The following is a 143,757-nucleotide window of genomic DNA, read 5'->3' as shown; positions in this document are numbered from 1 at the left end:
TATATAAGATAGGCATGGGAAACAAGCCTGAGGAGAAAGCAACGGAGGGACCTGCCAGAAGGAGAAGGTGGGGAAAAGGAGTGGTGAGCAAACAGTGCCATAGACAGGGGAACAACTAGGGAATTAAAAGCAATAACGAGGAGGACATAGTGATTCCGCTGGTGTTGAAGCAACTGCAATCTAGCTGAGAGGAATTACTAGAGTCAGAAGAAGGATGAGTGCAATGGTGGGGCAGGAGGAAGGTGAAAGGAAACAATGGAAAGATCTAAGAAGAAAAGCTATGGATAGAGCTAGAAACATAGGTGTGCACAATGTAAATATATTAATAAAAATAGAGGTATTGGTTTATGTACATATATTTATATGGCAATACACTTAGGAAGTGGACAGACTTTGGGCCTTTGCTCAAGCCCTCTCTCAACACAAGAACACTTTGCTCAACAATCTGGCATTCTGTGATACTCACACTCCCAACATGATCACTGGAGACAAATAGGTGCATAAGCAATTGTGAAGAAGGCTGATGGTGCCTTACTATTGAAAGATACAGTGTTTGAGCTCTTAAAGGCATGAAGTTAAACAAGTGACCATCTAGCAGAGAAGCAGCAAGACCACATGGAAAAAGCACACCAGCCTGTGTGATCGTGAGCTATTGACGAAATCAGGTAACAGGTACTACAAGACCCAAAACAAACAAACAAAATCCATATTATTGAGAACAAGAGGGGTCAGAGCAGAGACCCAAAACCCATCTGTAAAACACAGGACATCCCCTCACAGAAGGCTCACAAGGAAGGGATGAGTCAACCAGGCACAATATAGCACTGATGATGCACACAATATTCCTCTGGTTCTTTTAGGCTTTTTCACCCCACCCCCCACTGTCATGATCCCAGTCCTGCCTTTCAGCTCTGGCTAGACTGGAAGCATGTACAGTGATACAGCTAAGAGTTCACGACACTTGGAATCCAGGTCGGATAAAAACCTCAGGAACAGAAATGGGCATAGCAATACCAGGAGGGCAGGGCGGTATTTGTTGGGGGCTGGGGGTGGGGTGGGGAGAGGAGAGAAAGGGGGAACCGATGGCAATGATCAACACATAACCACCCCTACCCCCTGGGGGATTAACAACAGAAACATGGGTGAAGGGCGACAGCGGTCCATATGAGATATGGAAATAATAATAATTTATAATTTATCAAGGGGTCAGGGGGTGGCAGGTAGAATGAAAGAGGAGCTGATACCAAGGGCTCAAATAGAAAGGAAATGTTTAGGAAATGATCATGGCAACACATGTACAAATATGCTTGATACAACTCATGTATGGAATGTTATAAGAGCCCCCAATAGAATGATTTTTTTTTAAGAAGTTGAATTGGCAAGCATCAGCACTGACTCGATGGCAGTGAGTTTGGTGTTTTGGAATTTGCAGCAGCCCCAGTGTACATGACCTTGGTGACCCTTCTCAGCCCTCTCTCTTCTGGTTCCATCAGCTGAAGACACTCTCACCCTCCTGCGCTTGCTGTTCCTTGATGGCTGAGCACAGTCCTGCCTCAGCGACTCTGGACTTGTTCCTTCTTCCTAGAATGCTCCCTTCCCAGATATCAGCACATCCACCTCTCTGACTTTCTCCAGGTCTGTGCTCCACAGACACCTTCTTGGAGAGGAGTTCTCTGACCTCTGGATACAACATTGCACACACACACACACACACACACACATCCTCCCAGATTTTCTTATCCTCCACATTGTTTAGTCTCCCTCATCCCTGCCCCATAGCACTGAAGTACCATCTTACACTCCATGTGTTTACTTGCTTACTTCCATACCCTCTGTTTGCTTTACAGCTGAATCTTTAGCATCAAAAACAGTGTCTGAATACATTGTAGGTACTGGAAAAATGATTGTCGTATGAATGAATAACCGGGTTATATCAGACTTTCTTACAATATCATTCAGTTCTGAGAGTCATAATTTGATCAATGGATGCGTGGGTGCATCCTAATAAGCTAGATTTCCATTGCATTCTTTGTTTAAATACTAGAGGAAGGACGATAGTGGCCTCATTTTACGTAGTGACCTGTGAACAGTTTCTCAGATCTATGGACACATCTTTTACGTTCATTCACTGAGCACTTGCGGAATGTGCACCACGTGGTCAGCTAGGTGCTTAGACTGTCGTCGATGCTCTTCAATAGAAGGTGCACGGGTGACATAACCCATGCTCTACAACAGAAAGTAGATGGCAATGAAACACACGGGAAATGAAAAAACAATGCATCATGCAAAGAGGACAACAGGTGGATAGGCAGAGTTAGGAGTGCTGGAAGGAAATGGCCCTTGGTTTGAACCTGGAAGGAGCAGCGGAGATAAAGAAGATCCTCGGCATGGAAGGAGGCAGAATGAAGAGTGGTGAGAAGTCAGGGGCAAGCACGTAGCAGTGCTCAGTTGGCAATGAGCAGTTGGAGATGGAAATGGAAAGAGGATAATAAGGTTTTACAATGAGTTGGCTTAGAACACAGAGGACCCTGAGTACCGGACTCAGGTAGGCACAACGGGATGGTTCAAGAGTTCAGTATGGTACAGTGTATCCAGGTGTGCACGCTGGAGTCAGTGAGACCTTGGTTCTGTTAACTGGCAATAGTTATAATTACTCTGTGCCACAGTTTCATCCTCTGCACTCTTGAGTTGATAGTTCCCACTTCACAGGGTTATTTTGGAGATGCCTAACACATGTAAAGTACTTGGCACCTAACAAGCTCTCAAATGTTAGCTACTCTTATTTCAATATTTTGGCTTATATTTCATAAACTTTTTCTCAAATCAACTTCAATTTAGAGTAAGTTATTTGATATATTTAGTAGATAGGTGAAGAAAGCTGATGGTGCCCAGCTATAAAAAGATATAGCACCTGTGGTCTTAAAGGTTTGAAGGTAAACAAGCAGGCATCTAGTTCAGAAGCAATAAAGCTCACATGGAAGAAGCACACCAGCCTGTGTGATCATGAGGTGTCAAAGGGATCAGGTATCGGACATCAAAGAACAAAAAATCATATCATTGTGAATGAGGGGGAGTGTGGAGTGGGGGCCCAAAGCCCATCTGTAGGCAATTGGACATCTCTTTATGGAAGGGTTGCGGGGAGGAGATAAGCTAGTCAGGGGACACTATAGGAACCATAAACATGCAACGTTCCTCTAGTTCTTAAATGCTTCCTCCCCCCATACTATCATGATCCCAATTCTATCTTACCCATCTGACTAGACCAGAGGATGTACACGAGTACAGATAGGAACTGGAAACACAGGGAATCCAGGACAGATGAACCCCTCAGGACTAGTGGTGAGAGTGGTAATACCAGGAGGGTGGAGGGCAGGTAGGGTAGAAAGGGGGAACCGATTATAGGGATCTAGATATAACCTCCTCCTTGGGGGATAGACAACAGAAAAGTGGGTGAAGGGAGATGTTGAACAGTGTAAGATATGACAAAATAATAATTTATAAATTATCAAAGGTTCATGAGGAAGGGATGAGTGGGGAGGGAGCGGGGGAAATGAGGACCTGATTCCAGGGGCTTACATGGAGAGCAAATGTTTTGAGAATGATGAAGGTAATGAATGTACAAATGTTCTTTACACAATTGATATATGTTTGGATTGTGAAAAGAGTTGTATGAGGTTCCAATAAAATGACTTTTAAAAAAAGGTGAGGCCCCCAATAAGCTACTAATTAATATTGAGTACAGTGTACAAGTATGAGGAGGAAAATGCATCTCGGAATCCACAGCATCACTTGCCTATCAGTTTGTCATGCTGTGGCGACCTTGCGTGTGGTTGTGATGCAGGAAGCTATGCCACCAGCATTTCAACTCCGGGCAAGGTCACCCGTAGTGGAAATTTTCAGCAGAGTTTCCCGACTAACAACAAACTGCCAGGAAGGAGGTCTTGGCATCCTACTTCTGTAATAACCTGGCCAATGAAAACCTTATGAACAGCAGCAGAATAGAGTCTGATGCAGCACCAGAAAATGATCCTCAAGTTGGAAGGCACTTAAACTACGGCTGGAGAAGAGCTGCCACCTCAAAGTAGAGTTGACCTTACAGCTCTGGATAGAGTGAAGCTTGAGGTCCCATATTTGCTGGCTTGACAAGATGCAAAATGAAAAGAAACAACTACTAACATTCATTAGTAATCGGAATGTGCACTACACCAAGTATGAGGCTAGGAAAATCGGAAGTCATCAAAAATGGGATGGAAGCATGCAGATCGCCATCCTAGGCATTAGTGAATGGACACGAATTGGCACTGACCATTTAAATAGGGGGACCATATGGCTTACTATGCCAGGAATGGCACATGGACGAGGAATGGCAAAGCATTCATCACCAAAAAGGACAGTGTAGAACTCTCTTGAAACACAACAGCTCCAGTCAGTAAAGGATAGTGCTCATACAGCTAAAGAGAAGACCAGTTAATATGACTTTTATTCAGATTTATGCATCAACCACTACTGCCAGAGATGAAGAAATTGAAGATTTTTATCAACTCTAGAGTCTGGAATTGATCAAACCTGCAATCAAGATGTATTGATTACTGGTGATTGGAATGCCAACATTGGAAAGAATGAAAATGGGCCAATAGTTGGTAAAAAAAAAAAAGGCCTGTTTAAGACCCATGATGTACTCATTACAGATACATTGTTTCAGCAATATAAATGGTGATTATTCATGTGGACCCCACCAGATGGAATAAACAGAAATCAATCAACTACCTCTGTGGACAGAGAAGATGGAGGACTTCAGAAAAAGGCCAGGGACCAATTACAGACAGACCATTGATTGCTGATATGAAAGTTCATGTTGAAGCTGAAGAAAATTAAAACCCGTACACCAGAGCCAAAGTACAACCTTGAGGACACCCCACTTGAATTCAGAGACCATCTGAAGATGAGATTTACTCATGGGACACTAATGACCGGATACTAGATGAGTTAAGGGGTGACATCAAATATACCAAACATGGAGAGAACAAAAGATCATTGGATTAGTCTGGGTACTTTAGAGAAACAAATCCACAGAAACTCATTTATAAGAAAGCATTTTATATAAAGGTTAAGTGCACATCAAGAAAATATCCCAACCCAGTGCTGCCCAAGCCCACAAGTCCAACATTAACCCATGTGTCCAACACCAATCCACAAAGTCCTCCTCCATCTCACAAAACACATGCAATGATGCCGACTGCAGGAGGAAAGCCGAGTCAGTGAATGTGTAAACATCTCAACGCTGGTAGGGGTCTCCACACAGCTGCTCCAGCACCCAGGGCTGCATCAGGGTAGGTCTATGTGGCTTCTCCTCAGAGATGTCTTGAAGGAAGTGAGCCTTGCCAGCTAAAGCTGGGAACTGGCTAAGACAGCTGCACCCTGCTCTGACCCTCACAAAGCAAGAGACCTGAGAACTAGAAAGGTGACGGTCACCCAGCCATTTCTCCCTCGCCCTTCAATTAACCCGACATGTGTTTATCGGCCAGGTTGGCACAATAAACTAACTACCTCAATCATTACAAAACACAGGAAGAAAAATGTAAAAAATGGATGTCTGAAGAGTCTCTAAAACTTGCTCTTGAATGTAGAATAGTTCAAGCAAATGGAAGAAACGATGAAGTAAGAGTTAACGAAAGATTTCAGAGAGCAGCTGGAGAAGACAAAGTGATGTCATTACAGGGAAATGTGCAAAGACAGAAAGGAAGATAAATCCAGCGGGAAACATGGTGCTGATGAACCACATCATTATCTGCTAGTTCTTCAATATTTCCTCGCCTTTCTGTTAAGGCTGTCATTTGTTTTACCTCATTAATCATGTTACATTCACGTATGTTCATCTGTATATTTAAGATTTTTTTGGTACATGAAAGTCAAGATAGATAACCCTACAGAAACAGTAACAGGAGTAATGGTTCCCTGAGGGTATGGGAAGAGAAGGGGTGGTGGAAGGAGAGGAATGAGGAGCTGATAATATTGGTGATTGTATAACTCCACTCGATGGGATTGAACAACAGAATTGTATGTGAATGTATACGTTGGATTGTGTCAAATATGTCAAATATGTCAATCAAGCTATTATAATTTTATTTTAAAGGAAATGTGCAAAGGCAATCACACACAGAGACTGCCCTAAGCTGACAGAACTGAAGACAACATTCAAGGCTCAAGTTGTAATACTTGAGGAGTCTATGGGCAAAATATTGAGTGTCACATCAAAATAAGATGGAAGGAATGCCTACCCACGCCCCAGCTTATCCTACAGAGACCCTATAGGACAAAGTAGAACTCCCCCTGTTGATTTCAAGACTGCCAATCTTTACAGGAGCAGAAAGCCTTGTGTTTCTCCCATGCAGCAACTGGTGGTTCCAAACTGCCGACCTTGCAGTTGACAGTCCAACGCTTAGCCCGTTGTGAAACCAGGGTCAATATGGAGTCAGAATAGACTCTATGGAGGCAAGTTTGGCTTTTCAGTCCCCTTGTTTATCTCATCTAAGAAATCCTTCAATACCCTCTCCTATTTGCTATCCTTTCCAACCATTCTCTGCCTCTGTGGACTCTGCCTGCTCTGACCACCCACCACACCACATTACCATCTACTTAGATGCTTAACTGCATGCTGTCTCATATCATAATGTTAATGTTTCCCAACTATCTATTTTGTCAGCCTGATGTGACTATATTCCCCTTTGAGTACAGGCACTTGGTCATACACATCTAATGGATTTCTTCAAATAGCTTTGTGCTTCCATGTATGATAAACCATGACACTGAAGTTAACTCTGCTTCATGGCAAATTTCTAGAACAGAACAGAACTGTACCACTGGATTTCCCAGGCTATAAATCTTTATGGAAGCAGACTGCTACATCTTTTTGCCACAGAGTGGCTGGTGGCCTCAAACCACTGACATCTTCCCCAGTACCCAAGTGCCTAACCACTATGCAACTAGGACTGTATGCTTTTGTATATAGTAAGGGGTCATACTTATTAGATGACTGGATAAAGAAATGCCCCATAAATGCGTACAGTTCCATCTCATATAATTGTGCTGCAATGACGTCACTGGTCTTTCATCATGGTTCAAGTTGTGTTTCTAGGTGTAGAAGTAACTGGACTCTGCTCTGTTGGTGCCCTTACTCTTTCACTGAGAAGGTGTACAGTAAAGGAGAAAATGCCAATAGAATCCACACATCTGAGACCAATAGATTTTTATAAGGGTTCAAAGCCATTCAACGGGTGTAAGAAATTGCATGGGAATGGTGTGTACCATCCTCTAACTTCATAAGTGGCAGGAAAATAAAAATCAACATCAACCCAATGCCAATTCATAGGAGACAGGGGGTCAGAAATACTGCCATTCTCCAACCTTATCAATTCTGGCATCATCAACTCGAACAGCACTACTTCTCAGCTGGGTTGATGGTTTCTTGCAGTGGTCATGAGGAATTCACAGACCATACTCACAATTTGGGGCTTTATTAGGGAAGGTAACAGGTTAAAATTCAGACTCATAAGTCCTCAAGGCATATTCATTTGGTCAGGGCAGCCTCTTCCTAACCATGCCTGCAGGCAGGCCTCTCTGATCCTTGGCCTCTCAGTCACACAGCCCCACTGCACACAGGTATGTTACAGCGTTTGTTAGCGCTACCAATAAATGCCCAAGGGGCATGGCACTCCACCATGAATTAGTCAGCTCTAGTTCCATGGCTCAGCAAACTTAGCTCCTCAGTGTAGTGTCTGGAGGCCCCCTACTCCATAAGCAATCTTCTGCCTCAGGCGCTCTGTCTCATAATCTGGCTTTTTGTTCTGCAGCTGCTATTCCTCTGTCACTTTTTGTTCTGTTCTCTTGGTGTACATATAGGTTCCACATGAGCACAATGAAGTGTTACAGAATTCCTAATATTCACAATGTTATTCATAATTTGTCGTGACCCACATAGTTTAATGTCTTTGCATAGTCAATAAAACACAGGTAAACCTGTTTCTAGTATTCTCAGCATTCAAGTAAGACCCGTATGACATCAGCAATGGCATCCCTCTATCCGTGTGGTCTTTTGACTCTGACCTGAGTTTCTACAGGTAAGCTGTCCTGCAGCAACCGTTTTCATCTTCGTGATAGTAATAGCGTTTCCACATTCTGTTGGGTGTCCCATCCTCAGATGAGCACAAAGATGGCTCTCTTCCAATTGGATGGCCAGCTAGCTTTCTTTGATATTGTGTCAAGTCCTGAAATCTTGTTTTCCATCAATGCCTCCAGTACAGTCTGGATTTGTCCCATGTATCAGATAAGAGTTTAACACCCAGGATAGATGATGAACTTTTTAGACCTAACAACAAAAAGATGAACAATTCAATTATAAAAATGGGCAAGGGACTTGAATGAATAGACATTCCTCTAAAGAAGATATACAATAGGCCAACAAGGTGCCCACGAAAAGCCGCTCGGCATCATTAGTCATCAAGGAGATGCAGGTCAAGACCACCGTGACATGCCACTTGCGGGCACTGGGAATCCTCTCATAAGACGCAAAACCCAGAAAGGAACTCGTGTTGGAGAGGTCATAGAGAAAAAGGAACATGCACACGTTGTTGGTAGGAACGTAAAATGATGTGGTTGCTGTGGAAAGCAGTTTGGCAATTCCTCCAAAATTTAAACACAGATATACCCTATGACCCAGCAATTCCAGTTTGATATATACCTGGAAGAATTTTAAGCAGGGGGTCAGCCACATGAACACCAATGTTCCTTACAGCATCATTCCGGTGTGCGTTACACAAGTGCCCATCAGCAGATGAATGGAGAAACAAAATGTGTCTCATCTATACAGTGAAATATTATTCAGCTACAGAAAGAAATGGAGCTCCTTGAAGATGTGATGGAACTTAAAAGCGTCGTGAACCTTGAAAGTGAAATCAGACAGACAAAAAAGGGACACGGATTGTCTGATCTCACTTACAGTTCATATCTAGAATAGGTAAAACTATCCAGTGGTTGCCAGGGATCATGGACAGAAGGGAGGAGTGAAAATGCAAATACAACTGTCTGCACAATTCTGGGCAAGTCATGAGATCTCATCCAGGCTCAGTTGCCAAGCCTGAAAAGAGAGAAAGCAGTAGTAGAAATAGTGATGTAAGGGCGTCGTGCTGGCCTCTCTAACATTTACACCTGTTGTAGTTCCTTCCAGAACATATGGGCAATGGAACAACCTAAGTGAATCAGGATCAAACCCTAGCTTTAGATGCTGCTATGTGTCCAGGGTTAGCCATGTGGCCCAATTCAGGCCAATGAATCTGGGAAGAATGTTTGCTTGTCGCTTCTGAGAAAGCAGCATTCTCCCTGAGACCTTCCCAACACGTGAGCTGAAGCTGACACCAGGGGCACGTAAGGGCAGAGAGACAGAAAGAAGATCCTGTTCAGTTAACAGTATAGAGCTGCAGAAGCATCCTGTCCTGAACTTTGCTAAATAAAGCTTACACATCCCCTTTACTGTTCAAGCCACTCTGAGCTAGATTTTCTGCTACCTTTAACAAATTATGTTGTATATAACATATGTATATCTTTAATACGCATATGTACATAAAAACCACCAATTGTCATTGAGTTGATTCCAACTCTTGGCCACCCAAGGGGTGCCAGACTAAAATGTGCACCCTCAGGTTTTCTGCGACTGATTTTTCTTCCAAGGTGCCTCTGAGTAGACTTGAACCACCTCTCAGTGAACACTTAATGCCTGGCACATTAACGCCTGGCACTGCCCAGGGACTCACTACACATAATAGCGATAATGATAATAATATCTGCACTACCAACTCACAGCATAATTAGAGGACTAAAGGCTAATCACAGATGCAAAATTGGTGTATAGGCTTTATGATGCCAATGTTGTTGCCGAGAGTCCCTTGGTTAACATCGCTTCCCTCCAGAGACAAGTTAGAGGGGATCAAATTATGCGGATGAAGTTTTGGATAGTGCATCATGGGAGTTAAAAAAAATCCTCAACAGACTTCTGCAGGCATTAAGATAGAAGCTGAGCAGAACAAAACGTGGCAGCTACTGCACAGGACAAACGATTCGCATCAATCCGGGGGCCTAGCTCAGAGTAAATACTCAACAGAGCTTTGTCTGTACGTTTTATTTTAAAACCTGGATGTTACCAACTTTAAAACTACAAAAGTGACTAAGTACAGAGCCAGTCCCCCCCCTCTCCCACCCCCCTCTCCCCTCCTCCTCGGTCACACAGTCTGACAATATCCCTTCATACGCTGCCCTGCATCCTGTTTGTTTTCAATCACATAATGTATCTTGGAGGTCTCTTCGTATCAAGTGCCCATCCTGAACTGAAAACCAAATGCACTGGAGTCCATTCTGAATAAGGAAAGGCCCGCTCTAAGTTCATTTCCAAGGCTGTGAAAAGAGCAGAAAGCCTGTTTCCCGCTGACTGTCTAGTGGGTTCAAACTGGCGACCTTAACGCTGGTCGCCCCATGCTTAACCCACTGTGCTACCACGGTTCCATCAGTGTCTGTTATTAGATTAGCTTATTAGATCGAGTGGGTTCCGACCCATAGCCACCCTATGCACGACAGAGCGAAACACTGCCCGGTCCTGCACCACCCTCACAATTGTTCCTGTGCCCGAGCCCATTGAGGCAGCCGCTGCGTCCATCCAGCTCCTTCAAGGCCTTCCTCTTTCCCGCTGCCCCTCCACTGTACCAAGCATGACGTCCTTCTCCAGGGACGGACTTCTCCTAACGACATGGTCACAGTACTCGCCAGCCTTGCCTCCAAGGACCGCACTGGCCGTACTTGAGCCAAGACCGGTGGTTTGTCCTTCGCAAGTTCACAGTACTTTCAGTCTTCTTCTCCAGCACCATCGATTAGTCTTTTGTCTTCCTAATGCAATGTTGACTTACAAGAGCGTGTAAGGCCATTGAAAACACCATGGCTTGGGGCAGGCGCACCTTAGTCGTCAAAGTCACCTCAATGCCTGTAGCCATGTCTAGTTCACGTGTTTTTTGAAGGCTGCAGGGAATTCCACCTAGAGCCCCATGGTATGGTAATTTATGTAAATGATGTTTATTGTTGGACGCGTGGATTGGTTTTGATCTTCTGCGCTATCAGAAGCAGGAGCCTGCCCCTAGTGCTTTAGGCAAACCTGTTGCAAAAAGACTTCTTCAAATGTGTTTAAAAAAAAAACCCTAAAGATGTCACTGTGCGGACTGAGGTGTGCCTGACCCGAGCCACGGGTCCCCCTGTGCGTGAAGTTCCCAGCTGTGGAATTGGTGAGTCCGGTGCACCTCTCACCAGGGACTTTGGATGGGTTTTAATCGACCTTGAATTTGAAGAACCAGAGCAAGCCGCAGCGGACGCCGCAGCAGCGCTTCGGGGCTGCAGGTGAGCGCCGGGCAAGGCGTGCGGAGATCCCGACACCCGGCTGCACGCCGCACGCGTCAGCACCCGCGACCCCGCCCAGCTCCCCGAAACCCCCAGCCGGAGAGGCCAGGCACGTGGAGCTCCACGTGAGCCTCCGGGGCGGCGCGGGAGGGCAGAGGGCGCATGCGCCCGCGGTGGGGAAAGTAGGTCAGGCTCCTCCCCTCACGTGACCGCTCCCCTGTTCGCCCGGCGCCTCCCTGCCGGCCGGGGTGCAGTCTGCCCGCGCCCGGCAGCCAACGTGACGGGCGGGCGCGGGAGGGGCCGGGCCGGGCGGGGCGCGCAGGGCGGCCCTCGAGGATCTAACGGTTCTCCTCCCGCGCCGGCGCGGCGCTCTCTAGTCGGGCGGGCACGTGGGAGCCCGAGGTGGGGGTGCGTGCGGGGAAAAGCACCCCAGATCCGTCCACCACTCAGCCAGGCCCAGGAAGGGGCACGGGCTGGGGAATAGCCCGCGCCGCCAGGCTTTGGGAAAGCGCGTCTGGCTCACGCTCCGGGGTGGCAGACCACGCTTGGCTGTGGGGCGACTCACAGGCTGGAGACAAACTTTGTAGCAGGATGCTGGTGGCTCCTGGAGTCCTGCAGGGATGCTCCGGGCCCCATTGCTGCGCTCCTCCTACCCCTGCTCCCAAAAGGTCCCCTCTCCACCACCACCACCAAGATGATGGGTTTGCCTTTTAATAGGGCTTAAAAGAAAGAAAAGGGAAAACAGATTGGGTGAATAGTTAGAGCAGAGGACCAGTTCTCCGTGCAAGACCTTTTGATTTGTCTCATGCACTGCAATCCCCTCCATGCCATGTCGCTTATCTCTTATCTCGCTTCCCGTGTCTCATGTTTCCAATTCCTCCCCCTTTCCTAATCCTTCTGATCTTTGTCCTTGGGGGAAATGCTGCCCTTTTGATCCCAGGTGGTTTGCGATTGAAAGGCTTATTGTAACCCCTGATAAAGTCCTAATCGAATTAAAGTAGGAGAAATGGACAATATCAGACTAGTCTCGTCTCAGAAGGATTTAGAGGCGTTGACTAGGCACGGGTCGGGAACCTTTTTTTTTTTTTTCCTGCCAAGGGCCATTTGGATATGTGTAACATCATTCGGAAACCACGCTGGTCAAACATTTCATTAACCCCTAATGTGATGGCTGGCACTGCAGCTCCTTGGTGAGTCCGGTGATATGAGCTGGCATTGAGGCTTTCTTGGGCCTCATCAGGCCTGTGGGCTGGACGGTTCTCTCTCCCTGCTCCAGAGGAACAGAGAAGGAGGCTCTGCCCAAGACAGAGCCAGTCAAGGGATTTTTCACACTTCCCCTTATCACAATTAGAAGGACCCGTGGGCTGGTCCAAGAGGCCACTATAATGTGCAGGGAGAAAACTGGTCCTATGTTATGGGAATAAATTTCATTAAAGGGGTGCACTTCCCATATCAGTCTCTCTTGGCACATGTACCTAGAAGAAGAAAGCAACATCGTTGCCATTCAAACATACATTGAGGACCAAAGACCATTTAGATCATGTGAACAACAGAAAAAGTCATCTTGCTTTTTTTTTTTTTGCCTATTTATAGTCAGATCATCAAGGACAACTGAAGTATGGAACAGAATTATGATTCGGAGGTGTGGCTATAGCCCCATGCCCTTATAGCCATTCATTACATTTTGTGTTGACCTTGTACCTTGGGGAAATTGGAGGTCAGCTGGCAGGCAGATGTTCACCTCAGGGGTTGATCCTGATTGATTTAACAAAGCAAAGATCATCCTATTGACTTTTTAAAAGATCATTTTCTTGGGAGCTCTTTTAACAATCCATCCATCAAGTGTGTCAAGCATTCCTATTGACTTTTTATGAGGACCAAATGCATCAAACCCACCTGGGAGCGTGCCGGGTACTTCCTAAGTGCTCGATGAAAGTGAGTGGGCGCTGCAGTTGCTCTCATTCCTGCAACAGCTGCAGGCATACTCAGAGGGGGCCTTGAACTTGTTTCAGGGGTTACACGGTGTCCTTCCTCCTTGGATGGGGGTGAGGGAGTATGTACAACTGTTGAAGCCGTCTGTCCACCTTAAGGGAAGCCAACACAACCACACACCTGAGAAAAGGGAGGGGCAGAGGCGGGCACACCTGATCACACTGCTCTTGCAGCTGCCAATGCTTCGTGATGTTTAGTTCCCTGAGTCAGCGACACTGCGTTTGCTACTGCAGCCTGGTCCTTCCTTGTCGAAGGGACCCCGGCCTTCGGTGGGGAGCATGGACTTGTGCAAGAAGGCAGTGCAGCCCCTTCTTGATGGAGATGGATACAATGGCCCCATAAGAATATTATATCCATCAGAAGGATTATTTCATTTCAGATCTTCAACCATATTCCAAATCTTCTCAAGCTTTTTGTGAAGAGTCTGGGCATGGGAGAGAGACTTGAAGAGCTCCTCTCTATGGTTTCAGAAACACACACACACACACACACCATGTCTTGAAGCTCTGCCTCACTCTACTTTCAAATGTCTTTCCTAGTAGAGCAACCCTCCCTGATGACAGAGAGGCACCTGCAAAGCAGCGCTGGCTCCATTCTTCTGCAGGTGTCCCCGTGAAGATGGGCCACTTCACTCAAGAATCTTCCAGGTTGCTCACTCTTCTCTCTCTCTCTCTGCATTTTTCTCTTTTTAATATTTCTTGGCTAAATTGTTGGGCTTTTATTGGAGTAGCCTCTAGTTCTTGACATGGTTGAACAGTTGAATCTGTAGCCTTCGTAATTTCAGTAAGGCAGTGATGCATCCTCCAAAGAATGGGCACATCAGTTGGCATTCCTAGGTTGGCTATGTGAGGGTATGGTTTGGCATTGTGGGGAACCTTGTGTGACAATGAAGAAGTCACTTCCCCAATCCAGGCTCCATCTCGTGAAGTGAGAAACACTCAGACTCCATGATTCCTGAGGTTCTGGTCTTCTAGTCCATATGCAAGTGGATGGATGAAGGGACTTTGGATTCTTTATTTTGAAAACTTCACACATCAACTCAAATGCTCTTTCTTAGCTTTCAGTCCAGAGCGCTGGTGATGATGGTTACTCATTGGGCTGCGATCCTCATGGTCACCAGTTCAAGACCACCAGTAGAAAGGCTGGGCTTTCTACTCCCATAAACAGGTAACAGTCTTGGAAACTCATAGGGGGCCGCTATAAATCAGCATCGACTCAATGGCAGGGAATTTTTAGAGAGCATCCATCCAGCCTCTGTCAAGTATTCATGACAGACAACCTAGGAGTGTTCTCTCGATAAGATTGTCCATGACTCCCATCTTTGAACATCTGCCTGCGCTTATGTTCTTGTATAATTCATTTCTTTTTCCTGGGTAGAAGCACGGGTCAAGGAAGGAGAATCATAGAAAGTGGAAGTCAGCATTCACCAGCAAACATTTCCTTTTGTAGTGTTGCATCAGGGGTAGACTTGGTCCCAACCAGAGGCGCATCAACCCCTCCCTGAAATATTTCCTGACTATACATGCCTGGGACCCCACTTTTCAGTCTTGAATAAGTAACTCTCAGGGAGGGCTTGGATTTGCAGCAAGATCCACAGGGATAATGCCGTGTATCCGACACCAGTTCAGAACTACTGTGGTCTGGTCCACTTCCTCTTCTCCATTAAATTATCCCCAGGTCCTTTTGGGCAATGATACTAAAGGTTTGTATTATATTGTATTGCCTGTCTTGATGGGATTACATCTGCAAATAAGAGGGACATTTTTTCCCCCAAGGTGACATATTGGAGATTTTAGTTGACTCTATGTTAAAACCTAAACACAAGGGTAATGTGTTAGTCCAGGTTGACTAGCGAAACCAATTCATAGACACTCAAGGTGTATAAGAAAGAGCTTTATATAAATGAACACTGGTATATTGAGAAAACATCCCAGCCCAGTACAGGTCAAGTCCATAAGTCCGATATTAGCCCATATGATTGATACCAATATATAAACTCCTCTTCAGACTCATGGAACACACACAATGACACTAAATGCAGGAAGATCACAGGCCAGTGGGTGAAAAATCTTGTGGATCCAGTGGCAATGGAAGCATCTCAGCCTGACTTGGGTCTCCACATGACTCCTGCAGCCCCAGGGCTTTAGCTCCATCAGTGTAGCTCCATGTGGCTTGTCAATAGGAATGTCTACCATGGAGAGTGTTGTCCCACCTCCCGGGAGGAGGATAAGAGTTCCCAGAATCCTCAGGAGAAGGCCATGCCCACACAGAGGTCTCATTGGCTATGACCTGATTGACAGGCTGGACTCCACCCCTTCACAATTTGACAGGAGATTATGTAATTGCCACAGATAACTCCAAAAGTATAGCTACAAAATAATATAAATGTTTATTAAACAAAAGTATAATTTTATTTTAATGAGAGAATTTCTATAGGAATTAGACCATATTTGGAAAGATCCAATCAACCTATTTATGATTTTTTTTTTTAAAAACCACTCACTGCCATCGAGTCAATTCGGACTCATAGCAAACCTGTAGGGTAGAGTAGAACTGCCCCTTTGAGGTTTCTGAGATGGTAATTCTTTACGGGAGTAGAAAACCTCATTTTATCCCATCGGAGCACGTGGTAGCTGACCTCACATTTAGCAGACCATCATGTAGCACACTAGCCCACCAGGGCTCTGTATTTGTGAATAGGGATGTCAAGTCTGAAGTGACTGCTTCTCTACAGATGAATTGCATGTTACTGCGTCGTCTCGTGACATTCTAACAGCTCCTTTGATTCCCTTGGACTCCACCTTCACAGTGAATTGATAGATTTACTTAAAGTCTACTGAAAACTTACACTCCCTGGAACTGGGTTGCGGCTACAATTTAAAGCAATCTTTTTTCAATACAGAAGGAAGTGAACTCAAATAGGATATGCGGTATTTACAGGCTCTCAGATTCTTATAGAACCTAGGATTAGTAAGTACAAAACAGGTAATGTACCTTAGTTGTCTTAAGGGAAAGAGTGAAGAAAATTGAACCCTTAAAAGAACAGCCTATTGAGGTCTTGAACTTCCTTGGGACAAATTCCCCCGAGTGTTGAAGCAAGTAGCAGCAGAAAGGAAGGAAGGAAGGATTGTGATATGAAAAACAGACACCTGAGATCAAGGGGAAAGATGGGAGCATTTTATCATTATGAATGGCTGAGTCCACACGAAGTCTTTTGCACCTGATGACACAACATCAATATATATATAAATAATTTCATTGTAAAAATGCATGCATGCATCAACTGTTTACGATGCACATAAATGGTGCATGTTTACAATGTAAATAAATCAAGTGATGAACCCTTTATCAAAGTTACTGCATAGTATGACACCAAGAAACACCTGATCGTCTCAAGTTTGGACATGGTATTAACAATGATGAACTCGAGAGGTTGCTTTCGTTGTACGGTTAGTGTTTACCCTTCTTGCGGTCTTTGATGTTATTTGACTTTTTAATAACAAACATGTATCATCTTTATTTTAAAAATAAGATTTTTTCATTTAACAAGAATGCCTTAAAAGACCAGATCATTATACTGTAGCAGATATACCTATTATGCATGTGCCCCAAATGGTTCCATTCTCTCTCTGCTCTCTTGGCAATTCCCCTGTCTGTTCTCCACTGCTACAAGAATCCCTAGAGGTGTGAGTGGTGATACTGAGAGGGTGGAGGGAGGGTGCGTTGGAAAGGGGGAACCGATTACAAGGATCTACATGTGACCTCTTCCCTGGGGGATGGACAACAGAAAAGTGGGTGAAGGGAGACGTCGGACAGGGAAAGATATGACAAAATAATAATTTATAAATTATCAAGGGTTCATGATGGAAGGGGGAGCAGGGAGGAAGGGGAAAAAATAAAGGCCTGATGCCAGGGGCTTAAGTGGAGAGCAAATGTTTTGAGAATGATGAGGGCAATGACTGTACAGATGTGCTTTACACAATTGATGTATGTATGGATTGTGATAAGAGTTGTATGAGCCCCTAACGATTAAAAAAAAGAAACACACATGCAAATCCCTAGAGGCGTTAGGCGGACACAAGGTCCCTGTGTGGTATAAGCAGTTTGCTCTGAAATACTAACCAAACGGTTAGCAGTCCACCCCATGCAGCGGCTGTACAGAGGGAGAGAGTGGAGATCAGATCACAGCCAAGAAAACCCCGGGAATGCGCTTCAACTCTGTAGCTGAGGGGGCCATGCCATGAGTTCTGCATGAGTTATCCTTCTGGGTTGTCCCCTAAAAGGGAGAGATCTCTTTGTCTTTCCCTGCCCTTGCTGTTTGGTCTGTAGACATAATGGTGACAACAGGAGCGGCCGTCTAGGATTCAGAAATGAGAGCATGGTCTTGAGAATGGTCGAGCCATCTACCCATCCTGAGCTCCTCAAGTACATCGGAAAGAAACTTCTAACTTGTTTGAGCTCTTGTATTTGCCAGACCCCTTTGATGGAACCGAGCTGATTCTACTTGGAATCAACTTAACCGCTGATAGAGTGTGCTTCACTACATCTTTTCTCTCACTCCTAAATGAACTCGGAAGTCTTTACTGTGGAGACAGCTAAGCCTCTCTCACAGGGAGCCTCACACGAGTATGGTAGTTCCATAATCTCTTGCCAATTTGAGATTTAAAAGAGTGAAGGGGTGGAGTTTAGCCTGTCAATCAGGTTGCAGCTTGATGACCTCATTTTGAGGCGCCACAGATATAAACGGTTCGCTGGAGACCAGATACACTCACTCCCTGTGAGACATTACTGAAGACAAGCCTGATGGAGCTACACTGTTGCAGACAGAGCCCTGGAGCTGGAGGAGCCAGGTGGAGCCCCACGCCAAAGCGAAGATGCTTCTCCCTGGATCCACAAGACTTCCCACACACTGGCCTGTGATCTTCCTGCATTCAGCGTCATTGCATGTGTTTCATGAATCTGAAGAGGAATTTACAGATTGGTATCAGTCATATGGGCTAACATCGGACTTATGAATTTGATCTGTATTGGGCTGGGATGTTTTCTCAATATTTAATTGCTCTTGTATACAAAGCTTTCTTATACACATATGAGTCTCTGTGAATTTGTTTCTCTAGTCTACCCAGACCAACACCATGAGCAAGGTATCTGGAGCAAAGTAAGTACTAAAATAGATCCATCCTCTTCTGGCAGCTTCATTCAGCACATCATTTTAATGCCTGGAAGTCCAAAGATCTGAACAGCAATGAAAAATTTAATTTTGCCAAAATATATGTAATAGTTTCCATTTTAGCCATTTTTAGGTGAGCCTTTGGGTTCACTGATAACTTCCACGATGTTATGCAACCTTCACGACAGTTTCCAGAATGTTCAAATCCATCTCGAACAGAAACTCTTGTTTCCCTTAACCACGAATCCCCGCTGCACCCCCCCCCCCACCACCACCCCTAGTCACCTCTGATCTCCTTCCTCTATGAATTTTCCTGTTCTTGATGTAAATGGAAGCATACACTTTTTGCCCTTTTGTGTCTGCCTCATTTCGGAGTGACCAGATGTTAATGGTATTCAGAAAAGAGTGTTCTGGGGAGAATGGCCTCACTCGCTATAGCTGTCAGGACATAGGGCACTGTAGTTTTTGACGCTGACAACATGCCAACTCTTTGAAAAAGCGGGGCATTGTTGATTCCATGGCTTTTATCATGACCGTGGATAGCGCTTTGTCCAATCTGTGTCTTTTCTCGCTCTCCCCAGAGGCCCTCCAGGAATGGATGCATTAGATATTCAGTGGCAGAAGCTTGGTGTGCTGGCATAGCACTGTGGTACCAGCTTTTTCTTAGACAGTTAAAGCTTGTGACTGTCAACCCACATCCAGAGCACTAATTAAAATGGGCAGGAATCAAAGCCACGATTAAAATATTCATGGAATCCGCCAGGAGAGGATTTATCCTGCCCTACCCCTACCATGTTTTTTGCTGCCCTGCATCAGCAAGAGGAAGGTAAGCCACCGTTGTTGGGTTTCCACTAAAAACCAAAACTAGATCGCTGCTTTGCAGACAATACTTCCTTCATTCCTCACGATATTACCCTAAAATAAACATTGTGATGTCCATTTAATGGATGACTCAGCAGAGACCTAGGAGAGTCAGCTATCTGCTCAGTCGTGCGAATGGGGCAGTGATAAGGGCACTTACTCTCCCTTCCCCATGCCCTTTGATCTCTGCCCCCACCCCCATCCCAGCCCTGGCCTCTGACAGGGTGGCCTAAGACAGGGAGTACCAGACCAGGAGCCACGGGAGATGGGTTCTCATCCCACCCCCAGGTGATTGCACATGACATTGGACAGAAACCTTCCCTCGCCACCTAGGGACACAATTCAATCCATAACACCTGCATTCACCATGGAAACCAAGGGTTAATGGATTCATTCAATACTGTATTTTTAATCTATGCAAATCATTTGCATTACACGTGGTTGGTTGTTTTTTAACCTTACATCTCCTTCCACCTCCCCATCTCCACATTATTCCAGACAATGAAGTTGATTCTGCCACATAGCAACCCCATGGGACAGAGTACCACTGGTCCCGTAGTGGACTGCCAGGCCTTTCTCCTGTGGAGCTCCTGAGTGGGTTTGAATGGCAGCCCTTAGGTTCACCACCCAAAGGATGGCACCTCCAGAGTTTAAAAGCAACAAGGGAGAGCTTCGGGTTGGAACCAAATGGGAATGGAAAAGAGAGGCCATTGTCTCTGCAGAAGGCTCCAGGGCCTTGAGCTGCTGTGGAGGAGAAGGAGCTGAGAACTGAAACCAAGGTAAACTGTGTCTTGTCTGCGGATGGGCACCTGCTGAGGGATTTGTAATTCAGAGTTGCAGGATTAGCTCCCCAGGAAGGGAGCATAGAGCAAAGGAGAGCAAGCTCCTGATTGCAGCCCTGAAATGAAGACACCAATACTTTGCAGCCAGGGCAGGCATTAGTGTAGATCCTTGGTTTCAAAGACATCTAGGGTTTGAAACAGGATGGAGAAAGTGCCTACCATGCAGGAAGAGAAAGAGGGGGGATTTTATCTCAGCGGCAAAAGTTATGCTGATAAAATGGCGGGCGGGCAAGCCGGGTGGAGGATTTAAAAGAGGAAGGCGCTGATTTTGTCAAGGTTCCGTGTACAAAGTTCTGCATGAATTAAAAGGGGGAGGCGATACTTCCGTTCCTTTGTGTGTTTGTTCGTTCATTCATCCACGCAATATGATATTTTTTAAGCAATAGGCTAAGTGAGAGAGGCAGTGTCAGTGCCCCTAGAAGTTGACAGTCAAAGCCAGTCTTACTGTGGCTGCTGGGGGAGGAAAGAGCTAGGCATCCAGGCATCCAGAAGAAGGATGGAGCGATGTGGAACAGGGGAACCCAGTTGACCCCCTGCTTCTCCCCACACCCTCCATATCCCCACTCAACCCAATCACTGTGTTCAGCTAGGGCAAAGAGCAATCTCAATACTTCCTGCCCCCCTTTTAACTCCTTAGTACCCTAGTGTAGAAACTGTCTAGATCTCATGAAAACTTAGTTCACATACTTCGGACAGGACAGACCAGTTCCTGGAGACGGACATCATGCTTGGTAATGTAGAGGGTCCGAAAAAAGTCAAAAAGACCCTCACTCAGCAAGCTAGGTGGACACTGGTGGCAACAGTGGATGCCTGCGTTCACGACTGAAGATGGCGCAGGATCGGGTGAGCTTCGCTCTGGGGTCCGCAGGGTCTCCGTGAGGGAGAACCCACTTTGGATCTCCTGTTAACAGCAACAACAGCAAGATCAGTGTCAGCTCTGAAACATATCAGGGCAGTGTTTCTTCCCATGCAATCCTGTAAACCCCATAAATCAGAATATCTTTGTAGAGTGGATTGAGTTTTGTTCCCCCAAATATAGGGACATGTTATCAGTGAAGGCGACCTTATGTGAAAAAAAGCATCGTGACTGGTAAAATGGATGATTGAAAGATGAGATCATGGTGGGTCTACAACCAAACCAGCTGTCATTGAACTGACCCCAATTTGTGGTGACCCTAGAGTTTCACATGACTGTCGGGTGGTAATGGCTGTTTTCCCCAGAAGTGTGCCACAAGGTCTCTCATCCACAGCACCCCTGGGTGAGCTGGAGCCTTCCTGTTCAGATAGCAGCCAAGCATATTAACCCTTGGTACCACCCAGGGATTCCCCTGTACTTAGGCAAGGTCTTCAACTAAATAACTGGTCTCTTGATTAGACAAAGGAGAGGTTTGCACCACAGAGATGCAGAGGAAAGGCCACGTGTGGGGGAGGCAGAGACTGGGTTGTGCGGCGGCCACAAGCCAAGGAAAGCCAGTAACCACAGAGCTAGAAGAGACGTGCATCCCATGAACCGTTGGAAGGAAGCATGGCCCTCCTGACACCTTGACTTTGGATTTCAGTGGAAGGATTCATAGAGGTTCCTTTCCGGCATCAGCTTGGGGTAATTTGTTATGGCAGCCCTAGAAACACAGATGTGTAGACCCTTCGCCAGATGACTGAATGGGAGTCTTTGGCAGTGAGCCACGCATCGGCAGTGTGACAAGCTCCTCCAAACGTTGGCACTCTAGTTTGACAGCTCCTGATAAATTGAGTGTGGCTTCTGTCTTTGGAAGCTGAAATAGCCAATAATTCAAATGTGTGTGTGTGTGTGTTTTAATAGGAATTGACATCTCATAGGCTGCCTCTTTCCTTGTCATAGCAAGGGACCCCAGAATTATTGGCAATTGTACATGATACCCAGATTCCTAGTCACTGGAGACTTGTCATTGTGTAAGCACTGGCTGGCCAGCCAATGGAGCCGTGAGTCTGGGAACATGGCGGCAGAGCGCCTGCAGATGGGAACCCGCAGTTCAGTGAGTGGCGAAGCCAGTCCGGAAGGAGAGCTGGACCAGCAGGTCGAGTCACAGCAGGTAAACAGAAACCCAAGCTGTGGAGGTAATGGAGACTCTGGGAAGCACTGATAACAAACACGACTAACATTCGATTTGGATAAAAGCTGACAGGCCAAGGAGGAAGGACCACGTTCCTGAACTCGGGTCAATGGTGTTTCTCACTCCTTCCAAGGTAGAGAAGAAAACAACAACAATGTGGAAATGTGAGAGTCCAAGAAAACAATGCTGAGGCAGAGCCCGCAGTAGCTTGAGATGACCCAGGTCTATGACTTTAAGCTTGGGTGTTGCCACCAATCTATATACTTATACCCTTCAACCATGATGGAATGGCTCCTGTCTAGGGAATTCCCAAGTGGTACAAACAATGAACCCTTGGATGCCAACTGGAAGGTCAGCAGTTCAAATCCGTCCAGATACTCCTCCGAAGAAAGGCCTGGAGATCGTCTTTTGGGAGATCAGCTTTGAAAACCCCACAGAGTGCAGATCTACTCAGACACAGGGGGGATTATCATGCGTTGGAATCAGGCTCAGTGGCTGTTGTGCCATGGTGGCTGCTGGGGTGCTTCTTGTACAGGGGGTGCAGTATCTGGTGTGGGGAGAAATGCCCGAAGAAAGAGCCACACCTTTGAGGAGGATCTGAGAAGGATGGATGTGCAGGTGGACGTTCAGGAGCACAAAGGAAGATTGATTTTTTTTTTTTCTGGGTGAGTCACCAAGGTATCACTGAGGAGTGGCAGCCGGGCTGAGTGCTGAAGGTTGGGTGGGGCTTCCAGGTGAGGCGAGGCAGCAGGCGAGGGGGCAGCTAGTGCGTACCCAGCCCACCCCTTTGTGCGTCATCCTCGCTTGAGAAGCAGATACAGTTGTTATTCCCATTTTATTCATGGTGGCACTGAGGCGCCAACAAGTGAAGTGACTTCTCCAAAGTCACGCAGCTAACAGTTGGTGGACCAGGATCGGTGCTTTTGGGGCTCTGCTCCGGAGCCTGTCCCCTTACCGAAACACTGCATGCTGCCTCCTATCAGTAAGGCTAGGGCACAGCCAGGGCATCAGGAACACACTTTAAATGAGTCTGGAAAGTGGGATTCAGGCGTCTACTCCTTGATTAGGAGGCTAGGCTTGATTCCACATGCAGCCTGGAGATACTGCTTGCAGTGTCTTGTAAGGCTCGTACATGAGAAGAGGTTAAAAAAAAAATAGTGCCAGCACTTTGGAAAGAAATTTTGGTGGAGGATCACTTGGTGGGACTGAAGAGTCATAGGGCAAGAAGAGCGATCAGTGAGGAGGCTATTAGAATCATCGAGCGGATACTGAGAAAGGCATGAGCCAAGGCAGCCGAGTTGGAGACCAGAGGGAACGGATATTTCTGGGAGATCTTTAGAAACTGATTTAAACAATTTTCAAAAACTCAAATTGGGGAGGAACAGTAAACAAGAATTCATGCGGGTGCTCCCAACTTGATGATCAGGTAAAGTTGTACAATTAGAGGTCAGAGACAATAGAAGAAAAAGAAGAGTTGATTTATTTGTGGGAGGATCATAATTCAGATTGTATTATAGAGAGAATTGAATGCTCATGTGTTTGGGACTTGCTGTAGGATCTATCCCCACTACCATTGAGTCAATTCCAACTCATTACAACACTCTAGGACAGAGTAGAAGTGCCCCCACAGGGTTTCCAAGGCTATAAATCGGTACGGAAACTGACCATCTCATCTTTTTAGAGAGGGGTGGTCTGTGGTTTCCAACCTCCTCCCACTGTGCTACCAGAGTTTCTTATGGCTTCTCTAGATATATGAAACAGTGCATGATAAGTAGGATTATTGTGCCAACCTGGCCAATAAACACATAGAGGGTTAATAAGGTTGCAGTTTAATTGAAGGGCAAAAAGATAAATGGCTTGGCGAGCCTCGCCTTTCTGTCTCTTGTTCTCTGATGATCAGACCAGTGTGCAGTTGCCTTAGCTGGTTCTCTGCCTCAACCTGCGAGCTACACTACCCGTGGGACACCCAACCTGTGGACCGTGTTGCTATAGTTTGAGGTTCCTTCTAGACCTGCTTACCCACATTGCTGGTGTATACATCACTTGAGCAGGGGACTGTCGGACCCTGTCATCTGGCTGACTGTTAGTGACCTGCCTTGCTGTTTGCTGCCTGTGGCCGGACTGCCTGGGTTACTTTACAAAAGACTCAGCTGTGTGCTTCCTATGTGCACCCTCTTAAGTTAAGGACTGCTAGTGATTTAATTGGCAGAAGTGAGTTGAACTGAGTCATTTCTATTGCTTTGTGGGCAAATTAGCTGTTAACTGAGCCATTTGTACTACTCTGTGGACAAATTAACTGTTTATTTCTATCTATCTATATGAAATCATAAGTGTCTCTAGAGAATAGTGTATAACACCAGTGTAAATACTACTCTGAGGACTAAAGTACAGCTTATCCAAGCCTTGATATTTTCAGCCACCTCTTGTGCATTCCAAAGTTGGACAATGAATAAGGAAGGCTGAAGAGTGCCTTTGAGCTCTGGTGCTGGCAAAGAATATTCAATGTACTGTGGTCTATCCAAAAGACAAAAAAAACAAACAAACTCCGTGATGGAAGAAGTACAACCATAGTGCTACTTCAAGTTAGGTCTCACACACTTTGGGCAAAGCTAGATCTCACATACTTTGGAGGGACCAGTTGCTGGAGAAGGACATCATGCTTGGCACAGTGAGGGTCAATGAAAAAGAGCAAGACCCTCAGTGAGATGAACTGCCACAGTGGGTCCAGCCTTAGCAGCACCTGTGAGGATGGTGCAGGCTCAGGCAGTGTTGGGCTCTGTTGTACATAGAGTTATTGGGAGAGAGAACTCGATGGCACAGAACCACAGCAGCAGAGTTGAGACTTCTAAGCTTACTAGGTCTCGTTAAAGCATTTTTGCTAATCCAGCAGATGCACCGATTCTGTCCTCAAATAACCTTTTCATGACCACACATCACACTTTTATCTTTGGCCAAAAATAACCAAGGAGAGAGAGAAATGAATATAGTTACCCCACTGCAAACCCATCTCTTCTCATGGAAAAATATTTTGGTAGAGATGGAACATAATTCTCACCATCTGAAGCTATCTGAAGATCTGCTACAGGCGATCAGGTTTAACTTTAATATAGTACTTAAACTCAAAAATGTGTGAGTCAAGTGTGTTAGACAGGGTTCTCTAGAGAAGCAAAACCAGGACACTTATGATGATGAAGATAGATAGGTTTATGTAGCGAGAAGGACTGGAACAGCTAATTAGTTCACACACCACTATACAGGGCTCAGTTCAACTCACTTTTGTGGAGCAGTTAATATACTGAGGGTCCTTCAACTCACACCAGGTTGCTGGTCCAAGGTCAAGGAAGCAGACAGCAGAATCTGCCCTTAGGCAAAATGAGCAGAGTCTGCCTCAGGCAGCACACAGAACAGGGTGGGGCAGCAACAGCAGGAAGATGGGATGTTGAGGCACAGCAGAGGCTCGTAGTGTGGTAGCATAACAAACTAGGTCCTGACGAAGCCTCAAGCTCATCATGCTTGGCAAGGTGAACCAATCCATGGGTTGGCTCAGCCCACAGGTAGTGCAACACAGTGTTGAGGTAAAGAACTAGAGCAGTCTGAGCACCAGGGAGAAAAAGGGGAGGAGGCAGGTCTCGAAAGCCATTTATCTCAGTCGCCCACCAATCAAGCTGTGACCTGATCAGACTCTGCCCACATGTTCCTACAGGAGCCTAGTTGGCACAATAAGCCTAACTATCACATACAGTTTATACATTTTGCATGTAATTATGAAGTGAATGTATAGAACCAAGAAAGTTGAACCTGGTGCTTGGAAATTAAGTAAATACTCTCTGAAAGGAAACTTTGTAAGAACTGAAGCAGAAAGAAGGAAGCTGGAATAACCCAACATTCTATCTTTAAATCGTGGGATGGAGACCTGAATCCTCAAAAAGCTCATCAAAGCCCTTTTAAAGAAGGGAGTGGCGTTGGGTTTTGTTGTTAGGCATCTTCAAGTTGGTTCAGAGTCTTGATGGCCCTACGCACAACACAATGAAGCACCATTGGTACTGCACCACCCTCACAATGGTTGCTTTGTTTGGAGCCCCCTGTTGCAGCCACTGTGTCAATCTACCTCATTAGGAGTCTTTCCCTTTCTCACTGATCCTCCACTTTGCCAAGCGTGATGTCCTTCTCCAGTGATAATGTGTCCAAAGTCCACCATCCTAACTTTGTAGAAGCACTATTTCAAGAGTTGTCTGTTCTTCTGGAAGACCATGGTATGTTCAATATTCTTTGCCAGCACGATAGCTCAAAGGCATTCTTCAGTCTTCTTCATCATTGTCCAACTTGGGAATGCCGAGAGGTGGTTGAAATACTACGGCTTGAATCAGGTGTATCTCAGTCCTCAAAGTGTCAGTTTTGCTTGTTACCACTGTCAAAAGGTGCGCGGCAGTAGATTTTCCCAGTGAAACACATCAGTGTGGGGTAGTGGTGGCTTAAGGTTCAAGTAGATGAAGATGTTCAACCCTTTCCTGTGCAGTATAGTAGTTTATCACCACCCTTGGCCTCTACCCAGCAGATGCCAATGACACCCCCCCCTCGACACACACACACATTTTAAGCAAAAATATCTATTGCCCAATATTCCCTAGGGGAGAGGGCAAAATGCTCCCTGGTTGATAACCAAATGAAGACTTAGGTTCAACTCATTTCTTTGATTTACTACCCAAACCCACTGCTGCTTATTAGCATGTTAGTGTTTTTTTAAAGTTATTATAGCCTGTTTACAAGAATATCTTTGGCGAAGGGTAGGGTGTGGTTGGCAAGTCTACGTAGAAGGTGTGTATTTAGTATTTGAGTAAAACAAACCAGTAACCCTGTGACTGCAACCTGTTACCCCACCTCTCCATGCTCCAGTGTCCTGGCCCCGAGAGTAAGGACTGCAGTGGGCATAGGTCTGCAGGGGAATCTTCCTTCTCGGGAACTGTCCTTTCTTTCCCTCCGGCCATGGGTTCCAATAGGAGTCCTCATGTTCTCACCACCCCCTGCACAGTACGGGCCAATCCAAGAATGGGCAACTGACCCGGGCAGCCAAGATGCTTCATTCATCGGCGGCGGACAAAGCGAGAGATATGAAACTCCTGTGCTGTGAGACGTCATGTGCCTGAATCCATGGCCACAATTCTGATTTGTAATGACCCAACAGGACAGAACAGAACTCCCCATGTGGCTCCCAATCTGAGACTCGTAAAGAAGCAGACTGCCACTCCCTTCTCTGTTGCAGCGGCTGGTGGTGTGACTTACTGTTCTTTCCGTTAACAGCTGAGCCACAGTGTCTGCCGCCAGAGCTGATGAACAGGAATGAACCCACCTTACAGTCCATGGGTCACCAGGTCAGTAAGATGTAAAACCACAGTTCGCCAAGCAATACCTTTCCAGGTACTTCTTACCACCCTTCTACGCATCCCCTGCTCCTCCTCCCCTCTTCATGCAGCCTGCGTGGACAAGACCAGTTTGCAGAGGGAGAATGGGGACAGCACCGGGAGAGAAGCGAGAGACAGAGGAAAGGCAACGGAAAGCCTTCCAACATGCTTCCATTTGCCTAAATGCTTCCATTCCCTCTGGCTGATGACACAGCCAAGAGAGTCTTCACCCGTAAGAAGAAATAGGGGTTGTTGCTGTTAGCTGCTGCAGAGTTGGCTCTGGGCTCATGGGAGCTGCGGGCACAGCGAAACAAAGCCCTGGCGGGTCCTGCACCGTTGCCCTGATCCGTTGCTAGTTGCACCGGTGTTCTGAAGACGGATGTCGATGGTGCATGCAAAGCCTTTAGCACCGTGCCTGGTGCAAGCGGCGCTCCACAAACCGTTGTCGTCATAATCACAATCAGTATCGTTCTGCCTCTACTAAACTTGGCGTTCCCCCAAACCCAGCCTCCTGTAGTTCAGACCGGGTTCGCTCCTGCCTGTGCATGCCCTGGAGCTGATGACGCCACTCCCTCCCACTGCCTCCCTGGTCTGCAAAGGCTTCCTCGTGAGGTCCCCTGCAACGTTGAGACCAAGTTCACGGCTTCCCTATTCGGACAGCTTTTACTCTCTCTACCAGTTATACATTACACGGAGATAGGGATTTGGTTTAGGGCCGTGGGAGCAGAAACCAAATCCCTTTTCTCCCTGTGTTTTCATCTGAAATGTCCAGCAGCACCCAGCACAAGAAAGCCCTCTCTTAGTGTCGTCTGCTTCCGGGAAAAGAGGAATAGGGTGTCGTCTCAGGAAGGCAGACCCATGGAAGCTCGTCCTTCTTCATGTTCCTTGTTGGACCTCCCCCACCCCTACCAATGCATTAATCTGGGGAATGGTGTGCTTGGAGCTTAATCAAAACAGGGTGCAGAGAGTCAAGGATGCTGCCCCCAGTTCTGCGCCAAGACCAGCAGACACGATGCCCGGGTGACGTGATGAGCAGGAAGAAACCCACCTTAGATGACGTGGGTCACCAGTAAGGAGGCCTCAAACCACAGTGAGCCAAGCAAGACCTTTCCAGACACTTCTTCCGGCTCTGCTGCTCATCCCGTGCCTCCTACCCTGACTCCGCCTCTGTGCTGGGAACACCCACATCCACACACTGTTGGAATGAGGCACTGAGAAAGGCTGGGGGGCACTGGGTTGGCAATGGAGTGATGTCATTAAAGTCACCCAACTCACTTCCTCTGCTCTGAGGCTGTGCTCAGCAGGAAGGCCCCCACAGGGAGTGTTCCTTCAGAGCAGGGAACATACAATCCAGCTAGCATGGACCTTTAACGACTGCTAAGTGCATCGTGCCTGGCATGCCCAGAGCTTCTTTCTAAAGGAAAGTCATGCCAGGCTTTGTGTCGCGTGCCTGAGTTAACCAGTACCCTTGGTGTCTAGTGATGGAGCCGATTACCAATGTCCCAATAAAGGACATTGGCAAAAGGTTAGTCCATCACATACGAGGTAGAATATTAGGGTTGTCAGAATAAATTAATGCAAACGACATGTCTTAAAACAATCGATATTTATCATCTCACCATTCGGTAAGATGTAAGGTGTCAGTGTGGTCATGCTGTCTCTGGACGCTCTGGGGAAGAACCTTTCTTGCATCTGCTAGTTTCTGGCAGTGCCAGGCTTCCTTGGCTTGTAGCCCCACAAGCTTAACCTCTGCCTGCATCTTCATCTGGCTGTTTTCCCTCTGTGTTGCTCCTCTTCATAAAAGGGCATCAGTCAGAATTAGATTAGGGCTCACACGAATGACTCACCTTAACAAACTCTATCTGCAAGCACCCTGCTTTTAAACAAGGTCCTAGTCAAAGGTACCAAGATGTGTTAGTCCAGATAGACGAGAGAAGCAAATCCAGGGAGACTCATATGTATACGATAGTTTTATATCAAAGAGTAATTGTACATTAAGAAATATCTCAGCCCAGTCCAGATCAAGTCCATAAGTTTGATATTAGCCCATATGTCTGATACCAATCTATAAATTCCTTTTCAGACTCATGCAAAACAGGCAATTACACCAAATGCAGGAGATCACAGGTCAGTGGGTGGAAAGTCTTGTGGATCTAGTGGCAGTAGAAGCATCTCAACACCGGTGTGGGTCTCCACGTGGCTCCTCCAGCTCCGGGCTCTGGCTGCATCCAGGTAGCTCCATCAGGCTCATTTGTCAGTAATGTCTTCCAGGAAGTGTCTGAGTATCCAGCTTCGATCGTGCTATTATCTCCTCAGTGCAGTGGTTCTCAACCTTCCTAATGCCATGACCCTTTCATACAGTTCCTCAGGTTGTGGTGCCCCCAACTATAGAATTATTTTCATTGCTACTTCATAACTCTAATTTTGCTGCTGTTATGATTCAGGTGACCCCTGTGAAAGGGTTGCTCAACCCCCAAAGGGATCGAGACCCACAGGTTGAGAACTGCTGCCTTAGCATCTCCAAATGAAGTCATCAAGCTGCGACCTGGTTGACAGACTAGACTTCACCCATCTACAAGTGAACACCAGATTATGTAATCACCACACAATTGAACTTAGAACTGCAGCATAGCTTTCGAAGGAGGCACAATCCAACTCAACATGTGGCCCAGGTGAAACTCCACCTGCTGTGGGAACTGGGTGCAAGATGGTGACTGACTCACTAATCAGAACCTTATCATGGTGTGAAGACACAATGAGTGCAGGGGAGTGGGACCCTGGACCCCTCCCTGCATGATGACTGCCATTGTCCCATGCTCCCAGGTCTGCAGGGTGCCGTGGCCCTGGAAGCCCTGGACTCTGACAACCTACAGGTCATGTAGTCTTCCTCTTCGTGCATTCTCAGCACCTAAGGCAGCGGCTCTCAACCTGTGGGTCATGACCCCCTTTAGGGTGTGTGTGTGTGTGTGTGTGTGTGTGTGTGAAACAACACTTTCACAGGGGTCACCCAATTCATAACAGTAGCAAAATAACAGTTATGAGGTAGCAACAAAAATAATTTGATGGTTGGGAGGTCACCACAACATGAGGAACTGTATTAAAGGGTCGAGGCATTAGGAAGGTGGAGAACCACTGACCTATGGGCATCTGGCATTCCATTTTCCTTGCACTGAGAAAGAGCCAACTTACAATTTGGAGAGTGCGCTTTAGAGCGCGGTTGGCGTGGGTCCCTTTTGCTAAGCCTGATGGAGTCTGGAGAGTGATCACCTGAGTCACCACAGACCTCTACACCTGTGGCTCACCTGTCTCTAACTTGGGCCGTGTCGACCAGACTTGAGATCATGGGAAAGCATCCTTGAGTCTATGCGTCCCTATTCCCTACTCCTTGGTAAGATTCAAAGGCATCCGTTTCCAACTCTGGCTGAGTGGCTCTTTGGAATTGGCTGTGATTTAATTTTTCATGGATCTTGAAACTCGTGTTTCTTTGTGACCCTGGGAACAGTAGAAAGGGGCTGCCCCAGTCAGAAGGAGGAAGAAAACGGTGAGGAGGAAAAAGGACGCGTGCGTTTGGATGGAAAGTGGTCTCTGTTGTCATGCGCGGCATGAAGAGATGTGCAGATCTCTACCAGGGAGTCACTTTGTGACGGAGGGAAGAACCCGTACCTTACAGAAACGCCCCAGTCACCAGCTGTCACCCTTAGTTAGCCCTTCACAATTCTCCAAGCGCTTTCGTATGCGTCCTCTCATTTACCAGCCCCCCTACCCCCCAATCGACTTAGTGAGCCGGGAACAAAACCCTTAGGTTATATTCCACACAAAGGAAATAGAGGTCAGAGAGGTGACCGGAGCTCATAGGTCAGAGGCAGCATTTGGACCAGTGAGTTTGAGAGGATGTTTGACATTCGATTATTTAATCATTGTGTGGAGGTGTGGTGATTGAACTTAGCCATCAACCAAAGTGGTCTTCAACTCTAAAGCCCCTTTATGGATGTTCTAGGTAAGTGACTTTGGTGGCTCTGGTCTCCTTTCCCCATCTGTATCATGGGGTCATAATGCTGGAACCTACTGTAATGCTCTTCTTGCAAGTAATAAATGAGAGTTTGTTAAAAACCAACCAACCAATAGCCCAAACCCATTGCCTTTGAGCCAACCGTGACTCGCACTGTGCTCCAGGACGAAGTAGAACGTCCCCTATCAGGTGTCTAATGCTGTGATCTTTCCAGGAGCTGTGGGTGGGCTCCAAGTCCTGACTTCAGTTGGCAACCAAGTAGCGAACCACTGAATTGTCAGGCTCCTTGGTATAATAAGGGCCTAATAGTGTGCAGAACACAGTTTAAATGCATGATACATCTAGCTTCTCCTTCTTTATAAAGTTGCTTTTATCATTACTAGAGAGTCTCAATCCAGCCACGAGCTCTGTGCTGATGACATGCAACACATTACATGCAAATCCTACTGTCCTCTGACTTTTAATCACACACACACACACACACACACACACACACATCTGGCTTGGTACCTCTAATACCTATGCCTGTCTGGTCTTTCACCCTCAACTTTACCAAAACCAAACAGTTTAGGAAAGAAGTCTAAAGACGTAGCCATGGTCTTTTACGTGCATCATCCTTTGAAGGATCGCTTAGCATGTCAAGGAAATATTTTATCAATGTTTTGTTTGCATGCTCCTGTACCTAGTGACCAGGCTTGGGGGTCTCCAATAGCTAAGGTAGGTCCCTGGGCAGTGCAAAAGCTTGTGACAGCTCAGCTACTAATCAGAAGGTCAGCGGTTCAGTGGCTTAAAGATCTATTTGCACCAGATCACAGAAAAAAACGCCCTGGAGTACAGAAAACGCCCTGGAGCAGTTGTGCTCTGAAGCACCCTGGGGTCATGTGACTGGGATTCACCTTGGCCATGGTGGGTTTGTTTGTCGTTGTTGTTTTGTAGTTAAGCTGAATCGAGATCGTTTTCGTTTCTGGAGCTTGAGCAGAGTGAGAGGTTTCTTGCAGGGGAGAAAGGACAAGCCTGGGGGAGGTGTATGCAGCTGAAGTACCATGTGATGCCTTTCGCTTCTGGATTAGCTCCCTGGATAAAGTGTCCTTTCTGACAACAAGCTAAACAGGTTCAGCTGGAGGCTTGGCTCACCAGTGTACAAAGCCCTGCATAAGCACGGGGCTTGCCTGCCTGCACCCTGGGCCCCGGGCTCCTGTAAGGGACAGTGGCAGGCTTTGTGTGCTCAACAAGGTTTCACACCCATTGGAAACATGAAACACAAACGCTGCTTAATCAGGAAAGGGCTCTCCTCCGCCCTGCAGGACCACTGCCAAGGTGGCTGCCTCACATCGGCAGCCCCTGGGTACTGGAAACGAGTTCTTTTCCCAACCTAACTTATTAAAGCACCTGAAGTAACAGGCTAGGTGGGAGCTACTGCTCGGGCAGATGGCTCCTTTTCAGAGTTCAGGGCAGAGCCAGGCTGGCTGGCATCTGATTGTGACAACCCTTTCTTCTCTGGTCGTTTGTAGAGCAGGCCCCACCTTAAGAGCATTGGCTGTCCTTGGCTGCCTTCCTTAAAGAGTCCACTGAAGAGGTTCCCTGTGCCATCAAGTGTCCTCACAGCCCTTATTTGGTTGGGTTTCTCCACCAGAGTGTTTCCACTTTAAAATAAAAATTGACTCTTAAAAAAAATTTTTTTTTTTAAGTTTTGCAGGTTAGGACAGAAGTCGTGAAGTCACTGTAACCCAAAGTCTCCAAAAGGCTTCACTGCTTGCTCATTCACTACAAGCTGTCTCCGCCTCCAGGCTTTTAGCTAAGTTACTTCGGGCAACTCTGTGGAAGGTCTTGTCAGCAAACCAAATGAGCCATTGAAAGTGAGCCCTTCATTTTAGCCGTGAACTTTGCTGAACTGTGTTCCATTGCTGGATATGAATCAGAGCCCAGAAGAAATAGAAATAACACGATTCTGGTTTTGGAGATAAAGTGCCCATTTTTCCCTCAGGATCAAAGGTTTTCGTCACCCACAGAGTCAGTTAAATAACTTCCAAGTACACCAAAGTGAGTCAATGGAGGAAGAATGGTCGACAATTTTGTGCTGAAAGAAATGAATATACACGTGGGGTGGGAGTGGGGGAGCCGTGACCCCTACCTCACACTGTATGCAAGAACGCATTTAAGCTAAGTCATGCCTCTAAATGGAAAGTTAACCTATCAACGGTGTAGAGGAACATATGGGAGAATAAACTCGTGGCTTGGGAATAGCCAATGATTTCTAAGGTCAGAAAAAAGTAACTGTGAAAATAACTGGTAAATTGAACTTCACCAAAATGAAGACCCTCTGACCATAGAAAAGCACTTTTAAGAAAACTAATGATCAGACCATATACTGGGAGAAAACACTCACAACTTATGTATCTGACAAAGAATTTGCATCTAAAATGTATATGAAGAACTTCTATAATTCGGAAACAAAAAAGATTAGTAACCCAATTAAAAATGGACAAAGGACTACACAGACATTTCACAGTGAAAGACAGCCAAATAACTAAGAAACACATTATATATATATATATATATATATATATATATATATATATATATATATATATATATATATATATATATATATATACATATATATATATATATAGCTTAACATCATTAGCCTTCAGGAAAATTACAAATTTAATCAGATGCCACTACATACTCACTGGATTGCTTTTATTTAACTAGCACCACCGAGTGCTGCTGAGCCTCTAGAGCACTTGGGCCTCTCAAACATTGCCTGTAAATGTAGACTCATTCATCTCAGAAACTGGCCATTTCTTATAAAGCCAAATATACGTCTACCCTGCTGTGTGCTATTGAATCCAGTCTGATTCCTAGTGACCCTATCGGACAGAGTAGAGCTGTCCCATAGAGTTTCCTAGGCTGGAACCTTTAGGGGAGCAGACCACCAGGCCTGTTCTGGGTGCTGCGGCTGGTGGGTTTGGCCTTTCAACAAGCAAGCGCTCACCCCATCCCCTCTTGTGGGTTCAGTTAGGAAAATTGAAAACATTTTCCCCAAAAGAATGTTCACAGGAACATTATTCCTAATGACTAAACACCAGAACCAACTCAAATGTCCGTCACCAGAGAAAGAGATAAACAAACTGTAGTCTGTTCATAAGGTGGAGTACTACTCACCATTAAAAAAGAGCAAAACACTGGAGCATTCAGTGTAGGGAAGTATACACAATATGATGCCACACACACAGTACATACAGGACGATTTCATTTACACAAAGTCCCAGAAGAGGTAAAACTAATCTGACAGAATTCAATTCAGTGGTTGCCATTCCCTTGGAAAGTGACTGAGTGGGACATGAGGTACCTTTTAGAGGTGATAAAAATCTTCTAAATACAAAAAGAGGAATAGGATACTGTGATATTTAGGTAGTGTGTCAACTCATCTGGGCTGGTAATGTGTGATCTAACAAAATGTAATCGACATCATAATGAGATCTGATGTAAGCAGTCCAGCAGTTTAAGATGAGGGTGGAAGACAATTTCTTACTCAGGTCAAAGGCCTGATGGAATTAAAGAATTTTCTTCAGTTGGGTGGCCTACCTCCTATATAAGTGAATGTTGTGGAAAAGCTTGTTTTGCTTTTTGCTTGGTCTGGATTCTGTATCTGGCTCATTAACCTCCGGTTCTTTGTACATGAGTCAATACCCTCTTGCCTACCAAACCAGGAGCCATCAGGGGCCTAGCATCTGATCTACTGATCTTGGAGTCATCTATCTCTGTCACCTATGGTCTTCCCACCAATCTTGGGGTCATCAGCCACCAAAGCTGTGAGTCAAAAGTCTCCAGCTTAACAACTGACCCATGGACTTGAAACATGCATGGACTTGAACTTGACAGCTCCTACAAATATGGGAGTCATTTTCTTGATATACATTTCTCTATGTATATATATGTATACATATATACATATATATATACATATATATGGTTTTGCTTCTCTAGAGAACCCAACTTAACACAGTTATGTAGTGTAAAACTGTTTCTATCATTTTGGTAAATGTTCCAATGATGTTAGGAAATATCTTTAAATATTCTTACATAGGCATCTGGATTATTTGGATCTGAATTCTGTGTCATAAAAAGGTTAGTATTACTATCGTTTATTTTCTTTTTATTACTTATTGTCTCTTTAAATTGTTAATATTCTCCCTTAAAATCCCAGCCCAGATGAAGCCCACTGCTGCCCAGCCCATTTTGACTCACAGCAACCCCAAAGAGCAGAGTGGAACCGCTATAACGGGATTAAAAGCCAACTGGAGTATCTTTCTCCCACGGAGCAGCTGACCAGTTCAACCCACCCTTCTTCCTGCTAGCAGCTGCATCCTTAACGGCTGCACCACCGGGGCTCCTTCCAGGATGTAACATAGCAAGAATAAAACGGCTTCCTGCCGTGCTCAAAGGAATGGGCTGGTAGTTGGTGATACTATTAGCAAAGGTGAATTTCATTCATTCATTTAACTATGGGATAGAAAATGAACAAAAAAACATACCATAAAAAAGTATTCATTTCCTATTGCCACTGTAACAAATCACCATAAATTTAGTGGTTTAAAACAACACAGATTTATTCTCTGAGCGTTCTGGGGGCTGGAAATCTGAAAGAAATTTCACGGAGCTGGAATCGAGCTGTTGACAGGGCTGGTTCCTTGGGAGGGCTTCATGGGAGAATCTGTCCCTTGTCTCTTCCAGCTTCTCATGCTGCCAGCATTCCTTGGCTTTTATCCACATCACTCCAATCTCTGATGACAGAAGTCATCCTTCACTCTGATCTCCTGCCTCGATCAGGATTACATGGGGGGCCACCCCACATAATCTAGGCTCATCTCCCCACATCAAGATCTTGAACTTCATCCTGCATGCAAAGCTCTTTCATCAGGCAAGGTGCCATAGCCACATGAGCCGAGGAGTAGGATGTGGACATTTTTGTGGGACCATTACTCAGCCTTCTACGAGTAAATGGAAGAAATTAAATGTCTTTGCAAATTCATGAACAATATATTAGTAAACCCCCTTCGCCAGAGTCAAAGCATTTAAACAGATACATTTCATATCCAGCCCAAACCTCTAAAGCTATATACACAAGAAAATGTTTACACAGATCTGCCAGTTTCCAATTTCATCTTTACCTTCATCTACGATGCCCTTTTCCCCTAACCTGATCCTTGATTTCTACAAGTGCCAAGACCATTCATCCTTTAGGTCTTGGTGTGATGAATTTTACTGATTTCCCTTCCCTAAATAAACATCGCTATTCTCCACAGCCCTGTGGCATTGTGTTCCTCTCAGACTGTCACAGTCACCACTGTACTATATTAGACTGACTGTGAGCCCCTACTAGACAGGACCCCGTCAGATTTACCCTGGCAACCTCTCAGCACTTTGCACACTGTTGTTTTGAACTCGTATTGCACGACGACTGAAAAAGCATCCAATAACACATGGGACTTGAGGTCAGATGATTTGGGTGCATATAAATCTATAACTTCCGTGGGTTTGGTTGGAAATGTGAAATAATGGAAGAGCTGTGGTAGACTGTGACTCCCAGTGAGCTATGTCACCCAATTTTAGTGTCCTTGTGTCATTTCCCACTCACACCAGGCTTGACCAATAGTCTTGAGTTGGGTGCAAGGACATCAGCTTGGTAGGAACTCACACATTGGCGCTGATCTTGAAATGCTGGCCCTTGCAGCCCTGAGCTCCTCCGTGAGGTGTCTACCTACTGCTGAGAAGGGGAGAGGCTGGGAGACTAGTGGAAAAAGAGAAGTGGCCAGCCAGCCCATTGTTCCAGGGGAGCATCCCAGCTGTTTCCTGTTGAAAGACAGAGATGGATTTAGAATTTAAAGAAAAGTCCAAGATCTCAGCTTTACAGATAACCTGGGGAGGGAAGATGGACCCATTTCCCTGATCTCATGAAGGGGTACAAAGCACAAGTTTGAAACCTAGTCAATGTTCCTAACAATTTCAAGTCTCTAGCGAGTGCAGTGAAAGTGCGAGCTGGCTAAGCTGGAGAGAAGAGCCACTGCGGGTGGGCTAAGGGACCAGCTCTCAATCTGCCCAGGCTCCAGGGGAATCGAATTAAATAGACCCAATTCTCCAGAGACTAGTTGGCAAGCCAGGATGCCAATCTATTCATTTAAATTAAGAAATGTGCTTTCTGTATTAGGCTCTTTTAGGTAGCGACGGGAAAATAATCCTTTCAGAGGCCCAATGTCTTCCACTGGTAGGGTTCTTTAGCTGGAAGCAGGGGGGTGTGAGGAAGGGCAGGTGGACCTTTCTAGGTATGCTCTTGGCCGGTCTGGGTGTTGCCATCCAGAATGGTGTCCAGGCTTTCATGGCTGTGACCTTTTAGAAGATGACAGCCAGCATTTCTTCCAAGGCATCTCTGGGTGGGCTTGAAATTCCAACCTTTTGCTCCGTGGTCAAACACCTAATTGCACCCAGGGGCTCTGCGTGACACTGAGGGAGAGTGACACAAGCCTAGGTCAGGCATCCATTCTCTTTCAGGATGCTCCAGCTCCTTGGGCGCTTACTGTATGTGGGGGAAGAGTCAGGGAGGTGGTTTCTTCTGGAGGCAGAATAAACAGAGGATGGAGGTGGAGGGGGAAGTCCCTTCTTTTGTGGAAAACTACCCCATAATGGAAGGTTTTGCAAAGTTCATGAAAGAGCCCAGCTTCAGCTGAGAAATCATCCTTTTAACTCATCAACGGATATAAATACCCAGGTCTCCTCCATCCAAACAAGTACCATCCAATAAAAGTACCTCCATCCAATGTGAGTACCCATGTCTTATCCTTTTTCTCCCCAGTCCTGGCATAATTTATCCCAGGCAATACAGTTGGTTTTCAAAAACATAAAAAAATGTGGAATTCGCTAAAATGTCATGTTTCTGGAGTTTGAGTAAAATCTGAAAGTGAGACACTGTTTCTCTCCTGTACTGTTACTTTATCCCTTCTTCATAGTTGTAGATTGACAAGAAGTGTGGCAGTCCCTTTTGAGGGGCCCTGGGACCTTCTCTCTTACACACACACACCACCCTCCCCCCCCCAAACTGCCCTCCTGGGGTCTCCAGGGAAGTGGACGTCACCTGGACTCCCCCCACCACATCCCACCCCAGGGCCTGAGCATGGCGTCAGCCGGCTTTACTCTGAAGTGACGTTCATTTTCTCTTCTGGGCTCATTTGGTCCTGCAGCCTCTACTCCAGATCCTCTTGCCCTAATCTCAGCAGGGCAAGGCTCGGAGGGAGGTAGGAACCTGGGGTCCATCCCAGCTCTTCTGGCCCAACTGCTCCATGGGAGGCGGGAGAGGGGCAGCAGGTGTAAGGGCCTCCAATGCTCAACAGACCTAGCGGAAGTCCTGCCAGTGTCTCTGTTCTGCCCAGGTCCGGTGGTCGCTGATCCGCTCAGGTGCTTACAATATTTTAGTGGTTGCGGAAGTTTGGTTGGAGCCAGAAAACGCAGTTAGACGAGCGTCTATCTTCAATTAAGGAGCCCTGGTGGCGCTGTGGGTTTGGTGTTGGGCTGCTAACCACAGAGTCGATGGGTTCGAGTCGCGCAGCCGCTCCTTGGGAGGAAGATGATCCCGTCTGCTCCCGTAGAGATTGACAATCTTGGAAATCCTAGATAAATGTGGTTGCTGAGTAGGAATCCTCTGGTGGAAGTGACCTTCAACTCAATCTAAACCAGCCCTTCTCCCTTGGCTTCTCGTTGGAACCAGCTGGGGGACTTTGGGAGCCTGATTGCAGCCTGGATCCCACTCAGATGCCATGGGTCTGGGGTGCCGCCTGGGCCTCGGCATTTTTCAAACTACCCAAGCCATTCCCAGGTTGGGAACCACAGACCGAAACTCATTTCCTTTCGCACTCTGAAAGCAAAGCCAGGCGAGACGACCCAACCCCTGGCGGCGGCGGCGGCGGCGCGCTTACAACCCACCCCCCACCCCGGCTCCCGCAACGTCCCGGAAAATCCGCGCGCGCGACGACGCTAAACGCGAGGCGGAGGGCGGGCGCGGCGGCGGCGTGGGCGGGCGGGGCCGCACGGGGCCACGCCCCCGCACGCCTATGGGCGCGCGGTGCGGGTCCTGACGTCACTCTTGTCAGAGCCGCCGCACATGGGCGGCCCGATGCTCTGAGCCGGGCGCTGCGGGGCCGCGGAGCGCAGGGGAGCAGCGGCCTCGGCGGCGGGGGGCGGGGTGGGGCGGCGCGCGGCCTCGGGTGCTCGCTCGTGCGGGGCCCGGCCGGTGCACTGCCTGCTGCCCGGCTGCAGCCGTCCGTCTGTCCGCGCTGCGGTCTTGCTTTGCTCCACGATTGGGACCGTTTTGCGAGCCGAGGTGCAGGAGGGCAGGTAGCGGCATCGTGCAGGTCGCCGCGCTCTGCGGGGCCCGTCTGCATCGGGAACCCGAAAGTTTTTCCTTTTACCTTTTCGTGCAGATGTATTTATAACGACAGAAGTCATTTCCCTCCCCCTCTTGTCTCCACCGCCTGGAAAGCGTGTACTTTGGGGCAAAGCACGGAGGAAACCGCTCAGCAACATTTTGGGGTCGGGTTTTGTTTTGTTTTTCTTGTTTGACCCGAGAAACAAACTGAGCTCACCGCGATGGAGAAAATGTCCCGACCGCTCCCCCTGAATCCCACCTTTATCCCGCCTCCCTACGGCGTGCTCAGGTCTCTGCTGGAGAACCCGCTGAAGCTCCCCCTTCACCAGGAGGACGGTGAGCGCTGCCGCGGGCCCCGCTCTGCCAAGGGGCGACGCTCCGGGCCCGCCGGAGCACCGCCTCCCCGCTCCCCGGCCCCCGCGAGCCCCTCACTCAGCCACACTGAGAGAGCGCTGCCAGCCTCCCGGGTCCCGCTAATGCGGCGCAGGTGGGAGGTGTAACTTGGCAGGTCAGGGCTGTCCCCTACCCGGCTCTGGGCTCTCGGCACGGAGCCGACCGGCGTGGGAGCGGGGCTCGGCGGGTGGGGGCGACCCCGCGGGGGTGCCCTGGGGGCGGTGGCTCGACGGGGCTGGGTCTCACTGCGTCGTTTGAGTGTGGATGTCCTGTGGTCGCGGAGGTGTGAATTACCTAGGAGGACGTTTCAGCAGGGGCTGGGGGGCTGGCGCGGGCCTCGGGGTTCTCGGCCGGGAGCCTGGCACGCGCCCTGCTCTGACACTTTCCCGGGTCCCTTGTCGTGGTGGGAGGGGTGCACCGAGCCGGCTCACGTGTCATCGCGCCGGAGCCACCTCTGGCCGGAGCCCTTGCTCGGTAAGTCCCAAACCTTCCCCCCAGCCACCTCGACTCGAGCGGGAGCAGAGGGGAGGAGAAGGGAGGGGAGTCTCCTCGGTGCCAGCTGGGCTCAAGTGGGTCTTTGGGGCTGATGCGGTTTCGTGCTTTCGGGATCGCGGCAGAAAACGTGAACCACGCGGCTCGCTGGAGTGTAAAGTCTTGACAGATTATTTGGCCACCAAAAAAAAAAAAAAAAAAGCCGCTTCCAAGTACTCGCATCTCCTTTCCTAGAGCCAACCTGTTGCTTTGCGGGAGCTGCGAGGTTTGGCTTTTGGGTTGCCGTCTGCAGAGCTCAGCCAGCATGCCTCCCTGAAACACTCCTTTAATGGATAGCACCTTGGGAGGTAGGGGCCGCCTGCTGCCTTTTTGCATCTGTGGGTGTTTAAAATCAGATTCTCTCGGGAGATGAGACTTTAGAGAGGATTGGGATGGATGGCGCTGGAGACCGCTTCCACGAGGAAGAAAATCAGAACTCTTTAATCCCAGATTACACCGACGGCGCCTGAGTAGAACGGTTCAAATCCAGAGCATCCCTTAGAGAACTAACCAGGGGACCGCTATTTCCAGGTAGGAAACCCCCGTATCCCTCCATCTGTAGAGAATTAGGTCGAGCCCCTCTTGCCAGAGCTGTGGAATGGGCAGATTGCAGGCACATCTCGTTTTTGCACATGGGATCATGCTGAAGTGCTTGGGGGAGGAGGAGAAAATTAAGCAGGTATTTTGCATTATTATTGTTTTAACTGCTTTGGGGTGAAACAATGGCTGGAGGCACAAATGGGTGAGGTGAGGCGGGCACAAAGCTCTCGATTCTCTTTGCTTGGCATGGGTCAAGCTCCTGCCCATTTCCGAGCCTCCATTTCTTCGGTGCTTTTGTGTAAAGGAAGGGAAGCTGTGAAGCCCCTGCTTGACCAGGATTAAGATCACCTGCACACTGGCTCTGGGGTCCACAGGACCCAGAAGACTGTGCGTGCCTGGCTGCCGCCCGTTTTCACAGCCCCAGCGGTTGTGTGTAGTGTAGGTGGTGCGTCGTGCCCCCTTGGGACTGAATTTCTTTCTCTCATCAGAGAAGGCTCTGGAGGCTGCTTCGGTGAGCTTGGTTCTGTTGTCTTTACGCTCTGGCGGGCCCCAGCGCTGCTCCAGGACTAATACTTTGTCTCCAAAGTAAATCAGAGGCTGTTGAAAACCAGGCAAGATCCTTGTCCTGCTTCCAATCCCACAGAGGACAGTAGTCGCCCCAGGGCCAGTGTCCCTGAGGAGAGGAGAGAAAGTTTCCAGCCACTTTAGGTAGCAGAGGCCAAGAGGGGCATCCAAAGCAACACTTTTTTTTAACTTGTTTTCTTTCTGTACTTTTTTTAAGCCTCACTTTTCTCTTCTCCGGCAGCATTTGGTAAAGATAAAGACAAGGAGAAGAAGCTGGACGATGACAGTAGCAGCCCGACGGTCCCCCAGTCGGCGTTCTTGGGGCCCACCTTATGGGACAAAACCCTGCCCTATGACGGCGACACTTTCCAGTTGGAATACATGGACCTGGAGGAGTTTCTGTCGGAAAATGGCATCCCCCCCAGCCCTGCTCAGCACGACCACAGCCCTCACCCGCCCGGGCTGCAGCCCGCCACCCCATCTGCTGCCCCTTCCGTCATGGACCTCAGCAGCCGGGCCTCAGCACCCTTGCACCCGGGCATCCCATCCCCGAGCTGCATGCAGAGCCCCGTCCGACCAGGTAAAGCGGAGGGAGGGGGAGGGCCAGAGTAGACTTGGCTCAGGGTTCGGGGCGGCCTAGTCTATGCCCTGAAAGAAGAGTTTTGGATTCCCTGGGCTTGCAGACAACCTGAGGAGTCAGTTACAATGCAGCTCCCCTGACTCTCCCCCCCACCCCCCACCCAGCTGCTGATCAGTCAGAGGGTGAGGGCCCAGGAATAGGCATGCTTAACCTTTTCTCTAGGCCTTCGGGATCCTGGTGCAACTGACCAAGAACTACCAGCCCACAGTAACTGACTGGGCCAGTTGGGCATCTGCCTCCCTTCCTGGCTCCCCTTCTCATGCTAAATTACCTGGGTCAGAGGATTCAGCTGAATCATTTGGGTGGATTTTCTCCAAGGCTGTGTGGTTTACAGGCTTTCATGCTTCTGGGGTCTGAAGGTGTGTGTGGGGGGGGAATGTGAGTTTGGGGTGAGGGACAGAACTCTCATTTTTGTAATCTTGCGTTGCCCAGTGATTTATTTCATTGAGAAATTTAATCCAAAACAGGCTCTCGAATGAGGTATAGCTGAGCCTCTCTCCGTGCCAGGCCCCGCCTCGATCCTGCTGCTGTACCTCTCAGCCAAATGCTTAAGACTTTTCCCTTCTCATTTTCATCGGGACCTCACCCTTAATCCACTTAAACCTGAGTTTTGGGGGCTAAAAGGTCAGCTGTGAGCAGTGTAGCATTATATGTGACACACACACACGCACAAAATGTCATCTAAGATGCACTACTTCACCTAACCCACGTTGAAATGCTCAGTTACAGACATGGGTGACTCTGACTTTAAGCTGTTAGCTTCTTGTCATACAAAAGGACCAGAAAGAGTCACCTGTGTTTCAGTCAAGGGGAAGGTCGCTGAGCCCAGGGTCCTCGCTGCAGGGGGAGAGGGAAAGCAGGCCCTTGCGCAGCCTGTGCCTGAACTCCTTACTGAAGTCCCCCGCCCCCCGCCCCCCTAGGCGCCCGTGCAGTCTCGGTGACACCCACAGAATGCAGTGGAAGAAACGATGTGGAGGAAGGAGCGTACCCCCTTCTTGAAATCATTGTATCAGGGCTAAAAGTCTCCCTTTCCAATCTCTCCAGGCTGCCCCCTTTCTCTGAAATCCACTTTGAGTGATACCTGAAGGTCACTGGGTTACAATAGAAATTAGTCTTAACCTCTGCCTGGCCCCCTCTCCCTCCAGCCCCACAGTAGGCTACAGAGGTTTGACCAAACACTCCTTTCTGTGAACCTGAACCCCTGCTACTAGGAATGTAGGCGTGGTGGTCTCTGATGCTTTTGCAGGAAAATAAATAAATAATCATTCCTGGGGGAGGGGGGATAGAAGGTAGAACCCTCCCAGTAAAGAGGTACCCTGTGCCTCGTGGGCCCCCTCTGCAGACTCACACTGACCACTTGGTAGGCCTGTGACCTTCGAGAGTGACGGGGCCACGTGGTGCCTAGTCTCCTTTTTGCATTGTGTCCAACTCCAAATTCACTGCCCCCGAGTCCATTCTATCTCATTGACCCAATTGGACAAGAGGGAACTGCCCCTGTGGGTTTCTGAGACTATGACTCCATGGGAGTGGAGACCTTTGTCTTTCTCCTGCGCTCGGCTGGTAGTTTTGAGCTGCTGGCCTTGGACTTGTAGTTAGCAGCCCACCGCGTACGCACTGGTGGATTATTGTGAAAGTCGGACATGGGAATAAAGGGCCAAATGATTGGCAACAGGTGTTCGATGAATGGGTGTCCTGTGGTTACGATTCTGTCTGTGTTCAACTTGAATCTTTTATTTCAAGCCTTGTCTTCTTAAATACTTTCCTTAAGTATTCGGGGACCTTGTACGAACGACCTCTCCTGTGGAGGGAGCTCTCAGGGGGTTTTCCCCAGTCATTCACAGATTGGGGCAATTGAACCCTACTGCTTCCAAGCAGTTCGCAAGTCTCATCAGATCCCTCCCCTGTGTAGCCACTGTCAGTTTGCGGCAGCACAGCCATGTTGTGATGCTGGAAGAAGCTTTGTCGATGGTGTGTCGAGTGCAGCAGGGCGCTGGTGATGGGTCAGTTTCAGTGCTGCTTCACATAGGACGTAAAGCCTGACAATCGACTTATGGAGCCGAGCTAACGCAAACTATGGGTCACACAGTGACAGAGTGCTGGAGAATGAGCTCACCTCCCCACCCTCGCCTCATCCCGAGGTTGGAAGGCCCCCAAAACACAGTGCAGGCACGAACTCAAACACACGCACCAGCCTTTGTGAAGGTGGCACAAGGTGGGGCCGTGCTTTGTTCTTTATGAAAGGAGGCCAGGAGATAGGGCCTGTTGGACGGTAGCTGAACTGAGTTTGCCTCAGATAGCATGTACCTGTTAGAAGTGCTGTATCTCTTTCTTCCCTGAAGATGTGCTAATATTGGATTTTGACATTTGGGTTCCTAACAAGAATCAAGAATTGGGGCTTAGGAGTTTGAGGTGGCTTTAGTGGTCATTTGTCAGAATCTGTTTATGACATGCATCGGCTACCAGTGGAGATTCTTCAGTGAATTTTTATAATCCAGAATGCCTCATCAGAGACCCATTTCATTACACAGGACTGCCAAGTTTCAAAGGATATCATTTTATTAGGCTCTGGGGCATTGAATGGGAGCTGCAGTGGCATCATGTGGACATGTTAGACTGTGATCTGCATGGTTGACAGTTCGAAACCACCAGCAGCTCCGAGGGAGAAAGACTGGGCTTTCTACTCCCGCGAACAGTTCACGGGTTTGTTTAAGTCAGCCTTGATTTGATGGCAGCGAGTTTGGTTTTTGTTTTGAGGCACTGAACAGAATTCCGGTGCATTGTGGGTACACGTTGGGCTGCTAGCCACAAAATCAGCAGTTTGAAACCACCGGCTGCTCTGAGGGAGAAAGATGAGGCTTCCTACTCCCATAAAGAGTTACATCCTCAGAGACACACAGGAGCAGGGCTGTGCTGCCCTACAGAGCTACTATGCATTAGAATGGAGTTGGTGGCAGTGAATTTGGGTGTTTTTTTGAGACACTGGGATCCACAAGGGCAGCATTAGTCTAGAAATATGGATTCCTTTCCATGTCTTTCCTTAATAATAATGAAAACATATCTCACAATCATTTCTCTCTTAGATTGAAAACTCAGGGCTGTACCTAAAAAGAAAGGGGGGAGTTAAAGCTTGCTTTATTCTTTCAGTTATCAGATTTGGATAAAATAAGACCATACTGTTCCTATAGTGCTGATCGTTATGAATGTGATAATATAAAAAATTCCAGGGGGACATGGGCGTGATGGGTGAGATGTAATGAGCACACCTGAGCAAGGAGAAAGTTCTTGATGACTCTGCATAGTTGTGATTGTAGTGAGCAGAACATAAGTAGCCAGTTAGCTTGAGGCAAACGAGCCTCTCAGAAGAGAAGGAATTGCACTATTTTGGGCTAGACTGGGGGGTCGGGAACTCCGGCTCATGAGTGGTGGGTACATGTGGCTCTGAAGTAAAATTGGAAAATGTAAAGGGATATTATTCAGATAATGGTGATTTCACTTGATTGTAAACATGTACTTATGCCTCCTGAATAATTTTCAAATTGTTGTGGGGGACCAGATGTCTCTAAACTTTGCCGACCCCTGGTCTCAACCGAGGTTTCTCAGCCGTGGCACTGCTGCCGTTTAGAGCTGGAAAAGTCTGCTGTGGAAACCAGTCCTGTGCCTGGTAGGCCAGTCTCGGCCTCCACACCAATGGTTCTCAACCTTCCTAATCCCGCGACCCTTTCAGACAGTTCCTCGTGTTGTGGGGACCCCCCAACCATAAAATCATTTTCATTGCTACTTCATCACTGTGATTTTGCTACTGTTATGAACCCGGCAACCCTGTGAAAGGGCCGTTCGACCTGCAAAGGGGTCGCGACCCACAGGTTGAGAACCGCTGGTCTAGACCCTCGATTGAACACTGGTCCCCTGTTGGGACAAGTACAAATGTCTCCAGACAGGACGGAATGTCCCAGGAAGGGAAAACCGCCCCATCTGGAGAACCACTGGTCCTGATCTTTCACTGAGCTCTGGGCCCGTCACCTACACGGACGCAGCTTTTCCTTTCTTTAACCTTAACTCTGTAGTGCTTTCCTGTCCCATTAGCAGCGACAGCCTCAGAAACCCACACGGCGTGCTCTCCCCCATCCTCTGGGGTCGCTAAGGGTCAGCATGGACTCAATCATGTGAGACCAATCGTTTTTTAAATCTTTAATTAACTTGTATTGCTTTCTTTTTTATTAAAAATAATTTTATTGGGGGCTCTTACAGCTCTCATAACAATCCATACATCGATTGTATGAAACACTCTTATAAAAGCATTTGAGTCCCCAATAAAATTATTTAATTAAAAATATAGATATGTACTTGTAGCTATGTTGCCACTCATCATTTTCAAAACATTTTCTCTCTGCTAGAGCTCCTGTTTTTTCCCTCGCTTCCCCACCCTTGTGGGCCCTGATACATTATAAATTATTATTTTTATATATTTCACCATAATTTTACAGACAGAAAACTGTCAGTTTTACTTCTTAATTATCCCAAGTCTACCTCTTTCTTTTCATTCGCACTACTATATCTTTAGTTCAGGCTGTTTTCAGCTCTTGTGTGAAATCTTGAAAATAAATTTTAATAAATCATTTTATTGGGGGCTCTTACAGCTCTTATAACAATCCATATAACAATTGTGTCAAGCACATTTGTACGTATGTTGCCATCATCATTTTCAAAATATTTTCTTTCTGTTTGAGCCCTTATTATCAGCTCCTCATTTCTCCCCTCCCTCCATTGCCCTCCTGAACCCTTGATAGTTTTATTTTTCCTAAACGTTTGGCGACGAACCCTTGATAATTTATAAATTATTATTTTATCATGTCTTACACTGACTGATGTCTCCCTTCACCCATATTACTGTTGTTCATTCTTCACCGAGGTGGGGTGGCAGGGGGGGTGGGGTGGAGGTTAATACGTCAATCATTGTAGTCGGAGATCAATACTTGATAGCACCATCTGGGAGAAAGACAAGGAGCAATAGCCTCTTACTGGCTGTGTAGCTGTATACGGTTCAGAGCCATTGTGGTGCGAGTGAGTAAGCTCTTGACTCCTAGCCCAGATGTCAGCGGTTCAAACCCACCAGCCAGTCTCTCCACAGGAGGAAGGTGTGAAAGTCGGCTCCCATAAAAGATTATACAGCCTTGGGAACCCTATGGGACAATTCTGCTCTTCGCTATAGGATCGCTAGCAGCCTGCATAGACTCTACAGCAACGGGTTTAGTTGTACACCGTCAGTTTCTCCAGCGTCATGGGGCTCACCACGAGAGTGATGTGAACAGCAGACGCCTGTTTCCTGCCATCCGCTTGGCGTGCATCCTTTGCGCGATCCCCGTCCGGAGCATTGTGTGGTCAGGCTTCCCCGTGTGGGTGACAGGACATGAAGCCATTTGGCAACCTGCCTTTCTCGTGCCATCCCAAGGGTGTCTTAGAGGGTGAAGGAGACCATCCTTGTGGATTCTCAAAGCGCTCTCCCTGACTGCCCCTCCCAGTTCATTATTCTGCTTCCTAACCCCCACCCCTACCCCTTTTTCTGCATTCGAGTGCTCAAATGATAGAATCGCAGATCTGAGGAAGTGAAATTCTCCTTGGAGACGAGAGCCAGCGACCCACTGGGCCCTGGTAGGGCTGCGTTGGGCTGACTAAAACTTCCGAGGCTGATGTCTTAACCAAGGGTGACTCTTGGATGCTGCCGCCACTGCAGGGGCTCCTGCCTCCTCTGAGACAATGCAGGCTGCCTTTCCAGGCCAGCAGGGCGTGAGGCATTCTGCCTGCCTGGGTGCTTGCCTTTCAGATGCTATCTGAGATGGCACACTCTCCTGGAGCTATGTGCTGGGTATGGAAAACACAGACTCTGTTTGCCCTGAGAGCTGAGCAATTGCTTTAAGGACAGCAGTCCCTTTAGGGAAAGTCATCCATAGCAGACAAAGGCAGAGTTATTTTTAAATCACATGCTTGCAAAGCCAGATTTGAAATCATTTCCTCTGGTGGCTTGTCTCTGAATAGCTTGGGGGCAGGGAGTGGGATGGAGGGGTCCTGCCACTGTGAAGCCCACATTCAGCTGGGAATTCAGAAGGGATCCTGGAGACCAGGTCTGAGTGTGGAGCCCAGATGGATCAAGACCTTCCATGCAGCCTTGTGCCAGGGAGGGGACAGTGCACACGGTGTTGGGGAGTGGGACAGCACCTTCCCATGATGCAAGTCGACAGCGTTTCTGCTGACCTTGCCAGCACCGCGTCGGCCTGGTCAGAGGATGCTGGTCAAGTAGTCTGAGCAGTAATGGAGCGGGCTCTGGGGTGACGGGAAGCCTGCTGGGACAAGAGGGTCGCCTTGCTTTCCTCCCTACCATGAGATGAAGCTGCTCCCACCTCTTCCTCTCCTGGGACGTGCTGCCTCGATCTTCCCACTGTTGTGGCTGCAGGTTTGGAGCGCCATGATAAGTTGTTGCTGGGAGTGTTTCTCTCGTCCTTCAGGGCCAGGGGATCGGAGGGAGAAGGGTGTCCACGCTGCTCAGGCTGGCGGACTGTCATCTTCACCGAACCTGTCAGTGTCATGTTTGCTCTGTTCTCTTAACTTCGTGGGTGTTGCTGAAATCCCCATGACAATAGCCCTAAAGTTCTGGCCTTTTCAGAAAGGTTGGGTGGATTGAACCTACCCAGGGACTCGACAGGAGAAAACACGTGATCTGTGCCTGTGAAAATCACAGCCGGGAAAATCCGGGGACAGGTCGGCCCTGTCGCACGGGGTCGCAGTGACTCAGAAATCAACTGCCGGCACCCAACCTCCACCGCATGGAAAACACGGGGCTCCTGCTGGATGGTGCCAATAGCTCCGACTGCCGAAGGAGAGGCAAGAGGTCTGAGGGCTCAGAGGACGGGCCTGGTGGTCAACACTGAAAGCCAAGGGAGCAGGGTTGCACTTGGACACCCACGGCATTGTCAGGAGCCAGGGTTAGCCAGACGGAAGCTGGTTTTCACTGGTTTGTGGACAGTGGGGACATTCAGCCGGGAGAGGGGAGGCTCTGGTCACAGAGGTGTAGCACCCCAGCCTGACCACCATTGATGTGGTATGGGACACTCCTACTCGGGTGATTAGAGAGACCCTCCCCCGTGGGTGCTCATAGGATTAGACAGGATAACAAGTGACAGACAGTGTTGGCAGGATGCCAGGCACAGGAATGCTGGGCGCAGGACTGTGGTAGGTGGCAGGGAGCAGGGCAAGGGAAAAGATTCACTGCATCCCCAACCCCCATCTCCATGTATGGATTTGTTTCATCCAGTCGCTGCCCTCTGCACAATTAGGACATGCATGGCGGCGGTTTTTCTCCCCTTAGGCAGGATCACTCTTTCCAGGGCACCCTGCCTGGCCCTTCAGTCCAGCAGAGGCCCTTCCCTCGTGTGAACCCAGGAATGTCCCTGTGGGTTCACTCCCATTGGTTCTACCAGCCTGGAAGCCTCCATTCGCCGGCTACTGTGGCACCCTACCTCTCTAGCAAGCCCTGGAAGTGTATGGGGCTGCTGCCTGCTGGCCAGGTGCTCTAGGCACATGACCGTGGCCTCTGGAGTGCACCCACCCTGAGCCAGGTGCTCACTCGCCCTCTCCCTGTTCCACGCCCCCAACTCTTGCTGCTCCTCCTCGGGACCAACATGAAATTGAACTCCTGCCCCTGGCATGAGAAAGCTGAGCTCTGTGGGGCAGTTCACATGCCAGTGGAACCTGTTCCATCCACCCCGGTGCCAGCTCAGCCCTCTTGTCTTCCCTGCACCGCTGTGGTGGGCAGGAGTCCTGGAGGCCAGCTCCTGCCAAGGGGCTTGGCAGAGCCTCCCCAGCTTAGCGCTGTGCCTAGCAGACTAGAAAATAGCGATCAAGACAGAACTAGGTGGAGGAGGAGAAGGAAAGGTGGGGGCGCCGAGAGAAAAGCCTGCTCCCAGCTTCTTGGAGAAAGCCCGGGAAGAGGCGACCGACAGCAATGATTGATTAGGTCTCTCAGAAACCTCTCTTCCAAGCAGCACTAATCACTTTACCCAGGAATCATTTCTTATGTCCCAGCAGTGAACGTGGAGGGAAGAGGGAAGGCAGCACAGGGAGTCAGAAGATGGGGGAAAAAAGTATTAGAAATGAATCTATTAAAGCGAGGAAGGGGTTCACTAATGGGGGTGGGTCCGCATCTTGGACCCATGCACATGATATTTTCCTTAGCATATTTTCATGCCCCCACCCCTTTTGCTGGCAAGTTACTAAGCCATCATTTTGCAGTAAACTCAAACTTCCTAAAGACTGTGGGGCCTACTGGCTCATCGCTGGGTGAGACCCAGGCCCAGACAGCCAGTGCAGCCTAGTGTCTGAAATCCAAACTGCCCTGAGACTCACGGGCTTGCTGCAAGTCATGGAAATAATCAGAGCTCCTACGTTCCCATCTAGGGCTTGGGAATGATCCTTGGAGCCGCCTTGAAGCTGTTGACCGTGCCATGTGCTCTGTGGAGAACCTGGCATATCATGAGCACTCTCCCCAGCCAGCTGTGTTGATGGTGTCTTCATCACTGCCTCATCTGGAGGGCAGTGCAAAGTCAAGTGGATTCTGACTCGCGATGACCCCAGGTGCACAGGCCTGCTCTGCAGGGCTCTTGGAAGCAGGTTGGCGGTCACTTCAAGTGGGTTGTGCTTAAGTATTTGTGCCACTTGGGTGTTTGTTGGTGTTAGAAGGAGCCTCCCTACATGTCTCTTCCAAGTCAACCAGGTTAAGGAATTGGAGTTTCTTCTCAGCTCCTCTGCCCAGGCTGGCTTGCCTAGTGCTGAGCCTGTGTTTTTGGTCACCTGGCATCCGTGCCCACACTCTTCTTCTTCGTTATTCCTGGAATTTAAAAGAAAAAGCATTTTAAAAGTTTGACGTTCTTGGTGAGAAGATCTCTCCCATTCCATATCTGCTGGTGAATGAACGAAGGAAGGAGCACATCCATTCGTGTTGCGTTTGAAATATAAACCGCTTGTGGACACTGAGGATGAGGTCGGATGCTGAGGGAGGAACAGGGAGACGTGCTTTTCCTGCCCCGTTCTACAGTCCCTGCCGTAAGCACCTCAGAAGAATGCTCGCCCACCCTCCAACGATATGCTTTAACTTGTAGCTCCTAATCTTCCCGAGTTTTCATGCTCCTATCAGTGAAGTAGCAGCCTTGTTGGGTTGACATGAACTTCCTGAAGTGAAAGTACATGAAAGGGCCCAATGTGGCACCCGACACACAGTAGGCCAGCCCTCAGCCCAAGCCAGTCTGAAGACTTCCGTCTAGCCAATGGTGCCCATGTGAGAGCAGCAGGGGATGGAGGACGAAGAAGGGAACAATGCCGCAGAAATAGCATCCGTCTTTGCTTTGTGCTGTGCTGTGCGTGCTGGAGGAAGACAGGCAAAGATAGGATTTGTCCTAGGTTCTCAGGTGGCAAGAGAGCCGGGAAGACAGGGCTTTGGGTAAAAGGGTGAATGCCGGGACAACAGGTACATGGAGGCCGCCTCCGACGTTTATTGAGGAGGATGAAAGACTAAGGGAATAGGAAAATTGAAAACTGGGTGAGGGAGGAGCAGTGCAGACAGGAAGGGCTGCCAGACCTCACAGGAAGCAGCCATTGCCTGGGGCGGAGTGCCTAGGGTGGAGCTTCTTGGAAGAGGTGCTGCTTTGTTGGGCCTGGGAAGGAGGAGAGGAGGGGAGGCAGAGGTATAGAGGGGGGGGGGGAGTGCCTACAGGGTGTTTAGGGAACAAGGCTTTGATCCAATTTGGCTGGTACAGAGAATTCAGAGAGAAGAGCCTGGAAGATAAGTCCAGAGAGATAGGTGCCAGCCGACCTGGCAGCCTCCCGGTGCCAGGCTACAGAGCTTGAACTTGATCCTGGAGGCAGGGAGGGGGATACCGGGGGAGGTTTCAGAGCAGGGAAGTGGCACGGGGACATTTCCACTCTGGTTCAAGGTTGGATTTGGAACATTTTTAGAAACTTGACAATGGCTTACCCTGGTCAGTGGGAACTTCCTTATTATTATTTTGAAAATAAATATTCTCCCTTGAACATCAAACGGCTCTTTCAAAACACAATGTTCTAATGATTTAGAGAAGGTAATTCAAAAAACACAGGCTTTAGGTTTCCTACGTACAGCCCAGAATTTTGGCGACTGGGGGAAACACTCTTTGGCAAAAGGTTTGAGGGATTTGAATGGCTTAGAATTTAAAACTCCAGAAGCAGGCTGGCTTGGTTTGTCTCATAGGAGTAGAAAAATAGATTTTAATAAGCTCAGCCATTACCATTCATCACTCTTAAATGCTTCAATTTTATAAAGGCTGCTTGCTAGGTTTGCAAACAAGTACTGCACCCAGGTTGCGCGCGCGCGTATGTGTGTGTGTGTGTGTGTGTGTGTGTGTGTGTGTGTGTGTGTGTGTGTGAGAGAGAGAGAGAGAGAGAGAGAAAATAGTGCTTGGTTATAAGAATTACCTGCAGCAATGATTCAAGCTAAAAATACTGAGCCAGGTTTCTGACCAGCTTATTAAGTTTAGTCCCAAGAGACAAAGGAGTCATTATGACAGCTTTGCATTCTTGAATCCTACCTTGCATTTGTGGCTTCCCTCTTCCTTGGAACCCCCAATAAGTTGTACACGAGGCTTGGCGATGGTGTGTGTGCGTGCTTGTGATGCACGTTCCCACACGCTCGAGGACATGTATTGGGAAGCACTTCTGGAGAAAGGGTCTCTCTAGGGATGAGACAGTGGAAGGCCGGAGGACTCATGCATGAAAGGGCTTAAATCAGGTAGACTCTGAGATCATGCCAAGATGATGGGCAACTGAGGGATCACCAGCACCCAACCCAGTCACCTCAATGAAAACTCCAGCCCATGTGCACAGTTTGGCCGCCAGCTGCGTACAGCAGACCATTGCAGGCGTGCTGGCAGAAGCCAGTGACTGCTGGGTAGAAACTCTCTGCGCCTGTTTCCTCCGCGCTGGCGTCTGGCGGAGGCAGGCTCCCAACAGCGTGGACATTCCCAATGTGTTGGCGCTCCTTCCTTTCTGGCGGAAACGGAGCCCGCCCTTGCCTGATGAGAATCTGGTCTCCAATGTCACGCAGAGGTTTTTAGACGTTCCATCTGCAACTTGCTTTCATTAGCGGTCTTTGGAAGAATGCTTTGGAATTGGGGGCCCTGGGAATGAGACATGGCTTGTGGGTCATGAAGCCCCCTCCACGTTGGAATCTTGCCGGGGAAGGCCTCGGTGCCTGAAAACAGAGTGCGGGCTCTACTGTAAGATGCGGGGGGGGGGGGGGGGGGGCTGCAGCTGTAAACCATCAGTGACAGAATGGCCTCTGAGAACGCAGGGCTACGCACCTGGGTGGGCAGGAAGAAGGACACGGGCAGAAACTCCTTGAGTGAGGAAGAGCATTGCTCGCTTTTCTAATTAGCGTTGGGTAGCAGTCTACTCTGATGCCTGGGCACGGAGGCATGGACAGAGAAGAGACGTCTCATTGGTGCTCTGTGTGTTAGTCCGGGTGGACTAGAGAAACATTCAGGGATATATATATATATATATATATATATATATGAGCTTTATATCAAAAGAGCAATTGTATATTGAGAAGACATCCAAGCCCAATCCAGGTCAAGTCCATAAGTCTGATACCAGCCCATATGTCAGATATCAGTCTATAAATTCCTCTTCAGACTCACATAACACATTTAATGACACTGAATGCAGGAAGATCACAGGCCAGGGGGTGGAAAGACTTGTGGATCCAGTAGCGGTGGAAGCATCTCAGTGCTGGTGTGGGTCTCCACGTGGCTCCTCCAGCTCCAGGGCTCTGGTTCCATCAGCGTAGCTCCATGTGCCTTGTCAACAGGAATATCTTGCAGGGAGATGAAGCAGAGAGAGCGCGTGTCCCACCTCCACGAAAGAAGACAGAAGTTCCCAGAATCCTCAGGAAAAGACCATGTTTACACAGAGGCCTCATTGGCTATGACCTGATTGACAGACTAGACTCCACCCCTTCACTCTTAATAGTCTCAAGTTAACACCAGATTATGTAACTACCACACTCTAAATCAGCAGCTCTCAACCTGTGGGTTGCATTCCCTTTGGGGACCCTTTCATAGGGGCCGCCTGATTTATAACACTAGCAAAATTACAGTGATGAAGTAGCAATGAAAATAATGCTATGGTTGGGGGGTGACCACAACATGAGCTGTATGAAAGGGTGGCGACATTAGGAAGCTTGAGAACCACTGCTCTAACTGCTGCATGTGATGGCAAGGGTAAAGCACGGCGGTCCACCCTGCACAGTAAATACCGCTTGAGTCGAATGAGAAAAGGGAAGGTTTAGGGATGGATGTCACCAGTCCCTGGCCAATAGGATCAGCACCAGAAACCACATGACCAAGATCGTCCAGGCACACACTAATTGGATTACCCAGATAGAAATCTCAAGATAGGAAGAGTTCTTCTAAGGAGGGTGGAAACAGGTCAACTCACCTGACCGAAGGATGGAGGCGCCCTGGTTGCTCAGTGGTTACGCAGTTGGATGCCTACCCAAAGGTTGGCAGTTCAAACTCACCAGCTGCTCCTCTGGAGGAAGATGTGAGGATTTGCTCCCATAAAGAATACAGCCTTGAAAAACTGTGGTTTTCCCCTAAAGAAAGCCCATTGGTTTCCCCCCATAAACAATATATGCTCTTGGAAAAACCTATAGGATTCTTATGAGTTGGAATCTACCCCACAGTAATGGGTTTAGGTGTGAATTTGCTTCCAAGTATCGAACCGGAAGATTCAACTTTGCCCTACTGTGAACGTATGATGGCTGGGTGTAGTTATTGTCACTAAACATTGGGGAAGCGTTCTCTAGAGAGAACTTTACAAATAGTCCGACTACAGCCTCAGACCCAAGCATAATAGTATGATTTTTGGCCAGAGCTCACTTAAAGATTGTACAGTAAAGTGGATAATGTAAAATTTAAATAAAGCCCCAATGCAGTTCCTGAGGATAAGAAGTTTGTAGGACTGACCTTTAAGGGTTTCACAGTAGAGTTAGTTTCTTTGTACGAATATATTTTCCTGTGGGGGGTGGGGCAGCAGCATCTTTCCCCTCAGACTTTGAAGTACACTTATTTCAAAAGGCCAGTAACACCTGAATGGCTTTTCAAATATTTAGCTCCATGTCGGAAAATAATTTTTCTAGCATTAGAAGTGAAATTTGCAAACATAGCAAGTCATATAGTGATATTTAGTTGGTGAATTCCTTAGAGCTTGAGGATGAATGACAGGAAGATTCAGTGTTACAAAAATGAGTGGACAGCAATCTGAGCAATAAGTATATTCCATTTCATTTTTCATCCTTAGCTTGCCTGGCATTCACATTGCATTAGCTCAGATTTTTTAGTAAAGAAAGATGGTACCAACTTAATTAGTCAAACAGCTTTTGAAGGTGCATTTACTTATTTGAGCATAACATGGTCTGTAAAGACCTTGATGTGTGTGTATAAGTAAATCTTTAGAATGTATGTTAATAAATAGCGAGAGAACTTGGTGTCCAGACATTTCCGTAATTTAGACTAGAGTTACAATAGAATTGTTCTGATTTTTAACTCTGTTCTCCTCTCCAAAGCTAGTCCCAGCCCAGCCCGCTTCCTTTCAGTTAATTCCGACTCATAGCAACCCTGTAAGACAGCACAGAACTGGTCCAGGGGGCTTCAAAGAAGCCTCCTCTTTCTCCAACAGAGCAGCTGGTGGGTTCAAACCGCTGACCTTCTTGGTTGACAGGCATGGTGAGCCCTTTAACGACGGCATCCCCAGGGCTCACCCATTTCGCTCTTCTTCTCCCCAAATTTGCATATCCTGAAAGGATATGGAAGCATGAGAGCATTTTAGCTTTGTTTTGTTTTTTACCCGCCATCCGAGAATAGATCATCAAGGACGGTTGGCTTCGGCCCTTTACTAATGGCGGACCCGCCATGAAGAGCGCCTCTGTCCTTGCCTTTTCCCCTGCTCGTGCAGGGGCAGAATGCTGCCATACAGCTCACAGCTTCAGCAATCTGGCAGCCTAGGCTGAGACCTTGGCTGTGCCCTTTACAGCCCTGTGGCCCCACTGCCTTGTTCCCGCCTCTGTGCAGGGGGATGTTCATACGTGCTTCATGGGATTCCTGGAGGGGGAGAGAGTTACCCAGAAAGCAGTCAGAAGAGCGCAGAGCACGCACTGCAGTTTTCTGGACCATTCTTTTGTATTATGATTTCTTCTCCTTCCGCGTCCATCATCGTGATGTATGGGCCCTTAGGCAGGAATGTGTCTGTGCTATGTGAAGATGGCCTAAAAACTGCTGCCTGTTTCTCCCCCTCCCTCCTCTCTCTCTCTCTCTCTCTCTCTCTCTCTCTCTCTCTCTCTCTCTCTCTCTCTCTCTCTCTCTCTCTCTCTCTCACACACACACACACACACACACACACACACACACCCCTTCGAGCCATGGTTGGGAAGAAAAGGTAATGAAGAGTCAGGGTGAGTGAGGGCGTGTCCTGTGTAGCTCCATCTGTGAACAGATGTGCCCCACCTCAGTGCCCTCCCAGAGCCTCAGTACACACGAAGGTGCCTCCACTGGGGTCCAGTGCCCCAGGCACATCAGAGGGGGCGCTGACTGCTATCTGGGGTCATTGCAGTACTGGACCTAGCTCTTTGTGCCAGTGCTAAGTCACAAATCTTAGTGTCCTACCACCTTGACCCTGTGCCTGAAGGAGCTGCCAATGACTGGACCAGAAATGAGATGTCTGCTTCCTGCCTTTCAGTGGACTGGGAGAATTGTAACTGGGAGTCTCTTTCTCTCTCTCTCTCTCTCTCTCTCTCTCTCTCTCAGTGACAGCTAGGATCATGTGGGAATCAGGCAGTAACCTTGGTTGTTGGGAAGGGGCTGGAGAGTGGGTCTTATGGGGGTGGATTTTTCTGGGCTGCGTGGCTGGAGGTATGGGTACCATCAAATCGATTCTGACGAATGGATAAGGCTTCTGTGTGCCTTATCCACAACACTGGCTGGTCTGCACCCTCCTCACCATCTTGGTTTTGTTGGAGCCTGTGGTGGCAGGTGTGCGGTCCATCCATGTCCCTGAGGGTCTTCCTCATTTGTGTGCCTCTCCAGGGGCTGGTCCCTCCAGATAAGGTGTCCAAAGTAGGTGAGGTGGAGTCGCTTCTGAGGAATGTTCTGGCTGCCACTTCTTCCAAGAGAGATGTGTTTGTGCTCCGGTCAGCTCGAGGTCTATTGAGACTATCAGGAGTAAGTCTCTCAAATGCCCCCATCTCCTTGTTCTCCAATAGACCAGCTGGCTGGTGGTTTCAAACTCCTAACCTTGCAGATAGTAGCTTGATGTGTAACCACTGTACCTTCCCTACAGGTTATTGGAATGGAAACCTTAGGAAATTGAGGAGACAAAGGTGCATTATCTGGCAAGAAAGTGGGGGCAGGGTGTTATACACAAGGGATGCAAAGAAGCTGATGGATTTAAGAATTGGCATTCATTGACCTGGCATGACTGTTCAGCGAGATTAGAGATGGAGGGTTTCTTGGCCATGGCTCGATGCCTTGCAGTGTGGGCTGCACATAAGGGTGTGGCAGGCTCCGGCTTTGAAATGCACAGCAGCCTTAAAGGACAGCAAAGCACACCTGCAACAAACTAGGCCAGTCCTACCCCTTCCCACCACCCCCAGTAGGCTGTTTAATTCCCTCAGTGTCATTTTACATCCAATCAGATCTTTCCAGACCCCCTTTTTACAAGAGGATGGGCCCCTGAGTTCAGATTCACTCGCTACGGTAAGGAGCCATAGCACTGCCCACTGTGTGCCCAAGCCAGGGCGCCGTGGTGCAGGACACTGCGCGAGGCTGCGGGAAATCAACCCACTGCAGGTTCTGTCAGATCCTGGGATTCCCTCAGTTCCCGACAGCATTGAATATGGCGGCTACCTTGCTACAGTATGCCTGCTCTCTTCTACATCAGCCCCTCCACTCAGGTGGCAGGCAGCTTAGAAATAAACATGGGCCTCTCTCGGTGGCTTTGGCAATTGGGAGGCCATCCCTTTTAAGGCAGAAAGAACAAGCTTTGAGGAAGACCCAGCATGCACAGTTCTGATCGACTGATTGTGTTGATGTCGGACCCGTGGGTCGCCAACCTAAATGGAAGAGGAGTTGGCCTAGCTCCTGTCAAGCCACCCGACTGTGGGCCAGCCCCTGACCCCCTCAGGACCTCCTCTCCTCATCTGGAACACAGCAGCCAAGCGCATGGTGTTTTCATGAGGTTCTAATTACAGGCAGTGGGCTGCCGAGTGGAGGGCCCTGAGACTGTGCCTACGCAGAGTGGGCCCCCGAGAAAGCTGAATTACGAGTCAGGGTCTGGGATCATTTCCAGTCCTGGTCTCTGAACTGTTGGGCTGACGATTTGCAGGCCCCGTGACGCTCCTGTGATACAAGCGATCCAATCTGAAGTCCCCGTTGTCGTCAGCACCCCCGGGCTTTGCTTCTTCACCTGGGTGATGGGAATGAGCTTCTTATAGGTTCAAAATAGGTCATAAATGCAAAACAGGCTAGCCGGGTGAGCGTTGTTAACGTCCACTGGGTTTTAGGTGACACGAGGGGAAAATATGCAAGGATCATTTCAAAGGTGAGACCATCTGTGGGCACTGGCATCGGTCATGCTAGCCTCTTGAGCTGGTTTGCCTGGTCTGGACTGGGTGTCCCTGACCAGGTCACCTAACCTCTCCAAGCTTTTTTTCTTGTCTGTGGAATGGGGGTGCTGCTTGTAGCCCGGGGAATATGTTCTAATACCACTATGATATGAAGTAGTAGGCAGTCTCATTGCCATTGAGTCAATGCTGACTCATAACAAATCTATAGGATAGGGTAGAACTGCCCCTGTGAGTTTCCAAAACTAACTTCACGGGAGTAGAAAGCCTTGTTCTCCCATGGAGCAGCTGGTGGTTTCAAACTGCTGACCTTCCAGACAGTAGCTCAATGTGTAGTCACTATGCCACCAGGGCTCCTTGGTAGACCATAGGTCCCAGTTTATGTGGCTCACTATCCCCTTCTCAGAAAAAGGATAGTGGGGCTCATAAACTGGGAACCTATGGTCCAGATGTAATAAAATAAAATGAATGACTTTCCCCACGACAATTAAAACCTTTTGAACTATAGCCCACAATCCAGGAGAAAATGTAGGTCTTTGCTTTTTGTAGCCCGCCCCCCCCCCCCCCCACACACACCCCAACCCCCACCCCCCACACAAACCAGGGGCAGTATCACCACTTTGGGAAAGACTAGTAGATGAACATTCAGATATTTGTGTAAAAAGAAAACACTATTTTGTGGCGTCACGGCAGTACTGTGAAGCAAGAAGGTGGACGCAGAATGTGACATCCTGCTGCCGCCAAAGGACGATGGAGCTGAAAAACACAAGTCGAAAACAAGAGATGTTTGGTTGACAGGCTTTGAAAACATGGGAGAACATTCAAGCCGGCTGGAAACTGGTCTTCCTTCTGAATGGGAAGTGCACCGGGTCTTCTCCGGTGTTTGCCTCTCCAGAGTGACCCTGGGAGTAAGTCAGCTGGATGGCATCCTTGCTCCACGGTTTGGATTCCTTAGCAGTGGGCCATTAGGCTGTCAAAAGTTTCAAAATAAGTGGGGGAGGGGGAACGACAACACAGAAAAGGAATGTTCCCCCCTTCCCCAGTCCCACCCCGCAAGGCCCACAACTAACTCCTTTGATGTCCACTCCTCGAGAAAGGACTTTCTGACTGCTCCTCTGGTCACCGAGTAGGCCCTCCCTCTTGCAGTCGCTTGGACCATGTTTACCAGCTTAGGTGGATCCCTAGGCGCCCGAATGCCATCGTGAAAGAGCCTGAGGTTTGGTCTGGGCTCAGGGAAAAGCATTCTGTGCTCAATTGGCCATGTCTGCCATGGGTTTAGGCACGACCTCGCCCTGCCAGTCCTGACAGAGCAGGTTGGGAAAAACCTTTTCGTTTTGTCTCTCCGCTGGGCAGAAGACCAAGGACCTACCTGGGCCAGTGCTATTTCCGGCGTCCTGGTGAAGTGTTTTTCCAAGCCCCTGGGCACAGTGTTTGCTATTTGAGGGAGGCTTATTCTGTTAGCTTAGCAGTGAATGGAAGAAAGGAAGTCTGATGCTGCTCCCCAGTCAAAGGACTGGAATTGAAAGGTGGAAGGGAGGCGACACTTCCAAGAACCCTCGCCCCGAGCCAGCTTCTCGTGGATGCCTGGGAAGCACTGAGTGTCCTTGGCCCCAGCAGAAGCAGCCGCAGGCCACACGGCCTCGTAGCTGTGAGCATGGGTCGCAGCTGTGGACTTCCTAGAAACCAGGTCCTTGGAAGGCCTGAAAGGCCGAGACCCCAGAGAGCTGTGCACTTGGCCGCCATTCTCAACATTCACAACCGAAGGCCCAGCCACCGCCATGAATGAGTCTCCGTGGGATTGGAAGTCCCCAAGGTGGTGCAGATGGTTATTGGCTTAACACTGAGCTGCTCACCAAGATGTTAGAGGTTCAGGTCCACCCAGAGACAGAAAACCTGCCCCAAATAGGCCCCATTGAAAACGGTTGGGAGGGAACACAGTACTATGCACACACGTGGCATTGCTATGAGTTGAAACGGACTCAACTAATCTTGTTGCTTGTTTTTCACTTAAGATTGAGGCTGACTCTCAGGGAGCCACTGCGAATGGAACAGAGAGGCGGACATGTCTTTCTTTTCTCTTTGGGAATGTGCTGTGTGCTTCTGGGTGGGTGGTCCACTTGCCTGGGGACGATCCCATTCTTCTTTAAAGAAGACTCCAGGGCAGACCTTCGTGCTTGCCACTGCCCCTCCAATATGTCTGCCACGGGAGCTGAGACCTGCCAGCCCCCTTTTAAGCCCTGTTTTGCATCTATGAAATCATGGAATAACGGCGGTGGTGATGTGTTTCCTGCACACTTGACAGTTTGCCACTGGGGTCCAGGGTGCTGAAGTGACAGGGGCAGGCCCAGGGCTGTGCCGGGCAATGGACTTCCGGTTCAACCTTGTCTCTGGAGAACCTACCCCAACAGTTCCCTGATCACAGACCCAACTTCCTCCGCTGCTGCTGTCTCCTATGATTTCCAGCTGTTGAACTTGAGCTCTGCATATGATTAACTTCCAATTATCCTGGAGCTGATTAACTGGTTTGCAGATTAACCAAGGTGAAGCCTCACCTGAACCAGGGAGGTGCTCACCACCTCACTTGCCTCGAACCAGTTGGCTATGACTAATAGCCTGTCCCTGTGGGGGGAGCCTGGGGGCTGGGCTGTCACAGGGGAAGGGATTGCCAAAGTGCAGTGTCTTCAGGACCGTCGCTCTGCGCAGAGGAGCCTGCTAGTGCTGTCTGCTTCTGCCTTTTCCGGCACGTTTCCTGGGAAGTTCAGAGCTCCCTGGGGGCCTGCCGCTGTGCTCTCTCTCGCCCCTGTAACCTTGCAGCCTCACCTCAGGATACTCTTCAAATTGGGACGTTTGATCAGGAAACCATGCCTTCTGAAGCCCCGACTCCAGTGCCCCCAGGAAAGAGTCTAGAAGATGGGGCCATCTACGGCTTTGTAAGGCTCGAATGAGCAGGGACTGCTAACTCCCTTTGCCACCTTAGTTGGTGAGCCTCACCACCACCAGACTTGAAACCCACCCTGAGCAGCGATTCCCTCCTGAGGCCAGTGGCCAGCGTGGTGGTGATGGGGCAGGAGCGGCCACAAAAGCTCAGGGCTCTGGCTTTTGCACGGGCAATTGTATTCAGGTTCTCTGATCTCTCCCCTACAACTCCCACCCCCAACCCCCACCCACCCCCGGGTGTCCCCATCTGTCCTTGGCAAATTGACTGCATCTGCCTGGACCCTGTGGAGTGAAAGAGTAGAGATGGACCAGGGGGGTGGGAGGGGCTAAAAATTGTGGGAAAATTGAATGAAAGGAAAACGGAATTTTCCCAGGAACTTTCTGAAGCACCCTCAGTTATGTGTGCCGCACTTTCCATCAGACACGGACATAGGAGTCTAGTGCCAGCCAGATTTGGGGCGATCTTGGCTTTGAGGGGCTGTACCTTTGTGCCCAGTTGTACTCTGACCTGTGGAAAGGTGAACATTGAGGACTTGGATGGGTGGCCCTCCAGGAGTGGGGGGGTGGGGGTGGTGGCTGTTTGCACACGATGCCGTGTGATGCGATTCCTAGACTATCCCTGCTTTCGGCAGCGGTCACCTGGGTGTCGGCCAGTCTTTGCTCTCTGACCCTGTGCTCATCTCCCACTTGCCAAGTCTCGAATGCCCTGCCTTGCTGCCGCTGGACTTGCCAGCAGCTGCGGCCCTTTTCCCACCAGGGCCGTAGGCTTGCCTGGGGTCCTCCCTCCAGAGCCTGCGCTACCAGGACTGTGGGGGCGTGCAGTTTGGAGATCACATTTTATTAACACACAGCAATCTGCTTGGGCTGCCTCCTGGCTCTCGCAGTCACGTGGAGGGAAATGTGTTTCTTCGGCGAGCCAGCCTGCAGCTCCCCGTGCAGAATACAGCCGAGGGCCGGGCACTGGGCCAAGCTTCCATTTCACTTTGGAACACACTTTTGCATCACTCCCTGGCAGAACATCCACGGTGGTGTCTATTTGGGGATTAAGTCAGAGAAGTGTTGCTTCCCTCTTAGGAGTGTTGGGAGATAGGCGCTTTAGAAAATGTTTTGTCTGCTGCCCCTCCTACCCCCACCCACTCCCCCCCTCTCCCCTTCCCATCATCAAAGTGCCCAAGCCTGTAAGGTGAGCCCAGCGGAAGGTGACAGCTATGTTGAGAGAAGTTCTTCCCTGGCCCCCATATTCCAGGCTCACCCTTTCCCCTTGCTAAATCAGTAAACATACTACCCAGGACCGCCCAGGACAGAGAAACTTAGACCAAGGTAGTAACATCAGACGCCAAGCCCTGGAGCTCTGAGTTACCCTCCCAGATGAAACACCTCGGCTGTCCACGCCTTTCCTTCCAAGATCTCAGACGTCCCCAGTGCTGGACCGGGGCCAGCCGTCCAAGGAAGAGCTCCAACAAGCCTCCTTGGAATGGCAAGCGCTGTTAAAACAAACGGGCCTCGTCCATTTGGTTTGGTTTCCCCATGTTTTTTCATGCCTCACCGCCTGTGGACTTCACCACTTTGTAGTACCCTCCCTGCCCAGCTCCCAGCTCTTTCACGGGCTCTCAGGGACCAGGCTGATCAGGGTGTGTTCAGTGGAACACAGACCTAATTTCGAAAAGGGGGCTCGAGAGAAAGAGGGGCTGTCATGCATTGCTTGCCTCTCCCAATCCTTAGTTTACCCCCGTCTGTTCTTTTAGGTGGCTGCAGGAAGCCTGGCTTGGGTTTGACCGTCCACTGGGTTTGGGAATTTTAAACTCTCCTTGGGAAAGTTCTGAGTGGCTTAGAAGACGAAGCTTTGTTGGTACCATACTGACCTTTCTCAGAGACAGACCCCTCGTGGGACTGATGCTTGAGCCATAGCGCTTCCTTCTTCCCCTTGACCGCAGACACCAACCCTGGAGTGCCATAGGGGCTTCCCACGTGCTCGTCTGAGTCTGGGGACCCTGGCTGGAACAGTCAGTTCCATGTTGGCAGAAAGCTGAGGCTTCCTACTCCGGAAAGGTGTCCAGTTTCAGAAATCCACAACGCGGACAGTTCGACTCTGTCCCATAAGGTCACTAGGAGTCGGAACCAACTCAATCAACCCAGCAGGGTGGCTGCTTTTGTTTTCTTTTCCATTGTATTCTAGTTCTCCTGCTTTAGAGCAGTGGTTCTCAGCCTTCCAAACGGGGCAACCCTTTCAGACAGTTCCTCATGTTGTGGTGACCCCCCACACACCATAACATTATTTTCGTTGCTACTTCTTAACTGTCATTTTGCTACTGTTATGAATCTGGCGACCCCTCTGAATAGGTCGTTCCACCCCCAAAGGGGTCGCAAACCCCAGGGTGAGAACCACTGCTTTCGAGTGTTCCTTGTGGCTCTCAGTAATATCCAGCCACGTGACAACCATTCGAGATCTAAGAGACTTTTTCCAGCAAAGGACACGCGGAGGTAGTGGCTTCACATGACAGGTCTCTGATGGGCAGTCTCCCCAGGTGTAGACACTGCCCAGACCCTCAGAGAACAGGATCCAGTCTCCTGCCACACGCCAGGTGAGCCCCTGAGTCACGCTGCAGAAGGGAGGTGACAGAAAGCCATCCCTCCTGTCTCAGAAACCTGCTGGGAATCAGCTTTCAAAATCATGCCAGGTTCTCACCTGGCTGGTGGAGGCACCAGCTCAGTGGGGAGTGGGAAGCGCAACTTCACAGAGCAAGACTTGGAATCACGTTAGCCGCTGACCTGATGAGTGGGGACCAGGAAGTGGCCAGCCAGCACCAAGGGGACCCCAGAAAGTGCTGGGAAATGGTTAGTGCAGAAGTTTAGTGCCAGCCTCCCATCCCCCCACCACCACCCCCCCACACACACTTGGGGTTTTGTTGGTTTTTTTTTTTTCCAGAGTCATTGAATCTCATTCTCTGTCCTCATCCTCCTGTGGATTGTCTGCTGGGGGCATTCACCACAGTAAATGTGTAAGCCCTGGCGCTGTGCCGTTTGCCACCCAGCCAGACGGTGCCCTCCACCCTGTCCTCACTGGGGGAGTGTTCAGGGAATGTAATCTCCTTTTATAATTAAGGAGGAAGCAGCGCAGCCTGCATTTCCTTAGTGCATTGTATCACAAAGGGCATCGATTAATCTGAATTAGATGGCATCAGGACTATGTAAGGACCCCTCCTGGTCATGCATTGGGCTGCTAACTGTGAGGTCCGCAGTTTGAAACCACCAGCTGCTCTGAGGGAGAAAGGTGAGGCTTTCTACTTCTCTAATGAGTTACAGCCTTGGAAACCATGGGGGGGGGGGGGAGGTGGCAGCGGTGGGGGCGCAGTTCTGCCTTGCCCTACAGGGTCGCCATGAATCAAGATGGAGTCAATGACAGAGTCCGAGTTTGTGTGGAGTTTTTTGGTTGGTGGTTTGTTCAGTGGTGTCCTGAGCTACCCAGCCACCAAGGAGCTGCACATCACACACGAGCCTCTCTTCAGCGGAAAGAAGAGGCTGTCGGCGTGCCTGACAGTGTACAGTCGGGAAGTCCGGAGGGCAGTTGCAGCCTGTCCAGTGAGAGCGAGGCCGTGGGTCAGAGCGGACTGGGGAACAAGTGCAGGCCGGCTCTAGGCGGGTTTGCCGCCCTGGCTTCGGACTTTGGGACCCTCCCAGGCTCACAGCGAGTTCTTCATGTCGATTCCCTTCACTTGATGCACAGGCTGCTTTTAAATAACTGAAAAGGCCTTGAGCCTTTTCATGCCGCCCCCCCAAAGGCGAAATCAGAACCACCACGTGCATTGGTTCCAACTTAACCTACCGAAGGCCATTGCGGCAAGGGGCTGGGCCTCACCTGGACAGAAACAGTGCTTCACCTTGTTGCACCTGAACCTGGCCCTCCTGAGGTCCCTGTGTCCTCGCATCCAGCAGGGTTTTCATGTTTTCACTCTAGCAGGGAGGTCTGTTTGATTCCGTCTTCCAGACCCCCAGCACAACCTGCGTCTGTCTGTCTGTCTGTCTGTCTGTCTGTGTCTCTCTCTCTCTCTCTCTCTCTCTCTCTCTCTCTCTCTCTCTCTCACACACACACACACACACACACACACATACACGAGTTGGATCTGCAGGTTCCTAAGAGGGCGTGGGTGTCTGGCTCCAACCCCTGAGTCTTGTGCCTGATACCCCAGAGTAGGCGGGCGCTCAGTCCCCATTTGTGGAATGATGCTACGTGCATTCTCACTGCCACTGAGGCCATAGCAACTCATAGCAACGCTACAGTGGCTCCTCGTGGGAGTGGACAGCCTCCCCTTCTCCCCGGGGAGCGCTCTCTCTCCAGGGGGTTTCAAGGCATGCGTGTGCCTGATCTAATGGGTTAGGCATGACCAGTCTGAAGTGAAAGGTGGTGGAAAGGCCCCTGCTACGTGAGGGGTCACTGGCGCAGAGCAGGACGCACAGGCCTCGGCCGATGTGGTGACGCTTTGGCTCCTTGGAGCCCATTACTGGATTGGTTTCTGGAATGTTGCTTCTCTCCATGTGGGCAGGGGCTTAGTGGTCACTAAGACGAGGCACTGCTGAGCCGGGTGGGGCCATGAGCAGTGGTGGTGATGACAAGGAAGCATTGGAATGAGCTGGCCCCCCCGATTTTCGACGCCTTCTTTTCATCCTATATAAACTCCCCACTAAGCCTCTCACCACACAGGACTACCCACACCAGGCAAGGTACTGCATGCCGCTGGCAGTGTGTGGTGATGCCTGGCCCTTCCCAAAGCCGCCGCTCCATTCTGCTTTCTGGGCTTCATCTCAGCATTCTGATAGGGGAAAGAAGCTCCCCCCACCCCCTACCCCAGGGGAAGGGGGCAGAGCTCTCTGGATAGAAGGTTATGTGAAACTACCCAAACAGTTGAGACATGTGAGAACGGCTTTAAAAATAAGAAGATCAAAGAATGTAGCTTCCCACGGAATCTCACTGCCACGAGTCAATTCCAGTTTACAGTGATCCTACACAACAGTGTAGAACTGCCCCCCAGGGCTTCTGAAGTGGAAGATCTTTACGCCAGCAGAAAGCTTAACCTTCCTCCCAAGGAGCAGCTGGCGGGTTTGAACTGCTGACCTTGTGGTTGGCGGCAAAAGGCTAACCCACCCAGTGACCAGAGCTCCTTAAATAGGTAAGTATTCCCCCTTTCCCCTGCCACACAGAATTAACTATTTGATGTCTTTGCTCTGTCTATTCATATATCAAAGGCGCCCTTTTGGTGGAAGGGGGTATGCTGGAGACTGGTAACTACAAGGTCAGTAGTTTGAGCCCACCAGCTGGGCCAGGAGAAAAAGATGAGGCAGCTTGGTCCCATGAAGATTTACAGCATTAGAAAACTTTGGGAGCGTTTCTACTCTCTTCGGGGGTCGCTGAGTTGGAATGGACTCATTGATAGTGGGTTTTGTTTTGCCTTTTTGATGTGTCTACCAATTATCCAATGCATTTGTTTAGAAATGTAAACATTAGGCACCATGCGGAGGTCTTAGGGAATTCTTGAAAGGGAGAAATGTGTTAACTGAGAAGGCTAAGCCTGCGTAATTCTAAGTCTGCTTTCTCAAGTCTCCATCCCTCCAAGCACTTTGTGTCCATTATAATCACGAATAAGTCTGCTCTTTTACCCAGTTAGGAAACAAGAGGGGGATGCACCAGCTCAGGCCACTAGAACGCTGCATTTCCCAGCTTCTGCTCGGTTGGGGCTCTCTGACACACATGCGTGGTGGGGAAGAGGGGTACACCTCATGAAGCAGCCAGAAGGCAGACCGTGCGGAGACACAGACAAATCACCAGAACCAAGGTTTTAAGAAGGGCTCAGTGCAGCTGGCAGACTTAAATCACCACGAGCGATACTGGCCAACTTGAGACCTGCCCTTGTCCCCAAGGTGTTTGGGCGTTGCCAGTGGAGTGATTGTTGGGTGTGATACCCGACCAGACAAGGAAATGGCTCAAAGCTGCTGAGCTCTGAGGAGGGAGGAGTTCTCTCTCTCTTCTAACTGGTGAAACCTGAGCCCCCCGGGATAAGTCCATCCTGTGAGCCAGTTTTCCCCAAACTTAGAGCTCTGCCAGACTGGGCTGGTAAATAAGACACAGCCCACTAGCTTGTACTAGCATCCTTCTTCAGTGCAGACTACAGGCTGAGCACTAGGTGAAGTGCTTTCTCTGTGTGTGCCCCACAGCCTCAAAGTGGCCTCCAGGTACTGTTGCTGTGGGGGAAACTGGGGCCCAGGGAAGGTAAGCAAAACACTGGAGGGAACAGTTAACAGACAGCAGAGCCAGGATAGGAAGGCTTTGTGGTCCTGGACCAGAGCCCTTGGGGTAACTCAGTGCTCAGGCGAGGGCGTGGCCTGTGCTTTGTGGATGCTGGCTCTCATGGGGAGGACCAGCTCTTGGGTCCCTAGAGCCTGTGTGTTGCTGAGCCATGGTGGTGCGGGGTCTGGGTGTCTAGACCTGGAAGGAAGAAAGAGGGAGCAACCTAGAGCCAAGCTGGCCTATTCCAAGCGAGTCCGTAGTGGTCTGCAGGACCTCAGCCCATCTCAGAGGAATCTAATTGTGAAGCATGGAGAGAGGCGGGTTCTAAGACATACATAGCTGTCACTCTTCCACTGAGCAGGGCTTTGTGGAAACTAAATCTTGCCTTTCTCTCTCTCAAGTCTACAAGGCTTTCTGACATGATTTTAAAAGGAAAGCATCGTAAAATTGATGGGCCCAGATCCAGGAAGAGTTAGGAGCTGCATCTCCTCAGGGCAGCTGGGTGCTGAGGTCTCAGCGCAGTCCAGATACATCTACAAAGAGACCAGACCGAGAGACCAGCCTCCAGGCAGGCGACCTCCTCCAGGGCACATGGGGCGGATCTGTGCCCCGGCAGCATGGAGACACCCCCGCACCTAAAGAAGCACCGTTTTTCTGTCCTGTGCTGGGCACTTTTGCTTCCGGCATCCTTAGCATGGCCTTCAGGCAAAGAAGCCTGTGAGAATGGGTGGGCTGTGCAGTGGAGTGGGAGGTCCCTCTGTTCCCCTCCAGGTCCCTTCCATAGTGTGTGTGTGTGTGTGTGTGTGTGTGTGTGTGTGAGAGAGAGAGAGAGAGAGAGAGAGAGAGAGAGAGGCTCTGTGTGGCAGTACTGGACACGCAGCCGGCACTACTGGGTGAATGTGAATCCCTTTCCCTGCCTGCGCGTGTGTGAGGCAAGACAACGTGTGCAAGCGGAGCATCAACAGTTTGGAATGCAAAAATAGATGTCCACGTGAGGATGCGGCCTCTTTTCCCCGAGTGTGGACCAGATGTCAGCCCGCCGGGTGAGGACTCCAGGAATGTAGCGGCGCCTCCGCCGGGGCCTCGTTGCTTCTCCAGATGGAGAAGCCTCCCTTGTGCTGCGCTTCTCACAACAGGAAGGCGGATGGGCCCAAAGCCTCGGGAATGGTTCTGCGTTCCCCTGTTGCCAAAGCAAGCAGTTGGATGTGTGCTCCTCAGGTATGACTCTCAGGTCCGGTACACTTGAGCATCTTCGGGCAGCGTCCCAGTGGTTTAAGAGCACCCTAAAAATCAGTGGACACACACACACACAGACCCATGCATTTACCAGGCATCGACTGAGGGTCCGCCTGAACCAGCCCCGAGCTGGGTGCCAGGCCGCCTGTAGAAACTTATGGATGTCAGAGAGAGACGTCACTGTGAGTCGTGTGACAGATGGTCTTTGTGGCAGCGCTTCTCCAAGTGGCTGAGACTGGCGAGACCCGCGGGAGGCTGCAAAACCTGACATCCACATTGTGTCCGGGTTGATGAACTGTGGGACAAAAGGTTTTCATTGCCAGGAGACACTGAGTAATCTCCGCCCCCACTCCAAGAAAGGGGGGCAGTAGGCCAAGTGAACTTGGGCACCTGCGGTCTAAAGGTATGCTCGAGGTAGAGCTGGCAAGCAAGAACGGTCAGTTCCGCACTGGGTCAGAGGGAAGAGACCTGGGCAAGAGCCTCCCCCAGGGATGGCCCTCGAAGAGTCTCTTCAGGAATGAGCAGAAGTCTTATCAATTTTAAAGGGTGGGGGAGGGGGAGGGGAGCTATATATATAAGTGACACACACACACACACACACATATATATATATAAGTGACACACTGGGTTTGGTTTTGTTGTTTTCTGACTAGGCATGAATTTCTATTAAATATACACCAAGAGCTCAGCGGGAATGATCGTTTGGATCTAGCCTCAGGGGACAGAAAAGGTGAGAGACTTGGGAAGAATTCACAGGCTGGCACGTCCACGCAGAGATGGGCCCCCAGCTCCGGCCGAGGGGCTCGGCTCTTCAGGGCAGCGGAGGCACGTGGCTGCGACGCGGAGGGCTTAAAGAAGATGTTGAGGGTTAGAGGCGGCATAATTGATGTGATCTGACAGTTACTGTGGTAACACACCCACTTCCAGAAAATCCGTGTTAGAGGGAGGGCGGAATGCTGGCAGCGCTTGCCCTTGGCTGCCCTCTGCCCCACACTGCCTGCTCCAGGCCAGGAGCGTGGACAGATGCAAAGGGACAAGTGCCCCACGTGAATGGTTGCCAGCCGCCCTTGTGGAATTGACTCTGCAGGAGGATACGGAGATGAGTAAGCCCGAGCAAGGCTGGGAAACCGGGGGGAGGGGAGGTTTGAGCAAAGACTGCCAGCACCTCTCAGACCACAGTGGACTCATCTCTGAGTGTGTGTCAGCGAGGCAGGGCGTGCTCAAGAAAACAGGCATAAAGTATCAATGTGCGTGTGCTGGCCGTGTGGAAGGTGAACCGTAGAATGCTTTAGGGCATAAACATTTGCTAGAGAAGCAAATACATCTTGGGTTCTGAAAATTTGGTTGTGACGGGCTTGGGTTCAAAAGCTGATATTATCTTTGGGATGCCACCGCCTGGCAACTTCTAGCATGGCATGGTGTGAAGACACGCTGCATGGAGCCCTGGCGGTGTAGTGGTCATATGTTGGACCGGGATCCCCATGGTTGACAGTTTGAAACCACCAGCAGCTCCGTGGGAGAAAGACTAGGCTTTCTACTCCCGCAAACAGATGCAGTCTCGGAAACCCCCAGGGGGTCACTGTGAGTCGTCAGCATTCACTCAGTGGCAGTGAGTTTGGCTCTTTTGGTGATGATCAGGAATGGGTTCAACTGAAGGAATAAGTCCAAGCTTCACTGAAGCCATTAACAAAAACAAGGCTCCAGGAGTTGACAGGCTACCAAGCGAAATACACAAATGGGCACAGTGCTGCTAGCAAGGACTCGTCTGCGCCACGAAATTTGGAAGACTCCTGGCTGGCTGGAAGAGATTCATATGATGCTCATTCCAAAGAAAGGTGATCCAACGACGTGGGAGTTACTCAACAATATCATTACTATAATGTGCAAGTGTTGATTACGATAATTTTTTAAACAAACAGTGGCATAAGTGCACTAACAGGGAACTGTCAAAAATTCAAGCTGGATTCAGACGAGGACGTGGAAGGATGGTCATTACTACTGATATCAGGTGGAACTTACCTGGAAGCAGAGACTATTAGCCGCTTACTTGTGTTTTATGGACTCTGCAGAGACGTGCGATTCTGTGGGCCAAAACGAATCATGACTAGCACTGTGAGTGGGCATTCCAGACCATTTGATGGTGCTCGTTCAGAAACGACGCATAGACCAAACGGCAGTCAGCTGGACCCAACTCAGTGTACGGGGCCTGGTTTAACATCAACAAAGGAAGGTGGCGTGCCCTTTCACCACCTTATTCCATCTGTATGCCGAGAAAATCAGCCGAGAAGCCGAGCCACATAAGGAAGAAAGCATCCGACTGAAGGCAGATCAGCAACCTGCCACGGGCAGGTGCCACAGCCTTGCTTGGTGAAAATGCAGAGGATTCTTGAAGCACTAAGTAATGGAAATCAAGGACCATAGTCTTCGATATTGGGTTACTCCAGAACATAAAAGAGAAATCCTCACTGTTGGGCCCATGAGCAACCTCGTAACAAACAGAGAAAAAGACTGAAATTGTTAAGGATTTCATTCTACTTGGATCCACAATGGGTGCCCATGGAAAGAGCAATCAAGAACTCAGGTGATGTGGATTGCATTGGACAAATCTGCAAAAGACCTCTTTCACGCCGGCCTGTGAATAAGGGCCGAGGGAGAATTGATGTAGTGCAGTTAGGCGTTGGCAAAGAACAGCGGCTGTACCATGGAAAGCCAAAGGAACGAACAGATGTGCCCTTGGAAGAAGTACAACCAGAATGCTCCTGGGAAACGAGGGTGGCAGGACTTGGTCTCATGTATTTTGGCCATGATCAGGAGGGACCGGCTCCTGGAGAAGGACATCAAAGGTGGCACAGGAGAGGGTCAGCCCAAAGGAAAGGAGCCTCGGCGAGGTGGCCTGACTCAAATGGACACAAGCCTGGGCTTCAACGGAGCAGTCATTGTGAGGTGGCACTCTCCCGGCTGGGCTTTGCTCTGTTCCACGCAGGGTAGATGTGAGTTCCAACCAACTCTATGTGTGATCTGGAGGGACCGGTTCCTGGAGCCGGACCTGGAGCTTGGTAAAGCAGAGGCTCAGCAGAAAAGACGGAGCGGTGCAGTTAGGCAGGTTGACCAAGGGGCAACAAGCAGGAACTCAAACCTAGCAATGCTTGGGAGGACGGCCCCGGGCCTGGCAGGGTTTGGTTCTGTTGTACACAGAGTTGCTATGATTTAGAACCTGCTCAACAGCTAGAAACAAAATGGGTGTTTTGGTAACAAGCTTGAGTTCTTAATCTGTTCATAACCACAGAGACTATTTCCTCTGAACCAGTGGTTCTCAACCGGATCCCGACATGAACGCTATCCCCTAGTGAGGCCTCTCCAAAGAGCCTTTTGATTTTATTCAGTGGAGTATTGATGTAATAGGGAATGAACGCAAAGCCAAACTGTGCAGAAGTTACACAGCTGTCGTTCCTATCCCCCGTTCCCAGATTTTGCTGTGAAGTTTCTTGAATAGTCTTGTCAGACACTTTCTTTGTGTACATAAGCCTCTGAGGGTGTGTGGTTGTATGTATACACACAATGCAGAGTGTTGCAAATTGCCCTTTATGGAGTTCTGTTCATATCAGTGCCTATAAGTTTATTAGCAAGATGGAACCCCATTGTGAGGATAGGCCACCATTTATTTAACAACTACCCTATGCACTTAGATTATTTTCATCCTTGGGTGCCAATCTTTGTACACCTCTTGTGTATCTAAAGCTTAAACTCCTGGACGTGGAACTGCGCCATCAAAGTGTGTGGCCTCTGAAAGAATCGCACTAGTTCACCTCCCCACTCAGAACCCAGCTCCAGTTTCAGATCTTCTGATTGAGGAGGGAGGGGGAGTCCTGAATTTGTGCTTTCAAAAGGCTTCGCTGGTGAATCGGATCCATCGTCAGTTGAGGGGCGGAACTATTGGCTTTTGAGAAGCCAAAGCCAAATCCATTACCATCGAGTGAGTGTCGACTCATAGAGACCCGGGAGGACAGGGGAGAACCTCCCCTATAGTGCTTTCAAGGCTGCCATCTTTTTAGAAGCAGGTTGCCCTATCACTCTCCCAGAGTGTAGCTGGTGAACTTGAACCATTGACCTTCTGCATATCAGTGAAGCCCTGAGCCACTGTTTCTAGGTAAGAAGCCCTGGTGACTACTAGGTTATGCCTTGGGCTACTACCCATAAAGTCAGCAGGTGGCACTCACAGCTGTTTTCTGGGAGAAAGAAGAGACTTTTTGAACTTCTAACATGTTGCCGTCTCAGAAACCCACAGGAGCAGTTCTGCTGTACTCTGTGTAGTTGATATGAATCTGAATGGATTTGAGAGCAGCGAGTTCGGTTTTTTGGTTTAGTTCCCAAGTGGTGAGTCCTGGATAAGTCTTGAACATAGGCCCTTTTGGATCCAGACAGGAAAACTTCCACTAAAAGTGAGAGAGGGAGCGAATGAATGACCCATTTCTTTAGATTCCTGTAAAGCTGGGAATCATTCTTTAGGCAGGCACAAACCTTAAGCAAATCCCTGGTGGCAGGGCGGGCTACACATTGAGCTACTAACTGCAAGGTCAGTAGTTGGCACTCACCGTGAGCTCTGCAGGAGACAGGTAGTTTTTTGTTCCTGTGAATCCTTAGAGCAGCGGTTCTCAGCCTTCCTACTGCCTGACCCTTTCATACAGTTCTTCCTGTTGTGGTGACCAACCCAGCCATAAAAGTATTTTTATTGCTACTTCAGAATTGTAATTTTGCTACTGTTATGAATCGGGGACACCGGTGAAAGGGGTCATTCTACCCCCAAAGGGGTCATGTCCCACAGGATGAGAACCGCTGTCTTAAGTCTCAGGCCCAGTTCCACTCCGTCAGGGTGGCTGTGAGTCACAGTGGACCCGGTGGCAGTGAGTTTGGTTTGATTGCCATCAAACCCAGTTGATTCCAACTCAGAACAGCCATAGAGCAACGAGACCCAGACAAGGAAGGAGCACTGTGGTGACGGCCGGAAACGCTTCTCCCTCTTCTGTGATGTAGCCGAAACCCAGTCTTCAGTTCAGCCCGTAAGGAAGGGATATTTCGTTCCTTTTTGTATGGTTTCAGATTCCGTTGGAAGTGGGTGGAGTTTGTCCTTGTTACTGGTCAGCGCTGCTTTCTCTGGTGTCAGTATGGAAAGACATGGGCTTGGGCACCACTCCCCAGCTTTGGGGATCCAGGGTCTCCTCGCCCTTGTATGGCATCAGTTGAAGAGGAAGAAAATTGCAGGCCTTTCTGTTCCGGAAATCTTGTCCTGAGAATTACCCATCTCAGGGCATTCCTAGCTCCTTTTCACCTTCAGTCGATTCACGTTCTTCTCTGAGACGGGGTCTGGCCGCATCCTCTCGTCTCCACGAGGTGCTGTCCAAGGGCTGGTGTGGGTACCTGCAGGGAGGCCCTGGTTACAAACATGCAATTGACAGGCAACTCTTGCTTCCTTGCCCTTTACTGTGTCAGTTTGCCCTCACTGTGAAATGGCTGAAGCAACCCCCCAAACCCCAACTCGCTGCCACTGAGTTGACTCCGACAGGGTAGAACTGCCCCTGTGGGTTTCTAAGACTAGCTCCTTGGAGGAGTAAAAAGCCTCATCTTCTTCCCTCGGCCTGGGCGGTGGTTTGGAAAGGCTGGTGGTTTCTAACCACTGCCCTTGTGGCTAGCAGCCCAGGTCATAACCACTGTGCCATCAGCAACCCAGCAACTGCCCCCCCCCCACCCCAGTAAATGCTTCATCACAATCTTCATTCACTGCACCAGCAGCTTTAAAAACATTGCAAAAGCCTTGCACCTTTTCTTGATGAAAGTAAGTGATGCAGAGGTTGAAGCACTAACAGAAACGTGGGCTGTGCAGCCCCGTCAGCCACTCTGCAGGATAAAAATCTGCTGACTTGCTTCTGGAAAGCTGACGCCTTGGAAACCCGGTGGGCCAGCCCTATTCTGCCCTACAGGGTCTCCGTGAGTCCGAATTGACTTGGAGGCAACAGGTTTGACTATTTAAAGTCATGGTTTAAAGGCATACTACAAAAGAACCCTCTGCCCTTGTCTGACTTACCGACAAATTTGACTTAAAGGTCTCCTTGGGTAAGGACCCGGTCCATAACCGCGGGGACTGCCTGTCATTCTTGGTTCTTCAGGGTTGGGATGCCACATGACACCTTTTCTCCTTCAACTCCCCACTTGAAGACCATTGTCTCCATCACTACCAACTTAAAGATGGCTTGTCTCGGTCCAGGAGCTGGAGCCCTGCTGACTGCAAGGTCTTGAGTTCCAACCCCCCTGCTGTTCCGTGGGAGAAAGAGAGGGCACTCTGCTTTGGTAAAGACTTACAACCTTGGGACTGTTTTGGCGGGCAGTTCTTCGCTGTCTTCGAGGGTTGCTGTGAGTTGGGCAGTGGTTTAGCAGCCTCCTAGGGAGCCCTGACAATGCAGGGTTTAAGTGCTCAGCTGCTGACAGAAAGATGGACAGTTTGACCTCCCCCCCCCCCCCAGCTGCTCTGTGTGATAACGAGCCCAGCCTTGGAGACCCCACGGGTCACTTCTACTCTGTGCCGGAGGGCCACTGTGAGTCTGAGGGAATTCCTGGGCAGTGGGCTTTTCGTTGACCAGCCTATTTTCCTCTTTGAAGAAATGAAGTCTTACCCCTCCTATCTAGCACTTGCCCCGCGTGTCTCACAGCTGGTCTCCTTATCAGCCAACTGGAACATTGGGTAATAGCCACCTTCCGGTCAAGGACTTGCCATCAGGACACTTAAGCTGACGGGGCGGAGGGTGAGGATTAAGCCTGGTAAACATGTTGGAATGGCTGAGGGTCACAGTGGTGTGAGGTTCTTCTCAGGCCAATGAAAAAGTCCCAGACTGTGGGGGCATCCCCCAAATTGTACCTGGTCCCAGTGGCATTGAGAGGCTGGAGGAGGGGGTGTAACAGAACCTGCCGGGGTGTTTGGTCCTCACTGTGTAGTTTCTGTTTCGCCAGAAACCACTCAGCCCTCCCCTTGTCCCTGTGAAACATAAAGGCAGGTTTTGCCCGATGTAGATTTCTCCACAGACTACATTCAGGAGAAGCCAGCCGGGCTTAGCTTGGCTAAGCTTAGTGCAGGCTGGAAATTTTCAATCGTGCCGAAACAACAGATTTCTAAGAAATGGTCTGGTCTAGGATAGCCTTCTTGAGTACATGAGGGAGCTTGTGCACATCACAGCAATGCTGATTTCCTGTGTGGATTCACCTTTTCCTCCGGCTCCTCCACCAAGGTGGCGGTGGTAAGAGCTAGCAGTAGCTGACTCTGTTACTTTTCCTACCTGCCAAGCTCAGGCTGTGGGACCATTTGCCTCTCCCGTAAGACTCACAGTTGAGAAAACCTGAATGTATTCTTCTCCCCAGGTCTTGACTTGCCTCTGAGCATTAAAAAGAAAAAATCAGATTGTTCAATGAAGGTGGATCCTGATGATAAAACATTCGTGGAGAAATGAAATGAAGAGACCATGGAATGGTTCAGTGAAATTGTTTAAGCTCCCTCACATATGAGGCTCTATAGCAGCGGTTCTCAACCTTCCTAAGGCCACCACCCTTTCATACAGTTCCTTATGTGGTGGTGACCCCCCAACCCTAACATTATTTTCATTGCTACTTCATAACTGCAATTTTGCTACTGTTATGAATCGGGTGACCCCTGTGAAAGGGTCATTCAACCCCCAAAGAGGTTGCGACCCACAGGTTGAGAACCACTGCTCTATAGCCTTCCCGTTTCTCTCTGCCTCTGTGATGGGTGACCAAGCGGTCACTCTCTTATGATGGAGTTGCTCCCGGGACACCTCACCACAAAGGTATATACTAAATGACCAGTGAGTGACCAGACTGCACACATTGATAAAACACCAGTGGCAACGGCAGAAGCTGGCCAGCGGTATTAGGAAGGAGAGGGGCACCTTACCCCCATGAGGTGCTGGGAGGCAAAACCCTTATTGTTTAGGAACCAGTTGACACCATTCAATTAAGTCTTTCTCTTCCCCCTGCCTTCCTCCCACCTCCCCACGTCTCCACGAATCCATATCCCTAACTCAGCAGTACTCTTCTAGGCAACTTCTATTACTTAGCAACATCGATTCAGTAACCTTTCTGAATTGTCATTAGTTAACGGGAGGAGGCGCCTCTTCTGTGTTACTTACCATACATAGTTGATTATAGGTACCTGTAGGCATATTCCATCACCGTCATCCCTACCTCTATAACTGCATCTCCCAAACATACACTCTCCATATTAAAGCATTAAAAAAAAGCACTGTGGGAATCACTAGGTGTTGGAGGCAATAGATGACAAAGAGAAAGACCGCGGTTAGGTGGAAGTGCTCAAACTGTCAGGATGGTCTTATGAGCGTCCCTCACCAGATTTGAATAACTCTTCCGGCAAGTGGAAAGTAGACAGGGATAGTCCAAGAAGCACGTCAGAACTGGGGATCCCCGAGAGCAAGCCCAGGGCCCCGGTGACTGTCGCTGCCCTCACCTGTTCTACTCATAGTGCCTTGTTGGCCATTGGGAGGGAGACACACACAAACTTCCATACATAGTTACAGTCCTGGAAGCCCACAGGGGCAGTTCTACCCTGTGCTATAGGGCTGCTATGGATTGGAATCAACTACATGACAGTGCGGTGGTTTTATTTTTATTTTATTTGAAAGTTGGCCATTGCTAACTTGGGTGGGGGTAGCAATGTGAATATAAAGGTAGGGATTTGCAGTTACATAATTCTCATTTGCAGGTAGATTCGTTCGACTCATTGGCTGTTTGATGTTGAGCAAGTACCTTGCTCTGTCTAACCTTGTTGTTCCTCGTGTGTTTAATGGAGCTTCTTGATGCCGTGGAACAAGGCCTGCCCACGAGGAATCAACAGTGTCGTCGGAGAACTGTCTCTTTCGGTCTGACCCATTTCACAGATTTGCCCAAGAACGGGTTAGCGTCCTACCTTCCTGGCTCCTCTTACATATTCTCCACCTAACCCTCTTCTGCCACGTGTTTGCCCACGGCCTTCCCTCTGGATACCTTTTGGTGCTGCATCTTTTCTCAATGAGATCTCAAGATGACTGACTATGCTGGACCCTGTGTGAGAAGCTTTCCCAGGGGCCCGCAGCTCTCCCGAGATCAACTCCGCCTGTGTTGCTGTTAGGTGAAGTGGCCCTGTGCAGGCTAGGACGAAAGGGTGCCTGGTCCGGCATCATTCTCTCTCTTAGATACGCTTGAGCTCATTGTTCACCTTGGCGGGGGTCTTCCTCTTTGATCACTGACCATTCCCATGGGCCACTGTACGCGAGGGTTTCACAAGGCCATGGGAAGATGCACGTAAACGCTAATGGGCATTTTCCATGAACACGTGGACTACTCTTCGTATTCTCCACTGGGGTCAGTGCTGCCACCACTTGCCGGCCCAGCTTTTCAAGCCAGAAGCCTCAAGTGAGCCTTGCCCCCAATCTCTCACTCTCTCTCTTTCCCCCATACCCAGTTTGGCCATCGACACAAATGGATCCCATCTCATCAATAACCCTCAAACCCCCGAGCCTCTGCCAGTGCGGTGGGTTGGCTCCAATGTTTCCCTCCCCATCTCAGCTGCCACATCAAGCTTTCTGAATCGCCAGCCAAGTAGTGATTCCCTGGTCTAATTCCATCAGTTGTCCCTCATTCTTTGGAGATGAGACCTGGACATCAAAGGCTCATCTTTGACCTCAACTCTCGCTGTCCCTCTTCTTGCCCTTACGCTCCAGTGATGCCAGTGACATGGATCACCTGCCTGGCCCCTGTACTCCCTCTCACATCTTCGTACTGGCCCTGATTCTCCTCTCCGCCTCTCGACTTGGCTTGCAAGGCTGCCAGGATGCCAGTTCCCCCTGTAAAGCATGGCCCAATGCCCCTGCACTCCCTGCTGGGCTCTGCATTGGTGCACAGGGGTTGACACCCAGCGGGCCCTGCGGAAAGCTCTCCCATAGCCCTTAGCACCCTGCACTCCGATCATCTGCTTGCTCACCTGTCTCCGCCTACAGACTGTCTGCTCCCAGCGTTTGCATTTTATTTCCGTGCATTCTCAGAGTCCAGCCCAAAGTAGATGCCCAGTAAATGCTGGTTACGCAAGGGAATATTTTCATCAACATCCCCTGTGTAAGAGACTAACATCGCCTTGTTCCTAGGAAGGTTTCTCGGCTGTTTTCTTCGTAGATAAAACGCAGTCTCTCAACCTCGTAAAGAGTCCAGACAGGCGTATGCCCAGTGCCAAATGGCATAGGCATTCAGTCAGAGGGAGACGGTATCCACTGTGGGAGGGTCAGGAGTCGGGGCTTGCCATTAGACCAGAGGTTCTCAACCTTCCTCATGCCACGAACCTTTCAGACAGTTCCTCATGCTGGGGTGACCCCCCCCCCCAACCATAACATGATTTTTGTTGCTACTTCATCACTCTCATTTTGCTACTGTTATGAATTGTCATGTACATATCTGATGAGCAGGATGTATTTTCATTGTTACAAATTGAACATCATTAAAGCATAGTGATGAATCACAAAACAATATGTAATTATATATTGTGAAATATCTATTTCTAATGACAAATCAAGGAAATTTTGTCTTGAAGCACGCTGTAGCATGGGTAAGTCTTCACTCCGGGTATTCGTATGTGGGTGTGTCTGCACGTGGGCAGACCCGCCTGGAGACAATGGATAGAGGAGCGGTGTCTCAGTTCCTAAGGCCATCAGAAATATGTGTTTTCTGATGGCCTTAGGCAACCACTGTGAAAGGGTCGTTGGACTCCCAAAGGGGTCCAGACCCATAGGTTGAGAACCGCTGCATTAGACCTCCGTGGCCTGTGGGCCCCTGGGTACAGAGAGTCTCAGCAAGCATGGTCATTTAGCCAGTCTCCCGCCTTTCTCTTGGAATTGGCACCACAGCATCCTGCAGGAAAGCCATCCATGTCATAACCAGACGTGGTAGCACTTTGCAAAGTGCAGGTGTGTTAATCTGGGTAGACCAGAGAAACACATTCATAGAAACTCGTGTGTATAAGAGAGTTTCACATAAAGGGTAATTGTACATTAAGAAAGCATCCCAGCCCAGTCCAGTCGAAGCCCATAAGTCCGATAATAGACCATGTGTCCGATATCAATCTATAAAGTCCTCTTCAGACTCATGAAACACAAGCAATGACGCCGAATACAGGCTGATCACAGGCCTGTGGGTGGAAAGACTTTGGTTCTAGTGGCGCTGTAAGCATCTCAGCTGTCCGGAGTCTCCATGTGGCTTCTCCAGTTCCAGGGGTCAGCACAGTGCCATGTGTCTTGTCAGTAGAGAGTCGCCAAGGGACTGAGCTGAGAGAGAGAGTGTCTCCCACCTCCAAGAAGAAAATTCAGGATTTCCCAGAATCCTCGGGATTATAGGTTTTATAGGTTGTGATGCGATTGACAGACTAGACTCCACCCCTTCACTCTTAATCCTCTCAAGTCCCAAATTGACACCAGATGATGTAACTACCACAGCAGGTTTCCGATGGGCAGCCCTGCACATCTCACCTGCACAGACCCTTGAAGGGACTGTGGAGGCCTGGGTGGTGCCGATTCCGGTGGTGCGTGCTTTCGTTAAAAATACGAAGGGCCACTGGAAATCGACGGTAGGTTTTCAAGAGCTTGTTGTCTGGGCTTGGCTATGCTTAGTGGCTCCAGTTTTCCATACATAAGAGGCACACATCCTACCTCCCACCCCCATACGTCACCAGGGAGCTTGTGAGAGACCATGGGGCTGGATCCCCATTCAGGGTGTTCATGAGAGCAAAGACCCCTGCCTATGGCCTTGACTGTCAACCCTGTGTGTGTACAGGGTAGGGGGCACAAGGGAAGGGCTGGTGAGGCCAACACCTGGCCTTCAGTCTCCACCTGGTCCCCTTGCAGCTGCAGGTCCCTTGGTGCTTGTCCTCTGGGGCAGCGTGGAGCCACAGGGAAGCTCCCAGTGGCAGCCTGGGGCTGGATCTCTGCCCTTTCAGAAGACAGGACTGGGAAGCAGGGCCCTTTGAAGGCTTGCAGTGAGCCAGCATTTGGCTCAGCCTCCTATTGTCTGGCTCCATCACCACCATTCTTTGATCATTGCTGTAAAGAGGAAATGTGGGCCCCCCTCCACCCACCTCCTCCTCTGGCCCCTCATGTGGTCGGAGTAAGGGCTGAGGCCGTGAGTGACTGGGTATCAGCTTTTTATCTCAGAACCCTCCGTCCCCACCTCAGGGCCACAGGGCTATGTCTCTGCACCGCAGGGTGCTGTGGCAGCAGTGAGTCCCATCTTCCGATGGCCCTGTGCTGACTGCACTCACTGGCAGAGGAGGCAGAAGGCAGCAGGTCCTACTGGGTCAGAGTGATGTGGGAGAGCCAGTGGGCTCCAACCCCACGCGTATCAGAGTACAACCATGCTAGCTGGTCACCAGGCCTTTCTTCTGAGGTGCCTCTGCATGGACACGAGCTTCTAAGCCTCCAGTTACCTGTCGAGCCCTTAACCATATGCGCCCCCGGGTCTGTCCCCCCAAGCATGAACTGACATACTTAACCATCTCAGGATGTAGACCCAGATCATGCCACTCGCATATTGCCTCGAAGGCAGCATGGCGTCCACGGGAAAGTGTCCTAGACACTCGGCCAGGAACCCTCACCACCTGTGCTTTGTCGGGTGCAGCTTGCCACTCAGGAGCACTGGAGTAAGGGAATGATGGACGGTTGTGGCAGTGAGAGAAGGGAGGGAGGGGGATGAGGTAGAGGCTGGCAGCCTTTCTGCCCTGTCCCCTGCAGCTAGAGGGCTGCAGTTTCCCAGAGCACCCTGTCCAGGACAGGAGGCGACACCTACCTCTTCTGGATGCCATCTCCTGTCCAAGAACATGTTAGGCTGGGAAGGCAAGGCGTTGTGGGCCCCTGAGAGGTCTCCGCCTTTCCCTTCCCTTACCCTTTCCCCATTTTGTGAGCAGGAGGATGTGGAGAGGGCGCAGAGCAGGCTCAGGCTGACTGGAGAGCCTCCACCCGCCCTTCCCCCAGCTCTCTAGCTGTGTGACTTTTTGCAGGTGGTTTCGCTCTCTGAGCCTCTATTTCCTCTTCCATAAAATGTGGGTCACAGCACCTCCCCTGTGGGGAGGGGTGATGGGTCAGTGGGTGCTGCTGCACACACTCTGGCCTAGATCCTGACGTGCGTCACCTTACTCAGAACGAGAGCCCTCTGCTTTCCCTGGAGGAAGAGTTAGCCCCCCACTGCTGGGGCCTTTGCATAATGGAGAAAACCAGTCAATTCCAGCTCATGGTGGCCCCAGCTATGCCAGAGTAGAACTGGGCTCCCTAATGTTTTCAAAGGACTGGGTCTCCAGGTCTTTCTTCCGAGTCACCTTTGTACAGACTCAGACCTCCAGCCTTTAGGCTAGCAGCCCAGTGCACTAACCTTTTACACCATCCAGGGACTCTGCACAGGGTGAATACTGTGTAGGTTTTAGAATTAGAAATATAGGGAGGGAGTCTGTTTACCCATGGGCTGGTTGGATAACTTGGGGGCAAATTACTCACTGCATTAGTCTGGGTAGACTAAAACAAATTCATAGATGCACATGTGTATAAGAAAGAGTTTTATATAAAAGAGCAATTGTATATTGAGAAAACATCCCAGCCTAGTCTAGATCAGATCCACAAGTCCAATGTTAACCCATTATGTTCAATACCAGTCTATAAATTCCTCTTCAGACTCACGTAACACATGCAATGACGCCGGATGCAGGAAGATCACAGGCCAGTATGTGGAAAGTCTCATGGATCCAGTGGTGGTGGAAGCATCTCAGCGCTGGCATGGGTCTCCACGTGGCTCCTCCAGCTCCAGGGCTCTGGCTCCATCAGCATAGCTCCGTGTGACTTTTTATCAAGAATACGAAGCAGAAAAAGGGTGTGTCCGGCCTCCAGGGAGCTATTTATCTTCTTCGTGCCTCCAAATGTGGTCACCAAGCTGGGATTGATTGACAGGGTAGACTCCACCCCTTTACAAGTTGACGCGATATTTTGTAATTGCCACCCTCATCATCTCTGGGTTTATCTGGAATGCCTTTTGTTTCTCCACTTCCACAACAGTTACTGTGAGAATTAAATGAGAGTATGCGGTGAACCTGGTGGGCCGAGTTCAGGAACACTGAGGTGGTCGTGACTCAGAGACTGGGGAGGCCTGCCTTCCAGCGCCAGGCAGGCCACCCTCCTGTCTGCACGTAATGAGTCAAACTGGCGGGACGTGCCATGGTCTCTGTATTTCTGTTGACAGCCTGTCACGAGGTGAGGAGAGTTGCTGGTTAAGAGCTGCTGAAGCCACAGGGCTCCTGCAGTGGGCTTTTCAGCAGAGCCTATTTGTCCTGCAGTCAGGTACTGAGCACTCACTGCGTACAATGTGAGAAGTGCGCGCCAAGGATGTGTGCGACTTCGTGTACTGAAACCAAACACACACGCACCCCACCCCACCCCTGCAGAGACCCTACAGGACCCAGAACTGCTTCCTGGGTTCCGAGACTGAATCTCTACCAGCACAGACAGCCTCTTCTTTCTCGTCTGTGTAGGTGTGGTCTGGGTTTTTGTTTTTTTGTACATTTGGCTTTGCTTTTAAAAGCCATACAGTGGCTGTATAAGGCTGCGGACTCTTGAAGAAAACATTTAGGTATGACAGGTTACACGAGGAGAGATGATTCTGCGTGGCCGGCTCTCGGTGCTGCCTGGTTCAGAGGGAGACTTTGCAACAAGTGTCTGACTAAGCCTTTTCTTTGTCTTCATTCCTCTCCCTCTTGGCATCCCTGGCTTTGATATTGCTCTTCATTTTTCTTTCCTTTGTTCATTTGTTCTCTTTATCCTGCTCTGATTTCTTAATTCCTCCCTTCCTCCCCACCCCTCCCTTCACCCCTCCCCAAACACCCTTGCTGCCCAGCCCCTCTCTGCCAGCAGGGCATTCAGAGGGAGGCAGCAGGCATGCCCTTTGGGGCCTGAGGCCCTGAGTCAGGCCAGCTTGGTCTATTGGTCAGTTATAGTGTGGGGGCAAAACAAGGAGTACACACACACACACACACACACACACACCACGATGGGCTTTCCTCTTTCTCTTTCCCGTTTCCTTCCCTTCCTCCTCTTTTCGAGAAGCATGTAGACATCTGCTCTCCTTGGTGCTTAACACAGCTTCCGGAACATGTATGTGCAAAGTGAAGCAAAGTCAATGAATATAAATGATATTGAAGAATTTTCTGATTTTGATAGTAAAGATAACAGCCGTAGATGATTTGTAAAATAGAAAAAAATGAATGAAAAACAAAGCCTCCAGGCATCTGAAAAAAACAGTGCTTTTTCAGGTATAAGGAGTATTTATGTGAGGCTACATAGTCTCATGTCCTCAGCGTGGGGTCCCGGAGAGCAAGACCAGGTCCCTGTCACCAGGAGCATGCATGGTGGTGGAGGGAGGGCAGCAGGAACCACCAAGCAGACAAGCCAGAGGGTTGTGGGTGAAGATACATATGCAAAGTTGCTCCCACAGGGTGGTTTGGTGCAGCGAGGGTGGGGGGAAAGTCAGAGGATGGAGGTGGCATCTGTTTGAGCCGACATCCCGTTGTTGTTAGATGCCACTGATTCTGATCCATGGAGATGCCCAGTGGTGCTGAGGACCAGGCGAGACCGTAAGGTCTGGGTGAGGTCGCATCTGGGCTGTGTGTGGAGCAGATAGAAGGCATGGAGGGTAGGCTTATGGAGAAAGGAAACCTGCATTGAGGGGGTTCCAACTCATAGTGACCCAAACTGGGTTTCTGAGGCTTTATGGGGGCAGACAGCCTTCTCTGTGTCCCTCCGCTCATGGGTTTGAGCTGGGGTTGGAGTCCATTGTTTCCCCAACACCACCCCAGGGCTCCTGGAATTGTGCTGTGCATGGCAATAGACAGGCTTGGGCATGTTCTGATGTGGCAAGACCCGCAGAGGTCTGCTTGTTGGGCCACCCTGCTTGCTGTGTGAAGGGTGCCCAGGAAAGGCATGTGCAGGAGCAGGTGTGCATGCTGCCATCGGTCAAAGGCAAGGCGATGATGCTTGTTTTCTTTTCTAAGCCATTGTTCTCATCACGATCAGGTAGATTCCAACTCTTGGCAAGTCCACATGTGCTTTATAGAGTTTTCAAGGCAATGGCGTTTCAGAAGAGATTGCCCAACTGGTCTTTCCAACACCCCCTGAGTGGGTTTGAACTGACAACCTTCCAGCTAGTAAATGAATACTTAACCCTCTGTGCCACTCAATGACTCCCACATTGTGTGTATCTGGGGAGGGGGCGTGGTCGTACATAGACACACGCCCACACACCGTTTATTGAGTCCTCTCCTAGTGCTTCTCACTTGGAATTGTTATGGGTTGATCGGGTCGTGAAGCTGATCTTGGCCAGACTTGCGCACAAATCCAGGGCGTTGGTGATTTTGGCTGATCTTGAAGTCGTCAAGGATTTCATCTACTTGGGTCAGTCACCCAGCTCCCTAGAAGCAGCAGTCAAGAAATCGACGGACACATTGCAGTGGGCAAGTCTGAGGCCAAGTACCTCTTCAGAATGTCAAAAAGCAAAGATGTCACTTGAATGACCAAGATGTGCCCGACACAGCCGTGGTATTTCTAGTCACTTCATTTGCGTGGACAGTGCAGAAGGAAAGATTAGAGCGTAACTGTCTTTGGATGGTGGTGTTGAGTGAAGGATTTACAAATTACCAAGGACTGCCAGAAGACGAGCCAGTCACACTCAGAGGGAACACAGCCAGAAGGCTCCTTACAAGTGAGGGAGCAACACTGTGTCACTTTCTGGAGGCATGTTATCTGGAGAGGCAAGTTCCTAGCGTGGAGACCAGTGGAAAAACTGGGGATCTTCAACGGGATGGATTGACACAGTGGCTGCAACAATGGGCCCAAACCTAGCAGTAGTTGTGAGTGTGCCACAGGACCACACAGCTCTGTGTTCTGTTATGCGTGAGGTCACTGGGAGTTGGAGCCAACTCGGTGGCATCCAGCATCCACCATAGACTGCCTGTTCCACGTGTCTTTCACCCCCAGTTCCAGTAGAGCAGCACGGGCCTGCTTCTGATCACAGCAGAAGAAGTACCGGGGGTAAGAAGCAGGAATGTGTATAAGTCCTTTAGGTGCAGGCTTTGGACAGACACGGTCATTTCTGCCACTTCTGTTCACTGCTGTAAGATAGAAGAGCAGCCCAGATCAAGCGATAGGGACATCGATTGTGCCTGGAAAGGCAAAGTCCTGCGGCAAGGAACGCAGGTAGAGGGAAGGGCGAGCCCTTTGGCCCTTAGCCCCATGAGCAGAGGACTCCCCAGGCAAGATAGCAGGTTCCTGCCACTGGAATGGAAACCTGCAAGTCGGGCCTCAGAGTGAGCTCTCTAACCTCCTGTGAGCATCCACTCTTGAGCCTGTAGTGTTCCTTGTTAGCTGCCGTCACGTCCTCCCTACAGTGTCCCATGCACACTTGGGATCCACACGGTTTTCACTGGCTGACTTTTTAAAATGTAGACTGTCAGGTCTTTCTTCCTGCTCTTAGCTGGAAGGTCTGCCCTTGCTTCACAGCCTCATAGCAACGTGCCAGCCTCCACTGATACGCGGGTTAGGCTCACTGGCTGGATCAAACCAGGGTCTCCCCCATGGGAGGCAAGAACACTAGCATTGAATCAGGAGCTGCCTGTCCTTGAAGGGGCAGCGGTGTTTGGTAGTGCAGTAAGCGAGCCCTGGGCCTGGATGGTGGGTGGGTCTCTTCTGAAAGCAGGGGGGCAGTAAAGAGAGGGACGTGGACTCTTACCAACCCCAATTCTGATCAGCTAGGGCCCAAATGCTGACTCATATCGACCCCCTATGGGTTTCTGAGACTATGCCTGCTTATGGGAGTAGAAAGTCCAGTCTTTCCTGAGGAGCTGATGGTGGCTTTGAACTGCTGACCATGCCGATCACGGTCCAACAAGTAACCATGACACCACCAGGTCTCCTTCTAGATAAGTCAAGACACCAAAACTCCGAGGAGGAGAGAAGATGGGCAGGAGAGAAGGAACGGGGACCAGACTTTGAATCACAGATGATCTCGCCCATCAGTTCCCATCAGGAACCTTTCAGTCAAAATCAGAGGCCTCTTCCCTTGCTCAGCCATCTCCACGGGGAATGTGCCCATCCATGGGCGCCTGCTCACTGGTGGTCACACTGGACGATGGTGCGTGTCTGGGGGCACGGATGCCGGCCCAATGCCCTGGGTGTGTAACTGCCCAAAGGAGGAGCGCACCCAGGAGGCCGTTGCTGCTGAAAGGGAGGTCGAAGTAGTAAGCACACCGCAGGGTGTGACTTGGAGGTGGCCGTAAGATTAAAACACTAATTGCTTGGCTGGAGAAAAGAGGCACAGATGGCTGCCGCTCCCATTCACTGAGGACTGCTGGCTGCTCAGTCCTTGAGCACCGGCCACTGGGCTCGGGACTGCGTGTCAGGGAGGGAACCAGCCCGTCTTCAGCCATACCTTGGGGAACTTAAGTCATGCCAACTCATCACAAAAGTGGAGGCTAACTTGGACTCTCATCTCCTTCCAGATTTCCCTGTGGCCTTTGTTCCTCCCTTTCCCCCAGAAATCTCCCCGACGGAAGTGCCTTTCTTCCAGAAGCTTTTAGAAACGAGCAAACCACGACCAGGCAAACTGACGAGCCTTCGTCCTGAAGTGGGTGTCCCGCACTCTGGAAACCCCAAGTTTAGGCTGAGCCACTGCAGGAGAACACCACACTGTCATCTCAGTAGAGACAGGAAGCGCCCTCTGGGGCGTTTCACACACATTTCTGATTTTCAGAAAATAATTAAAAAAGGAAACAGTACCAAATCTCCGTACGACTGGAACGGAATGAGAGATTTGGAGTCGAGAAAAGGTATACAAGAAGCCATGAGGGAATCTGATATAGACTATTTCTATATCGCGATGTCAAATCTGTGCATGGTAAAATGACGAGCAAGACCAAACCCATGGCCCCTGAGTGTGTTCTGACTCGCGGGCCACTTACAGCACCGAGCAGAGCTGCTGACCCTCTGTCGAGAAGCGACGGACAAGAATGGGAGGCAAGGGTCATGATGCATACGACAGGTGAAGGAAGAGCCCACCTCCAAAGCCTTGTTCCACCGGAATAGGGAGGAAGGGACAGCGGTTGTTAAGGCACCGTCCAGGGTCCAGGAGGAGAAGTAAGCACCCAGTAAGCCGGGAAGTGCCAAGTAAAACCAAGGTGATATTTGTACGTATCAGTGACAGTATTATTCTAAATTAGCACTTAGTTGGGAGAAAACATGTCCCTTCCTTAATTATGGTCATTTTTTGAGGACAACCTGCTAGGACCTTGGAAAATATATATTTATAAATCATGTACATGCCTGTTGAATGAACAGCCCCACTACTAGGAATTTCATCTGCAACAGTGCAAGCAAAAAAAACTGGAAACCTCCTCAAATCCAGCGGTCGGGGAATGGTTAGGTGAAGTGTGACTCTGTAATGATACAGAGTCAGAATTGACTCAGTGGCAGTGAGCGAGAGTCATCCCGGAAGGAGGCCGGGTGGTGCTGCCAGGTAAGCGCTCACTGGACCGCGCTAACCGAAATGTCGGTGGTTCGAATCCACCAGCCACTCTGAACGAGAACCATGCGGTCGCCTGCTTCTATAAAGATGAACAGGACCCAAAACCGTGGTCTTTGAGTTGGTTTTGACTCAACCACCCTATAAGGCAGAGTAGAGATGGCCCATGGGGTTTCCTAGGGTGTAAATCTCTACCGAAGTAGAATGCCACAGACCTTGTGCTTAGCCGCTGAGCAATTGAACCATGTCCCCATCGGTGCTCCTTCCACAAAGATATTACCTGGAAACTGCTATGAGGCAGGCCTGCTATGTCCTCTGACATCAGTGTGAGTCAGAATCCGCTTGCCAGCAAGCGGTAATCATTCTCAGAAAGGGCGGAGGAGTTCTGTGTATACTAACCATGAAAATGGCACACTCGCATCTGGGAAAGTAAGTCAGGGGGTGCAGCGGTATGATCCTCCTGAGCTAAGTCACCTGCAGGTACAAACCAAGGTCGGAGGTGTCCACACCGAGCTGAGGGTGTTCGCCTCTGGGGAGATCAGCGAGGAGGAGGGGAAGCTGAGGCGACGGGAACAGAAACCGGACGGTCCCTTGCTCGACACATTTCCACATTGGTTGCAACCTTTCGATGACCATCTTTTGCAAGTCAGACAGTTCATGGCATGGTGCATTCTTGAGCCGCTCTGGGAGCATGTTGAAATGCTGTCGAAGAGAAGGGGGAATCACGAGGGGCCCATCTCCTATTGCCCACTGACACTGCTAATGGACAACTGGGGCTAAAGAAGGAAAATTGGAATCTGACAGAGAAAACAGATATTAATAAAAAGGTGTGAGTGTCTGAGGGGGGAAGGGGGGCTTTGTCCCCAAGGCCCTTGGTCTGGGGGGCTGTTTGGTGGGTGGGGGGTGGGGGTGGGGGAAGTCATTTGCCCTGCAGGGTCTGCTTGCCTCACTCCACTCTGCAGGTAGGGCTGACCTAATTTTATGGGACTGGGGCAGGGCTGGCGAGGAAGCGCAAAGGGAAGGCTCCCGCCTAAATGGAGCGCATTATTGTCAGCGTGTCCGTGAAGGAATGCCAGAGCCCAGCCTCGGAGGGCTGCCATTAAAGGAGACAGACCCTTTGTGGAAGCAGAGCTCCGAAGTCACCACCTTGGTGAGGAGCGGGATGAACATAGAGCAGTTGGAAATGGAAATAACATGGGGGTAGGTAGAGAATGTGTGTGTGTGTGTGTGTGTCTGTCTGTCTGTCTGTCTTAAGGACATAGGGCTACAAAGCTGTAGCTTTTAACATAACAGTGTTAACAATGTGTGTGTCTGTGTGTCTGAAGGACATAGATGTGGCAATAAAGCCATAGCTTTTAACATAACAGCGTCAACTGTGTGTGTGTGCGTGTGTGTGTGCGTGTGTGGCCGATCTAGGAACGAGGGTGTTGAGTCACTTTGTTATTAAGTTCAAAGAGACCTTTCTAAAGGGAACAATTTTTAAAATGCCCGTTTCCTTCCCAGACCCACCGAGAGGGCTCATGTTCTGAGGCAATGTCAGGAGGCACTCGATCAAATCTAGCTTGACGCCCTCCACCCCCAGCTCAGCAGTCTCTGGAAGCCGGAGCCGAGCGGCGGTGGCAGCTGGGCTAATGAGAACTCGCTGTCCGCTGCCAACGCCTTGGGCCGGCTCCTCCCGCTGGCAGCCAGGATAGGAGGAGAGCTCAAAGCCAAGTTCCGACCTCAAAGGTCACCCAGAGCAGTCATCTCGCCAGCTCCCCACGGGGCCTTTCCAGAACACCCGAGCCGAGCACTAGAATCCACGCCAGTGGGCTCCATGCTTCCATCCGGGCAGGTTTTCCTGGCACCTAAACCGCACTTCACACGCTGGCCTCCCAACCGGCTGCCTGGACAAGAGGGGCCCGGGCCAGGCAGAGTCGAGATTATTCTCTGGGCGTGAAAGGAGTGATTGTAAAATGCAGATGACATGAAAAGGCTCGGAGCGCCCCACCTTAACCTTGTGGTCCATTAGGAAGTTCATGTTCTCCAGCAGGACACACTCCGAAATGTGCGAAAACGCTGTGCTGCGAACGGTGCTCATTCCAGGGGTTCGGCTCAACCTGGAGAACCCTCCGGTGGAGTCTGGGCGCCTCCAGGGCATCTCCTTGAACGTTCCCAGTCTCTCTCTTGATCCTCTTCCCTCCTCCCCATCCGCACGGGCACTCTTCATGCGTGTGCCTGTGAGCCCCAGCAGCCCAGCCCCGTGTCCGTCTTCCTGCTCCGGTCTTGCCCCCCGCAGCCCATTCGTCATCGTGGGGCTCGGGGCGCCATGCGTGTGCTACTTCCCTGTGCCGCATCCTTCAGGGGTGCTTGGGCCTTCCCAGCGGCCACGCGGCTCCCCTTCCGGGGCGCCTCCTTTGCACCTGCATCTTTCCATTTTGTTCTCTGGCTCAGGACTACTTGCTGGCCTCCAGAAATACAAGCCATGATCTCGTCCCTCCCTGTGCTTAGGACGCCTGTTTCTGCTTGCAGCTCTTTGTCTCAAGACTCTAGTACCTGCCAGCCGGAGCAAGAGTCCCTCACCTCCGCCCGGTCAGGTCCACGTTCAAAGGCACGTGGTGCTTACTTCCCTCCCAGCGCCTGCACTACAACACCCCAACTTGCTAGCTATTGGTCATCCAGGGACCAGCTCCTCAACTGGCCTAAGAAAAAAACAACCCCAAACTTTTAAGGTCGAATTCTTGTCTTTCTGTCCCTCGTGCTGTGTAGAGGCTGCTCTACGGGGCGCACTGGATAGAAACACAGTCGTCTCCAGCTCACAGCAGATCTGTGCACAGTGGACCAACACGCTGCCCGGCCCTCCGCCATCCTCACCATCATTGTCTTTGAGCCCACGGTTGCTGCCTGCGTGTCAATCCACCGCCCCTGGTTCAAGAAGAAATCAGTGCATATATTTTGTAATTTAGATTCTTCTTCCCCGTCGTTGAACACGGTATGGGTCTGCATGGCACACCTAACGCCACTGAGTTCTAAGGAACTGTGAGAAGGACGAGGTAAAGTGCAGGACAGGCCAGTGAAGGCTGTGGCCGCCGCCCTGAGTATCGGGGAGCAGCTGCCCACTGGGTCCGGGCCACGAGCGAGCGCCTGTGAATTAAAACTCCCGTGTTGTTTCAGGTCAGCTGTTGCCAGCAAGCCGCAATACGCCAAGTCCCATTGATCCGGACACCATTCAGGTCCCAGTGGGTTACGAGCCTGACCCGGCAGACCTTGCGCTGTCCAGCATCCCCGGCCAGGAAATGTTTGATCCCCGCAAACGCAAGTTCTCCGAGGAAGAACTGAAGCCGCAGCCTATGATTAAGAAAGCTCGCAAGGTCTTCATCCCTGACGATCTGAAGGTAAATTGGAACTGGTGTTCAGGCTTCTGGGCAAGTGGAGAGGGGGACTCCGAGGCCAGTGAAAGGGTGTGCTCAGGGAGATCGCATCATTTAGGGAACGAAGGACTCGGGACTTGATTCCTTGTCCTGCCTGGCGAGTCTAGGCCCCCGTTGCTTCCTTTCAGGGTTTCCTCCTGAAACACGCCTTTCGTGTCTTGGTAATGCACAGCGCTGGGGGACGAGTCGGAATGCTGGGGGCGCTTTGAAGCCTATGAAGGGAGCAAACCTACAACTCTCTCACAAGGAAGCACGAGAAGCAATAAAACGAACCCCAAATCTTGCGAGGCTAGAAGGAGAAGGAACGTTCTTGGGGCAAAGCATTTTGGCCTCAGAGCCCTCTGGGGGGTTACCCTGCTTGTGGAAGTTTCTGGGTAACTGCTGCCATTTCCTGTGTACCTCAGAGAAGAGCAGCCAGAGACTTGACCCCTCTCACATGGCCAACCAGGGATGACCAGGGTGGGATTCTGAAAAGGAAGCTGGCGGGTGAGCTGATACTGCCCATAACTACTTACTCCATAAATGATCACAGCTCAAGGTTAATTCCGGGTGGGTTTTATCTCCCCATTGATGTGGGAGAGAATATTTAGAAAGAAAAATAGATTTACTTTGAGAAGTCCAAATGCAATGTAAAATGAATCAGACACATTGAATGAGGCCCAAGGAGAAGAGAATTTGGATCTCTAGCACTTTACCACATCTAAAACTGGTCCAGACTAGAACACTTTGTTCTTAACCTTGACTTCTAGGGGGTTGTGTTAGTCTGTGCTTCCTTCCAACAGTACGGATAACAGAGAGAGTCGAGTTTCTGTCCATGACATGTGTTTCCTCACTTCTGACCCAATTATCCAAACCCAAATATGGGTCACAGAGAGAGATGCTCCTTTGTTTTGCCGGGACTGACTTGTCACTCCTACTTTTATTTAGAAAGAGTGTGGAGCAGGGACAGAGCTCAGGTGTGGTAGCTGAAGTGCCCGGCAGATTGAAATCTCCACCATTGCCCACATGCCGGAGGGCGTTCTCCATGACGCACACACCGGGGGTGCCATGGCTTGAAGCGATCTTGGGGATTTGTGAGTGCCAAGTAACCTCTTGCACTTGAGGAAGTGGAGGGGCAGCGGGGTGAGTGTAGATGCACACTGCTGGTTAGAGTCCAGTCTCGCTGACTCTAAGCCTCTGGCTTCCTGAAAGTCACTGTAGAATGTCGGTCCTGTCAGGGGCTCTCAGATGGTACCTAAGTCAGTAGCTGCTATCCCAAGGATCGGAAAAGGATGGCGCATGGTCTGAGCACCAGAAAGCCAGACGATCTGTCCAGGGAGCCCTCTGATGGGAGTTTGGGTATCTCTGCTGCTGCTTTCCTAAGGGAACTGGTGCTTAGACTGTGGAGGAACTAGAGAGGTGGCATGGCATCACTTCTTTTAACTGGATATTTTCCCTATTTTTCTTTTAATTAAGCCGTTTTAGGGGCACATAATCCACATGTCATATAATCCTGTAGTTGGGTCGTATCAAGAAGAGTTGTACCATCAGTGGTCCAGGTCTGTCTGCACTTGAGCGCCTTGTCTTGAAGCAAACCAGGTCACCTATCCAGCATGGATCTCCCCTTGAACAGAGGGCAGCGGTGTGGCAGGAGGCCTCAGAGGGACAGGTATAGGTTCCAGCCGGCCCTTCAGAACTCCCACACTAACAGGCCCAGAGCAGAGGCAGGATTACTGAGTAATCCAGGTAACCTTGGCAACCCAGAGGCCAAGGCAAAACCAACTGTGCTGGATCTCACATGGTAAGGCTGGCCGGGGCTGGGTTTGACCTGCTCACCTAGAGGGTGGGGAGTGGCAGGAACATTCCCCTGCCATGTGGCCTGGGTGTTTCCGGCTGTGGTCACAGGCAGCAAGCTGGTTGGAAGCAGGAAGCAGGGCCCACACCATATTCCTCCTTCCAGCAGTGAGCACTGAGCTAGTGGGAGAGGCGTTTGTGGGCCCCAGCAAGAGGGGCACCCTGGTTTGAGAATAGACCCCACCCCAACTGGTTTCCCCTGCAGCTGTCTCAGCACTTCAGTTGTGCTGGCATGTACCTCCCAGGAGAGCCATAGCTGGATACCGGGATTCCTGGATACAAGAAAATCCACTTGTGTTAGTCTGGGTTGACTCGAGAAACAAATTCATAGCCACTCAGATGTATATAAGAAAGAGCTTTATATACAAGAGCAATTGGATATTGAGGAAACATCCCAGTCCAGATCAAGTCCATAAGTCTGATAGTAGCCCATATGTCTGATACCAATCTATAAATTCCTCTTCAGACCCACGCAACACATGCAATGATGCCAAATGCAGGAAGATCACAGGCCAGTGGGTGGGAAGTCTTGTGGATCCAGTGACGCTATAACCATCTTAGTACTGGGGTGCATCTCCACATGGCTCCTCCAGCTCCAGGCTCCAGCATAACTCCATGTGTTTTCTCAACAGGAATATCTCTCAGGGAGAGAGAGAGAGAGAGAGAGAGAGAGAGAGAGAGAGAGAGAGAGAGAGAGAGAGAGAGAGAGAGAGAGAGAGAGAAAGAGAAGAGAGAGTGTGTGTCCCACCTCCAATGAGCTATTTATCTCCTTAGCACCTCCAAATGAGGTCATCAAGTTGTGACCTGATTGACAGGCTAAACTCCACCCCTTCACTCTTAAGTCTCAAATCGACAATCACCTTGACTTCTTAATACTTTTCAATGTTCATTTAGTTACTTGGCAAATACTGCTCAAAGGCTGGGCCAAGCCCCCACAAGGGTGGCTTGGGGGTACAAGTTGAACCAGACCGGGGCCGCGTGGAGCCTCCAGTCTGGCAACGAGAGGGGTATGTGGCCTGTCAGAGGGGTTCTGGGGGAGGAGGCTGCCTCGGACAGGAGATGCTCAGGTCAGCGGTGGATCAGTGCTGAGTGGGTCACTGCTGGGTGGTGGCGGGTAGTGCCCGGGAGATGGAGAAGAAGGGTAGAGGGCATGTCATGCTGCACACACTCTGGGCAGGTCAAGGGAACTGAAATGGCTTTTCCAGCCCAGGACATTCAGTCTGTCCTCATTCCTGCCTGCTCCATCTTCCACTCCACCCCTACTCCCAGCTGGCTCTCACCTGAGCCGTACCCATCCCACACCTCTGCCAGCTCCTCGCATGCATGGGCAGGTGATGTCAGAGGGAAGAGGAGAGGAGGGAGAAGATGTTTGATCTCCTGAGGTCAGTTGGTGACTGCCTAACGCTTCAAGCCTAGCCAGGATTGTCACAGACTCCCAATTCCATGGCCTGTGGAGGTAGCCTTGCTCCCAGATCCTGTCCCTCCCCAGGTTTGGTTTGAATAGCCTCCCAGGCTCCTACTGCCCTGTGTGCAAGCTCCATGCTGGATCCCGTCAGCTGTTCTTTGCAGAGCTCTGGAGCATTCAGGCTGTGGTGGGCTTCCTGGCAGTCCGGAGGGAATGGCATTGAGTTTACAGCAAAGTCACACACACCATTTCCTTCACAGCCGGAGACTTCACTGTTGTTACAGTGCCCCTTGGTCCCCTTGGCACTGTGATGTCACTGAGGGGTCCTCCTGCCTTGCCTTCTCTCCCCAGTGGGCCTCTCGCCCATCTCCCATCTCTCTGGCTCCCTTTCCAAAGCACGGCCACACATGGCTCCCTTCGCCTTGTGCAGATACTAAATGGCTCCCTCAACAGCCATGTGCCCCGCCCCCAAGTACAGGGATTCTCTAAAGTGCAGCCTCCTCCCCGGGAAGAGCCGAGAGCAAGTTCTCTGGAAATACTTCCCAAACCTTGTCCATCGTGTCATTGTGAAACGTATAGGAAGTCGGGGTGCTGTATGCTCAAGATGCCAGTGCCGGCTGGTGAACAGGCAGACGGAGTGGCTGCACCCACCTGTCTTGTGCCGGGCAATTGTCCGAGCAGGCACTGGAGTAGGGCCCTAACCTGGGATGGTCCTTGCAGCCCTGGCCCCAGCCATGTGACCTCCTCCAACCCCAGCTGCCCCTGGGAGGCCTGTGTGTGTGTGTAAGAACAGCCTTGCCCCTTTGTTCTGAGTGGCATGTACCTGCAGGTATTCGCTGTTGGGACTAAGAGATCTGCTCCTGCAGGTTGTTGAAAAAAGCAGGTAGCAACTCGAGCATCTCAGGCAGGGCCCTGCACACAGCATCTCAGAGGAGCTGCTCTTCTCAACCTTCCAAGGAAGCTCTTCCTTCAGGCGAGGGTGGAGCAACATTGAGGGAAAAGGACGCGTGGGTCCACATTGACCCCAGTTACGTAGTCCTCAGGTTAATTAAGGCCCAGAGAGAAGTTCTAGGAAATTGGAGTAAATTATTTAAATGCTACCCACCAGTGATGCATTGATTGGTGTCGGGTTGAAGGGTTTTAAAAAAAAGTTCTACTTTTAATTACCGAAGTGTACATGCCCATTATATAATCTAATAATTCAGAAAGATGTAAAGTAAAAGGTTAAAGAGCCAGCCTCCCCTTGGCCGCCCCCTCCTCCTCCTAGAAGCACCACTGTTAATAGTTCGGTATAGAACTTTCTGCGTCATTTTCTATGGATTCATTATAATATTTTTCTTGCCAATCAAAATGAGAAGAGGGAGGCCCGGCCTAGTTGGCTGCAAATTGCCATTGCTTCCACTCACGGGGTGGCATATGGTGACCACGGTCCAACCCAGCTGGTCCTCGCGTTGAACAGCTGCAGAGTGTGTTCCTTCTCCTGCCCCGTCACAACATAGTTCTGACAAATCCTCCTGATGAATCGTCAGGGGGAAGTTACATCCACTTGCTCTGTTGCAAGCCCTGCTGGAGTAACGGCGCGGTGCCCCTGTCCCGTGCATGGGCCCGGGTCTTGCTGTAGGACGCAATCTGGAAGTGGAATTGTTGGATCAGTGGGCTTGTGGGATGTGACTGATCAATATTCCCAAACTAAAGAGCCCCGCTGGTGTTCCCCAGCAAGGCACCCGGCTGCAAAAGGCAAGGTTAGCAGTTGGCACCCAGTCAGTAGCTCTGCACCCGTAAAGGAGACGGCACAGGAAACCCCACGGGGGAAGTTCGTCTTCGTCGCCTGGAGTCAAAACTCACTTTGAGGGCACCTAACAGTAGCAGCTTTACCAATCGCCTCCCCAAAATGTGACACCAATTGACACTCGTACCCAGAGGCACATGAGTGTGCCTAAAAGAAAAAGCCGCCTGCGTTTTAAAGCCAGGCGAGAGACGACATCTGTGCCATGCCATAGGGAGTTGGAGGTGAGCTCCTTGCTCTTCGGCTCTGATCTTGGGCACCCAGGCCTGTTGTGACAGGTCGGAAACCCTGACTCAGGCCATCCTCAGGCATCCTGACAACAGCCAAGGCAAGAGACACGCATTAAGCACCTGGGCCTGGGCCTTAGCACAACCCTGAAGGCTGCCAGCGCCTGGGGTGACCCTGAGCCCTGCTGAAATCTAATTTGCTCATTCTCTTTCCTTCTGTAACTAATGAGCAGGATGACAAGTACTGGGCACGGCGCAGAAAGAACAACATGGCAGCCAAGCGCTCCCGAGACGCCCGCAGGCTGAAGGAGAACCAGATCGCCATCCGGGCCTCGTTCCTGGAGAAGGAGAACTCAGCGCTCCGCCAGGAGGTGGCTGACTTGCGGAAGGAGCTGGGCAAATGCAAGAACACACTTGCCAAGTATGAAGCCAGGCACGGGCCCCTGTAGGGGGGCATTGTTGTGGGCTGGCTCTTGAGTAGAAGGACAGCTTGCTTCCTGTCTGATAGCACCACACCCAAACCACCTTTCGATCATCAGCACTTTACCAGCGGCACCCACACACCTGACTCACATTCTGACGTGCATCCGTGTGTGAGTGTGCGCGCGCGTGCACATGCGCGTGCATGCACACGTTGATGTGCTTGTGCCTGTGTGTGTGTGTGTGTGTGTGTGTGTCTCCCTTTGCACCTGCCCTTTCAAAGAAGCCCCCTCTCCATTGCTTGGCCCCCACAGAGGAAAGGCGCCATGTTTTTACTGGACTTCCCCAGACCTCTCGGGGGTTCTCCTCCCCAGAGCCGCCTTCGCCGACGCCTTCCCTTTCAAAGTTCACTTCGTGATTGAGCTGACTTGCTCTCGCAGGACCCGCTCCTCGGAGGCCCAGAAGGGCCCTGGGGAGGCCTGGGGACATTATAGAGCTCAGTTTGCAGGCGCACATGCAGTCTCCAAGCTGCCGTGCTGACAAGGTGCACGAGATGCCTTGGCCCCTCCGGGCAGCTCGGTTCGTAGATAGGTGGCTGTCCTACGTTCAGTTGTGGTGCAATTTGTCTTCAGATTCGAAGTGGTGTTTAGCTTTATTAGGTCCCTCATTTCACCTAACTGCTATCTACTAAGTTTCCTTTTTCTTCTGCCCACCCCAGGTAAGTCAGAGTCCTATCACAGAGCACAGAGTGGGGCTTTGCACCGCCTGTACTTTAAAGCAATAATCCTATTGTTCGCTAGAGCATGCTGCCTGAGTAGTCCTAGTGGGTGTAGGACATCTTCCCTGCTGAAACAGCCAGCCAGCCAGCCAACCAACCTTACAGGAACGCATTTGAGCATGCCCAGCACACCCCAGGACAGAGACGCAGGTCGCAGAGCAAGGGGTTCATTTACATGTGCCAACACACGTGTCCTGGAAGAGCTTTTGACTTCCATAAAGTTTGATTTGGGGTTCTCTCCTCATCCATACTCCATCCCCCTTATTCCCACTTCACTTTCCCCACATCCCTCTTGATACTTGGAAGAATTCCATGGCTTCACATCTGAGTTTCCCCATTATTTTTTTTGTAATGTATATACAAATATATATATTGTGAATTATACCTGCTGTTTTCTAAAATTAGTTAAGTCCATAAGTCGATGTTTTTGTAACCCCCGCTTTTCCCTAGTGGTGTCATTTTTGAATGCCTCTTAAATGAATGATTCCAGAGCTTCTGTTGCTTACTCTCTATTTGCTTTGGGCTGTCTGTATGCGTCTCGAAGTGGACTTCTGAAAAATGAATGTAAGCGACACTAGTGTGTCTTGGAAGGGAGTGGTGGTGTCTCAAACTGTGGGGACTCCAATCAGCGGAAATGTTTACTATTGACCAAAAGGAGAGATGATTGAAATTGTTTAATGTTTTTACAGAGTAATTATAGGAAGTTCTTTTTTTTGTACAGTATTTTTCAGATACAAATACTGACCATGTATTTTGAAAGACATATATTATATATAGCCAAGAGAAAAAGGAAAATTATTCCACGTTTTAAAATCACAGAGAAGAGATATATATTCGCCAATATTGTACAGAGAAGTGCTTTGGGGTTTTTGAATGTCTTTAATATTTTAAGCTTATTGCTGACGCGTCAGCATTTTTCCACTTTAAATTAAAATGTGATGGCAGCACCAAGGTTTGCCACGGTGAATCCTGCTCCCAACTCCACAAGCAGCTTTCTTTCTCCCCGTTCGGCCTCCGAAAGAAGTCCGTTAATGTCACCCAAAAGCACAAAATGGATTTTAAGTCAAATATTTATTGAATGATACAGTGAGGGTTTTTTTTTCTTGTTTGTTTGATTTTTTAAGAGAATGCATCTGCCCCCCAAAATGTTCACTTCAGAATCACGGGTTTCTCGAACAGAGCCCTGCTGCAGGTTCCCCCACCCCCGGGGCTCCTCTGCAGCGGTGTGTATCTTGTGCAGAGCCCCAGGTGGACTTTGGTGCGGTGCAGACCATTTATCGTGGGAGAGATGTTTGGGCGTTAAAGATGATTGCTCTCTCGTTTCACTAAGTTGTGTGATGCCAAGCGATTCTGATGGTCTTGCGAAGGAACATTTTGTTCTAGATTGCAACGCCATCTCCTGAGTGGGCGTTTCTGGTTTCGCGCCTCCACAATGTGCGTTTGCTAAGTGATCTGGGGGTCGTCTTGTCGGTCCCGCGGCAATGGTCCTCACAGCGTCACCATCTTGGGAATCCGACTAGGTATTTGTTTGCCCCAGGTTCCAGAGTACAGCCAAAGAGGGGAGCGCATTATACTGGAAACTAAAGGTTCAGGTCACTTTACTAAATAAAACCTTCGGAAAGCCTCTGCAGAAGCTGAGTAAGAGGTAGTTGAGGGGAATTTGTGTCGACCTTTTATGGAAGAGCAATTGCCATGTGGTCCAGAGCCATCAGTCTGGGTGCCAGCAGAGACACACAGAGCGGGGGAATGGACGTGGAGCTTGTAAGTGAAGAGATGTTAAAAGGTTTGCACCTTGGACCACTCAAAAAAAGTGTAAAATGCCAACTAAAAAAAATAAACCTATATTTGAACACTGATCTTTCTTGGAATTTAAGTTGTTTGTATCCAATAATCATTACAAATGTTTTCTGCAGAAGAAATAAAAGAGATCGTGTAAAACTTACTCGTGTGTGTGCCAGGAACACTTATATATAGGTACTTTTTAATTCACACCCACCCACATCCACTCCTGGATGCTGCCTTTGTTCCCAGGGCAGCTAACTAAACTGAAGTGGACATTGGATTAGCTAACTAGACTGAGACGCAAAGGCCTGATGCGTGGCTGCAGCTCCAAGAGTCCTGTGGTCATTTCTTCTTCGTTTCATCATAAGCATCGTCCATAGATTAAAATGGATGCAGACCATACCATGCCAACATCATGTCTGTATCACTTGGGATGAGAGGCATAGGACTTCTTGGCATAGGTTAGTTCGCTTGTTGGGTCTTGTGACTAAGCTTGCCAAGAAAGGCAGAGATTGGTCTGCATAGGGTTCTGCTTGTGCTACCTTGAGGTAGGTGGTGTGGGAGAACTGAAATATCGCGTCCTCTTCAAGAGCAAGTAGCTACTTTGACCTTTCACATTAGTCAACGTTAGTCAAGACTGATGGCCCGCCAGAAAGCAGCACCCGAGGCAGGAGGAGCAGGGGAGGGCAGACACATTGCCGGAGAGATCGTGTGTGAGATGAGCCAGAAGGTGGCTTCTAACTCGCAGGCTTTGTGAAGGGGTGCTGGACACTTAATCTAAATGAATGAGATCTAAGTTCTGGTTTCAGAAGAGGGGAGAAGCGTTTTCAGAGTCGCAACCTTCCCTTGGAGTGAAACAACACCTTCTGTAAGATGCGCAGGTTCACCTTGCTTTTCATAATAGTTCATCCTCCCTCAGGTCCCCCCTCAGGTAGGGCCAAAGTTGAGCCAGGGTGTAGACCGACAACCCCAGGACAGGCGGACTCAGCCTGTTTGCCTACATGCGGGGAGTGGAGGCAGAGACTGAAGCCGAGGTCAGTGCAGCAGGTGGCTCTAGGCTAGGTGGTCACCGCTCTCAGTCTTTGCACCTTCCTCCTGGGCCTCTGAGGTCCCCGTCCTGTCCTCCCCCACCCACCTCTGGGAGCTAGGCAAGGGCTCCTCCAGGTTTCCTCTACATGGACTGAACAAGCAAAAACCTAAGCAGAGCGTTATCCTGCATCCTGCATCTTGCTGGCTTGGATTTGGGTACTAAAGTCAGTTTGTGTTGCAGGGAGCAAGTGTGCGTAGAGTGTCAGGCGGTGAGTGTGTGTGAATAATGGGTATTTCAGTGAAGACATAACCTCCTCCTTTTGGGAACTTTACCAAACATCACAAATCACCTACTAGTGTGGTTTGGCAGCACCTCAGGTGGCATCTGCTAGGACAGTACGCGTTAACGCGAGGTCAGCGGGGTTGTGTGCACCAGGATATTGGTGGTATGACGACGCTACTCAGTCCAAACCTCTCTCTGTCATTCTTAATGTTTAATAAACTTTGGATTTTTTCCTTTCACATATTTTTGTTACAGTCTGTTAGTGATTGGCTTGTGCTCCCACTTCGATAACAACAGTATTACTTATGAAAAAACGCCCCAAACCAACCACCAACCCATGGCTATCAAGTCAATTCTGACTCATAATTACCCACCATGGAGTTTACAAGACTAAATCTCTACCAGAGCGCTCAGCCTCATCTTTTCCCCAAGGAGCGGCTGGTGGTTTGACACCTCTGGCCTTGGGGTCGGCAACCCAACACCTAAGCTCCAGAGTCAAAATGTTCATTCCACAGCTGATAAAAGGCAAGTGCCGGTCAATTCCAACTCAACGACCACAGCGCACAGAGGCTTCTGAGCTGTCTGTCGTCTCCACAGGAAGAAACGGCCAGCTCCTCTCTCCCGAGAAGTGGCTGGCAGCCTGAGCCACTGGCCTTCACAGCACCTGGAGGTTTCTCAATATTGGTCCTGTACACTTTATGATAAACAAACATGAACATTTAGTGTGTTCTTAGATGCCATGCAAGACACTGCTAATCACTTACATAGACCGTTCTAACCCCACATTTACCCATGACAGCAGTTATCAACCTGTGGGCTGAGACCCCTTTGGGGGTCAAATGACCCTTCCACATGGGTCGCCTGATTCATAACAGTACCAAAATTACAGTGTTAAAGTGGCAACAAAAATAAGTTTATGGTTGGGGGTCACTCCAACATAAGGAACTGTATTAAAGGGTTGAGGCACTAGGAAGGTTGAGAACCACTGACAGATGATAATCCCTTAATTTTGCTGAAGAGAAAATTGAAAGGTAAAAGATGTTAAGTAACTTGTCTAACACTAACGAGGGAAAGGTGATAGAGATGAATTCTGATCCAATAAATGGGCATCATTTGGAGCAACCGTTCCCCCAAAGTCCCCAGTATGTTAGACTGTTTAGGGTCATATGATAAGAAGACAGATTCGGTGGTTCTCAATCAGTAGATGTGGGATACCCACCAAACCCAAACTCACCCTCGAGTTGAATTCCAACGCACCATGACCCTGCAGCCTGGGGAAGGGCCCCGTGGGTTTTCTAAGACTGGAATCCGGGAGGCAGATTTGACATCTCTTTCTCTTGCAGAGAGGCTGGTGGACTTGAACTGTCAAATGTGCTGTTGGTGGCTAAGAGCCTTTACCTTGTGCTCTCAGGGCCCCTTAAATCTGAGACCGGGCACAGAAATCTCAATTTTTGAGATTTGTTAGCCCCGCTGTGTGGCCACGGAATGAGCCAAGGGTCTGTAGAGGGTTTGTCATTTGAGCCTAGACTTTGGAAATCAATGGAGAGGCTTCAAAACTTCCCAAACCACCTGTTGTGGCCTGGGAAGTGTGCATGTGTGTATACTGCTGTGCATGTATATATATATTGTTGTGCAGGTATAGATGTTTCTTTTGAGAAGGCCCACAGCCCCGCCTCCAGCAAACCAACGTATTGGAAGGCCAGTGAAAGCCCCTAGGTAGCATATTGGAGATGGCCTGGAAGCAATAGACTACCTACCTGAGAGCTGAGTGGTGAAACCTCACCGAAAGAAAACCCCACTGAAAACGGTAGTGCATGTCCTCCTCCCTGCTGGGCTTGAGGATGGTGGACACGGGTTCAGAGCCCCCAACATGAAGAGCTCACCGTTCCTTAAACAATGGACTTGCCTCAGCTCATGTGAGCCTCACCCTGTGGGGCAGGTGTGATGGTTCTCCCTGTTTTGCCAATGAGGAACCTGGCCCTTGGAGATTAAGTGACCTGCACTTAAACTTGGGCACAAAGCCTCACTCCACTGCACTCCACCGTTCCCTGGGCAGAGACAGAAGACAGTGGCTGTGCTTAGGAGGGGTGAGCTTGGAGTTCGACCTCTGGACTTGCATCCAGTTGATCATGTGTGTGATCTTAGAGAATCCACCACAGTGCTCTGCACTTGACCTGTCAGATGGTGGTGAGGAGACTCTCCTAAGAGGGTCACTGTAAAGAAATACACATAGAGGAACACCTGATACAATGCCCAGAGTAGATCTCGCTGAGATTCAACAAATATTACTTTGGTAGTAATTATTACTGCTTGCCTTGATTTCTCTGATGAATGTTATAATAGAGTCAGACCTTGTGTTAGGTGTGTTGGTAGACGCATTTTTCAGACTCGATCCGAGTCTTTGCTTTGGTCACCCCTATTGGTGGGCCAGAGAACAGCAGCAGAAGAATGACCGCTTCATGAGCCAAGCGATTTCTGAGTCGGATTTTACATACAGAAAAATCACGAAACGTGACCAACTGCAAGCCAGCTGCATTGCCTCTGACGGTGGTGGCATGTTGGAGACAAGGTAGCAAATAGCACTGAGGGAAGCCCGGTGGCACAGTGGTTGCCCATTGGGCTGCAATCGCAAGGGCAGCAGTTCAAAACCACCAGCCAGTCCTTGGGAGGAAGACGGGGCTTTCTACTCCCATCACGAGTCACAGTCTTGGAAACCCACAGGGGCAGTTCTCCTGGCCTATAGGGTTGCTATGAGTTGACATCAACTCGAAGGCCATGAAGCTGGGTCTGGAAGAATTGGGGAAATGCTGGGCCCATCAGTGAAAGTGGGATCCAGGATGTGAAGAACTGTTGGTGTGACCCCACTAGTTACCAGACCACAGGGGTGGGAAATTCCGGGGAAGGAGATAGGAGGCATCCAGCGTGGACCACAAGGAACTGTGGTTCCCCAGGATTCGTCCCAGAGTCAACCCTGTATTTTCCTTCCTTGCATCCTGTGGGGAGGGAAGGAATGGGTGGGGAACCTTCTCCTTGGGTCAAGAAAAGCATCCCCTTCCACTTGACAAGAATCCCCCAGTGTGTCTGATCACCCCTCACCATTTCTCAGTTGATTATCCTTCACCTGCTTTCATCCGGGCTCTTTCCACCACCTGGTGAGCTCCTCAGGGTGCATACACCAGGAAACAAACTCAGTGCCTGCCAGAGCTGCCCAAGGCCAGAGACGGGGGAGTCCTGTGCTGCAGTGTGCGGTCCTCCCTCCATCCCCTAGGGAGTCCCTGGATAGTACGAACCCTTGACATGTGTGACTGCTAACCAAGAGAACGAAGGAAGGTTCTCATCGACAGCAGAATCACTCTCCCCACCCTCCACCCCCCAACCAGCCATTGGAAACCCTCCCACGCACAGCACTGCTGGCATGCATGGTCTCCATGGTTTGGAGTGGAGTTCACAGCAAATGACAGTGGGTGGATCCCCCCGAAGGCTTTGTGCTGATCCCAGCCTGGTTCAGATAGGGCACGAGGGGGGCTCAAACTGAGGGGTCCACTAGGGCCTCCTCAGACACCCCCCACCCCTGCTAATACAGCCTGCCTTCCTCTGTGATCATTCACTTTGAGAACACGCTTCCGGCAGCTTGCTGCTCTAGCCCCACAGGTGCAGATTTGCAGAGGAGACGCCAGGGCTCAAGCGACTGCATCTGCACCGGGATTGTCTTTCTGCAAACAGACCCTCTCTACGCAGACGCCGATGCTCCTTCCTAACCTCCCAGTGTGGGTCTTCGGAGGCCAGGGAAGGGTGTCATCCACAAGTCCTCCATGCAGGCCCTTAGGTGACCCCTCTGTCTCAGCCCATCCCACCTCTTCCCTGTGTAGGATTGCAGAAACCCCTGCATTCCCTTCTTTTGATCCTGGTCCTCCCTGCTGTTTCCCCAGTACTTCAGAGGGAAGTGAACACACACACAGCCTCCTGAAAAAAGTGTTCTGAAACACCAAAGGGCCTTTCTTTTCTTTGAATAGAGATGAATCTCAGAGGTAACCAGAAAGCCCTTGAAAATAGAAGGAGGCTGGGATGGTGAGCCGAGAGACAGACGGCCACTAGCCTCGGAGTTCACGGTGGGAAGCCTAGATGTGGGCTATTTGTTTACTGGCTTGGCGAATTGTGCTCTCTCTCTCTCTCTCTCTCTCTCTCTCTCTCTCTCTCTCTCTCTCTCTCTCTCTCTGGGCCTGGCTACCTCCCTCTCCCTCCCTCTGTTCCTTCATCGCTGGGTAGGTGTTTGTGTGTGTAACTGTTTATGGTAGCAGAAAGCCCAGTCTTTTCTTCCAAGGAGCTGCTGGTGGTTTCGATCTGCCGACCATGCGGATGACGGCCCAACACTACACCACCAGGTTGAAGGGAATAGGGAAACTACACGGGGGTGCTCAGAAGGCCACTTGAGCAGGAAGGAAGCCCATCTCCCACTGCCAAAAACACCGCCCATGGCTCTTTTAGGATCACGAAATGACACAACGTTGGAGTCCCCGGAGACCTTTGAGCGACCTCGCCTGGTAAGCCCCGTCCTCAGACACAGCCACCGTGGTGTGGAGGCAGAGAGCGAGATGCCGAGCACATCATCACTCATCCAGTCAGCACCAGGGCCTGCAGGAAGTTCATGGGGAAATGGAAGTGAAAGGTAGTGGACTTCCTGAAACACAAACAAAAAAGAAACTTTTTTTTTTTTTTTGAGAAACCAAAGTTCCTAGTGGTTACCAGGGGGAGGGGGGACAGGGGAGCAATATGACTTCCAGGCCAAAACAGCTTTTAAAGCATCCAAATATTACCTAGTTTTCAAGACAATTTTGAATGCTTTTTCTGTTGGTTTGCTTGTGGCTCCCTCGTTTGCTGAGTTTCGGTGGACAGCCATGGAAATGGTGCATTGATTAAGGGTAGGGTTGGCTGTCAACACGTTAGATACCTGTACAAAGCTGACTTGGCAAAAGTAGGGTGATGGGTGTTTACAAAGCCAGGAGGCGGGAAGTCGCTGATGAGTCTCCTTAGGTGCAAACAAAAACCTCTTGGGATTTGCCCCAGGCAAACAGGGACCAATGGTTGTCTCTTGGTGACTGCTTGTACCTTTTACACCCCAGGTCCCTTGCAAAGAACGAGGAGAACAGCTGCACTGGCCATGATATTGGACCAATTAAATAGGATGCTCCTTGAAATTAAATAGGATGCTCCTTGAAATCCTGCTCCTAAGCCTCCTAAGCCCGTGAAGTTTCAAAGCCTCCTAGTGCGTCCACACCTCATTCCACAGGCCCATGCTTTAACAGAGCGAGCTGCCTCCCGAGGTTCCTGGTTCACAGATGGAGACACGGAGGAAACAAGAGCTCGGCTCCTTCAGACCAATATGTCTTCTAGGCCCAAACATAGCTCGCAAAGCATCCAAAATATTACCCAGTTTTCAAGACAAATTTGAATGCCTTTTTGTTTGTTTTCCTCATGAAATCTTCTCTGAAGATTTAACTGAAGCAGTAACTCCCTCTTCTGAATCGCTTACAGCTTCCCACCCAAGATCTGCATCCACCCCGCTCTTGTGATGGCTAGCTTCCCGTGATGAGATCTGGAGATGTCTGCCCATGATTTAGCTTCTTCACGGAGCGTCAGCGTCTCTGAGGGCAGGGTTTGTACCTGAGAGACGGTGGCTAAGCTTGGCCTAATGAGTTCAATCTGTGATCTTGCTTTTTTTCTTTGGTGTGTTTCTGTATTTTCAGATGCCTTTTACAAAGATGAAAGGAAAGAAAAGAGGTCCCTTTCTGTCCTGGGTCCTGGCTTCGTGGGTTTATCCAATCAATGGGTCTTGCTTTGTTTCCGGAATTTTGATTCTACCTCCTAGTTCCGTGAGTAGTGCTTGGGGTCTTAAAAGCTTGCAAGCAGCCACTCAGGACACAACTGGTCTGTATTTGCCTGGGAAAACAGAGAAAGAAGCAGGCCCAGGGCCCAGAGAAGGAAATGGACCACAGATGTCCTTGACTGCCCCCTCCATGACCACGAGATGACAAGCACGCCATGGTCTCCAGTTAGTCTTTGGGACAGTCAGCTCAAGGCATTGATAGGTAGAGCATTACCAACAGGAGGGAAAGCATTGGACAGAAGTTCCCATCCATATGGAAAGCAGACTCCGGGATCCCTTGAGACCTAGGGAGTCCCCAACTGTGTGGTCCAGAAATAACCTTTAAACCTTGAATTGAATTGACCCCATGAAGTCATTATTAAACTACAGGTCAGCCTGATTAATTTTTTTAAAAAATCTGTTTGCCTTGAGCAGACTACGTTCATCAATAATTATCTCTGAGTGTAAATTGGCAACAACGAGAGGAGAACTTTTCGGGGCAGAATGCTAAATGAATGGTGATGAAACAGCATGGTTGGGATGAGTGGGAATTGCGACCCAACGTGATATATGTGGTTGTCCTCGGGGGCAAGTTACACCATTTCCCTCTCTGGCTGCTTCTAAACTCCAGCGGAACATGGTCCTTCCCTCCCACACCTCCTACAGCCTTAGGCTCTGGAGGCAGGGACCAGGAACACCCACTCGCACACCTCTTGCCATCTTCTCACTCGTCTGAGGCCCCTGAGTACTTTCCCTGGGCTCTCCCCTTGGGTGGGGGTTTCCTTCACATACCTTCCTTCTTCCTTACTCGTGGCTCCTTCTACTCTTTCCCAGTGGCAATATGGCGGGAGAGCTGTTGGGAAAGAAACCAATTTCCCAGTAAGAGAAAACACATTGAGATTTCAAAAGAGAATTGCAGCCAGAGTGCAGGGCAAGGTGACAAAGAGAGAGAGAAAAAAATCTGCTCAGAATTAAAAGCCTGCCCCCAGCTGTCTTCCTGTGAGCCCAGTGCCTTCCCACCAAACGTCTGCCCTATAAACGTGACACCTTCTCTCAGATGGTCTCTTCCAACCTTTGCATCCCTCTCTTTCTCTTCTGGCCCCTCTCCTCTCCTAGTCCTTTCCCTCCCCCGTTTTCCTCGCCTTTTCTCCAGCATCCCCCCTCTCAGTCTGGCTTTGGTTTCCTGTGTGGTTTGCTCTAGGGAGCGTCTGTTGGAAAGAGGCCTGTGGGTTAGCAGAGGGCTCCCTGCTCGCTTTCCCAGCTTTTTGGGGGACGCCAGGCCGACGCAGCTGCTCTGGCAACCAGTGTTTCCAAGGAGGGCTGCCAAGCGTGGGGAGCCTCTGTGAAGGGAGCTGGAACATCACTTCCTCATGGAAAAGCCATGAGCCTGCTGAAAAGGCCATGGCACCTCCTGGATTATTCACCAGCCCAAAGCACCTCCAGGAGGCAAGCCCCAGTCCAGTGCCCTCAACCACCAACCCACCCTCGGAGCCCACAATGCCTCTCTGCAGTTCCCTGCTTCTCCCACTGTGTGCACTCAGGCATTCGTGTGTGCGTGTGTGTGTGCGTGTGTACAGGCATGTGCACATACACACACATCTGTCTTGTCTCTTTGTAAGCCCGGATCTATAGAATTGAACTTCTTCTGCCACATGGACTAAAATAACTCTGGTAACCACTCTGGATAGATTTTAATGAGAAAGACACTGCGTTTAAATGATGCTTATTATTTTCAGTTGCTAGGACGGTGGCTTTAAGAAGAGGTAACGATAGTCATGTGAGCCGAGGTTTCTTTTTTTAAATAATTTTATTGGGGGCTCATACAATTCTTATCACAATCCATAATACATCAATTGTATAAAGCACATTTGTACATTCGTTACTTTATCATTCTCAAAACATTTGCTCTCCACGTAAGCCCCTGGCATCAGCTGCACATTTTCCCCCTCCCTCCCCGCTACCCCCTTCCTCATGAACACTTGATAAGTGCTAAATTACTATTTTGTCATGTCTTACACTGTCTGACGTCTCCCTTCACCCGCTTTCCTATTGTCCGTCCCCCAGGGAGGAGGTTATATGTAGATCCCTGTAATCAGTTTCCCCCTTTCTACCCTACCCTCCCTCCACTCTCCCGGTATCGCCTCTGTGAGCCGAGTTTTCTAATGAGAAGGCTCAGGAAAGGAAAACATGTTCAGGGGCTTCTTCATCTCTTTGACCCCTTCCTTCTAGGCATCCTGGCTGAAACTGGAGCTCCAGGTCCAGACGACATCATCATCATCTTTACTAACATTCATTGAGTGCCTACCCCATGCCAGGCACACCGCTAAGAAGCTTTTTCGATGCATTATATTATTTTGTGAAAGCATTAGAATTTGGTCACCAGACCTGGATAAGATCCAGCAATTTCTTTCTCACTTTTTCTTTTTTTTCCCTCACAAAGAAAGGGGTTTGTTAGGGAAGTCCACAGGTGACCGCAAGTGAGGATCAGCACACAGTAAGGAGACGGCCATTGATGTACAGCAACACGTCTCCTCAGCAGTAGCCACGTTGCTCTCCAGTCTCCAGTCTCTTAACCTGTGATTCCTTGGCTTCTGCCTCTGTGCGACAGGAAGCCAGCCCACCTGCCGTTCTGTATCATTGTCCCATCGTCTTGGGCCAGATGAGGAGAAGGTACCCCTAGTCTCAGTGCTGCTTCTCTTGAGTCCCATGCCATAGAACTGGCTGGGTGGCTCTCTGAGACGGTAACTCCCGAGCAGATCAAGAGCATCAGGCATCCCTCCCTGGATCCACCATGTACCTGTCATAGTGCCTACCCACTGACAGGTATATTTGATAAGCCAATGGGTAAATCGGTAGATGTTTGAACACAATAGATGTGCTCAGAATGGATCCGGTGCAGAAGAATTGTGTGGGATTTATCACCTCATGGCACTGAATGCTGACCATAGACTTGGCTTTCAGATATAGAACCAGATAGGTAGGGAGATCTATCCCATGGATGGCTATATTTTGGTTGGATTTAAAATTTGGAAGAACGGATAGAATTTCTCTCTTCTCCCTCCAACCCTCAACCCCTTATTGGTACCTCCAAGAGGACAGGATTTTCAGCCACAGGTATGGATTTAGGTAAATTATTTAACCCATCGAACTTTCTATTTCCTCAGCCGTAAAGTGTCTGCCATAGTCATATCTATTCTAGAAGTTTTCTAGAGATTGGAAAAGATCAGCTAAGAGTGCCAGGTTGACATTTGTACTATATCATTTTCCTGTTAAGGAACTCGGGGCTCAGATTTACTAAGGCACTTCGCTGTAGAGACTCATCCAGTCATTCAGCCAATATTTATTGGCTGGCTGGTGTGGGATGTACTCTGTTCTAGCCTCTTACTCTTGAGATGATTCTATTGCTGCAGAGGTGGTTTCCAGGCGGTAATCTTTATGGAAGGAGATCTAGTGGTGCGGTGGTTAAGACTCATCTACTCACCAAAAAGTTGGGCTGCTAACAGCAAGGTCAGCAGTTTGAAATCATCAGCCGCTCTGAGGGAGAAAAATGAGTCTTTCTACTCCTATAACGTATTAGTCTCGGAAACCCACAGGGGCAGTTCTACCCTGCTCTATAGGGTCACTTTGAGTTGGAATTGACTCCTTGGCTGGAAGAGGGTGGGTCCTAGTCCTAATCTCTTCTGAGTGGAGCCTTATTAAGCAGCACACAGATGCAAAAAGAGTCGCACCGGAGCAAGACAGAAATCACGTAATGTTAGAGGCAGAAGGATCTATAAGCAGTCAACCAACACCAATAAATGCCCGGGCTACAGAAACAGATTGGGAGACCGGGAAAAGCAGAAAGAGCAGAGCCCTACCAACACCCAGATTTGGACTGGGAGTTCCCAGAATGCTGAGAAAATAAATTCCTGTGTTTTAAGTCCCTGACTTGAGGTCCTAGAAACTGAGCCTTAAGAGCATTTGGGGTGTTTTTGTTTTTCCACCAGATGGCAAAATTGAGGTCTAGGAAACGGGAAAGGCCAAGGCCACCAAGCTCGTCTGTGACGGGCACACCTAGAGCCCAGATGTCCTGCCTCTCCCGGCCAGCCCAGAGCAGAGCAGATGAACATTCAGACATTGCTGATGGCCTCACACAGTTTTCAGAGATTGCCATCAGGGCCATACCAAGAACCAGCCCTGGGAAGGATTCTTAGAAAACAGATGACTGCCGAGATAACAAGCTACCACCCAGGGCTGCAGTGAGCTCACCCCAACTGTCCGGGGGGCAGGCCCTGAGGAGCCCAGAGCGCTTGTGAGTCCTGAAAACCCACGACTGATTCCGTGATCTCTGTGAGGGAGGCCATCACGGGAAGTGCTGTGTTCAGGAATTCAAACCTAATTGCAATTGCTAATTAGCTCATTTTCAACCCCCTGGGCCCAAATACCTGGAAGAAACACAGCTCTGTCTTTGTGGCCAAGTTTATTCAGGCGACCTCCCAAGGGACGCAGGCACAGAGCCGCTCCTTCTCAGTGTGTGCCCTTCTCCTGGGCACCTGCACCACAAGGTGTTAAGGCTGCACTGTGCTCTCTGAAAACACCCGTGAAGGCCCCACTTTTTCCCTCTTGTTCAGCTCCGAAGTCATGTTCTGGAAGAACCTACTCCTCCTCCCAAAGTCCTATGGATGACAGAGCCCTTAGATGATCTGCGGGAGCTGAGCCACCTGACTGCACTCACGGGAGCTCCCTGGGCTCCAGGCTCCCTCTGCTGATGGAGGAGCGGGCCTATCTAGACGCTGCCCCGCAGAGAGAAGGGGGCCTTCTTTTCCCGTGATGTTCCTGTTTTCCTTGCTTTTGAATAATAGCCGAATTGCCCCCAGTGGCCGTGGGGATGGAGCAGGCCCAGAGGAAAAAGCGTTTCCTGTAACTGTCTGATCCCTTCTGCTCCCCGAGTTCTAGACCTGGTCTTCAGGAAAACCAGATAGCACACCCACACACAAGAGCAACAAATGGTCCTCTGAGAATGATTCCTAGACACCAGCTGTCCAGCTGGGAGAGGCTAGAAAACAAGGCAGCTGCTAGGACACTGTCCCAGGTCATCCTCCCCTTCAGTTCCCGTGCCTTCATCGCCACCCTGTAAGAAATCACACGCCTCCCTGTGCGCAGGATGTGTGGGAACCATCCCAGACACGCTCACACTCTTCCCGTATGGAGGACGCCCCCTCCCTCTGCCCTTCTCCACCTGGTGAATTTGCATTCAGTCTCCTTTGGCTCACAAGTTACTGCTGCCATATTGCTTTTATTCTTAGACTCACTCTTTTCTCTGTGCTCCCATTGCACTTGGTGAGACGTGAAGATGATGACAGCTAGCATTTAGGCAGTGGACCCGCCATGTGCTGTGGACCCGTCAGGTGCTGCCGCCGCTGAAGCCTTAGAACCAAGAATAACTGGGTTTCCACGGCAGACCTCCTCTGCGTTTATCTTCGCACTCTGAATCCTGTAACCAACAAATCTCCTGTTCTTGATTGCCTCGGGTGCGAAGAAGCTCAACATCAAGTGGGTGCCCCATCCCTGCAAGCACACCAATTCTTATAATGGGATCCGAGAGCCAAGCCAGATAGAGGGGTTCGGTGGTGTTCCCTGCCCCCATAGCCTTCACACCCAGGTTTTTCCCTGATGGTATGACCTGCGATCAAAACAGAACAATGATAGAATCTTGTCAGAAATGGGTCAAATAAATAAAAGTCAACAGTACTGTGTATGCCCCCTTCTAATTTTCATTAAGAATCTTTCATGGACTTTTAAGGGATGTGGGGCTCAAAGAGGTTACATTACTTTCTACAGGTATACAACTTTTATGTTCAAGTGCTAGGAGTCGGGTTTGGATCGGCCTGGCATCCAAACTCACGCCCTGGCGAGTGGTGAGTGCTTTGATTTAGCAAGTGATTGTGTGATTGATTTGGTACCCAGTGCCTCCAGTGTGTTACTTTCAATCATCTTCACAACGACCCGATGAAGGGGCCGCTACGACCGCACCGTTTTATAGATGAGCAAAGTGAGATTCAGGGAGGTCAGAGGACTTGTTGGACGTTGCTCAGCTGACGCCAATACTGGGATTCAAACCAAGTGCATTTTGAGTTCCCGAATTCTTTCCGCTGACCCCGTGGTTAGCAACCCAACGAGTAGCCACGACTCCAGTCACTGCGGGAGAAAGACGGGGCTTTCTGCTCCCATCAAGATTTGCAGTCTCCGAACCCCACGGGGGCATTTCTGCCCAGTCCTATGGGGCTGCGAAGAGTCGGTGGCGACTTGATGGCAGTGAGATTGCAGTTGGCATGAGAAATTCCAAGCACAGTCTAGAGAAAAAAGCAGAGTGATCTCTCCCCTAAAGTTGGCCAACAAAACGCCATGCTTGCGACAGGATGTTGTCCAATGTAGCACTGGGAGGTGAGCTCCCCATAGCAGAGGGCAACCAAAAGCAAAGCCCCGGCAGCAAGAAATGAGCCCAACGGGGAAGAAGCCGCAGAGCCAGGCAGCGTGTTTATTCAACAGGGTCACCACGAGGCGTGGCTTGCTCTATAGGCACCGCCACCGCCAAGGATAAAGTAAGACAGAGTCTTATTTAAGTGTTGTCTGACTTGTTTTGAATGCACAACTGCAAAGGTTATATCATAAATGCTTATCAGCCGACAAATCCCCCTGGAGAAATGGGTGTCTGGCTAGAAATAGGTGCCTCGGAGTTTCACAGTTCTCTGTGCAGCAGATGGATGAAAACGCACAGTCTGTGTGCTGGATGGACGTAAATGCCAGCGGGAGCAGAGAAGAGGGAGGCGGTAGATGCTTAGCGCCCAGAAGGTAGACAGAAAGGCCTTTGGAAAGGACCGTCTTGCTCACAGGCGCCATCTGGCTGTGACGGTGGAAAACTGCTCTCTGTGCGAGAAACCCCAAATACCAAACTCGCCATCAGCAGTTGCTTCTGACTCATAGCGACCCCGTAGGACAGGAGAGAGCGGTGCCTGTGGGTTTCGAAGACGAGACGGTAGCGCTTTCTAGGAACAGAATGATGCCTCATCTTTGTCCCCAAAGCAGCTGGCGGTTTCTCGCTGCCGTCTCAGTGGTTAGTGTAATCCTTACACCACTAGAGCGCCAGTTGTGATATCAAAGGACTTGCGAAATGAAATTCCCTACAGCGCCGTGCGGTTGCGTGTGACTGAGCCCAGGGGGCAGAGTGGGTGCCGCCCTGGGCTGCTAACCTCAAAGTCGGCTGCTGGAAACAACGTCAGTCTCAGAAACCCCGGGGCCAGTTCCACTCTGTCCCACAGGGTCCGAGAGGAGGCCGGATGGACACAGGGAGTGAATTGTGTTTTGAGCGTTCCCTGTGCGTCATCTTTTTCGGATTTCTAGTTGTGATTGGGGTGAGTGTGTACAGAGCCATGGGGTTCCATTCAGCAACTCGGCATCGATGGCCACCCCCACAAGGCAGCCACGCTCTCCCCACTTCCTCTTCGTGGCTGCCATTTCCCTTTGCACATGATCTCTTTCCTTCACGAGCATCCTGCAAAGCTTAGATTGCTATCTTTATTTTATAGGTGAGAAACCCGAAATGCAAAGATATTAAGTACTTGGCCCAGGGATGTGACCGGAAGTCTGTTGAGCCTCCCCAGGGCCTTCAGTTCCACTGTATGATACAACCTTGCAGAAATCGTGTTTCTTGGTAGCTCCTGCCTGCCCCAGCCCCTCAACAGCCGGAAGCATGGTTACTCCATGCCAGGCAGGGGGGGTCCATCAGCCCACCCCCAAATGGGCTGATTTTGACTCAGTGCAACCCTGTAGGGCATGCGATCTGGCCCAAGGGGGGGGGGGTCCAAGGCTGTGGGCTTCGTGGGAGCGGACCACCCGCCCCATCTTTGTCCTCCTCCTGCGTGGCTGGTGGATTCAGAGGCCAACTTTTTAGTCAGTGGCCAGACCTTTGAACCACTGGGCCACCAGCACTCCTCTCAGTCTGTTGACAAAACAAGACAAAAACACAAAGCCCACCGCCAGCGTGTTGATTTCCATTCATGGCGACTCTCGAGGCCAGAGCAGACCTGCTCCCCAGGGCTTCTGCACCTGTCCGTCTTGAAGGAAAAGGCAGCTTCATCGTTCTCTCGTGGAGCCAAGGGTGGGTTTCAAACTCCTGACAATAGGCTTAGCAACCCAACCCCTAAGCCACGTTCCACCAGCTGAGATGGGGTTCTACTTTCCTAGCACACTCTCACCAGACCCCTCTGCTGGGAGTTGGAGAGGGATCCTCCTCCCTCGATCCATGAATTTCTTCTTGTTTTGCCCCCGAATCCATTCCACTTCATGGTGTCCCCCTGTGTTGTGGTACAGGACTGATCCCTGGGGCATTCTGCCATAGTCTCAATGAAAGTGACACCTAGTGGTGGGTGCGGGAGATGCAAAAGGCTCTATCGAGGGACCTTCTCGTGGTCACCAGTGCTTCTGTCATGATGAAGACTGACCCCACCAGGACACCCCCTCCGAGGGGGGCCTGGAGATCAGGTCCCAAAGCTTCCCCGCACCCTTTAAGCAGCCTGTTAGCGTCCCAGGCTACCATGGAGGAGTCGCCCACTAGGGCTGAGCTGGCTTTCCCCAGCCCAGGCTCTTTCTGGGGACAAGACTGCTCAGGTCACTGATGAATTCTCACACAGTTGTCACTGTGAGAAATGTGTGGAGAGAGGGGAGAAGGTGTAAAAAATTGAGGAAGGGACAAGATTGCCCTCGTTTCTGAAAAGCAGCAATGAGCGACCTTGATTCTTCAAACCAGTCAGCACACATCCTTTAAAGGAATTGATGTGGACTCCATCCAGAAATAGTCGATGCGACCAGACCCAACTGCACTCTCTGACTTCGAGCCCCTGCTGACTCAGCAGCCCATTAGGACAGGGTAGAACTGGCCCCGTGAGGCTCTGAGACCCTTTATGGAATCGAAACCCATATCTTTCCTCCTGCGGATTGGGAGAGTTGGGGAAATTCCGGATGGATAAGTCCTGTAAACTTCAGGGGGAAAAAAGTGTCCCAGGGAAGTTAGAGACACAGTTTGGAAACGGACAAAAATTCCACAGCTAGTTCAGTGAGTTGATGTCCCCCAGGGGGTCCCCAGGAGAACACAGAGACTGGCCTATGCTCTGATCTGGCCCTCGCTGTGACTTGGAGCAAACAAACAAGCAAGCAAACAAAAAGCGTATCCATTGATGGCAAGGGTCAGAATCATGCGGTGTCCTGGAGCGACAGGGAGCATGGAGACAATGGCAATGAACAGGCCTCCCTCCATGTGCACGACCAGTGGGTTTCCTACCACAAGAGAGGGCAGCTGCAAGTCAGGGAACAACAATGAATCAATCCGCTGGGTGTTTGTGGGAGCCCCAGGTGAGTGTGGGGTCCCTGGTGGCACCGGGGTGAAGTGCTTAGCTGTTAACGGAAAGGTTGGTGGTTCACACCTACCTGCAGGTCCGGGGAGAACAGAGCTGGAGAGCTGACTGGGGCCATTCTAGTCTGTCTGCGAGACTTGCTGTGAGTGGGCATCGATCCCCCAGCAGGCAGCAGTAGCAACCAGTTGAGGAAGGGCAGAGCCAGACTCTCTTCAAAGGCACTCTGCCATCGACGCAGTAAGGGCATCAGCAGATTGTCAGGCAACGGGTTCAGAAGTCTAGACATTATCCAGCAGCTCATTAGCAATTTAAGACGTGTTTGTTCGGGGCCAAGTGGCAGAGGCTCTTCACGAACAGTGAATTCGGTGGCACTTTAGCTCACCGTAGAATCACCCTTCTCTCCCCCAGCTCGCAGGAACCTTGAAAACCAGCAGCCTTGCAGCCAGGGGGGAGACAGGGCCCATTTGGAGGGCCCCTGGACATCCCACCCCGGAGAGTTTTCACTGTGTCACTCGCCTGGCAGCTCCCTGGAAATCCCCGCTCGCAGAGCGTGCTGGATTTGACCCGAGTCAAAGGTTCCGCAGTGCACACAGGCTCCTGCCAAGAGTGTTTGCTCAGAGAGCACCAGCGAGGGTTTCCCCATCACAGCTGCCCGAGGCAGGAATCAATGTTTGGGGCAAACAAAGAGCTGACCGAAAACCTAGGAAGGAGAAACCCGGGGACTGAGATGCACACACGACTCTGGCCAGCACGGACATATTCCTGGGACTCAAGAAGACCGTCTGCTGTCTAGAGCGATGCATACCTCCTCCCGAGAGGGCCCACATCGCTCACCATTGGCTGGCCTTGGCACTCTGCCCCGGAAGGAAACACACACACACACACTGGAAAAAAGCTAGGACATGTATCAAGACAAATTCTCATGGACAGAGGCCTGAGTTGAAACTTCCACAACCACACAAGACACACAGAATGTAAGCTTCACAACATGAGTTCAGAAAAGTCTGGAAGCCACAAGAAGCATCCAGCCCCTGGGGAGGAAGGGAATCTTATTTCCAGAGTTGTCATGTTATGTTACATAAAAAAATCCTTTTTGCAACAGCAATGACAAAAAGATCACCCGGCATGGATAAAAACAGAAATGGAGGACCACAGACAATGGGGTGTGGGGGGGGAGACAGCCAATAGAAACTGTTCACCAGGAAGCTCCGAAACAACAACAGGGACAATGAACAGGCACTCAGAAAGGATCCCAACCTGAGGCTGAGCTCACAGAAGGAAAAAGTCCATGGGCCCCTGTCAGGCAGACAGGCCCCTCCTGGCTACTGCGTTGACAGAAACGGCAGCTGAAATGGGGGGTAGCACACTTGCCGGCTCCAGAGAAGAGGGACGAAGGTGAGGGAGACAATATCATGTAACGAGCCCTTGAAATGGATGGCATGTTGGCTCGTTCTCATTCTGAGTTGTGCCACATCCATTAAACGGAGGTCCCCAAACTTGACTCCATCCCATGATGAAGACGGGCACTCCTTTGAAGGGGCAGCTCTTCCCCAGGTGTAGTTTGAGCGCCTCTCTCACCTGAGGGGATTACCTTTCGGGACCAAGGCTGGCAACGCTCGGTTGTGATCCACAAGGTTTGCACAAGTAAATGGTCAGTTCCTTCCTCCTGGCCTGTCTTAGGCTGGTAGCTCTGTGAAGGCCTCATTCCGGTGTCGCACCCGTTGGTACTTTAAATACTCACAGTGTGCCTCTCAGCATCGCAGTAACATGCAAGCCACCACAGTACAACCAGCTCACAGAGGCACGCACGGTCCCATCCACCGGCTGAGGACAATTCAGTTAGATAAAGATGTCATGGCTGTTGGCTGATGGATCGTGGCTGAAAGCTGAGAACACCAAAAAGATGTTGGCCTCAGCTTTATTGACAATGCAGAGACGTTCAACCAGGTGGATCGTGACAAATTAGGGGTAACATTGCAAAAATGGGACTTTCCAGAACACATCATTGTGCTCCGGTGCGCATGCCTGCGCACAGCCTCACGGGCAGTTATTGAAACAGATCAAGAGGAAACCGTATGGCTTGCAATCAGGCAAGGTGTGTGTCAGGGTTGTATTTGTCCACTTATTTAATCTGTATGCTGAGCAAGTAATCCAAGAAACTGGACTGTGTGAACTCAGTATCAGGACAGGAGGAAGACTCGGTAACAACCTGTCATATGCAGATGACACAGCTTTACTTGCTGAGAGTCAAGAGGGCCTGAAGCACTCCCTGATGAAACCCACAGACGAGAGTCTTCCGTGGGGATGACACCAATAAGCCTCGTCAGGATAAACGGAGAAATGACTGAAGGTAAGGATTTCATTTTACTTGTATCCGCAACACCCACGGGAGCAGCAGCCAAGAAACCAGCAACATATTGCGTTGGGCAGATCGGTTGCAAGAGACCTTTTTCAAAAGCAAAGATGTCACTCTGAGAAGGGATATGACCGCTTTAAAGTAAAATTATGGTGTTGTCAAAAATATTGAATATATCATCAAAATCCAGAAGAACAAAAAAATCTGTCTTGGAAGACACACCGCTGGCCTGCTCTTTAGAAGGGAAGTGGGGGAGACTTCATCCCTCCTACTTTGGCACGTTGTCGGGAGAGCTCAGTCCTTGGGAAAGCCCATCATGCTTGTTGAAGGAGAGGGACAGTGCTGAAGACCAAGACCTTGGAGAGGCTGGTGAGCACAGTAGTTGTCACAATCAACTCAAATATAAAAGTCATCACATGGGGGCAGGCTGGGCAGTGTTCTGTTCTGTAGTACTCTGCTAGGCCGGGTTGACGAGAGAAGCAAATCCAGAGATACTCAAGAAAGCTTTACATCAAGAAGTAACTGCATTGATAAAACACCCCAGCCCACCCCAACTCAATTCCATAAGTCCAATACTGGTCTACAAGTCCCTCTTCAGACTCATGCAGCCACATGCCATGATGCAGAATGCAGAAAGATCACCGGCCAGTGGGTGCAAAGTCTTGTGGATCCAATGGCGGTGGAAGCATCACAGGACTCTGGCAGGGCTCAGCATAAAGGTCTCAGTGGCATGAAGGTAAAGGCAGAGAGAGAGTGGGGGGGGGGGGGCGGGGCAGGGGGTATGTTCCAGGAACCTCCTTAGGAGAAGGTAATGCCCTCAAGGCGGCGCCATCAGGCAGTGACGTGACTGACAAGCAAGACTCCACCCCTACACTTTTATATCTTCAAGAGGACAAGGAATTATGTAACTGCCACAGGTACATAGGGTTGCTATGAGTTGGAGCCAAAGAATAAGTAGCTTCTTTGAAGAATAAATAAGCACATATAGGTAGACATGTGTGTATGTGTACTTATTCACATGTCTGAATTATGGTGTGGGCAAAGAATATTGGCTATGCCACGACTGCCTGAAGAATTAAGTACAGCCCGAATGTTCCTTAGAATCGAGGACAGTGCGACATTCTCTCACAGACTTTGGGCAGGGTATCAGGAGGGACCAGTCCCTGGAGAAGGACATCATGCTTGGTCAAGTAGAGGGGCAGTGACAAAGAGGAAGGCCCTCTAAGAGATGGGTGGACTGGTGGCTGCAGCACCAGGTGAGGATGGTTTAGAGTAGGCGGATTGTTCCATTCAGCCAGACACTGGGGCCCCGATGAGTTGAAACCCACCAGCCAGGGAACAATAACTCTCTGTCTAGCTGTTTAACAATCACCTTTCCTCCTCATTCTTTTTAAATTTACATTTTTCTGTGTCCACATATAGTCAGGTGCCAAATTCTCTCTATTATTCCTACCTTTTCCAGGAGTGAGAAAACCTTGGCAGCAATGTGAAGGGCTTCAAGAAGTCTGTGGAAACTTCCAAAGTCTTGTAATCCCATTTCCGCCCCCCCCCCCCACGAACTTTGTGAAGCCTGCTCAGAGGAGCATCGTAGGCCCATTTGTTTCGGGGAAGTGAGAAACAAAAACCAACGATAAGCAAGGTTCAGAACCATGATTGATGCCCAAAGATGGGGCTCAGAGCCTGAACCTCCTCGTACGAAGCCATGGGAAGAACATCCAGGAGAGGAGGAGAAGGCGTGCAAGGGAGGCGGAGGCAGAGTCGCACACAGGTCAGCTCCTTTTCCTCCATCCTCTGGGCTGCTCAACCATAGGTCTTCATCTACTCACCGCACCCACCGTCTGCACCACACAGTGGCTTTCCACCATGTTACTCAGAGAAGTTCCCGGGGATTCTCCAAGATTTGATCCTGATTTTTAATACCACAGCTATCTCACAACGTTCTGAGTTCTGTCTCACTGCTTTGAGTTTCTTACCATCAGTAAGTCGTTTCTGACTCATAGCCACCCTACCGGACAGGGTACACCTGTCCTTTTCCGTTTCAGAGGCTGCAAATCTCTCTGAGCTCAGAGAGCTTCATCTTGCTCCCTCGGAGCAGCTGGTGGGTCAGGAAGAGAAAAGAATGTCTAGCTGATAGAGAGAGCCAGGTTCTCTGTCTTGAATGACAGCTCCATTTTTAGGTCCCTGAAAAACTGAGATTTCCCTTAAAGTTTAGTCTTACTAAGAGTCCTGCTGCTTTGACAAAGCTTGGCTGAGCACAGGGCTATGAAGAAGCCCCGGTGGTGGAGTGGTTACGCGTTGGGTTGTACTCTGCATGGTCGACAGTTCAAAACCACCAGCAGCTCCAAGGGAAAAAGTGTGGGCTTTCTATTCCCATGAACAGTTACGGTCTTGGAAACCCACATGGGGTCACTATGAGTCAGCATTGACCCGATGGCAGGGAATCTGACTTGGCTTTATAGGGGCACACCTTCAACCTTTGACCCTCTTCTTTCCTGCAGCCCACTCTACGTACATGACGTGAAATGCCTTCTTCATTAAGTCACCCCACCCCACCCCACCTTTGTTCCACAATGTCTACTGATCTTGTCATCTGCGGGGCAAGTGACCCATGTGGAGCTGCACCTCGGGAACCCTCTCAGTGCAAATGAAGGACTTCCTATGGCAGTGCTCAGTGAGCAAATACGGGGTGAGTAGATTTGACCTCTCTCCCTGACTTACCTGGTGCAAGGGAGAATTCAGTGGACATTCCTGGAAGTCAGTGTACTTCCTCAAAGCCAAATTTCCATCCTGGAAAATGACTTGTGAGTGTCCGGGCAGGGTCCTGAATCCTAACTTCTGTGGGAAAAGATGATGTCTGGGAGTTCCATCAGTTTCCACATTATGGGGTCTACCCGTAGTGGCTGACGTGAGTAACTCTTGGGGCGCCTTAGCTAAACCCTAGTGTAAAATGCTTGCCTTACACCTGGCTCTTGATGCCCCCTTGTGGCGTCCTGTCGCCATGCAGAGAGTACAAGAAGAACTGGAGAGCTATCATTTATTGGGAACCACTCTGAAAAGAGGAGGCTTTTTACTCCCATAAAACGTTAGTCTCACCTTTGGGCCTCTACTTAAATCTTACCCCAGTGCTAGAATGGTTTGTTCTAATGATGAGGCACTATATGGTACTCATCTTCCCGACACGATCGCTGAAGACAAAATGGGTGCATAAGCAAATGTGGTGAAGAAAACTGATGGTGCCTGGCTATCAAGAGAGATAGCATCTGGGGTCTTAAAGGCTTGCAGTTAAACAAGTAGCCATCTAACAGGGAAGCAACAAAGCCCTCACAGAAGAACCACAACTCATGGAAGAAGGCCACCTGTGTGGCCATGAGGTGTCGATGGGATCAAGTATCCAAAGTTCAAAGACAAGCAATCAGATTGATGTGAAGGAGCATAGACAAAGTGGAGGCTCAAAACCACCTGTAAGATAAATGGACGGTTCCTCACAGAATGGCCACACGGGAGGGAAGACATAGCCAGGGTGCAGGACAGCACTGATGAAACATATAACTATCCTCTAGTCCTTTAATATTTCCTCCCCTTACTCTTATGGTCCCAGTTTTACCTCATTAAGCTTGTTAGACCTGAAAATATTCATTTTTATAATGAAGATCATTAAATGCATGAAATCCAAGATAGATAAACCTGTGAGAAATAGGAATGGGAGCAACGGGTCCCTGGTGGGGGAATGGCGGGGGGGGGGGGGACTTGTAGCAAAGATGCCTGTATAACCCCACTCGAGGGGAATGAATAGCAGAATTGTAGGGGAACGGATACTGTGGATGGGGTAAGTTAAGGCTAATTATAATTATTATAATATAAGAATAAAGGTTCCTGAGGATAGGGTGGAGAAGTGAGGGGATAAAGGGGAACTGATATCAAAGAGCTCAAGAAGAGAGAAAATGTTTTGAAAATGATGGTGGCAGTAATTGTACAATTATGCTTAATCTCATTGAATTATGGATCATTATATCTGTAAGAGCTCCCAATAAAATGATTTTTTTTAAGTAGACTTGATGGCAGTGGGTTTGGGTTTAGGAGGAATTATTTTTATTATTTTTTGAATCATTTTATTGGGGACTAATACAACTCATCACAATACAGACATACATACATTGTGGAGCCCTTGGTATCAGCTCCTAAGAGTCCTGGTGGCATAGTGGTATATGTGTTGGGCTGCTAACTGCAAGGCCAGCAGTTCGAAACCACCAGCTGCTCCATGAGAGAAAGACGAGGCTTTCTACTCCTGTAAAGAGTTACAATCTTGGAAACCCACAAGAGCAGTTCTACCTTGTCTTATAGGATTGCTATGGGACACACTTGACTCAAGGGCAGTGAGTTCCTTGAGAAGGGGAACTATAACCTATCTTTGAATTGATTCCAACCCGAAGCAAACCTATAGGACAGGGCAGGAACTGTAACTTTTATGGGAGTAGGAAACCTTCTCCATCTCCCTCAGAGTGACTAGTGGAGTTGAACTGCTGACCTTCACTGCACCACCAGGGCTCCTGTGTTACACATGGGGTCGTTCTGTTATACACAGGGTTGCTATGAGTCAGAAACAACTCAATGGCCCCTGATGATAGTTAAGGTTTATTGTGCCAGCCTGGCCGATAAACACATGTGGGGTTAATTGAAGGGTGGGGAGATAAATGGCTCGGTGAGCCTCGACTTTCTTGTTCGTGGGTCTCTTGCTCTCTGATGGTCAGACGAGGGTGGAGCTGCCTTAACCAGTTCCCTGCTTTAGCTGGCAAGGCTCACTTCCTTTGAGACATCCCTAAGGAGAAGCCACATCGACTTACCCCGATGCAGCCCTGGGTGCTGGAGCAGCTGTGTGGAGACCCCTGCCAGCACTAAGATGCTTACACGCTCACTGACTCAGCTTTCCTCCTGCAGTCGGCATCATTGCATGTTTTATGAGATGGAGGAGGACTTTGTAGATCGGTGTCGGACATATGGGCATTGTTGGACTTATGGGCTTGCACAGCATTGGGTTGGGATGCTTTCTTAATGTACATTTATCCTTTATATAAAACTGTCACATATATGTATATATCTATATGTATATCTAAAATTCTGTCATATATCTATATATATGAGTTTCTGTGGATTTGTTTCCCTAGTCTACCCAGACTAACACAACACCTAACAACAAGGGGATTCTTGAGCCCTGGTGGCATTTCTGGGTCACCAAAGGTCAGCTGTTCAGCTCCACCCGATGCTCCAATGGAGAAAGACATGACTTTCTGCTCTTGCGAAGAATCAGAAACCCACAGGATCAGTCCTCCAGGCTGCTGTGAATCAGTCGGAGTGGATTCAAGGGTGTTAAGGTGAAGAGAGCTGGGGGCGGGTGGGCTACAAGCTGAATGGGCAGTGGCAGCCACTTGGTGGGAGGAAGATGAGGCTTTCCATTCTCTTAAAGACTGGCCATCTCGGAAGTCCATGGAGCAGTGCTATACTGTCCTAGAGGCTCACGGTGAACCAGAAGAGACTCAGAGGCCATGCATCAGAACTGAGCCGCTATGAATGGATTGGTTGGCAGAGGGTTTGGTTTGTGTACCTGAATGGACTGGCTGGCAGAGGGTTTGGTTTGGGTACCTGAGCCATTCCCATGCTAGGTCATTGATCAGCATCACATTCCCGCAGGTCGTGGACTCTTATTGGGTCACTAACTTGTTCTAAGAAGCATAATCAAGAAGTAGCAGTGTAAGACCTTGAATCCCGACAGACTTGCCCCTGCTCATGTTTTAACCTCCATGCTGGGTGCACAGATGGGCATGATGGGAGGCAGATCCAGAAGAACACGGAGGTAGAACATTGGAAATGACAGGTGGATCTTCTACCAGCCAAACAACAATTTAGTTAATACAATGAAAAATAAAATGTAACATCTCTGGAAATCGCCCAAAGGGCGTACAACAAAAGCAAGACATTCATTCAAGAAAAACCATATAATCTCCTGAGAAAGATTCTGTGCCACGTGAGCCATGACCCCACCCGTCACACTTCCCACCAGTTGTGTGCTATGGCAGCTGTACCCAGGGCTCGTGCAGCCAAGGCAAGGGGACTCCTCTAGCTCTCAACCCTCTACAGCCCCATGTGGCCTAAGCACTATATGACATGTCAAGAGGACCAGGCCTCCTTCCCCTTAGGTCGCCCACTGACAGGTAGTCAGAGTAGGGATAAAGGGGGCTTGTCTCCCCAAAATTGGCTGTCAGGGACACAAGGAAAGGGTTGCAGGGAAGTCAGGCACCCAGGAGTCACCTACAGGAGAGTACCCAGGCACCAGCAATGGGCCATCACACAGGTGCACCTAAACTCAATCAACCAATCAGGACCCCTCAAGTATGGTAGGAGGGGGATAAAAGCAGGACCCGAGGGGCGGGGCCATCAGCCTCCTGGGATTTCCTGCTCTCTGTTCCTCATGCGTGGTTTCCAGCTCCTGATGCGGTATTCCTCTCATGGTTTTGCATGCTCTGACGTGGCCACCTTCAGTCGGAGCTCTCCCTCGGTCTCTGAGCAGCCTTCCCGAAGTAGTGTGTCCTTCTTGAGACTGTAATACCTGAAACACGGTCCTTTCCCTCAGAAAAGCCACTTGGATTTACAAAAGGGCTTCGGCCACGTGAATGCTTTCAGCAGGGCGCCAACAAGAACCGAGGTAAACCCAGAACATGGGCACGTGGTCACCCTGCCGCGGCTCACGCCTACCCTGGGAAGGGCATATCAGCAAGACCAGGATTTCCAGGCCTCCCATTAAAAAAGTGAATATGACTTAGCAATTGTATTCCTTGGTATACGCACAAAAGGGAGCCCCAGGGCATTGCTCCCTGCAGCAGCTAGTCACAATAGACAAAAGGGGACACAGCCCAAGTGTCCACCACTGGGTGAGTGGAGAGCCCAGATAATCGATCTCCACAGGGATTCAGAAAGGATGTGCTACCGCGCACTGCCAGGTGTACGCTTCCATCTCTGAGACCAACATGGGTACCTGGTTGCCCAGTAATAAATGCCCTCACAGGCATAGGGTTTATTTTAGGGGATGAAAATCGTCTAAAAGTAAGTTGTAGAGATTGTGGGACAATTCTGAGTATATTTTCAAAACATCGGTGAGCGGGTTTGTTTGTATGGGATGTCATATCTCCATAAACCTGTTAAAACTATGAATTAGGATCCTTGCTCCTGATCAGCACACAAATATAGCCTGCCTTCAGGAGTCTCTGTGACACTGACTAGACCTCTAGGCCACAGCTATAGCATTGTTTCTCTGGGAGAAAGCATGAGGAATTCTCAACCTTTTGCAGTTCAAACCCACCAGCCTCTCCTAGGGAGAAAGATGAGGCTGTCTGCTCCCATAAAGAGTTACAGCATAGACGAGCGACTTGGCAAATGGGCTTCATTCCATTTTGATAAGCTTTCAAATCACAAGGCCCTTTAGTTGGGAATACCTTGCACTTATGATAAACTCTCCCTGTGCTCTGTTTGCTAACTGCAAGGTCAGTGGTTTGAACCCACCAGCTGCTCTGGGGGTAAAAGAGGAGGTTATTGCCTCCTACGAATAGTTCCAGTCTCGGAACTCTGTGTAGGGACAAAAGGAGGGAGAATGGATTCGATGGTAGTGGGGTTGGTCTTGAGTTTTAGGTTGCTTTTGTGTAAGGTGCCCTGGTGATAACAGTGGTTCTATGCTTTGCTGCTAGCCAAAAGGTCGCTGGTTCAAAGCTGCTCTATGGGAGAAAGATGAAGCAGTCTGCTTCCGTAAAGATTTACTGTTGTGGAAAAGCGATGGGGCAGTTTTCCTCTGTCCACAGGGTGCTGTGAGTCAGCATGGGCTCTACGGCAATGGGCTGTAGGGGCAGAGGAATGTAAGTATGCCCTGTGAGGACAGGGCAGCTCAGAGAGAGGCCAGTGAGGAGACCTGCATGTAGGGAGAGGAGGGGGAGGAACAGCTGCGATCCCTGATGACACTCAGCACCAACGCCAACAAAATCACCCTGGAGATGGCCTTGGGCCTCTGCTTATTGTTGTGGTTGTTTGGCGTTTAAGTGGCTTCTGTTATCCTTTCGGATCATGTTGGCCCTTGTTGGTGGTTTCGATTCTATTCAGCTAAGATTGAGAAAAAACCAGGAGGAAATGCATTGAGGTCTCACCTTGAGCCAATGAAAGAATAAATGAGAAAGAGGTGTGCGAATTTACTGGAAAGGCAAGCACAGGAGAACAAAGAGAGATGTCAGCCAAACCCCACAAACTCTCTTTCACTTCTTCCCAGGCCACATCGAAATCAGAGCGGCTGAAAGAGGTAAGACTCTCTGGCTAAGATGCTGAAATGGAGACTGGGATTAAAGGTAAGGCGAGGAGAACTTTCGCTGTTGCGTGGACAATTGTTTTGTTAGAGTGAGGTGGGGGAAACAGCAGGCCAATCAGAGGTGGTGCTGAGGCGCCCAAAGAAAAGGAGAGCAGGAGAGGGTGACAGAGAAACAGGTTTAAAAGAACAAAAGAAAGCCCCGTGCTTGTGTACACAGATCTAGCCTGTGGGTCAGTGAGGTCAAGGCCATGCGTGGCCAGCCATCTGCTGCTCTGAATATAGGGCAAGCCAGCGGCCTGCACCAGCATTTGATGGTCTCAGCTTCCTGACTGCCATTTGCCTGAATCATCCAGGCCCAGCTGGCCTCTCTCCTCTGCTTGCTAAGCAGCCCTCCCTGCTCAGGGGACATGCTGCTGTTCATTCATGGGTGTGATTTGCCACCCAATCACTCCATCTCCCATGCCAAACGCTCTCTGTCTCGAGCATCTTCTGCATACAGGCCACCGGGCATAAGATCCTTAGGGTCCAAAGTGGACCTTGGAAAGAGAGAACACCACCGCCAAAGTATTGCTTCTTAAGGGAAACGCCACTGCACAGGAATAAGTCTTACTGATTTCCCAGCTTAGTTGCTGAACGAGGCCCCCCTCCTCCAACCTCCAGTCCCTGGAGGCCAAGCACAAGAGGGATGGAATGAAAACAGGAAAGCAGATGGTGAGTGCACCGGACAAGCGGCCTTCCCCCACCCGCCCCCCCAAGAGTCAACCTCACAGGAGTTGGGGGTGGTGGCCCTCTCAGAGAAGTGCGAGTGTTGTCTGAGACCAAGACACACACACACACACACACACACACACACACACTCTCCCTCCCTCTCCCCCTCCCTCCCTCTCCCTCTCCCCCTCCCTCCCTCTCCCCCTCCCCCTCCCTCCCTCTCCCCCTCCCTCCTTCTCCCCTTCCCCCTCCTCCTCCCTCTCCCTTCCCCTCCCCCTCCCCTCCCTCTCCCCCTCCCCCTCCCCCTCCCTCTCCCCTTCCCTCTCCCCCTCCCCCTCCCCCTCCCTCTCCCCTTCCCTCTCCCCCTCCCTCTCCCTCTCCCTCTCCCTCTCACACACACACACACACTCCCTCTCCCTCTCACACACACACACACACACACACACACACACACACTTCCTCTCTCTCTCCCTCTCACACACACACACACACACACACACACACACACACTCTCTCCCTCTCCCTGTCCCTCTCTCTCTCTCACACACACACACACACACACACACACACACTCCCTCTCCCTCTCACACACACACACACACTCTCTCTCTCTCTCTCTCTCTCTCCTTACACCTGTGACTTGAGGGACGAGAGTGTTGTGTGTGAGGTCTAGGGCAGAGAGCGTCTGAAGTGACTGCGTTTCGGGGGCCCAAAGGCCTGTAGGAGAATCTGTGAAGTGCTCCTTTGTCTCCAGGGCGGGCATTGAGACCGAGCCAGCCCCTGGAGGTGGGTGGGTGGGTTTTGTGAGGAAGCAGATGGACGGAGCAGGGAGACCCTTGCTGACTGGCTGCTGAGTGACACCCTTACATCAGACGCTTCCCCACCCTCATTCCTGTTCAGTGCCACACTTTAGAGCCCAGATAGCCTTGGAAGTAAGAGGGGTAAGGAGGGAGGAAGACCCAGATTGGAGAAGAAAGCATGGAGCTGACTGCGTAGTCTAACAAAGTCGGAGAGAAAAGCCAAACTCAACCCATTGCCTTCAAGTGGATCCCAGCTGCCGGCAGCCTGCTGTCCAGAGGACACTGCCACCTACTGCTGCCAAGGCTATGGGCATGGAAGCTGACTGCCGCCTCGTTCGACCGCATACCTGGTTGGTGGGGTTGAAGCGCTGACCTGTTCGTCAGTGCCGGGGCTCCGTGCTAGAGAAATACAATGGAAGTCAGCGTCAAAGCAGGAGATGTTCTCGGTCCTTCTGGCTCATCTCACATCTCGAATGGGCGTGGTGGGTTAGGGTTGGGCTGCTAATTGCCAGGTTGGGGGCTCAAGCCCATGAGCACAGGAGGAAGCGGCGGCAGTCTGCCTCTACCAAGGTGTATAGCCTTGACAATCCTAGGGAGCAGTGCTGTGTCGTAGAGGGGTCCCTAGGAGTTCACGGTCAGTCGGGGCACAACAATGTGAATGGTACCTGGATCGCACAGGTGCCTGGATCAGCCTGCTGGCTCATACACGCCTTGATGCCATTTTGTTTCTTAATTACCTGCGCGCTCCTGAAGGTTCACACCTGAGGAGTTTGTGACCTGGCTCTAAAGGACCTGTGCTGGAGATCGTTTGCTCCCCAGGCACACCTGGGCTGTGTCCTCGCCTGCATTGCTCCTGTGATGTCGCAGAGAAGACAGCACGACGTCATTCACACATGCCTTCATTCACTCACGAAGAATATTTATTGGGGGCTCCCACTATGAAGGGCAACAGACAGGACTTTGCAAAGAAAGCAGAGGGTTGAGTATAATCTTGGGTTTGCATGCCATTTTTGTTTTTTAATTTCCCAGTCATTTCCCGAATCATCTACTTTCTTTTCTGAGCCCTGAAAAAAAGAAAATTAGGAGTCTGAGCACCTCAGAGTCCCATCTAATTGCCATGTCTCTATTTTGATTCTCTTTTCTCATCTGTAAAATGGAGCTAATAATAGTCCCTGTGGGGGAAGTGGGGTATAGGGTCTAAGATCCGTGCAGGCTCCTGGTGACTTCCACAGGGCCGTGACGTTTTATTTGAGAATATCCTTGTCTTTGAGAGACTAGAGCTTCCTGTGTCTCTTCTCCTTTTAAGCAGCCTTTGGCGAGTAGTCTCTCAATTCCATTCAAGAGCCATTTGTCAGATGACATTAATCCATCAGACTAAGAAGTGCCTCTGCTGGTTAGTGGTATCCCTAGAACTGTACCAAGATGGGGAAACCTGGGCTTGACAGAATCCACAGAGTGAGAGTTGTATGTGCCTAGAAGGAGAAGTTGCCTGGGTCAGAATGAAGACCTGTAAGAATTATGATGCCTCTGGTTGCTGGGCATTAACAACTCAAATCACAAGTTAATGTCTCACCTAGAGGAGCGTCTTAAAAGCTCGTGCGTGGCCGTCTAAGATGCAATTATTAGTCTCTCCCTGTCTGGAGGAAAGAAGAGGGGTAACATTTGAAGACACGTGGAAACAATTAGTTCATGACCCTGAGACCCAAAGAACTTGATGGTGCCCCACTACTAGTACCACTTGCTCTGAAAAGGATCACATGAGAAGGTCTTAGAGAGGGCTGGGGAGGGCACATCTGAAATCATAAAAGCGACCAGGCTTACTGGTCAGATGCATGCTGGTGGAACCCTTGAGACTATGATTCTTAGTAGTCATCCTTCAGGCCTGGAAATGAACTCCCCTCTGTGGCTTCAGCGTCCACTAGACACCAGACAGGCCTGCAAGGGGAACAATAGCACCAATGAGGTACGCACACCTTAGAAGCAGCAACCATTGGAGATCGAAAGGGCAGCATTGACCCAAGGATGAAGTTCAAGAGGCTTAGGAAAGAAGGGAGCGTGGGAACAGGAAGCACAGGAAGGAAGGGGGAGACAGACGTGATGTACATTGAGGGGATTGCACGAAGGAGATGAAACAGAGCGTGGCTTGTTGAATGCAAACTGATCATCTGCTCTGCAAACCTTCGCCCAGCGCACCATACAGAGTGACTGGCTTACCTAACTGGGAAGCCCAGTGTTGGATGGGTGTCGGGGTTCAATGATAGACGGCTGGACAATTGCATCTGGTTTTTCCTTTTCCAATGACAGTATCTGAAGGAGGGATTAATCCTGAAATAGCTCCCCTGGGGTATTAGGACGCATGCCAGCAAGCAAGAGGAGCTCAATTTCCTTGTTCACAATTGGGGGAGGAAAGGGGATGGAGTGGGAGTGGGAGGGCACTTGCAAAACAAAAGCCATGGCCCAGGACCTTGACCAAGACCTCCCTTAGTTATCCCACACTTTCAAACTCTTGCTAATCCCTACCTGAGCTTTACTTCCTTCATCACCTGACACATGATTTTTTAGCATGTATTATTTCTTTATATATTTTTTGTTTGTAGTCTAGCTCTATGAGGTCTGGGATTTCATCATGTTCAGCCAAACCCACCAAACCGGCTGCCATCGAGCCCATCCCAGTTCAAAGTGCCCGATAAGACAGTATAGAATTCCTCCGTAGGGTTTCTGAGACGATATTGACCAGAGCAAACAGCCTCCTCTGTCTCCTAAGGAGGGGCTGGGGATCAGCAGCCCACTGCTTAGCTCACTGCGACACCAATGTACCTTTCATGTTCAAAACTGCTCCCTAAAATTCTTTGCCAATGTGAATAGGGAGAAGGCATGGCTGAGTGTCTGCCACCCAGAACTCCCGTCTCCCTTCCCAAGCACGGTCATAGCCACGCTTCGCATCGCAGCGCCCAAGGGCTCCATGAAATTGTAATCAGCGCTCTTTCCGTTTCAAAAGCATTGAAAGACGTACAGAACCTGTTCCCAGATGTTCCCTCATTGCACCGTCACAGCCATTCCGTGGAGCTGATTATTCTTACTTGGTAAGTGAAGACATAATCCTGCGGCCCAAGTGTCCCCAAGCCATGAAGTTGAAGGCCACTTGCTGCAGGCATTTCCCAAGCCTGGAGCTCACCCCACTTGAGCCCAGTGGGAGAACGGACGGACCACTCGCGAGATGGACGTGCAGTGAGAACCCCTGCGGTCTCTGCTCGCAGACTGCGTTTTCTCTTTAGAGTTGAGGGGCTGTGTGGTTGTGGATACAGACGAGGCCTTCTGTAATAAGGGTTTTTAAAAGGAATCGCGTTGAGTTGCTTCATCAGCTCTTGGCAAAGGAAGGAAGGGAGGTCAGGCCCCCAGGAAGTCAGGTGCTGAAGGATTTGGGTTTCAGCACTTTTAGATTTGACTTAAGAGAAAGAGAAAGGCCATCTGGAAACGAGGAAGAATCATGTGCATGCTCGAACAGCTTGAGAAAAGGGAGGGGAAAACCACAAAGGAGGGGTTCCCTCTGGGCTTCACATTCTCTGCCAGAGCCCATCATTGTGCTTCCATTCTTTCTCCCCCAAATTAAATTTTCCTGCAGACTTAAGTAAAGCACAAGTGATGTTTCAGAGAAGCCCCAGCCAAGGGGGCCTGCAGAAGTTATTTTGACTCGATGTCCCATCCATGGCGTGATCGTGGGGTTTCCTTCCCTGCCGAGGGAGTTCGGCTTCTCCACCTTTATAACAGGAGTGAAAATATTTGTCACCAAATGGCTTCCCCAGAAAATGCAAAAAGAATGGCAGGTAATAGTCATGGAAATTTCCAAAGAGGGATGGCTGAATGGGGAGCTGTTTTTAGTTCTCCATTTCTGAGGCAGACTCGGGCAGTGGGCTATACTAGTCTAGGGCCTTCTGCTGCCCAGGCCGTCAGGCTGGGGAACCTGCGTGTGCCACCTGGCTGGAACGGGACCCGAACCTGGGGCTCTTTCTATTCCTCTACGATGCCTACTGGTTGACCACAGTCATTGTTCACTTCAGGAGAACATTCCCAGCTACAAAGGTAGCACCCATACTGACTGGTCATCAGACAGCCTGGTCTCCCGATTCCTTATCTTCTCAGTACCATAAGGTGACCAGATTTTAACATCGGTAAAGCGGGACACCATTGACCGGGGAGTGGGGGGCGGTGTTCTTGATTAAAAATTTGGTCTATATGGAGCAACACAAAATTTCATAGAACACAAAAATAGTATTGTAATATATTTTTAAATTTTAACATAAGCACAGTTTACAAATATAATTAAAATTAAGTATAGTATTATTTTATTCTTTGATATATTTCTCATTTGAGTGAATTTTTTCGTAGATTGCTGTCGTTGCTTAAAAGTTCATGAAATTTTTCACAAGAATTTGTTAAATTATATTTCACACATAAAATGGCTTTCAAAGTCTCAACACTTAATTGTGATTTTTCTGATGTCCACACTATATTTACCATAGAAAAAACGCATTCAGTCGCAGCATTAGTTCCTGGTAAGGACAGCGTATATTCCACATTTTTTAGTGCATTATTGTACGGAACATGGTGTGTTTCAAAATGATGAAATATTTCTGACCATTTGTTCTCTAGTGTGATTTTTGCTGATGCCCAAGATTTAACCTTTTCCTTATCAATATATTTTTTTAAATAATGATACCTCATTAAAAAGATCATTTTCGGAAATATTACTCTATGGGAAATTTTGAGTACTATGATTGAATGATTTTTGCACATCATTCCAATTAAGTTCTTGTTTTAATGTAACCCAATGAATTGTGATGTACCGTCTACTCTTCTAAATAATCTATGCAGTTACTATAGAACTTTTTAACGTGATTCATGATATCTGCACGATGTATTGTACCTTGTCCTTCTAGCTGGCTTATATTATTATGGGTAGTTAATGTAAGAAAATTATTTTCTAACCGCTCTTGACACAGAAATTTTAAATTATTAACTTCATTTGCTACTTCGATTACCGAAATGTTGTCACCTTCAGTAAGTTTTATAGCATTTTGAAAAAGAGCTGCTTGATTGTGTACAAACTCTAGCCAAATTTTGAAGATTCTTTTTCAAAAAACTCTTCTAAAATTCTAGGATATTTATCCTGTGATAGAAAGTAGGATTTCAAAGGATCGTGTATTTTCAAAATTCTTTCGACAGCTGGCGTTATGTATTACGTATATTCCCTTCCCTCTCCTGGCATTCCCTAGCTTGTCATGCATTCTTTCCAAAAATCGGGACTTTTTTAAAACGCTGCGGGATGCGGGACAAATTGTTAAAAATCGGGACTGTCCTGCCAAAAGCAGGACGTCTGGTCACCTTACAGTACCACGGTGGCCTTTCGAGCAAATGCTTTCGATGCCACCACGATCCGCTCTCCATTCAATGGTTCTCTCACTCACTCATTCACCGTGTCTGTCCGAAGTGACTCCTGGGGATGGGGAAAGGAAAGATCAAGGGTAGAGGGATTCAGAGACCTTCCCTTTACTTTGAAGCCCATGTGGAGAGCCTTTGAATATAAAACAGTCTGATTAATGACTATCAAAGCTCAATATCCTCAGGGAATGTGGAGCTTGAGCCCCTTGGGTGAGTGGGGGTGTGTGCTTCCTACCAGTTTGTTCTGGTTAGACCTGCTGAGACCTTCTGTTTCCACTCCCAAGACACTGAGTCAGGAGGTACGGCTGAGCAAGATCCCACGGTGATTCTGCTGTGTAATCGCGGCTACAGCATAGAGCTGTGGCGGGCCTGAGGAAGAACCAGCACTGATTGACTAAAGGGAACCCGTAAGTGGAAGGAGATGAGTCTGGACAGGTCACAAAGTGACAGATCCAGCACCAAGCTTATATTGATAGAGAAGGGGAACCACTTCAGAGAAGCGAACCAGATTCTCCTTGAAGGTACCCTCTGTGAGGAATGTGGAGCTTGGACTAAAGGTGTGGGTGATCGGAGGACTTGGGGAGGTGGATGGGTAAGGGCCTCCATTGAAGCTGTGTCAGTGGAGAAAGAGAGAATAGAAGGGCCGTGGAGGTCAATAGCATGTAGGGGAGAGATGGGAGGGAGATGACGTCCAAAATGATTGCCAGGTGTCTGGTTTAGGTGACTAGGAAGATGGTTGTACCATTGGTTGACCCTGGACCTATAGGTGGAGAACCAGGTTTGGGAGATTTCTTCGGCTTTGAAAATACTGACTTTGAGGTGATTATGGGTTCTCTGCATGGCAGTAGAAAGCAGGCCGCTGGGTTGAAGGAGCTGGAGTCAGGAGAGGGCCTGGGATTTGGGATGATCACCATGGATGTGGATGAGATGACCCGGGAGGACAAGGACAGGGACAAGGAGCTGAGGAGGAACTCTGGGTAAGTCCGGGTCCCAGGGCAAGGAAAGGGGAAGAAGGCAGAGACAGAGTGGTCCAAATTGTATGGAGGAAACCAAGAGTCGGGGTGTCAGAGAGCCCAGGGCTAAGGGGATATTCAAGAAGGGGGAGTCATCAACACTATCGAATGCCTTAGAGAGAATAAGTGTCAAAAGTATGGTAAAGGCCAAAATGGGGAATGAAGGGAAAGAGGGAGAGGGGAGAGGGTCTAAAGGGTTAGTAGAACATGACCCATGATGCCGATGAGTTTTAGGAGCAGGCTTTGCTGGGAGTAGGGCCCCCTTTCAGTGTTGTGGGACAAAAGAAGGTCACTGTGAGAGCAATCCACCTGTACCCCCTTCCCTTCAACTCCAAGCCAAGAGTGATTTCAGCTCATCAGAACACCTCTAATGAGGAAGAAGAGTTGGGACTGAAGGTCAACACCTATTGACTGTCAGTTGCCAGATTATCTCACTGCAGCCCTGGGGGGTTGACAGCATGATCTCTCCTTGAGAGATAAGGAAAGCAAAGATCAGCGTGGCCAAGTCACTTGCTTGTTTGTCTCTTTCCACTGGGCTGCCTGGTCACAACCGCCAAAAAGATCTGTGTAGAGCCCTGGAAAGGCAGTCTTCTATCTCACACTGGCTCAATCTCCTGAGACTGATAAGATAAAGAACTTGAGTCGGAAGAAGGCTACCATTTCAAGCAGGGGGGAAGCCTATGCAAGGTACACAGTGTTCAAAGGAGCATTCTTTCATAGGAACAAAGGACAGTCAGTCCCTGAAGGGTTGGCATTGGGGTAGGATTGGAGAGAGGGGAGCTCAGGTTGGAGGACTTTACCCCCTTCTGATGCCTGAGTTGCAATTCTGACCACCCCTCCACCTACTTCTACAGTGTATGGAAACAGACTGGCTCCCATTTTATTTTTAAGATTGGCCATCGATGTCAAACGAACATTTTCCAAGGGTTTGACTATGGCCTTATGAGGCGGATGATCTTAGTGTGATAATATGCTTTTTATAGACAAGCAAACTGACGCTCAGGGCCAGCTCCATGTTCTTCGGATTATAAGGGAGGAGCCAAGATTTGAACTTGGTATTTGGAATTCAGACCCTGGGCTTTTGCTAATACCCGAGTGTGGATGACTGATGGGGCTCACCAGTCATATCACCGAACATGTGCATTTGTGGACATGGAAGGAGCTGCAGTGGTCACTATGGTTCACTGTTGTCTCATCAACTCCAGTCAAGTCCTTCCGTTGACATTGGCCAGACCGGAGCTGTCTTCATGATCGTTGGTATAGTTGAGGCCATTATTATGGCCATGGAGTCTCTCTCACTGAGGGTTTCCCTCATTTTTGTAGACTCTCTATGTTACAGAGGGAGCCCTGGTGGTGTAGTGGTTAAATATGTTTTGGGCTGTGGTCGCATGGTCGGTAGTTCAAAACCCAGAAACTCTGCAAAGAAAGACTAGGCTTTCAACTCCCATTCCAGTCTCAGAAACCCACAGGGGTGCTCTGAGTCAACATCAATGGCAGTGAGTTTGGTTTGAGTTTTCTACTTTACAGAGGAGCCCCTGGTGGTGTAGTGGGTTACACACTAGGGTGCCAACTGCAAGGTCAGCAGTTCGAATCCACTTTCTACTAGGAAATCCACAGAGCAGTTCTATCTCATTGAGTCAGTGGCAGTGACTTTGTCTTTGGCCGACTTGATGAGAAGTTCTTTTCTGGCAATTGGCCTTTCCTGGTGATGTGTCCAAAGAAAGGGATATGAAGTCTTGTGATCCTAGCTTCTAAGGGAAAAAATTCTGGCTGTATTCCTTCTGAAGACCGATGTGTTTGTTGTTCTGGCCGATGGCGGTATAGTCAATATCCTTCGCCCACACCACAGTTCAAATACATCTTCTCTCCTCCTGTCTTCCTTTTCACTGTTTGCCTGCATCGGAGCCACATGGAAAGACCAGGTGCGCTCAGGTCAGGCGCACCTTGGTTAGCAGGATGGCAGTAGCTACAAGGCCCTGTACCCCTGGCTGCTCAGGGCCTCCCCAGCCTCATTTCCAGCCAATGCTCTTCTGCCCCCCACCCCAACCCCAAAACCCTTAAGCCGCAAGCCCCCATTCTGTACCAGGTACACGGCCTCAGAATTTTGCACTTTCAGTTCTTCTGGCCAGAGTGCTTTGCCTAGCAGGCCTCTGTACGGCCAGGACCCTGAGCCTCTTCTAGGCTTTACTTAAATACCACCTGGTGCATGCAGCCTTCCCTTGTGGTGTGGTAGGTTGATGCCCTCCGGTGGAATCCCGAGCCAGCCTATTTCGGCTCCCCGACACCCTTACCTGGTTGTTGGTATTCTGTAGTGCAGAGCATTGTCCAGTGTGCTGTCTTTTACTTTATGCTTTGCTGTTCGCCTGTCTCCCCACAGCTAGACTGTCAGTCCCACAAGCAGGGAGTTTGTTCACTGCTGTATCCTCAAGACCTGGAATGGCATCTGGCACATAGGAGGGGTTTGTTCTTTGTGGAACAAATTAAGTGCTTGAATGAATAGCCTCTGAACTTGATCTACGCCAACAGCCCAGGGCTGTATCAACCCAAACAAAGGTCCATCCATCAATGAGTCATTGGCTTGCCTCTGCTTTGTTCCCATTGTAGTATCCTACCCTAGGGCCTGGCTCAGACGGATGACGCTGGTCTTCCATCAGCAGTCTCTGGGCTGGCTCCTGCTGGTAAGAGTTAGAAAAGGGAGGAGGGGGCCCATCTGGGATGCAGAGTGCATAGAAGGAGGTCATGTGCAGACAAGACCATCTTCCTCACTCTCCAAAAGAATGAGTCCATGGGTTTGCAGAACACAAGGAAGGTGCCTGGCTGTGAGCATCCACCAGAGCTGAGCTGGGCCACCTTCTTGGCTTCCCTGCAGAATTCTCCCTGGTGCCCTCCAAGCTGTTCTGGAACCCGGAGAGCTTCCTCCAGCCATAGGGCACCTGCACTTTTCTCTGCAGCGGTGGGTCAGGGTGCTTTCTTGTCTTCCAGTGTCTGAGAGCTGAGTTCAGTTCCCCGTACATGCACCTCCTGTGTGTTCACCACCTGTCAGTGAGGCTTGGGTGTTGGCAATGATCCTGAACAGGTTTCAGTAGAACTTCCAGACTAAGAAGGAGTAGGAAGAAAGACTTGTCCACCTACTCTCAAAATCTAATGAGTGCAACTTCTGTACTGAAATCACTTGTTCAACCCACAACTGAAAGATACTAGGATGGGCTTGGGGCCAGGCAGTGTTTTGTGCCCTTGTCCCTGGGATCAGCAGAGTCAGGGCCAACTCAGAAGCATGCTAGGAACATCGTCTTTTCCCTGCTCTGCCTCTAGCTACATCCCCCTCACTTCTTGTCTCCTTGGCAATTCCCCACTCGCGTCCCCATGAAAGAGTGCCTCTGCAGCGATGCCTCCTGACTCTCCCTTCATCCGCCAAGACAAGCACCCAGTAGAAATGCTGCGATTCTGCTACATGACAATGGCTAATTTGGTTCCAGGTCCTTCTCGCCCCCTCCCCCCCCTTCCCCCCCCCCCCCCGAGATTGTAGGAGCCCGGAGGGCAATGACTTCAGTTTAGGCAGTGCTGTAGCCCCAGACAAGGAGCCCTAGTAGAATAGTAGATTACACATTAGACTGCCAAGCACAAGGTCAGCAGTTCAAAACCACCAGCCATTCCCCAGGAGAAAGATGCTGTGTCTTGGAAACCCATGGGGACAGTTCTACCCTGCCCAATAGGGCTGCTCTGAGTCTGCATCGAGGGGCGAGTCTCCTTGGTCGCTCACACAGCCTAGGACACACAGCAGGGTGGAGGTGAATGATGGAGGGGCTGGAGGGACTGTGAACAAGGAAGGGAAACATGCAGGCAGGTGTCTCATTAATCATCCCTTGCCTGGGAGCACAGGCAAACCCTGCTTCCAACTCGCCAGACAAAAGTGCAGCCACAGCAGGGGACAATCAATTGCACACAAAGATGACTCATTTCAGAGCCAGGGTCGTCTTAAGGTAGTCCTTTAATTAAAGAGCATCTTTACTGCTCTCATTTTCCAAGCAGGTAATAAGAATCCAGTCGGGGAGACTCGGATCTGTGGCACGAAATGAGGCAGGCATTCCGGCTGGAAAGCCCCTTTCCATGGACCTGGGAGACCCACTGCTGCCACAGTGCCAACAGAGGGCAATAAAAGCCCACCAAGACCTCAAAACCCAGATGCCGAGAGTGGAGGGGCCATCTGGTCTGAGCCATAGATGGGCATTTCAACTTTCTTCTTCATTATGGCTTCCCCGATGCCTAGAACCCTGCCTGGCTCTTCACTGATACCCAATAAACATCTTGTTCAATGAATGTATGCGTTCAAAAATAAAAATACTCACTGCCATCGAGTTGATTCCAACTTACAAAATATGCCAGTTTGGACCTAATGAACGTCAATCCTGTAGCAAAATCTTCACCAAGAGAAGCCTTTGATGATTCAGCTTACACAATCTACTACAAGGCGCCCTGGTGGCACAGCGGGTTACATGTTGGGCTGCAAGTCACGAGGCCAGCAGTTCAAAACTATCCCTGGCTCCAAGGAGGAAAGAGGAGGCTTTCTACTCCTTTGTGGAGTTCGTCTCAGAAATCCAGAGGCAGTTCTACTCTGTCCTCTAGGCTCGCTATGAGCTGCATGTGTGAATAGGGATTTGACAACATCCTGGGAACAATAAACAAGATACACTATTATAGACCTGGGGTTGAAAGAGCTCCAAAGAAGCCTCTTAGGGTGTAGCACACTCCAAAGAAGCCTGGGCGTGCAGCCAGAGGTCAGTTGTTGGGGGTATAGAACGGACTCCAGAGGGTCCCCACTGGCTGATGGGCCAGAAGGAGTTCCCCAGGCTGTTCTGGGTGGGTTGGAGCCCCCAGCCTCTAGTTAGCAGCCAAGCCTGGTCATCCTTGGGGCCATCAAGGGTCTCCCACAGGACAAGTGACTTCTGAGTTACTGCCCAGGCAGCGTGGGCCCAGGCACTGCAGGTCCCCTGTTTGACTCAGTGGTGCCTACATGCTGTCACTGGACACAAGGGAACTGCCCTGGCTTCCTCCTTTGCCACCCCTCCCAAAGCAGTGCTCAGTCGCCACTAAAGAAATGTTAAATATTTAAAGCACGTTTCTCAGCACTCCCCACAAGAACATGGCATTATTAGAAAGCTGGGGTGACCACGTGCTGCACTAGGCCTTGGCCAGTTTAACCCAGGACCGCTTAACCAGTCTGTGAACTGTTGATTCTGCGCATGGCGCCCCCGCCAGGCTGTTTCTAAGGAAACATCTCCACAGGTGGCCTGTAGTCCTAATTGAAAGCAGCAGCCACCCGGGAAGGAAGCCAGCATTTATCTGATGCCAATCAGGTGGCAGGAAGCTTAGACACCTCACCATTTCTTTAATCCTAAGGCCCTAGCACGAAGGAGGGTGGACCCCTTCCTGCTGCTAGGAACCGAAGCTCCAGCGAGTCACGCGTGTCTGCACTCACAGCTCATACATGGCTGTCGGAAAGTCTTGGTGTATTTAAAGAGCCCAACCCCTTCGACCACAAAGTTTTGCTGACCTTTTTAGAGACTGACAGCATGCGGCTGTGTGTACTGACTGCGGACATCGAGGACCGGCTGGAGGCAGGTTAAAGCTGTGCAGGGTTATTTCCTAAGCCCCCCATCAGCCTGACTCCATGGGAACGCACCGACTTCTGACCGCAGTGCACGTCTGAGTGAGAGTGAGTGATGGAGACTGAGACCCGAGGCGAACAGATGCACTCCCCCGGCAAAGGGACCCTGTGTCCTGGGAAAACACTACCGTGGGCAGAGCTGGGGTGCAGACGGGTCTGGGTAGGAACATGGTGACCTGTCTATTTAAAATGGCAAACGCACCAGAAAGAGAGGAAGGCAGTCATTCTCACCGTGCTAAACAGAAAATGTTCCACAGGCCCTCTTGGGAAACTGTTTTGCTGGCTGAGGTGGGAGGTGAAGTCACTTCTCAGAGGTCAGTGCATTTGGAGATTTTTCCCAGGCCAGACTCCAAGGAATGCACACACGGGCAGAGTAGACGCAACTTGGAAAACGTCAAGTGCGCATGGGACATTTGGGATCAGGCTCTAGTTTTCCAAGGTCTCCCTCTGGACAAATGCACTAATAAACCCAGGAATTTCAGTCTTGGGGCTAACCGCAGACGCTTGGATTTCTAGGTTTCCTCCAGCTCCGCCTTTTTTTTTTTTGAGGAGCGTCCTCCCATCATGGTGGTTTCCTCCTCTGCAGAAGGCGCATGGCTGAGCCTGCTGGAATTGGAAACACTGGTGGCAGAGCTTCTCGTGCAGTGGTTCTCAACCTTCCCCATGCTTCACATTTCTCCAGCTAAAAACCCTGAAGAAAAAAAAATTATTTCTAACCGTTTGCTTAGCACTTCATCGGCATGCCATAGAATTCAATCACTTAATCATCTCAAGAAAAGTCCTACAATTATCACCACATTCCATTTTAGAACACATTCTTCTTCCTTGAGAAAACCTCCAGCCTTGGGCAAAATGCTGGAGTAAAGCAGGAAGCATCCACAGAAGATGGAAGGGAGGCACAGAGTCCCTGTAGCCAAAAACGAATTGGTCACAGCTAACCATTTCAGGAGATAGCCAATGAAGGTACAACGTGTATTAAGGAAGAAGCCCAAAGTGCACTGCAGGCATCGATGAAAAATGTAAGGACAGGAAAAGATCCCTGCCCTGGGTGGAATAGTGGCTACGAGATGCGCTGCGATCTGCATGATCAGCAATTCAAAACCGCCAGCAGCTCCATGGGATAATGACTGTAAACAGTTGTAGTCTCTGAAACCCCCAGGGGGTCACTGTTGGGTTTGGGTTGTGTGTGTGTGTGTGTGTCTGTTGTGTTGTGTTTTGTTTTGAGAAAATAAAATCAATTGGGATCTTTCAACAAACAAGCAAGAATGCTCCTGTAGAAGTAAAGATAGCAAGACTTCATGGCATGTCTGTTGGGGTGTGCTCATGGGTAGGATCAGTGCCTGGAGGACATGCATGAGAGAGGATCGGTGATGAAAATGAACACCTTCACCAAGAAGGTTTGTCACAGCAGCTGCAACAAAGGGCTCCCGCATGGCGAAGACGGCTGGGATGGTGCAGGACCGGGCAGTGGGTCCTTCTGTTATACAAATGGTCACTATGAGCAGTCACAACTTACCATACTAGCAAAAACCAAAACAGGGACCGTAAACCATCAAC

The 143,757-nt window shown here is 49.7% G+C and overlaps 1 protein-coding gene across 1 annotated transcript; it reads left to right on the top strand.

Moving 5' to 3' along the window:
* Positions 1–40,338: 40,338 nt before the first annotated feature.
* On the top strand, positions 40,339–99,357 carry HLF (HLF transcription factor, PAR bZIP family member). Its single transcript, XM_075559287.1, has 4 exons — positions 40,339–40,551; positions 42,485–42,823; positions 92,830–93,050; positions 98,571–99,357. Exons 1-4 carry the CDS (start codon positions 40,437–40,439, stop codon positions 98,784–98,786), a joined length of 891 nt encoding a protein of 296 aa, XP_075415402.1. The 5' UTR covers positions 40,339–40,436; the 3' UTR covers positions 98,787–99,357.
* Positions 99,358–143,757: the final 44,400 nt, after the last annotated feature.

The sequence above is a fragment of the Tenrec ecaudatus genome, chromosome 10 (assembly GCF_050624435.1).
Source record: "Tenrec ecaudatus isolate mTenEca1 chromosome 10, mTenEca1.hap1, whole genome shotgun sequence".
NCBI lineage: Eukaryota > Metazoa > Chordata > Mammalia > Afrosoricida > Tenrecidae > Tenrec > Tenrec ecaudatus.
This window is presented reverse-complemented; position numbering and strand designations above follow the sequence as displayed.

Bases quoted from the DNA above. Each gene is read 5' to 3' on its own strand.
- HLF (XM_075559287.1), top strand. From the start codon at position 40,437: ATGGAGAAAATGTCCCGACCGCTCCCCCTGAATCCCACCTTTATCCCG. The intron at 40,552-42,484 runs GTGAGCGCTGCC...CTTCTCCGGCAG, and splicing joins CCCCCTTCACCAGGAGGACG to CATTTGGTAAAGATAAAGAC. The intron at 42,824-92,829 runs GTAAAGCGGAGG...GTGTTGTTTCAG, and splicing joins GCAGAGCCCCGTCCGACCAG to GTCAGCTGTTGCCAGCAAGC.